Below are 125,057 nucleotides of genomic sequence, written 5' to 3'. Positions count from 1 at the left end.
TCTCCCAAATCTTCATTTTCATTGCTGCATTCAAAATAATTGTTGCTACCTTTAAATTCTGCGTAGGTCCTAACTTGCAGTAGTGAAATTGTTTCATTTTCACTCCTGGCTCTTTCTGGCATCTCCAAGGCTGAATGCTTTAAATTGCAGTGAGCAAAACAGTTCTTAGTTGTCTTAATGCATATTTCTCATTAACTGTCAGTGACAAAAATCACTGATTTTTTTTAACACAGGCACATGCAATGGCTACACAAGTACATGCGTCTGACGCTAGTTAGAAACTGTTTACCAACATACTCCTGCCCCAATTAAGCAGCAAAGTGTCCCAAATAAACGAAGGGAATTCTAGCTATTTGCTGGATTTGTTTTTAATCTTTAAACATTGTCCCAAATAAGTGGCTGCCCAATTAACCAGAATCCTCTGTCTTTAATAATCTGACCACTACTGGCTGCCAGGGCAGAGAATTCCACAGATTCATTGCTCCCTGGGAAAAGCAGTTTCTCCTCATCTCCATCCTAAACCTATTCCCCTGAACCTTGAGGCTATGCCCCCCCCCTAGACCTAGTCTCAACTACCTGCGTCTATCTATTTGTTACATAATTTTATATGTTTCTGTAAGATCCTCTCTCATTCTTCTGAATTCCAGTGAGTGTAGTCCCTGACGACTCAATCTCTCCTCATTGGTGAACCCCTTCATCTCTGGGATCAACTAGGAACCTCCGCGCCCAGCTTCCAAAGCCAGCATATCTTTATTTCAGTAAAGAGCCTAGAACAGCATGCAGTACTCCAGGTGCACCCTCACCCGTACTCTGTACAGTTACAGTGTAATATCTCCGCTTGAAAATTCCATTCCTCTGCAACATTCCTTTTCCCACTTGATAACCTGATGCACCTACAAACTAACCTTCTGATATTCATACACAATCATTCTGAAGTCCCTCTGCACAACAGAATATTGAAACCTTTCACAATTTAAATAATAATCTTTTCTCCTACTTTCCCTTCCAAAGTGGATGACACAACAGTTACCAACATTGTACTCCATCTGCCAGACCCTTGCCCACTCACTTAACTGATTATTATTGCTCTGCAGACTCTTCATTTCCTCCCCATAATTTCCTTTCCTACTCAACTTAGCATCATCAGCAAACTGAGATGCACTACAATTGGCCCCTTCTTTCAAATCACCAAAGTATATCATGAAAAATTGCAGGCCCAGCACCAACACCTGTGGCCCTCCACTGACTGCCAACTGGAGAAACACCCATTTCTTCCAACTCTCTGCCTTCTATTGGTTAACCAACCATCTATCCATACTAATACATTGCCATCAACTCCATGCATCCTTATCTTATGAATAAGTCTTTTTATGCAGCAGCTTAATGAACACCTTTTGGAAATCCAAGTATACAACATTCACCTGTTCTCCACTATCCACCGTTCTCCTCATATCCTCAAAGGACTCCAGCAAGTTTGTCAAACAGTACTTGTTCTTCATGAATCCATGCCATGTCTGCCTAGTCACTAGGAACCACTTCCATTCACATTTTCCTGATTTCAGATGTTTAACTGACTGGCTATAGTTACCCATCTTTTGGTTATGTCCTTTTTTAAAAACAGCGGCATGACATGTGCTGTGTTCCAATCTGCCAGGACCTGAACAGAGTTCAGAGAATTTTAGTAAATTATCACAAATGTGTCCACTTGCGGTTTTACATTCCCAGGTGTCAACATCTCTGAGGATCTATCCTGGGCCCAAACATATCGATGCAGTTGCAGAGAAGGCCTGACAGCAGCTATCTTTCAGTAGGAGTTTGAGGAGACTTGGTACGTCACCAAAGACTCAGAAATTTCTAGAGATGTATTGTGGAGAGCCTTCCAGCTGGTTGCATCACCGTCTGGAAAAAGCTGCAGAAAGTTGAAAACTCAGCCAGCTCCATCACGGGCACTAGCCGCCTCAGCATAGAGGCCATCTTCACAAAGTAATGCCTCAAAAAGGCAGCATCCATCATGAGTGACCCTATCACCCACAATATGCACTCTTCTCATTGCTACCATCAAGGAGGAGGCACCGGAGTCTGAATGTTTTAGGAACACCTTCCTCCTAACCGCCATCGGATTTCTGAATGGACAATAAACCGATGAACACCACCTCAGTATTCTTTGTGCTCCTTTCTTATACTATTTATTTAATTTTTTATATACTATATATATGTCTTATTGTAATTTATACCTTTTAAATTATGTATTGGGATGTACTGCTGCTGCAAAACAACATATGCCAGTGATATTAACTTGTGATATAAGTTATATAGACAATAGACAGTAGGTGCAGGAGTAGGCCATTTGCCCCTTCTAGCCAGCACCACCATTCACTGGGATCATGGCTGATCATACACAATCAACACCCCGTTCCTGCCCTCTCCCCATATCCCTTGACCCTGCTATCTGTAAGAGCTCTACCTAACTCTCTCTTGAATGCATCCAGAGACTTGGCCTCCACTGTTTTCTGGGGCAGAGCATTCCACATAACCACCATTCTCTGGGTGAAAAAGTTTTTTGGCATCTCTGTTCTAAATGGCCTACCCCTTATTCTTAAACTGTGGCCTCTAGTTCTGGACTCACCCATCAGCGGGAGCATGCTTCCTGCCTCCAGCGTGTCCAATCCCTTAATAATCTCATATGTCTCAATCAGATCCCCTCTCATCCTTCTAAAGGATCCTTCTAAAGTTCCACCATTTCTTTCAATATCCTGGGACTTATCTACCTTTACACCCACTGGCTTGCTTATCACTACCTCTTTAATGGTAAGGATTTTATCGATGTCCTCACCGCCCTATATATCCATTCTCTTTGGATATGTCCTCCACTGTGAATCAGAATCAGGTTTATTATCACTGGCATGTGTCGTGAAATTTGTTAACTTAGCAGCAATACATAATCTAGTAGAGAAAAAAAATAGTAATAATAAATAAAATAAAACAGAGTAATAAATAAACAAGTAAATCAATTATGTATATTGAATAGATTTTAAAAAATGTGTTTAAACAGAAATACTGTATATGAATCTCTGAGTGTGTGCCTTCAGGCTTCTGTATCTCCTACCTGATGGTAACAGTGAGAAAAGGGCATGCCCTGGTGCTGGAGGTCCTTCAAAATTGTCTTTCGAGGCTTTGGCCATTTCTACTTCTTCACATTAGTTCTCCACCACCCCCCCCCCCCCATCTTTGAAGGGACCTATGTTCACTTAGCCACCCTTTTCCACTTTATGTAATTAGAAAAACTTTTACTGTTTTTAGATTTTGTGATAGTTTACTTTCACAATCTATCTTCTATTTCCTTACTGTTTGCTTAGTGTTTTTTGTTGCTTTTTAAACTTTACCCAATCTTCCAGTTTCCCACTGCTCTTGGCAACCTTATATCCATGGCCTTTTAGTTCAAAACTTTCTTTTATTTCCATAGTTACCGAAGTCTGGCTCTCCCCACCTTTACTGTCCTTGCTTTGGACTGAAATATACTTTTGTTAAGCATCATGAAGAAACTCTTTGAAAGTCCACTGTTCTCCAACTCTCACACCATGTAGCCCCGTGGTCCCAGTCCGTGCTAGCCAACACCTCCCTCATCCCGTGTAGACTCCCTTGTTTAGGCATAATACACAAGTTATAGATCAAACTACTGCACCCATCATCTGCAAGATCATTAATTTTACTTGTCTCATTGCATTGGACCAGACCTACAATAGCATTTTCCCTTGTAGGTTCACTAACATGCCGTTCAAGAAAGACATCATCAATATATTCAATGAAGTGCTCATCAAGACTGCCTTGACCAACTTGATTCACCCAATCTAAATGCAAGTTAAAGTAACCATGACAACTGTCTTTCCATTCTTACATGCATTAGCTATTTCTTGGTTTGTTTTCTGTGCCACTGTATTATTATTCAGTGGTCTACAGACACCTCCCCCACCCCAGTGACTTCTTTTTCTCTTTACTATCCCTAACCTCTACCCAGATGGACTCACCATTCTGCTCCTTGGATCTCATATTGTCTCTATTGCCCTGACCTCAAACTCAATTAAGAGCACTACCCCACCTCCCTTATCTTCATGCCTCTCCTTCTGAATTGTCTGATACTGTTTGATATTTAACTCTCAATCATCTTCACCCTGCAATTTTCTGTAATGGCCACTCCTTGCACAGTAGCCAACTAACCTGGGATGTCAGAACGTCAGAGTACCTGGATGAACCCACGTGGCTACAGAGAGAATATGCAAAGTGCATGCCAGGGTAGGAGGTCAATACTGAACCAACGCTACTGGGGTTGTGAACTAGTGACATTAAATGACGTGCTACAGTACAGCACTGAGGCTGTTGAATCCTTGAAAGATTACTAGCCTGAAGGGTTAATCATTTAGAGATGGCTAGGGTAAGAAAGTGTTAAGTTGGAATAGTTGTTTGATGGGGCCCAGCCTGACTGGCTGCACCTGTTAACGTTGAGGAAGCAACACCATTAGATTATCCTCAGTGCAAACATACAGTGTCTGGTATATAACACTGAAGATCTCAGAGCTAGGGTGCTGTATCAGAGGGATGTTGTTTCATCGAATCTTGGTAAACATTTCCATTCTGGATGCAGCGATTCAGATTGACTGGTTCACAATACACTGCCAAGGTAGTCTTTCAAAGGCAGAGGTGGTGAATATGTTTTATGATCAACTCCTTGGGGTGTACAATTGTGGTGCTTTCCTAGTGCTGTTCACCAGAGCTGGAACACTTTGTGATCAAGTGCTGTCCATTTTACCCAGCTTGTGAGATTTTGGCAATTGTGGAGGGCTACTTCAAGAGCTAAGGAACAATTCCAAGTTAGGTTGGAGGTAACATCTGGCAGGGTTTGCAGGCCATTACATCTTAAATGAATGACTGTGAAGCTTCACTCCCAGATCAGCTGAATGCCTTTTATGCTCACTTTGAAAGGGAGAATAAAACTACAGCTATGAGGATCCATTAGCACCCGGCCACCCTGTGATCTCTGCCTCAGAGGCTGATGTCAAGAGGGTGAACCTTGAAAGACTGCCGACATCGGCCTCGAAAGGTACCCCGATGGAGTACCTGGAAAGGCTCTGAAAACCTGTGACAACCAACTGGCAGGGCTGCTTAAAGACATTTTCAATCTCTCATTGCTACAGTCAGAAGTCCCCACCAGCTTCAAAAGGGTAACAATCATACCTATGCCCAAGAAGAGAAGGGTAAGATGCCTTAACAACTACCGTCCAGTAGTGCTTACATCTACACTGATGAAATGTCTAGAATCAACTCCTGTCTCAACAAGGACCTGGACCCACTGCAATTTGCCTATTGCCACAATAAGCCTACAACAGATGCAATCTCACTGGTTCTCCATGTAGCTTTGGATCACCTGGATGATATAAACACCTATGTCAGGATGTTGTCTATTGACTACAGCTCAGCGCTTAATTCCTACAGTCCTGATTGGAAAGCTACAGAACCTGGGCCTCTGTAACTGGATCCTAAACTTCCTAACTGGAAGACCACAATCTATGCAGATTGTAATTAACATCTCCACCTCACTGATAATCGACACCGACACACCTCTGGGATGTGTGCTTAACCCACTGCTCTTACTCCCTCTGTACCCATGACTGTGTGGCTAGGCAGAGCTCAAATACCATTTATAAATTTGCTGACAATGCAACCATTGTTGGTAGAATCTCAAATGGTGACGAGAGGGTGTACAGAAGTGAGATATGCCAACTAGTGGAATAGTGTTGTAGCAACAACCTGGCACCCAACATCAGTAAGACAAAAGAACTGATTGAAGGTAAGATGAGGGAACACACACCAGTCCTCATAGAGGAATCAGAAGGGCAGAAAGTGAATAATTTCAAGTTCCTGGGTGTCAATATCTCTGAGGACCTAACCTGTAATCAACATAGTGATGCAGCTAAAAGGAAGGCAAGATAGCGGCTGTATTTCATTAGATTTGTAAATTTCTACATTCGTACAGTGGAGAGCATTCTAACTGCCCGCATCACCACCTGGAACGCGGGGGGGGGGGGGGGTATCTACTGCACAAGATCGAAGTAAGCTGTAGAGGTTGTAAAATTAGTCAGCTCCCTCTTGAGAACCAACTTCTGTATCCAGGATGTCTTCAAGGAGCAGTGCCTTGGGAAGGGCCATCATTAATGACCCCACCACCCACAACATGCCCTTTTCTGTTATCATCAGGTCAGAGGTACAGAAGCCTGAAGTGATTCAGAAACAGCTTCTTCCCCTCTACCATCCGATTTCTGAATGGACATTGAACCCATGAACACTACCTCACTACTTTTTTATTTCCTATTTTTGCACTTGTGGTGAACTACATATACCTGTCTGGACATGCCCCCCCACCCGCTGACTGCTCCTGTGGCTCTTCCCACTGACCGTGGCCTCTCCCACGGACCCCGGTATAAAGGCGATTGGGGCTTGAGCCCTGCCTCTCAGTCTCCAGGATGTAGTATGGTCAGAGAGTTATTGATGGTGCACCTTGTTTAATTTAACTATTTTATATACATTTATATATGTATATATATAATATATATACATATATAAATATATGTATGTATATATTTATATACATACTGACTGCAATCACGATTTTTTTTTCTCTCTATTATCATTGTACAACTGCCGCAAAGTTAACAAGTTTCACGACATATCCCGCTTCGTTTGGATTTTGTAGAACCTGAGCCGAGCCCATCCGTGCACAACAGCGCCCTCTTTGGTTGGAAGACAGTTTACAGCCAGGTGGGGCGTTGAGATGACTGACGTGATGAGAGGGTGATCTGCGCGCTGATAGGGCGGGCCTAGGTGACTGACGCGTGAGTGATGGAGGGCGGGGCGTGAGGGAACGGCGATCTCTGACGAAAGGCGGGGCTGTGCTGCGGAGATTGACGATGAGGTCCGACCGACTGCTGCCTTGATTTGTGAGTGAGTGAGGCGCCGAGCCTCGGGGGGCCCGACTCTCCGGTGAGTAGTAGTCGAGCTCCGTGAGGAGACGAGAACATTCTGTCCTGTTCTTTGGCATTGGACGGGTGGGGTTGGGCTGCCCAGGGCTGGACTGTGTGGTGTTGACCGGCTTCACTGTCCCTGTCGTCTCACGCTGCTGGTTTCCGCTCCCTTATTGTAACGGCGTGGGTATTCTAATAAGCTTCACTAGTCGGTTCGAGCTCCTGGAGGCAGCTCGTCCCCACCCGCTCCTGCGGAAAGATTTGCATGTCATGGCTCAGTTTGATGGATCTCCAAGCAATTTCCAGCCCACCTAGCGTCTCAAGGCGTTGGCGATCTTCTGAACTAAGCCCCGAAGCAGCTGACATGTCGTGCGTCCCCTGACCTCGCACACTTCAACAAACTTCATCCTCTGCAATACTTTTGCCTTCTGCCAACATTCCGCAGAGCTTCCGTTGGTTGACGTTGCGAAAGGTGCCCTCCGTTGTCATCCTTTTTGGGTACTTTTTGACTTCCTCTTTTGTTAAAGTCTTCCCCGACTCAACTCCCCCTGGCCTCTACACTCTAAATGTCAGTTCTTACAGAACTCGGCCATCCTTCCAGTCAGGCGACCTATTCGCCTATTCATGTATTCCATGATCTGTACTGGCGCCCTAAACTTCCAATCCTTCAGTTAATATTTCTTAGTCACATGGTTAATCCCACTGAGATTTTTTCTCTCAATATTCAATCTGCAGGCTTTTGGGTTCTTTGAACTCTGAACATGCACTTCTTACCTGCTGTTGGTAACCAGAACTTCAACTGATTTCAAACTTCAAACTAATTTTTTTAGCTTCTAAGCTGTTTTTCATACGGTTGCTGTAGGAAAATACTCTAGGTGTTTGCTTATGATATTTAATTAACTCTGAGAGCATACAACCCATAAACACTTATTTTACCGACACTGTTCCCTTGAAGCTGCATGGGTGCATGGCCATGCAGTAACCAAAATGTTCCTGTGCACTTGGCCTTTGTTGCACAGCTGGAATTTTCTTTTATATAATGTTCAGATAATCTTGAAATTGTTGATAAAATTGTGAAATACCCTGTCATTCTGTTAATGAATATAATCCATGAATCTTCTAGATAATAAAGGTACAAAAACCTTTAATTTCAAACATTTTAAAGCTTCAACCTACTTATAAGTTGTAACAATAAACACAGAATGGAAGTCACCATTTCATTGTTAATAAATTGCCAGCCTGCTGAACGCTGACAGATCTACAAAAAAAAAACGTTAATGTGCTGTGCAGTTTTCAGGCCATGTGAAAATTTCCTGTTCAGAGCAATGGTTGGTCCACCCAGCTGTAAAGATAAACTAGAGGGAACATTGCTTACTGAAGTTGAAACCCAACTATATTTAATTACCAATGGACAAGTATTAAGTAGTCATTGCTTAGTGAGAATACACCGGATATTTACTGATGGCAATGTTTAATTATTAAAAAAATACTTCAGGTTAATTCAGCGTAGTTATTATATAACAATTACAGCACGGACATGGGCCATCTTGGCCCTTCTAGTCCTTACTGAACGCTTACTTCACCTAGTCCCACTGACCCACACTCAGCCCAAAACTCTCCATTCCTTTCTTGTCCATATACCTATCCAATTTTACTTTAAATGACAATACCGAACCTGCCTCTACCACTTCTACTGGAAGCTCATTCCACACAGCTACCACTCTCTGGGTAAAGAAGTTCCCCCTCGTGTTACACCTAAACTTTTGCCCCTTAACTCTCAACTCATGTCCTCTTGTTTGAATCTCCCCTACTCTCAATGGAAAAACCCTATTCACATCAACTCTATCGCCCTCATAATTTTAAATACCTCTATCAAGTCCCCCCTCAGCCTTCTACACTCCAAAGAATAAAGACCTAACTTGTTCAATCTTTCCCTGTAACTTAGGTGCTGAAACCCAGGTAACATTCTAGTAAATCTTCTCTCTACTGTCTCTATTCTATTGACATCTTTCCTATAATTTGGTGACCAGAACTGTACACAATACTCCAAATTCGGCCTTACCAATGCCTTGTACAATTTTAACATTACATCCCAACTCCTATATTCAATGCTCTAATTTATAAAGGCCAACATACCAAACGTTTTCTTCACCACCCTATCCACATGAGATTCCACCTTCAGGGAACTATGCACCATTATTCCTAGATCACTCTGTTCTACTGCATTCCTCAATGCCCAACCATTTACCATGTATGTCCTATTTTGATTAGTCCTACCAAAACGTAGCACCTCACACTTATCAGCATTAAACTCCATCTGCCATCTTTCAGCCCACTCTTCTAACTGGCCTATATCTCTCTGCAAGCTTTGAAAATCTACTTCATTATCCAAAATGCCACCTATCTTAGTATCACCTGCATACTTACTAATCCATCATCCAGATCATTAATGTATATGACAAACAACATTGGACCCAGTACAGATCCCTCAGGCACACCACTAATCACCGGCCTCCAACCTGACAAACAGTTATCCACCACTACTCTCTGGCATCTCCCATCCAGCCACTGTTGAATCCATTTTACTAATTCAATATTAATACCTAACGATTGAACCTTCCTAACTAACCTTCCGTGTGGAACCTTGTCAAAGGCCTTACTGAAGTCCATGTAGACAACATCCACAGCTTTACCCTCATCAACTTTCCTAGTAACCTCTTCAAAAAAATTCAATAAGATTTGTCAAACATGACCTTCCACGCAGAAATCCATGTTGACTGTTCCTAATCAGACCCTGATTAGATAATGTTAATCGGAGTAAATTTGACATGCACTAAACTGTAGAAAGTTATTTTAAGGTAGAAAGATCCATTTGGCTGGTTGGACAGTTTCAGCTATTTTAAATTGCATTTCATTAGAAAATAGATTTTAGTCTAGTGTGTCCAATTAAACATTACATTAATTCTGCTATTTGTATACCATATCGTATATGTTGGATGAGGGGCCAAATTGCTATTCTTCTTGTCCTTTAACTTTGTTTATGCTTGCTTTTATGTTTGTATACTCAACTGTTTGTAAATGTTAGAATTTTTTAGTTGTCTGTAAAGCTGAGATGTTGTCCTTGTTCCTATCAGACAAGACCCCATTGTCTAACCAGCTTAGAATAGTTTCTTTGTTCTTGATAAAAGACGAACAGCGTGGGTTAAATCTAATAAATTTTTATGTACAGTAATGGCTCCAGCCCAACATGAGCATGTGCAATCATCTCACGCATGCCACTTGTTGTGGGTGAACTGCCCGCATTGCACACTGGGTACTGAAGTTCTTTATTATGTTCTTCGTTGTCCATCGGAATCCGATGATGACGTCCACTCCTTTAATGGTGAGATCTTTGATGACTATACAGTTCTATCCTGGACCTACAGGTTCTATTGTTATTATGTACACATGTAATAACACACCTTTTCCCCCTTTAAAAAAAACAGCACAACACCATGTCCTCATAAATGTGCAAGAAACAATAATGCTTTCTAAGATATTTAAATTAACTTTAACTGTAATGTGCAAGTACAGTCCCTTATTCACTCGTCAACCTTCAGTCAGTCTCTGAGGTGGTTTGACGTTCCTTTTTGGTCTACTATTTGTCTCTACAGATGTATTGCTTTCACTTGCTGTGTTAATGTTTATGTCTGAGAACTCTGATCAACAAGGTTATTTTTCAAATCTGCTTTGCCCCTTTGGTGTGGTGACAGGTGACACTTCACAGCTATGTGTTGGAGCTTGTGGTCGTAGATCTACACAGTTCATTCTCAGAGATGTTCCTTGCTCTGTCTAGAGCTGGTAGGAATGTGGAGCAACTTCCCCTTGCACAAATCCTTGCATGGACCATGTGCCGGAATTGTAATCTCAGATTTGCATTTGATCTCCAGCCTTCAGGATTGGTAGGCTTTTCGTAGTCTTGTCATGATTTTTTTCTCTTCCTTTCTCTTTAGCCAATTTGACCTTGTGTGCTCATTTAGGTGTCAACTGTTCACTGGAAGAATAGTGCGTATATGTCAACTCATCGGCATTTAGACTGGTGAAAGGCCATTTTGCATGGCGCACTTCTGTAAATCATCAGACTTTTGTGGAAGTCCTCTCATCCATCTCGAGCTGTCTTCATGGATTTTGGGTGACGTGGGCTTGAAGTTGTATGTCACCCCTCCCCCCCCCCCCAGCAATAATTGGGAAAGGACTCAAATTCACAGCTGAAATTGTGGAGCATTATCTGATTCCAGTTCACATGGAACTCCATGCCTCTCAAACACAGCTTTCAGGAAGGTGATGACCACTTTGCTGGATGTTGATTGTGGTGTTGCAACCCTCTGGGTAACTGAAAAAGTAATCTGTTACTACAATATGACTTTCCTCATTGCAATCAAACAAATCCACTCCAACTTTGAAGTACGACCTTTCTGGTACATAGTGTTGTATAAATGGTTTTGCTTGCTGCTTTGGTTTGTAGGTAAAACATATTTCAGACGAAGCAGTACTCTGACTGATGTCTGGGTTCATTCTTGGCATGTACATCACTGCACAAGCTCTTTGTTTACATTTTTCCTCACCAAGATGCTCTTCATATATCTTCTGGAGCATTTCTTTATGTAGTGACACTGGAATCACAGATCTGTTCCCTTTGAAGACCATACCTTTCACTACTGACAGTTCAACTCTGCAAGCCCAATAATCCTGAATACACATTGCACAGTCATTCTTAATTGCTGGCCATCCTTTCTGTATTGTCTCTTTGAATACTTTCATTGTTTCATCTGTCCCTGCTGCTGTCCTAATCTGTGTACTTTCAGAAGATGCTGGAATGGAGGCAACACTCATGTCAACGTGGACCTATATATCAGCATTAATCTCTTGGTCGCTCTTCTCTTGTTGACTGCTTGAGACAATGCATCAGCAGCAAGCATATATTTTCCCGGTGTGTAGGTCATCTTCACATCATATTTCTGCACCCTTATCAACAAGCACTATGTGGGATAATCATTCATTGGTTTGGACATAATTGAGATGAGTGGTTTATAGTCTGTCTTCAATTCAGAAGTTTGTCCACAGACATACTGATGGAACCTTTCACATGCATATTTTCGGACTAAAAGCTTTTTTTCTAACTGTGCATTATTGGCTCTGGACTTGTTAAAGCCCTTGATGCATTAGGCCACAGGTTGCCATGTGTCATGTTGCTGCAGTAGTATTGCTCCAAGACCATATTGGGACACATTAGCTGAGATCCTGGTACACGTTTCAGGATCATTAAGCTTTAGCATGGGCTCTTCAGTTAGGCTGTTTTTCAGCCTCTTGAGTGTTTCAGCAAGAAACACTCTTCTTGCTCGTGAAGACCAAATCCACTCATTTTGCTGTTCAAGGAGTGACCTAATTGGTGCTGACACAGTGGATAGTTGAGGGATGAACTTAGACAGTTAAGTCATCATCTCCAGGAAATGTCTCACCTCCTCTTTGTTTTAGGGACTCCCCATGTTCTCGATGGCTGACATCTTTCTTGGGTCAGGCTACACTCCCTCTTCTGATATGATATCTCTTATGAGGCAGTGTCTTAACACCCAGCTCAGATTTTTCTTTATTCAATTTCAAATTGACATTCTGTGTCACATCTAGCACCTATCTCAGTTGTGCATCATGTTTTTCCTTGGTGGACCCTCAGGTTATGATGCCATCCATTATGGGCTTCACACCAGGTACACAAGGATCACGTGGGTGGTTTTATGGTAAACTTCTGGTGTGGACAGAATCCCATACGGTAACTGAAGAAAGCAATATCTTCCCTCTGGTGTGTAAAAGGTACACAGTCTTGAACTTGCCTAATCAAGCTTCATCTGCCAAAACCTAGATGATGTGTGGTTGGTTAAACCACTTGGCACCTGCAAACTGGGACATGATCTCCTTCCGTGTTGGCAGTTTTTAAATGCTTCCTCGATGGCTTCTAGACATATCCGCAATGCTCCATTTTTCTTTTACACAATGACCAGTGAGCTCAACCAATCTGTTGGCTCTTCAATTTTCCGTATGACCCTATCCATCCTGTCTGTGCTAATTCTTGTTTTCCATTTGCACTTAGAGGCAAACTCACTTCCTTGCATGCATGGACAACAGGAGCCACTGTCTCATCTACCTGAATTTTGTGTACACCAGAAAAACATCTGAGCTCCTCAAAGACATCTGCGCGCTCTTCCATGAGTGAAATATGGTCATCTTTGGTCTGTGAAGCCACTACAGTGCAAAAATTCTTTTCACCAGGTTGAACTTTTCATATACACTCAAACCTAATATTGGTTGTATGCTCTTTTCTACAATCAGTAGCAATGCCTTTAGATGCTGCCCCTTGTGCTTGAAGGCCACTATCCATCCCCCTTTTACTGGAACATTCTCTCCAGTAAAGCCATCACTTAATTTTGCTGGGTAAATTGTGCTCTTCCAAAACTTGCTCCATTTCGTCAACCATGTGCATCTTCCTCTGGGTAGCCCCAGCTTTGTAGCACTTTGCAAAATGACTCTTTTTTCCTACAGTTATTGCAGGACACATCTTTGGAAAGTGCCTGCCTCCATATTTGCTTTTGAGCCTACCTCTCTGTTTAGCTGTTGCTTTGGGAAATCCCTTGTGCACTGCCCCTCTGTTTTCACAACATGCACTGTTGTTTATGCCCTGTGCAGCTCCATGGCTTGTGCATGTGAGGTCTCCAATGTCCCACAGCATTCCCACAACCTTTTCCAGCTTTAATTTTTTTCACGGAGCTGGTTTTCTCTAAGTATATTATCTGAGATTCCGCAAACTATTTGGTATCTAACTAGCAAGTCTCTCAAATCTTCAAATTTGCAGGACTTGCTCAGTGTGTGAAGCTCAGCCAGGTATTGGTCAAAGTTATCACCTTGTTTCTGGTCACAGGGAAACAGCTTGTATCTTTCAAATGTGATGCTTTTACTTGGGACAAAATACTTCTCAAATTTTGTCATCAGCGTCCAATCTCAAGGCCGTCTTATCAATTTGGAAGCTGTTATTGATGTTCAAAGTGTCTTTGTCAATTATGTGTAGAAAGATAGATGCCTTCAATTTTCATCCACCCTTCTGGCTCTACTCGCTGCTAAATATACATTGAATCACAGTTTGAAGCATTTCCACTTAGCAGATTGCTAGTAAACCTCATAGGTGCGGGAGGACAGCTTATCCATTGCAGAATTTTTGGAGTCTCCCCTGAATCTGTCTTGGTGAATTTGGTGAAAAACAGCAGCTTCAGGACACAACATGCTCTCTGGCTGGCAGCTTCTTCTCTCTTTTGGAACCTAGCGTCTCATTTTCAGTAGCTCGTGAGATTCATTTACACTCCATGTTTAGACCTTGTGCTGACTTCTGACTCCTTTTTATGTTCTTGATAAAAAAAAATTAACAGCGTGGGTAAAAGCAAACACATTTTTATGTACAGTAATGGCTTCAGCATGATGCGAGTGTGTGCGACCAGCTTACCAATGTCACTTCTATTTCTGCATGAACTGCCCGCATTGCACACTGGAAACTGAAGTTCTTTGTTATGTGCACACATAACACAGTATTCAATTAAGTATTAATTCTGCATCTTGTATACCATATCACAGATATCGAATTGGGGTTGAAATTGCTCTTTTTCAGGTAGTTTATGTTTTCATGTTTGTATACTCACCTGTCTGTAAATTTTAGTAGATTTTTTAGTTTCTTTGCAAGCCTGAGATGTTACCCTTGTTCCCATCATCTAAACAACTTATGAGTTTGCAGTATAAAGGGAAAATACGATATCTCAGTTGCTTTGTTGTGTGCCATTTTTCTCGTTTCCTATTCCTGCCAGTTACTGTTCTGTTACAAGCTGATACTGCTTGATTTCCTCTTTGAACATCTATTGAAACAACTGTAAACATTTGTGCCTCATTCTTGACTGCTGAAGAACCCTCTGGACAATACCATCTCCTGATCCAGCACTGAGAAAATTTAAAAAAAATATATTTTTTGAGGTGGTTATACTGCCAGGATGGACAGAAAATTGTCTAATTGGCAGGAAGCAAAGAATGGAGGAATAAAGGGGGCATTTTCTGGTAGGCTACTAGTGACTAGTGGTGTTCTGCAGGCGCTGGTGTTGGGACCGCATCCCTTCACTCTATATGTTAATAAGTTGAAATTAATGGCTTTGTGGCCAAGTGTATGGCTGATACAAAAATACGTGGAGGGGCAGGTAGTGTTGAGGAAGCAGGGAGTCTGCAGATGCACTTAGACCAGGGGTTCCCAGCCTGGGGTCCAATGGTACAAAAAAAGGTTGGAACTTCTGGCTTACACAGATTAGGAGAATGGGCAAAGAAGTGGCAGAGGGGGATACAGTGTAGGGAAGTGGATGGTCTTCGGAATTAGAATCAGGTTTAATATCTCTGGCATATGTCGTGAAATTTGTTATGCAGCAGTACGTTGCAATACATAACCAAACCTGTAATAATAAAAAAATATATATATAGACCATTCCTCCATACAAAACTGTTTCAATTCATCAATATTTCTTGGCTACCTTAGAAACATAGAAAACCTACAGCGCAACACAGGCCACTTGGCCCACAAAGCTGTGCCGAACATGTCCTTACCTTAGAGATTACCTAGGGTTACCCATAACTGTCTATTTTTTTGAGCTCCATGTACTTGTCCAGGAGTCTCTTAAAAGACCCTATTGTATCCACCTCCACCACCGTCGCCGGCAGCCCATTCCACACACTCAACAATCTCTTTATTTTTTAAAAAAAACAACTTACCCCTGACATCTCCTCTGTACCTACTTTCAAGCACCTTAAAACTGTGCCCTTTCGTGCTAGCCTTTTCAGCACTGGGAAAAAGCCTGACTATTCACCCAATCAATGCCTCTCATCATCTTGTACACTTCTATCAGGTCACCTCTTATCCTCTGTCGCTTCAAGGAAAAAAGGCTGAGTTCACTCAACCTATTCTCATAAGGCATGCTCTCCAATCCAGACAACAGCCTTAAATCTTCTCTGCACCCTTTCTATGGTTTCCACATCCTTCCTATAATGAGGTGATCAGAACTGAACACAGTACTCCAAGTGGGGTCTGATCAGGGTCCTATATAGCTGCAACGTTACCTCTCAGCTCCTAAACTCAATCCCATGGTTGATGAAGGCCAATGCACTTAATGACTTCTTAACCAGACAGTCAACTTGCGCAGCAACTTTGAGTGTCCTATGGACTTGGACCCCAAGATCCCTCTGATCCTCCACATTGCCAAAAGTCTTACCATTAATACTATATTTTGTCATCATATTTGACCTACCAAAATGAACCACCTCACACTTATCTGAGTTAAGCTCCATCTGCCAGTTCTCAGCCCAGTTTTATATCCTACCAGTGTCCCGCTGTAACCTCTGACAGCCCACCACACTATCTACAACACCTCCAATGTTTGTGTCATCTGCAAATTTATTAACCCATTCCTCCACTTCATCCAAGACATTTATAAAAATCAGAAAGAGTAGGGGCCCCAGAACAGATCCCTGAAGCACACCACTGGTAACTGACCTCCATGCAGAATATGACCTGTGTACAACCACTCTTTGCCTTCTGTGAGCAAGCCAGTTCTGGATCCACAAAGCAATGCCCCCTTGGATCCCATGCCTCCTTACTTTCTCAATAAGCCTTGCATGGGATACCTTGTCAAATGCCTTGCTGAAATCCATATACACTACATCTACTGCTCTTCCTTCATCAATGTGTTTAGTTACATCCTCAAAAAATTCAATCAGGCTCGTAAGGCACAACCTGCCTTTGACAAAGCCATGCTGACTATTCCTAATCATATTATGCCTCTCCAAATTGTATTATACCTTGCATGAACGGCCCTCTTCAGGTCATATGACAACATCTCAATTGGGTTAATGTCTGGACTTGGCCATTTCAAAACAAAATTTTTCTTGTTTTTAAGTCATTCTGTTGTTGATTTACTCATATGTTTTAGATCATTGTCTTGTTGCATCATCTAACTTCTGTTAAGCTTCAAGTGATGGACCGCTACCCTGACATTCTCCTGTAAAATGGCTTGACACAATTTTTAATTAATTGCTCCCATAAGGAATGCAAGCTGTTCAGGCCCAAACCATGTTGCTCCTTCCACCATGCTTCATAGTTGGAATTTGTAAACAAGTTTTCTTACTGTGGACTAGACACTTGGGTCTTTAGAAGTGCTTTTATATCCTGTTCCTGCTTCATGCATCTCTACAGTTCTTCTAAGGTCCTTTGTAAGTTGTTTTGATCCAGGCATGATGCACATAAATAGATCTTTCTTGAGAAGAGCAGGCTCTGTCAGTAATCTGACTTTGTGTGTCTTTTGTTTTACAAGGCAGGGCACCTCTATAACCCACACCTCCAATCTCATTTCACTGATTGGAACACCTGACTCCAGATAGCTTTTGTAGAAGGCATTACCCCTGAGGTTCACATACATTTTAAAACTTAGACTGTGATTGTTTAAATGGTTTACTCAGTATTGATGAGATGTACAATTGTTAGTGTGTAATTGGTTTAGGCTGATTGTGTTTGTGTATTATTGTGACCAGAGGAAGAAGAGACCATATTTTATGAGTAATTAGTGCAGAAAACTGGGTAATTGCAAAGGGTTATCAAACTTTTTCTTGGGTCAATGTCCATTCAGAAATCTGATGGCAGAGAGGAAGAAGTTATTCCTGAATCGTTGAGTATGTTCCTTAAGGCCCCTGTACCTCCTCTCTGAAGGTAGCAATGAGTGGAGGGCATGCCCTGGGTAATGGGGGGGGGGGGCTTAATGAAGAATGCCATCTTTTTGAGTCATCGCTCCTTGAAGATGCCCTGGTTGCTGGAGAGGCTAGTACCCATGATGGAGCTGAGTGAGTTCACAACTTCAATCCTGTACAGTGCACCCCCATACTGGATGGTGATGCAGCCAGTTAAAACATTCTCTACTGTACACCCATAGAAATTTACGAGGGTCTTTGGTGACATACCAAATCTTCTCAGATTCCTAATGAAATATAGCCGCTAGCATGCCTTCTTTGTAATTGCATTGATAAGTTGGGCCCAGGATTGATCCTCAGATATTGACACCCAGGAACTTGAAATTGCTCACCCTTTCCACTTCTGATTCCTCGATGGTGACTGGTGTGCTCCCTCATCTTACCCTTTCTGAAGTCCACAATCAACTGTTTGGTCTTGCTGATGTCGAATTGCTGTGACACCACTCAACCAGCTGATCCAGCTCAGTCCTGTACACCTTTTCATCACTGTCTGAAATTCTGTCAACAATTATTGCCATTGGCAAATTTACAGTTGGCTTTTGAGCTGTGCCTAGCCACACAGTCATGGGTGTAGAGAGAGCAGAGCAGTGAGCTAAGCGCACATCCCTGAGGTGCGTCAGTGTTGATTTTCAGTGAAGTGATGATGTTATTTCCGATCAGCACAGATTGTGGTTTTCTGGTGAGGAAGTTGTAGGGGGAGGTACAGAGGCCCAGGTTTTGGAGTTTTTTTTATCAGAACTGGGAATGATTGTGTCATGCACTTTGGTAGAAGGAATAACAGTGTAGACTATTTCCTAAATGGAGAGCAAATTCAGAAATCAGGTGCAAAAGTTAATTTGTAGGTTGAGTCAATTGTAAGGAAGGCAAATAAAATGTTAGCATTCATTTCAAGAGGATTAGAATATAAAAGCAAGTACGTAATGTTGAGTCTTTAGAAGGCATTGGTCAGACTGCATATGGAGTATTGTGAGGAGGTTTGGGCCCCTTATCTAGGAAAGGATGTGCTGGTATTGGAGTATAAAAGTTGTATTATTTGCTGTGTAACCAAAACTATGTAGTCAAGTTTGCTGTGCATGTATCCAAGATGAAATCCTAGGAATGTAGAAGACAATGGTGTGTTAATGTGTTAATGAAAGGTAGCTAAGAGATGTAGTCAGCTTTTGCTATTTGCTATGCATGTACCCAATTTAGCAGGAGAATGAAATATTAAGAATGTTAATGAAAGGTAGCTAAGAGATGTAGATTAGAACATGATTAAGTCACGAAGTATTAAGAATGTAAACTTGCTATTTGCTAGAGAATGAAATCTTAGGAATGTAAAAGACAATGGTGTGTTAATGAGAGATGTAGATTAGAACTGTATGTGTGGTACCTGTGAAACTGGACCAGGAGATTGCTATTAAAAAAATGCTGTGTCCATAGATCGGTGTGCAATCAGCGACTAGCTCAATGACTGTCTCAGCTTTGATTTGCAAATTAAAGTTTAACCCTTCTTGAAGAATTTTCTGTGTCTCCCGGTCATCTGTGAGGTACGAAAAACCACGACACTGGCATTGGAGAGGGTCCAGAGGAGTTTCATGAGAATTATGCTGGGAATGAAAGGGTTAATGTATGAGCAGTGTTTGATGGCTCTGAGCCTGTACTCACTGGAGTTTAAATGAGTGAAGGGGGATCTCATTGAAGCCTATTGAATACTCAAAGGTCTGGGTAGAGTAGACTTAGAGAGACTATTTTCTATAGCAGAAGAATCTCTGACCAGAAGGCACAACCTCAGAATAGAAGGACATTCCTTTAGAACAGAAATATAGAGGAATTTCTTTAGTCAGATGGTGGTGAATCTGTGGAATTCATTGTTACAGAAGGCTGCGGAGGCCAAGTCATTGTATATTTTTAAAATGGAGGTTGATTAGTAACGGCATCAAAGGTTATGGGGAGAAGGCATGAGAATGGATTTGATAGCAGAACAGACTAGATGGGCCAAATAACCTAATTCTACCCCTATGTCTTATGGTATAGTGTTAGCAACAGTGTGTTTGCTGGCCTCATTTGATTTTTAGAATGATCATTTAAGCTTTTAAAAAAATTAATGCTTTGTTCATTCACAGATAAAGTATATTAGCACAAATTAATGTGCATTCTAAAAATGTCTGATCATCTTAAGAGCTGAAGGAGTTCAAGTCAAGTCACTTTTTATTGTCATTTCGACCATAACTGCTGGTACAGTACACAACAAAAACAAGACAACATTTTTCAGGACCGTGATGCATTATGTAAAACAACGCAAAAACTACACTAAACTACAGACCCAGGACTGCATAAAGTGCACAAAACAGTGCAGTCATGACAATAAATAATAAACAAGACAATAGGCACAGTAGAGGGCAGTGAGTTGGTGTCAGTCCAGACTCTTGAGTATTGAGGAGTCTGATGGCTTGGGGGAAGAAATTGTTACATAGTCTGGTCGTGAGAACTCGAATGCTTTGGTGCCTTTTTCCAGATGGCAGAAGGGAGAAGAGTTTGCATGAGGGGTGTGTGGGATCCTTCATAATGCTGTTTGCTTTGCGGATGCAGCGTGTGATGTAAATGTCTGTAATGGCGGGAAGAGAGACCCCGATGATCTCAGCTGAACTCACTATCTGCTGAAGGGTCTTGCGATCTGAGATGTGTAATTTCTGAACCAGGCAGTGTTGCAGATGCTCAGGATGCTCTCAATACAACCTCTATAGAATGTGGTGAGGATGGGGGTTGCTCCATTAGCAACATTTCTTGTTTTTTTAAATTGAAGAATTGCTCACCAGGTGAGGGAGATATATTTTAGGCCAAAAACCTGCTCTGCTAACGTACCCCTAAAAAAAGAAGGTAAATGAAAACCAAGAAATTGCTGATTCTAGAATTCTGAAATAAAATACAAAATGCTGGAAATATTCAGCAGGTCAGACAGCATCTGTGAAGAGAAGAATAGTTATTGTTTCAGGATAAAGAGCTTAATCAGAACTGATACATTAATTCTGTTTTTCTCCCTCCGCATATGCTACCTGACCTGCTGAGACTACAGCATTATTTTTATTTTTATTTTTATTTCCAACTTCTGGCACCCATGGAATTTTATTTTTGTGACTACAATTGTCACATAAGAATTTAAAAGTGGTTTTCATCTGAGTACAATTGTGGTTCCAATGATATTCCTCATTCAGAGAGGCGTGATGAGCCTCAGTTTTATGCATGGCTAAATCTTTTGTGTGTCCTTCATACCTGAAGCATAGGAGATATTGACTCTGAACAGTTCTTTAACTTGGCTCTTAATGTAATGGTAGCATGATATGCTGATATTGGTGGGGATTAATTTGAGTGAAAACAATGCTGCTGTCTCATTGAGAGCATTTCTTTTTTTGCACTTCCCTCTCTCCTCACTGTTATCCAAAACAATTTGTCCCCCCCTGTGAGCAACAAGGCAAAGAAACCCTGCTGGAGGGTTTTGGCCCAAAACGTTTTCTATACTCTTTTCCATAGATGCTGCCTGGTCTGCAGAATTCCTCTGGCATTTTGTGTGTTGCATGGATTTCCAGCATCTGCAGATTTTCTCATGCTTGTAATTAGTTTAAGAGTTCACATTTCATGACTTTATATTGCAGTTGTACAAGTTGTTGATGAGACTACATTTGGAATATTGTGTTCAGTTTTGGTCACCCTGCTATAGGAATGATGCTATTAAACCTTTTTTTTAAATGCAAAGGACACTTGCAAGGATGTTACTAGGATTCAAAGGACTGACATTATGGAAGGGGATTGAATGTGGGATGCTCTTATAGAGGTGTATAAAATCATGAAGAGTATAGATAAGGTGAATGTACACGTTTTTTCCCAGGCCTGGGGAATTGAGAACTGGAGGACAGAGGGTTAAGGTAAGGGAGGAAGGATTTGATAGGAACCTGAAGGGCAACTTTTTCCACTCAAAATGGTCAGTATATGGAATGAGCTATAGAGGAAGTTGTTGAGGCAGGTAGATTAACAACTTTTAAAGGACATTTGGACATGTACCTCAATTGGATATGTTTAGATCAATATGGAACTAGCATGAATAGGAATTTTGGTCAGCTTGGACCAATTGGCTTTTTGATTCTATGACCAAGGTGCTAGTTGGAGTGGGAATCCAGTCTTACATTTGTGGGACTCTGCTGCTATCAGAATAGCCCATCTCCTTGTGGTTTAATAACTTCTGTCTTTATTTACCTTTTCAGGAAGTGGAATGAAAATGAAAAGAAGCAAGTCTATTTCTGAAGACATTGAGTTTACTTTCACGCCATTAGTGGTACTAGAATTTGCCAAAGAGACACAAAATGAGACGATAGAATGGCTCATGCAAAGGATCAAAGAGAGAAAACACCTGGGTGGTGAGTATAGCATACATATGTAACATACGATATTGTCTGAAGTAGTAAGATTGATAATAATCGTTATGCATATTGAACCTTTAATCTAGAAAGGTAAGCTAGAATGGGAGAAGGCTGTAAGAAACATAAAGCATAGACAGCAAACACTACTAGAAATATAGGAAAAGGTGAGTTAAGTTTAATAAGTATCCCTTGGTGATGAAGATTTTAAAAATGTATTTAGAAATAATTAGCAATAATTAGAAATAAATTAGAAATAATTTTGACATTACAGTTAACAAACAGGTTGATATAGTTTATTTTGGACTTTCAGACAGTCTTTAAGATGCCACAAAAATTATTAACTGAAACTAAAACTCATGCTGTTGGGGATAAACTACTAGCAGATAAAAACAGTGTAAACAAAATGAGAGCTCCTTAGATTAGGAGGCATGACTGGTGGGGTACAGGAGGGAGTGATGAAGAGTTTCTCTGTTCTTGCAAGAGTCTTCAACTCACTATGGTAAAATTACTAAGTTGTTTATTTCATGGTATCAGGTTCCTGCATTTATAACACACATGCGGTCTAGCGTGGACAGCATCAGCACTGTTAATATCTCTCACTCGGACTTTGTGATCATCCAAAATAACGTCAGTACCTATTGTAACCAGTAAAGACTTTCAGGTTGTATCGTGGCTGGTTGATCATCAGCTGTCTAATGATGAAGAATTTGTCCTTTTATTTCAAAGGAACTCATTTGAATATTAGACCCTTGGATGACCAAGCTGAGAAAACTCACATATATCTTATTGGAGCATCTTGGAGAAGATTATTGGTGGGAGCTGAAGCCTTGGGTTTAGTTAAGGAGTATCAGGATGGATCAATGAGAACTTTTTCTTACCAAAACAAAGAAAACTACAAATACTTTTCACGTAAGTTGTCATTTAAAAAGATCTTCAGCAGCATATGGTTTGGAATATTATAGAAGATATCTGTAAAGGAGTTGAGCCAGTGCTGCTAGCCTTGGGTAGTTATAGAATTCTAGTGATAATACCTCAGTTGGCATTTGGGGTGTTCCCAGCATGGTAATTTATCAATTTAGAGTAAGACACTCATTCTGATTTTCAGTTTCCTTTACAGAAATAGAGGTTTGAAATTCAAAGTAAATTTATGATCAAAGTATATATATGTCACCATGTACAACTTTGAGATTCACTTTCTTGCGAGAGTACACAGTAAATCTAAGAAACACCGTAGAATCATTGAAGGAACATACCCACAGGATGGAAAACATCAAACTGTGCAAATATGAAGCAGAAAAAATAATAAAAATAAATCAGCAATAAATATCGAGGACATGAGATGGAGATTCCTTGAAAGCGAGTCCAAGAGTTGTAGGACAAGATCAGTGATGGGGGAGTGAAGTCCTTAGCAGCCATTACAAAACAATGATGTATCTGCTGTCTCCCAGTGATGCTTCCTTGCACATCCCAATTATCATTTATATATGTCTGAGTTTTTTTGTGACCAATCTCTGAAATTTTCTCCATAATTGGTCTTGTATTCCTGCCTTTTTCTGAATGATGCATTTTAAAATCTACTTCCTTAATATTTCAGTTGCATATCCCAAAATATCTGGCTTTGTTTTAAACCTTGTTTGTTAGGTTATTTTGAAGCACCTTATGAAATTAAATCATGGCAAAGACAATGTGTAAATACAGTTCTGTTTTTTTTTTGTTTCCAGATGACAACTATGATTTTCTAACAATGACAGAGCGACAGTACATTATTAAACGCGAATTAGAAAATCTGAGGGCGATAAATGAAACAATGGTTCCTGGTCACCCACAAGCAAAGTTGTATCCTGGGAAATCAATCAGTAAGTTACTTCAATTTAGGGTTTTCAAGAGTTGCTCACTTGGGAATAGGAAAATGGGGGAAGATATATAATACAACAAAACTGTACAATGTACCCATGTTTGCCCTTGTGATTTTCAACCATTGTATTGAATCTCCTCTGATCCAGTGAATTGAATTCAGATTTGTGTAACCACTTTTGGCTTCAACGTTCAAGGTGCATTTATTATCGAAAAATGTATACCATATACAATCTTGAGATTTGTCTTCTTACCGGCAGCCACAAAACAAGGAAACCCAATAGAACCCGCTGGAAAAACAACCCCACAGAACAAAGGCCATCAAGCACCCAACATACAAAAACACAAAAATTGTGCAAGCAATAAAAATGTAAACAAATAACATGAATGGCTGCAGGTCACAGTCTTGGAGCCAGTTAAGTGCTACAGCCAGTCAGGAGTCTAGTGACTGCAGGTCAGGGTCACGAAGCCAGTTCAGCGTTGTAGCCAGTCCAGGAGCCCAGTTGCTCCAGGTCACAGCAGCAGAACCAGTTCAGCACCGAGGCGATTAAAGCCTCTCAGAGTAGTGAGCTGAACACCCGTTCATCCTTTGCTCTCTGCCTTGACGCTTTAATCTTTTTACTCTGGTTTGGTGCTTAAATCAGTTAAACATTGGTTCGTTTGCCACTCCCGGGTGCGGGCCCCACAGCTTTGATCAAGCCTGAAGTTTCAATCTATCCCCAAATACGCTCCAGCAGTGGTTGCCGTAGCCATACCTGCATTCTCTAGAGTCCAGTTCATTGAATCCTTCAGGGTACTGCAAAAAATGCCAGGCCATACAGAAGGTTCAAAAGCACAGCTTCCAAAGAGAAATTGAAGGTCGTGGTAGCAGTGATCATAGTCCAGAAAAACTATTATTAGAGTAGTTGGTAGTTTTGTTTGCTGCTGCAAAATGTCATTGTGTCTGGCCAGCACCATTTCTGAGGAATTACCAATGAATGATGTTTGGAGGTAACATGAAGCAGTGGTTCCTGAAGAGCAGTTTGTTGGCATCCAACCAACAAAGTGACAAATCACACAACTCATCTGTTCAGTGAAAAAAACAAAAGCTTTGCTGCTGTTTGCTCTTGATAAGTTCTGATTAAGTTCAGTTCCCGCAAACTTACTGATATATTTCCAGGCACTGTATGAGCTCCAATTTTGCTGCTTGAAGATTAGTCAGACTATTTAAGCAGAGCTCTTGAGAACAAAGGTAGGTAGTAATTTCTTCAGGTAAGGGTATGGCAGTAGTCAGTTTGTTTACTTTGCAGTCAGAGCTCGGTGGGTGTGAATGTTCAAACCCTATTCCAGGTACCGTATTTGATACAATATTTAAGATTGGTGGTATAGAGAGAGTTGTAATTTCAAAAAGTTCAGCTGTAAGTACACACATTGTCTGCTCTCAGTAGTGGATATAAACACTTACATGACATTATTTTGAGGATTAGCCTCAATTAGGTGACCTGGTCAATGTTTTTTCACTCTTATAGTAATCATTATCAAGTAGCTAGAACTTTGACCAAATTAGCTGCTATGGTGTATTTCCTACATAACAAAATAAGAACACTTCAAAAGTATGCTAGCTGTGAAATGCCCTGCAGATCACTGGAGATCTGGATTATTTTTCCCTTATTCAAGGTTTATGTATTTGCATAATTTTTGCACATTGAGTCTTGTGCAATGAAAATTTGCAAATGAATTGATTATGCATTAAGAGCAACTTATGTTTTATCCAGTTCGCCGTTTACAAACCAGTGGACTACTACTTAAGATCTATCCACTACATGACAAGGAAGAGTTGAAAAAGCTGGGCTCCATCTGGTATAAGCGCGTACATGTTGCCTTGCAGCCAATCAGTAAGTCGATAAATTTGATAAATGATTAAAGCCACATTGCGTTTTGTAATAAGTACTCAGCCTGATGGTGTCAGTGGTATAGCTAGATGAGTATTTGTTCCTCTGGTCAGACAGTCAATTTTCACAATATGTTGTAACAGCTGAATTGTTACCCCAGATTTCAGGCCAGGAACAATTGTGCTCTGCAATCTTTGGGCAATCTTTTTTGTAATGTGCATAGAACAGAACCACATTTTCCTGTCAGAATAAAGATCACGTCAGTTCTTGAAACTGCTGTGCTGTAATAAGTAATCAGGATCAATTCTTCATCAGATTTCAAGTGCTGTCTGATTCTATGCGTCCACCTTAGTAGTACTGCATTGATGATGCACATACTTTTACTCAATTTGTGACATTTTTCTTTAGGAAATGATCTGTTTTACTAGGAGATTGCAGTAATTGTGCTTGTGACCTCTGTTTATTGTGGCCCACAAGGTCATTTGCTTCATTGCTGGCTGTCTGAAAATTTTATCTGATTTGTATTAATCCTTTTTTCCTTAACATTTCCTCCTCTAAGTATTTGTCTAACCACCTCATGGAGCTACTAATCAAGATCAATCTGTGTAAATATGAATCTCCTCTTCCTAGTCTCTGAGATCAGTTTGCATCACATGAATCCATTTCATCTAATTTTTTGCCATTCATTTCCAAGCACATGGCATCATAATCTACTGCAACTATTGCTACAGTATTCAAAGCAGTCAACAGCTTTATCTCCCTTTACTGTTATCACTAAAGAGACTGTGACTAAATCAGAATCGGGCTTATTATCACTGCTGTATATTGTGAGAATTGTTGTTTTGCAGCAGCCATACAGTGTAAGACATAAAAATTATTCTAAGTTACAAAAATAAATAGTGCTAAAGAGGAATACTGAGATGCTGTTCAAGGACCACTCAGGAATCTGATTGTGGAGGGGAAGAAGCTCTTCCAAAAATGTTGAATTTAGGTCTTGGGCTCCTCTACCAGCTTCCCGATGGTAGTAATTGAGAAGGGGGGAATGTCCTGGAGGGTCCTTAATGATGAATTCCACTTTCTTGTGGCACCATCTCTTGAAGATGTACTCAAGGAAGAGATTGTGCCTGTGGTGGTATTGGCTGAGTTTACAATCCTCTGCAGCCTCTTTCGATCCTGTGCATTGAAGCCTTGGTACCAGGTGGTGATGCAACTAGTCAGAAATCTCTCCACCATACATCTAGAGACATGTGTAAGAGTCTTTGGTAACATACCAAATCTTTTGAAGCTCCTAATGAAGTCAAGCCGCTGGTATTTGCATCAATGTAATGGGCCTAAGATAAATCCTGCAAAGACGTTGACACCCAGGAACTTGGAGCTGCTGATCCTTCAATGAGGATTGGTATGTGTTCTCCCAACTCCCCCTTCCTGAAGTCTATTATCAATTCCTTGGTCTTGCCCACATACATTATGAAGTTGTTATGATACCACTCAATTGATCTAATTGTGGGCCAGCAGCCTGCACCCTGTTGATTAATTTCAAAACTAGTTGGCACTTTGTATTTCATTGAGATTTATTATTGAAGACTGGTTGGTTCTTTCTTCCTGCAATTCCATAATCACCAAAAGATGTCCTGTGTGTGACAATGTCCTAACAATTACTATGAAGCTGACCTTGCATGTCTTCATTCCTCCTTATTGCATATAATTGGGATCACTGTCTTATTCCCCCAGGTTAACTACCTGGAGTTGGTCAATGAAAGATTCTCAACTGGAAGTGGCCTCTCCATTATTCTATGTGTTTACCAGCAGCATTCAGCTTGCATAAGAGTTGGAGCAGCAGAAGTGAGTGTAATTACTATTACTAGGGTGAAGCTGCTTGGGAAGCTGAATGGTCTGAAGGTGGATAAGTCAAACAGATTGGGTGGACTACACACCAGTGTTCTGAAAGAGCTTGCTTGGATTCTTAGAAGGTCTTTGACAAGGCGCTGCACATGAAGCTGATAAACAAGATGAGAACCTGTGGTATTACAGGGAAGATACTAACATGGAGAGAAGATTGGCTGACTGGCAGAAGGCAACGAGTGGGAATAAAGGGAGCCTTTTTGGTTGGTTGTTGGTGACTACTGGTGTTCCCCAAGGGTTGGTGTTGGGTCCTCTACTTTTCACCTTCTATGTCAGTGATCTGGGTAACAGAATTGTTTGCTTTGTTACCAGGTTCGTGGATAATGCAGAGATAGGTGGAGGGACACGTAGTGTTGAGGAAGCAGGGAGTCTGTAGAAGGACTTGGAGAGATTGGGAGAATGGGCAAAGAAGTGTCAGGTGGAATAAAGCATAGGGGACACTTATCTCATCATAAAGCAAATAGTAACTTGCTTAAAATTGAATTGCAAGGGGAGGTAGCAAGTGCTGACCATAATGCAGCAAATGTATGGAAGCAGCCAGACAAGTGATTGAACTATAATACACACAATGTACTGGAGCTCAGCGGGTCAGGCAGCATCTATGGCTGGGAATAAGCAGTCAATATTTCGGGCTGAAACTCTTTCAGGATTCATGAAAGGTCTCTGCCTGAACCATTGACTGTTTATTCCCAACCATTGATGTTGCCTGACCTGCTGAGCTCCTCCAGCACTTTGTGTGTATTGCTCTAGATTTCCAGCTTCTACAGTACCTAATGTGTCAAGTAATTGAACTGACAGTGGGAGAACATTCAGGTACTGTCTATATCAATCAAGTTGGTCATGGAAAAGGATGAGCCATAAATTTTTGTTCTGAAAATTGAGAAGGCTAGTTTTAATGTTATGTATGTATGTACAGTGTAAGGATGACTACAATATATCATTGCTGGTCACAATGAAGTAAAATCACAAAGTACTTTATAAGTATGTTTCGGGCAAGAGACTATTCAGGGAAAGTGTAGGATCATTAGGAACCGTAGAAACTGACTGTGTGTAAGCCCCAGGATGTAGGTCTTTAAATGAATATTTCTCCTGAATTCACTAAAAAGAAAGGACATTGTAGTTGAAGAATTCAGAGTGGTTAATATAAATCCATTTACCTCAGATCTGGAAAAAATGAAGAATGTTTTATAAACTCAACTAATGTCTGTATAATTCTTGCTAATTTGACAGTAGTAAATACTAAAGGTGTTTTCACCTTTTTAAAGTAAATATTAAGTACTGAACATAGTCCTGGTGATGTAATCTAAAAAGTTGATCTATGTTCTGTAGTTAGCTTAAAGGAAAAGTAAATGTTTATTTAAAATGTATTTATTTTGGATTATTTTAATAGATTTTGCCTTGGGGAGGGAATTGTCAGTGTGGCTTGTGGTGTTTGAGATCTTTTCGATACTTGTGACCTACTCCAGATCACAGAAAGGCTGCAATTGGAAGCAATGCATAAAATAGTATAGCGCAGCAACAGGGCCTTTGGCTTATGATGTTTGTTCTGAACATGATGCCAAATTAATCTAATATCTTCTGTTCTTGACATGATCCATATCACTCCTTCCCCCACATGTCTGTCTAACAGCCTCTTAAACATCACTATTGTATTTGTTTCCACCCCCCCCCCCCCCAACCCACCTACCGACAGCACGTTCCAGGCACCCACAACTCTCTCAGGAAAAAAAACAAACTTGCTCCACACATCTCCTTTCCCATCTCACTTTAAATGCATGTCCTCAAATACTGTATTTGAATTTTCATCCTATTTATGCTTCTCGTAATTTTATAAACTTTTGAGGTCTTGCCTCAGACTTGCTGATTGCCCATCCTGTGATTAGCGCAGGGTATAAGTGGGAGCAATGGGTCAATATGGATGCAGTCTTGCTCATTACGGTTAATTGGTCAGTCACACTGTGAATTGCTCTTCATAATTTTTGCAGACACTGATATTTTCTTTGTTCAGATATGGTTGCTTTACAAATAAGCTTGCGAGACTCATTTGTTTTTCATATAACCATTCTGTCATGTCATCGAATGAACAATATGCTTTAATTTTAAAGCTTCCTTTCATGGGGAATGTGAGCAGACAAATGTTTGTGTTTCTGCCCGGGAGAGTCAGATTTTAAGTATAATTAGGAAATATGAACTCCTGGTTCATGTTATTTTGATGCCTATTATTTGAACCTGGCAGGGTGACATGTCACATTGGTTTAGCCATCTTCATGAGGAACTGCAGAGCTGTCATACCAATGGAAGTAAAATACTGGAAGTTCTTTTTTTAAAGTAAGCATGAGGCTTATGGAGAGGCTGCATTGGAATGTAGAGTGTTTAAATGATTGGACACAAAATGGCAATGGAGTACAGTTAGTGGTATTTGTGAAATTATCCATGTAGTCAGGTAGAATGGTGTGCATGTCTAGTACCTAATATTTGGATGCTGTCATTCACTTTGTAGAATATTGGTCACATGCAGAGATGGCCATCAGGATGAGGGTTGTGGGTGTGTTTTTAACTCCCATTCTCAGGAAACCTGTTCACCATGACCCTTTGTAGGTGATCCATTCTGGATTTGCAGATGAAATGGAAGGTGGCTTGGGTGATTGCTGTAAACAAGAGTTCACATTTACATTTACATTGAGACACAATGTTACATACAGCAGAACTGAATGCACTTCACACATGCAGACCAGATGCTTTCCTGCTATTAAGATGGGGTGTTCCTTCCACATTCCCCACTTCTGTTTAAGCTTGGCTAGCCACTCCAGCTGTTCTTGCCACACACACTTTTTTCTGAATCAGATATTCAGTACCTTCAGTAGTAAGACTTGATGAAGGGAGCAGGGAATGGGTCAAACTGGTCACCTTTTATTTCAAACATGTACTTTATTAATAAATACAATACCTGCATATCTTTCTCTACGTTGGTTGTACCACCAATTCAATATATTCTCTGGTCTGGACCATTTTGAATGATCATTTCAGAAGCTGGCAGTGGTTTGAAGAGCTACATGGTGGGCAATGAAAACTAGGTGTTCTCTGGTGAGCAATTTTACTTTGAAGTTGGCTTCCTAATGTAGCCAAAAATAGAATGTAAACTCATTACGCTGCATACAAGCATCTTTCTAATTACATCCACATCTTTATTTATTTCTCTCCATTTCCAGCTTCTCTTTGAAAGCATCTATAAGAATGTCAAGTCTGTTACCACAGTGTGTTAATTATTCTGCGCTCACAAGTTGCACATTTTCACCACCCTTTGGCTAAAACCAAAAACAAAATACTGCAAATGCTGGAATCCTGAAAACGTCTGGAAATGCCCAGCAGTTTGGGCAGCATCAGTGTAGAGAGAAGGGAATGCCATTTTAGGTTTTTAACCTTTTAGAAATGAAACATATTCATAAATTGGAAAGTGTTGGAAAGATGAGTGATCTGTGGTAGGTTGGGAAGAGCGGGGAGTATGAACCAAGTGATGGTGATGCTGGCCTCCAAGAATCATAAATTATTTTCCATCTGCTTTGGTGTTTATTTTGTGTTTAACACTGAGCATTGTGTAACACTACCTCATTATTCTTCTTTTGCACTATTTATTGTGACTTAGTAATTTTTGTGTCTTGCACAGTATTGCTGCAGCAAAACAACAGATTTTATGAGATGCGTCAGTGATACCAAATCGGATTCTGATGTTCCAATTTAGTTTTGATCTTGTGGAAAGAACTTTCTATACCATAAAACCTCTTTAAAGCTTGATTACCTCAATAAGGTTGCCTCTGAGAGAATTTGATCCCTAGCCTTTGTAACTCTTCCTAAATTTAACCTACTCATTAAAATTACTCTCTGAATCGCCTATATTTGATTGTAGGGAACATAAACTTGCTAATTGCATAATGCAAGATTACACATCAACATAGCTCATATCCCATAGGTAACAACATTGTAGACTACTCTGGGAACGCCAGCATTAATTTCCTGTCCCTAACTGCCTTTAAGAAGATGGTGGTGAGCTGCACCTTGACTTGTTATAGTCTCTCCCATGAAGGTTCTTTCATTGTGCTGTTAGGTCAGAAATTCCACGATTTAGTCCAAGTGAGAATGAAAGAACAGGAGTATGATTTGTGATGTGAAGCAGAACCTATAGGTACAGGTGTTGAAATGTGCCCTTACCCTTGTCCTTTTAGATACATTATAACACTAGTTTGGTAGCTGCTGTTGAAGCCAAATCTTCAAAATCAGACATGTTGTGATACTGTTTGTGCTACTGTGCATACCTTCCATTCTTTGCACTTTATTGCATTTCCCAAAAAGCTGGAATAAATGTGGTTAGCACAGGATGCAGGTAGTCACTCTGCTATCTCGCAGCCTCAGAGAACTATGTTCAGTCACAAACTCCTAGTGCTGTCTGTGTGGAGTTTGCATGTTCCCCCTCTGACCACATGGGTTTCCACTTGGTGCTTCGATTTCCTCCCACATTCCAAAGATGCACAAGTCAGTGGATTAATTAGCTACTGTAGATTGCTCCAGGTGAATGGTAGAATCTGAGGAGAATAAAATGCTATGAGTGTAAATAAATGTTTGATAGCCCTGAATGTCCATTTCTGTGCTGTATAGTTCTAATTCAATTCTAATAAGGTCAGTTGAAAACTGTAGAATACTGTGCAGTTATTGAGATTTCAGATTGTCGCTGTAAATCGTTTATCTTTATTGCATTCTGGTTTATGCAGTACAAGAGAAATAAATAGTTTGGAAATTTGCCCATTTGTTTGTACTATGCACCTGAACCTGGATTTTTATTTACTGATTTTAAATCAATCTTTGAGTTTGATCACAATTGTCTCTGGTTTTAATGTTAGGCCATTCCTTAGCTTTAACGAATGCAGAGGCTGGAAATCTGAAATAAAAATTGCAACTGCTGGAAATAATTAGCAGTTCAAGCAGCATTAACTCTGTTTCTGTTTCTTTCTTCATTGTAGATGAAATCAAGAAATATTTTGGACAGAATATTGCACTCTATTTTGCTTTTCTGGAGTATTTCACCATTGCTTTATTTCCTATGGCTGTAATTGGTGTGCCTTACTATTTCTTTGCTTGGGAAGATTATGATAAGTATATAGTGTTTGCCACCTTTAACCTCCTGTGGTCAACCATCGTCCTGGAAGTTTGGAAACGTTGGTGTGCTAAACTTTCCTACCAATGGGGGACACTGTTGATGAAGAGACAGTTTGAAGAGCCTCGGCCTGGTTTTCATGGAATATTGGGCGTTAACCCAGCAACGGGCAGAGCGGAGCCCACGTACCCTACTTACAAGAGGCAGCTGCGCATCTACCTTATTTCTATGCCCTTTGTCTGTGTGAGCCTTTACTTTTGCCTTCTTGTTATGATGGTCTACTTTCAGATGGAGGACTTTGTAATAGCTTATGATAAAGAGGCCCAATCATTCTTTAGCTCAATCTTGTTGTTCTGCCCCAGTATAATTTATGCTGTAGTGATTGAAATCATGAATCGCATCTACAAGTATGCTGCTGAATGGTTAACTTCTTGGGGTAAGTCACACTCATTTCAATGGCCAACTTGCATCACTTGTAATTTCCTTGCACTTTTTATCAAAAGCTTTCTTATTAATTGAACTGGTCAATTCTATATAAGGTGATTTAAAGAAAGAACTGACAAGATGTGACAGTTTGTCCATTATAGTTTAGGGTTGGGGAGAGAAAAGTATTTTTAAAAATATAGGAGAAGTGGTCAGCAGTCGGTGAGACTGAGCCAGTCAGCTCACTATGGCACCAGTTACAGCATATTGAAATATTTGTGAAAATGAAAATAATTTCTGAAGATTAAACTTGATCACAAATTACAGGAGGATAGTGTAGATGACAGTTTGATATAAATCACAGAAGGAGCAATCAGATGAATTTAAAGAGACTGGACCAAGTACAGTAATGGTACTAACAGCTAGAATGTGACTGAGGATTTGGTTAGCTTGTAATATCTCATGTCAGTCAAAGTTTGACACCCAATTTGAATTGCCTCGATATTTTTACCAAATTAAAGGCCTTGTATCAAGCAGTTTTACTGTGATCTCTGAGAGCTAGGGTATCAGTTTGGATCAGTTATTTTACATTGTACTCTCTTCATTTGGCCACAGCAGAGAGATCATCACAAGTTATTTTAATTACTTTATGTAGTTTGAAGTGAAAAAGAGACTGCATAGAATATTAGTGGAGACAGTTAACTTGGAACTGTAGAGGTGGTTGAATAATGTTTAAAGGGGAATTAGCATGATGGGCAAGAGGTTTATAAACTGTAGCTTAAAAACCCAGAGTGTTATCCATGGGTCACTTTCTGGCAGATGTTAACTAAGGCCCTGTCTTGCATATATATCCTGTGGCACTGTGCAAATTAGTGTTTCCCAAATGTTGTGACCTATATTTATTTTACACCAAATTCACTTCAAAACAAACTTGCTGCATGCAAACTTCATGCTGAGTTTATTGGCACTTTGTGGATTTTTAAATGCTAGGCCATCCTCTTCTTTAGAAAGGTATAGGAATGCAAGAAGTCCCTTATTTTGGAAGCTCCTAATGGAAATTGACCATTAAAGATTAAAAAAAAATTTCTTTATGGATACTAGGTGATTTTCTAAATATTTCTCTTTTTTTCCCTTTCATTTCCTGATGCCAATCTGCTAATGCCATTCCAGTTGGAATGCAGCCATGAAATAAGAAAAAATGCAACTTTCAGAGTCACAAATAAGCCCTGAATCATTCTTGCATCTCCATTAGATTATCTTAAATGATTGTAACAATTGTGAATCTAGTAAAAATCTGTCTGTGCAAGACGTATGTATAATTGAAATGAAGCTGTGCATATTACAAGTAAATATGTCACGACTGAATAAAATAGTACGGATTTTTATAACAAATTTCTACAAGACATAAACAGGAAGTATTTTAATTTCCTCTGCAGAAACAGTGTACAGCATTAGAGAAAGTGGTACGCCATCTGCATGCTAAAGAGCATATCTTCTGTTGATGGTTCCTGTAGTTTTGTTAGTTTGCTAGGAATTACATTATCAACTTTTGGAGAAGTAATAGAGTAAAACTAATATAAACTTAGTCTGATAACTTTTAAAATAATAAAGTGATGTGTTTTTCTTTATCTCAGGATATTAGAAGGCATTTTGTAGCCATTGAAGCAGTCACTCTTTTAATGTCAGCAGTTCTTTTTGCAGAAAAGGATTCTATGATCACTGAAAAATGACCAGTTATGTTAGTTGAAGGTAATAATAGTTACCAACAGAACTGTCATAAGATTTTTTTATTTCACTTAAGAGAACATACAAGGTCCCAATTTAACATCTACCTGAAAGACATCACCTACAACTGTGCAGCAACTCTTCAGTAGTGCACTGGTCATTTCAGTCTTTGTGCACAAGGAACTTGCACTGATAACCTTTTGATTTTGTGGCAAAAATGCTACCAAGTGATCCATGGGCAATAATGAAACTTGATTTTCAATAAGTAATCAGTATCTGAACACAGTAATATATATCTTTTTCTAAATACTTACTTCAATGATTACTTATTGAAAATCAAGTTTAATTATTGCCCATGGATCACTTGGTAGCATTTTTGCCATGGGCTGTAGCTGAGATAAATAATTAACACTTTTGAAAGGAAACCCTTGGGTGATAGTCAAATAGAAAGATGTATGAAAGGATGAGATAAAGGATATCTAGGAGAATCATATATAGTTCAAAACCCAGTACAAACAGGTTAGATTGAATGGCATGTGTTTGTGGTTTATATTCTGTAATTCTGTCACTTCAGTGAGAAATATCATTCCACATTTTCTTATGTCTCTTTTTTTGTTTGTCCCTCATTTTACTGATTGATGTACATATTCTGTGTTTGTAGAAAACCACAGGCTTGAGTCATCGTATCAGAATCACTTAGTTCTCAAAGTATTGGTGGTAAGTTTAATAAAAGACCTCAGTTCTCAAATGTCACCCACGGTATTCAAAGGACCGAAGCTCTGAGGGTTAGATTGAAGAGATAGTACATCAGCTGTCCTATGTACTTTTGATACTGGGCCATGTGATTTTTTTTTAAATTGAAAGTATTGGTAGATTAGAAATTTCTTTATAAAATCTGTACTATCAGTCTCCATCAAAATGCACTAATCTGGATGTTGGTTAATGTTATTTGGCCTATGAAAAAAATAACATTGATTCAAGGCTGGTGCTTAGAGTTAAGATGCTCATTGGCCATTTTTTTTTCTTTTGAGGTTTGAGGAGCCTGTGATCTATTTAATGTATTTTTTTACCCATAATTAGAGAAAATAAGTTGATATGAACTGAACGGTGATCAAAGCACTAAGTTTTGAATGCACGTTTAGGCAGCTGGATCATTAATTCAACTTCAGGTCATCTATAATGAAGACTGCCAGTGACCATTCAGTTGTGACTTCTCCATAGATAGAGTGTCTAAGGGATTTCAGATTATGAAGGGTTTTGACAAAGTCAATGATCCCACTTGCAGAGTGTCCCAATACAAGGGATCAACAATGCACGTTAATCACCAATAAATCCAATAAGGAATTACAAAGAAAAACTATATGCCAAACAAGAGTTGAGGCATTATCACATTGAAAGGAGGAGTAGAAAGATGTGCTGGTGGCATTGGGTGAAGAAACAATGTGGAGCAGAACTACTGGAACTGACAAATTAGACTGCGTGGCTTCATTGTTTGTAAACGCTGCGTAACAGTTACTAAAATAGTGGCATTTCCTGAATTTTCCAAGTTCTGTTCCAGAGTGGTTAAATCAGTTTCCTGTTCTATCTGTTAGTGGCCATACTTTATTGTTGGATAATGATGGTGTCAGTCTTGAGTGCACAGTCATACTGCAGATAATTACAAGACTTATGTAGTAACATTCTTTGAATATTTAAGTGTTGTTGTTGCTGAATAGAAGAAAAGTAAAATCAGGAGATACCAATGAATGCCAGAGAGGGAAGGACAGGAAATTAATGCAACTAGTGAAGACAGTTCATATTTGAAAACAAAAGTCAGTCAAATATCATTTCAAGGGGTAAAACTCCCATTACTGGTGCTTACTCCATTACTCCACTTTGCTGCATGAATTGATGACTTGGCAAGCTATGCAGAGGGAGAATGGGGAAATATGGAGGGACTGACAAATATAACGCTTCAACTGCATTCATAATTATAAATTTCATAGTGTCGACTTTTGCTAATGTAAGAACAGCTGAAGTTACAGTATCAAAGTAACTATCATCAAAATAAAAATAACAAACTGAAGTTTTGTTTTATTCTAATGTTGAAGTTTTGAATTGTTATCCTGCCTCAATGATTTCCTTACACAAATAATTTTCATCTTTCCAGTTCAATTTCATAAATTGTTTTGCATCCCTCTTCTATATCGCTTTTATTCTTCAGGATATGAAACTTCTACGACAGGTAAGTGATTTTGCAATTAACTGACTTACAGTAACTGACTTGCTTGCTGTGTGTCATTGGTAGGCAATAATAAAGATTCCAGTTTTTCAGCAAAAGGGTCCTTAGTTATTCAGCATTTTGCTGAAAGTGCCTTCTCTCCACATTTGTTTTTTGCTTTTTAAGCTGCTATTTATCCAACTGGCAAATTAGAACTAATGTGGTTGGTACTTATCCTTAATCTCTTAACATCACAGGACCACAATTATTGCAGCCTATAGGAGTCAATTTACATCAAGGCCATCCTTGTGCATGAGCTATCAGTTTTGTTTTCTTTCTTTCTCCATATTTCTCTCTTTTTTTTAAAAAGTAACAATTGAATGTACTTTCATCACCCAGATCACCTGCTGTGTGCAAAAATGTTTCTTCATTTCATGTCTGGGTTTTTTTTGCCAGTTACCAAATCTGTACCTTGATTCTTGACTCTTCAACCTGTAGAAACCATCATTTTATCCAGACCCTTTAACAAATCTAAAGTAGCACTTTTCAACTTTTTCTACTATAGGGAGAGTTATCCTGGCTTCTCCAGTCCATTTAGGTAACTGAAGTCCCTCATCTCTGGATTGTTCCTGTTCTCTCCCTTGGATGTCAGTGCAGTGACCAGAAATGGATTTAATATTCTAGTTTCAATCTTAGTTATATAGCACAGAAACATGCCCTTTAGCCTAACAGGTTAAAGCAGTGTTTTCTAAAGGTTTAACATAATCACCTTGGTTTTTTCTCTTTCTACATCTGTTTATAAGGCTGAGGATCCACTTCAGCTCGATCAGTCCTGGCAATTTTAAAGATATGTGGATGCATTATATTACCTTTTGTTTATCTTACCAAAATATATTATTTTACATATCTCTACAATTATTCCATTTGCCATGCATCTGTGTATTTCACCAGTCTGTCTTTATCTTCTTAAATCTTTTAATTCACCTTTTTTCAATATTTTTGATGTGTGTTTCGTACAGTTTTTGAAGTGATTCCTTATACATCCAAGTCATTACTACTATCAAGGAAAAATAGTCACCTGCAATTATTGCATTTTGTTTACTTGGACAACAAAAGTTGTGTATCTATATGCTATCAAGTGGTGGCGGTGGGTGTGGGGCTTTGTGTGCAAACGTAACCCTGACTTCAATGGTGCATGCACACACTCTACAGTACACCATCACAGACACTCCCTTTTATTCTCTAACCCTTCCTCATTGTGTTTGATTTCCATCTTTTCCAGCTCTAATGAAACGTTTTCTGTCCATGGATGTTGCGTGATCCATGAAGTATTTTCTGTTTATATTCTGCTGTATAAATTTTGTTCCATAAGTGTCATCTTGTTTGACTGAATGTCAAATCTTCCTTCCTGTTTGAACAGCACCCTTGTCAGCTCAGAAGATTAGGAATGATTCTGAAATTTCATGTCACAAATGTCATTTTGAATTCTCCCTTGTTTAATCTTGTCTGTTTTTTTATCTTGTGCATTCTTCTCGAATATAAAGCACCATTGGTCAATGTTTATCTCTCAGTCAACAACACTAAAAAAAATTAATTTATTGCTGTTCTTGGAAGCATGCCATTTAAAAATGGTATGTTTCCTTCATTACTCCACTGACCAGACCTCATTTGTACATCACTGTCTGCAGACTGCATTTTGAGATTCTTAATTCATGGAATCCCTGCAGAAATGCACATCTTTTTGATGTGCTGAACCATGCCCCAACTTGCTCCTTCAAATAGCCTTGACTCTAATTTTAAATATATTTTTCTGTTCCTCAGCTTCATTATTGTCTATTTGTAAACTCTTTCCTTTGGTTTTCTCTATTCTTCATCTGGCCCTAACTTTTATGCCGTCACCCCCTTTCTCCTCTCTGTAATCTCAACCCAAGCACAACATAGAATGCTGTAGCACATTGACATGCATGATAGATGCAATGTACTGCTCTCTTCTTGCTATGGCCATCTTTAATGTTTGTGCTGGCTGGTAACTGTTGAAATTCCTCATCATTAAAAATAGTAAAGCTAATCTCCAGCTCAAATAACGTCAGATGTAATTTGACATTTAAAGTCTTCAATCTCCTTGAAAGCTCAATAAGGTTATCCCAGTCAGACCAGAAACCTCTTCGTATTCATTTATCTAATGCTGGGGAAAGAAATCTGGCTAATCACCTGCTTTTGAGTAATTAAAAGACAGGTGTAGGAACTAAAGGAATCTAGCATTAAATCATTCAAGAAGACATTCAAGCTGACATAAACAGGATTTTTGGTTTCATACATAGAGGCAGTTAAATTACATTGAACCAGGTATATGAAAAATACTGGGTTATGCCATCTTCTGTACTATGTGATTCTGTACCTTATATTTTACGAAGTCTATCAGGACCTTGGAGAACTGGAATAGTACCTGCTATGAAAGATTTCAGATATCTTTAGGGATAGGAGAAGAAATTGTGAAGATTTAAGTGTGGTTTTTAAAGAGATTTCCACCAGTTATGGTGCATGAAGGAGTGATGGGAGTAAATTCCACAGCAGTCTTTTTTTTAAAAAAAGAATTGACTTCGTACTTGATACGTAATCATATGTTTGCATGACTCCAGTAAATGAACGGAGAGAAGGCATAAAATTGCACAGAACCAAAATGAAGCGGCCTCTTGTGCTGTGTGGTTCAGAGAGGTAGATGCACAGCACACTGGTGTGAAGCATTACACCTAGAACTAGTTCTAACACATGCAACAGAATCTAATTTACGAGTAATGGTTACTTGGGCAAGATGCACAATGCTGGACTTTGTGGGTCAAAGAGAAAATGTTCAAAAAAACAAAATAGATCAGCATTAAAATTAAAAATACTCTGGTATGTTTTGTGCCCATTATAGAATCTGGCTGCCTTACTCATCACCTCGCAGATACTCAACCAGTTTGTGGAATCATTGTTTCCTTACTGGCTACAAAAACATCGTAACAGGAACATCAAGAAGAAACTTCGAATTAGAAGTTTAGGAAAAGAACTTCCATTAGTTGACCAAGTCAAGATGGAAGGAGAAATGGGCAGATATTTGGTATGCTTATGTCACAGTTATAAGGTTACGTGGCCTTTAGATTTTCATCAGAGTCCCTCAAATACTTAAGAATGTCTTCTATCTTAGTCATAACTTCATTTGCCTGTGAATCAAATGATGTCAATTCAAGTCTCCCTCCAAAGCCCCAAACACAGAATCTAGACCAACTTCATAGTGTTGTACAGAGGTTCTGTGTTGTCAGCACCGCTTTCTTTTAGATAAGATGTTAAATCATATGATCCTTCACATGGGTTAAAGATCTTGTGTCTCTAAAGTTATAAAAAAAAAGTAACTTATCTTGTGATCTGGCTAATATGTATCTCAACCAATCCAAACAATGATGTAATTGCTGGGTGTCATTCATTATATAAATTGGCTGGAATAGTTCCCACATTTACCACAGTGACTAGCTGAAAAAAATACTCTATTAACTGTAAAGCACCTTTAGGACATCCACAAGACAGCACCATCTCACAGTGCGTATTCTTAATACACCATCAAGCATGTCAAGAGGGAGGCTTGAGGCCTTATAACTCATTTGCTGATTCACAACTGATAATCCTTTGTAAAGCAATAAATATGATTTTTAACTCTTGTTTTCCATGTTCTCACAGGGAACATTTGATGATTACTTGGAACTGTTTCAACAATTTGGCTTTGTCAGTCTTTTCTCATGTGTCTACCCACTTGCTGCTATATTAGCAGTTTTGAACAACATCACTGAAGTCTATTCTGATGGGCTTAAAATGTGTAATGTCTTCCAAAGGCCATTCTTCGAGCCTGCAGCTGATATAGGAGTATGGTTGGTAAGCAGAATTATTGCCTGTTTGCTAATGCATTTGAGAAGAATGAGAGGTAATCTTGTTGAAATGAGTAAGATTATGAGGGGTATTGAGAGAGGATAGAAACTGAAAAGTTGTTTCCCCAGGCCGTAGAGTCTGAAACCACAGGATCATGGTCTCAGGATAAGGGGGTTCCAAGTAGGTACAGATGCTGAAAATCTGGAGCAATTCAGGAGGAACTCAGTGGGTCAATCAGCATCTGTGAAGGGAGAGGGAGGGTAGAGGAGTGGAACAAAATCTGGTGGGTGAAATGTGGATCCAGGAGAAGGAGGGGGAGAATGGGAATGATGTAAAAGAAATGTTGTTTATGTAGAGGATAGTAAACTTTGGAATGCTTTCATCTCAGAAATGGTGCTGGAGAAGGGTGACTTATTGTGTGCAGCTCCCCATGGAATCATTAAGTATTTCTGCTTACAATTACTTTTGCTGAAGTCTGAAACCACATACACTGTAGTAAGTAACATTGCTTCAGGTAATTTAAAAGAACTAGCTATCTTCAGAACTAGTAGATTTGTGTCTCCAGACCACCAGAGAACAAGTGCAGCAGCTATAAGCTCAGAGTGCATCACCAGGAGAGACAAATGGCTGCTGGTGAGGACTCCAGGTGAAACTGAAGCACAGGGCCCTAAGGCCCATCCATCACCTATTGGCTAGTGTATAATCTCTAGAACAGTGGTTCCCAACCTTTTCTATGGCCCACACCCCTAGGAAATGTTTGATTAATGTTTGCACCCCCTACAAAAGTAATATCACATTTGAAGATGAAGAAGTCTAATTTCTAATTTTTGAACCACATAAAATACTGCGGGTGAACAAATTGAACTTAAAAAAATAAGCCTTTAACTCAGTGCATAAAATGCAAATATAAATTGAGCAGTTCTGATTCTAATTTATTCAGAAAAAATTGTAAACAGTAAAATCAATCCCAATTGTGAACATAAAATTCAATGACTTCTTTGCTCCTGCTTCTCATTCATGATTTTGTCAAAACATGGAACTTTCTTGCTGACTGCAATCCGCAGGTCTGCCTGTGGATTCAGGCGATTCCTAGATTTCTGAATCCAGTTTCACACAAGTATGATGTTGCAAATGGAATGAGGACACTGAGTGCTTTTCCACCAAGTCTTGGGAACATATCCAGTGCTGCACACCAAAACTCCTCCAAAGTCTTGCTTTCAAATTGCATTTCAAGAGCTCAATTTGTCCGCAAATCAATAAGATCTTCCTTCAGCTCTTTATCATCTGACAGTTTCTCCAAATTGTAGGAATATGGATTCATGATCCATTCTTCTGAAATCTTCAGGTCTTCAGCAGCAAAATATCCATCAAATGATTCTGACAGCATTTCCAAATGAGCCACAATTTTTTCACGCACAGTAGGAGTTATGGATCAAGCATCATCAACCATGTCTTCTAGTGAAGGAAAATTTGAGAGACTGCCTCTTTCCATCCTTCGACGCCAAAGGCGTAACTTTTCTTTGAAGGCGTTCAACTTTTCACAAGCCTTCAATATGTTTATCCCTTTTCCTTGAAGTGGAACACTCAGGTCATTCATACGAGTGAAAATGTCAGCTAAGTAAGCCAGCATTTGGGCGAATTCCTGTGATTCCATTGCCCCAACCAGATCACATTCACGCTCCTCCAGAAAAACTTTGATTTTTTTCCCGCAGTTCAAAGAAGCAGGTTAAAGCTCGTCCTCGTGGCAACCAGTGGACTTCTGTGTGGAAAAGCAAAACTGGATGCTCACTTCACAGATCCTCACAAAATGATTTGAAGATGCGATGGTTCAAAGCACGCCCCCTGATCCAGTTGATCTTCACACAAGTATCATGAAATTTCTTCAAATTTGGAGGCAATGTTTTTGATGCCAAAGCATGCCAGTGAAGGAAACAATGGGTAACTTGCAAGTCTGGAATCTCCTTTTTCATCAATGCAGAAAAGCCAGATTTATTTCCAAGCATTGCAGGTGCCCTGTCAGTGCACACAGAACCCATGACTTTGATATCTAAATCATGTTTGGCAAAGTAGTCTTTCACCAGCTGCATCACATCCTTTGCAGTTGTGTTTGTTTTCAGATCTTTACAAAACAGGAAATCTTCCTTAACAGCACCATTATTGACATACCTCACTAATGTGATGAGTTGACTACAACTGGAGCCATCAGTTGACTCATCCAACTGAATAGAGATTTTAAGAGGACTAGCTCTGACATCTGAGATGACTTGGTCCAAAATATCTTCACTTAGATCACTGCTTTGGTTGTAAATGACATTATTTGATAAGGGCACTTGTTCAAATTTTTTTCTTACTTCTTTGCCCAGGATAATTGTTGCCATTTCCAGTGCACATGGCTTGATGAGATCTTCTGCAATTGTATGGGGCTTCTTGGATTTGGCCACTTTATATGCCACTTGGTATGAAGCAAGAAGTAGTGGTTTTTCAACAGAAACAAAACCTAATTTTGGAAGAGTTCCTTGTGAATCAAAATGAGCTCTTTTGATTTTCAATGACCCAACATCATGTCCTTCAACATCAGCTCCGCCATGCTTGTTCTTGAAGTGCTCTTGAAGCTTGGATGGCTTCAGATTTGAGTTGGATAACACAACGCTGCAAAGAATGCACTGGGGTTTTTGCAAGCCATCATTTCCTGTTGTGCAAGTGAAATCAAAGCACACATAGTCATCATTCTATTTCCTTCTTTTTGACATGATGTAGGGTTAGGGGTAAAGAGAAAAATATGAGCTAATATGAGGAAAAACTATCTGACTAAGTCAGGGATGACTGCTTTACTCAACCAGACACGCCTATAGCAAAGTATCACGAGAAATATGCTTTCGAATATTATGATATTATCTGTGGTTACACCAAGATAAATCATCAGGTGGAAATGCTACGGGGACGCGACGCGACTTATTAGGCTACTCACTACTGAATTTACACACCTATTTCCGATGATTACCGGAAATATAAACTCCCATCACACGATTCAAAGTCCTCGGTGCTAACCATGATACCTCCTCAACTAACTAACTAACCTCCTCAAAATGATCAACGATTCAAGAAAAAAACCTTTTAAGAGAAAAAAAACCTTTGAAATTCAAAAACTTCTTTGATGCATTGAGACAAATACGAATGAATGACTTCAGCCGCTTTTTAAAGTTTTATAATTGAATAATTTACCTACTGTCTGCGGGTAACACTGATGAGAATCCTCAATGCTGACTCGGGCAGCGGGAGACTGGAGTGTGTTTGGGACTACCATTTCTCAAGGCACACTTGCAGCTGGCTGAGTGATGACTCGTCACTCAAGGACCCAAGCCACTCTTTGTCGCACCCCCTGAAATTCCACCCCTGCTCTAGAAAATAATACTGAAGACCTCTGTATGATTACAGTGCCAGAAAGACATCAGGGACTGTTGTGTATACTGCTTCACAGAAATGTAGCACTCTAGCCCGAGGACTTCACCATCCACCACATGGACCAACAGCGTCATCTGGTAAAAGTAGAGGTGGCAGTGTTAGTTTAGTAATTAACTCCCTGTGGTGCACAGACGTGGCAGTTCAGATCAGGGGAGCAGGACTGGGACTGAATATCTGGCAGTCAAATAGCATCCATTCTATCTGCCAAGGGAGTTCTCCACTGTTTTCCTGGTTGTAGTGTACATTCCACACAGGCAAACGTCAGGCCTACTCTGGAGGAGCTGAGCACCATGATCACCATTCATGAGGCAGCTCACCCTGATGCCTTCCTGACCATTGTGGGGGGACTTCAACCAGGCCAGTTTGAAGTGCCTTAAAGGTCTTGTGGAATTCAAGGAGCCAACACTCAGCTACAAGTTACACCATTATCAAGTACGCTTACCGTGCCTTTGCAGTTTGGCAAACCCAATCGCCCAGCTGTACTTCTAACCCCAGCATACAGGCAGAGACTGAGGACCATCAAGGGAGGTGGAGAAGAACTTAAGGGACTGTGTTGAATCAGTGGACTGGACTATATTCAAAATTCATCTGTGGATCTGAATGAATGTTCCACAGACATCACTGATCTCATCAAGGTGCGCACGAAAGACTATGTTCTTTCCAGAAAATACCCAAATCAGAACCAGGAGATTCAGTGTACTGAGGTTTAATCAGTGACATTAATGATTCGAGATTCAGAAAGCTGTCGTAGGAGTGAAATGTCAATTCTTTGTGAAACTAGTGCTCAATCTGATGCTCAGATGTGAGGATCTGTACAGAGCTCCAATACCTTGATGCAGTCATAAAGAAAGCATGCAGTTGACTCTACTCCATTAGAAGCTTGAGGAGATTCAAAGGCTCTTGAGATTTCCACAGAAGCTTAAAGACCCACATTCAACATTTTGAGATTAGCTTTTTGCCCTCTGTCATCAGATTTACAGAAGGTCCATGAAATCTATCTCAATATTCCTCTTGTTGCACTATTTTGTAATATATAGTAGTTATGCCTTCGCACTGTACTTCTGCAGCAGTACAACAAATTTCACATCATATAAGACCGTGATAAACCTGACTCTTATCCCGATCTCTTAATGAATACACATTTGAATAAATGTAAAGCTGAAACTGAAGTTGGTCATGAAAGGACTCCAAACTGGTGAGATACAGGAAAGGTGGATTATGCTTGAGTAGGCATATAACCCATGCCTGTTTATTTTCTTACATTTTCATGTTCTGGCAGCATGGTAGGTTAATGGTTAGCATAATGTTTGTAGAGCACCGGTGACCCAGGTTCAATTCCACTGTCTGTAAGGAGTTTGTAATTCCTCCCCATGAGTGTGTGGGTTTCCTCCTCCCATATTCCAAAGATGTATAGGTTAATAGGGCAGCATGGATTTGTTGGGCTCAAAGGGCATGTTACCATGGTGTATCTCTAAATCAGGGGTTATGTCCTTTATGCCTTGGCCCCCCTCCCATTAACCATGGGGTTTGTGGACCACATGTTGGGAACCTCCACTCTAAATACAGTAAAGTAAAAATAAAATATTCTGTTGTTTCAAACTGAGTTTACATGTCAGGCTAATGATCCTTCACTGGAATGCTCCGAACTAGCCCCACCTGCTGGGCATTTACAACATTTACTGCTTTTGTTTTGCACTTCTCATATTTGCAGTACAGAGGATTCCGGTTAATTGAGCCATCGGTTAGATAGGGCAGCCGCATTTTAGGGGCAACTCTTAAAAACAAAAACTATTCAGGAAAATTGCCAGAATTCCCTTCATTTATTTGGGACACACTGCCACCTAATTGGGGCAGGAGATCAGCTGAACATTTTCTAACTAGTGTCAGTAGCAGTAGTAGTAGTAGTGTCAGTGCTTAGAATGAACAGTTCTTAAACAGCATCACTTGTGCTTATGGTCAAAAAGCAGCAACTTTTGTCACTGATAGTCTGCGTGTAGTAAACAGTAAGACAATTCAGAACTATCTTACTCATTGCAGTTTCAAGTGTTCAGGCTTGAAGATGCCAAAAACGGCCGGATGTGAAAATGAAATGATTCCAGTACTTCAAGTTAGTAGTGAAGAATTAGAAGATGTTCACAATAATCTTGAAAGTTACAATTAAAATGAAGATTTGGAGGATGCGGTCGTCAAAAGCACTGTTTGAAGGGCAGTCTCCTGTCTGCACTAGGTGTCTGTGCTGGTTTTGTTCATCTAGTCAATCAAAAGAGCACCTTAGTGTACTTTAAATTCCTTTGCCTATAACTATTAGGAATTAATAAAATTTTACAGTACTGGAGTTCTGGTAGTGTTCCAATTCTGTATTTCATTTAAATACTCAATTTGTTACTCAGTTAAATGGTAGTTTGTCTTTTTTTTTTACCTTTTTAACTATTTCCATGTAACTTTGGCTAATTGGGTCAGCCACTTAATTGGGCCGAAATGTACTGGCCCTGATGCGTGCCAATTAACCCACTTTAACTTTTGCATCTTGTTGGTATAATAGATCATTCAAATACTGTATTAGATTTGGTCTCTTTGCCACACTCCAGCAACTGGACTGTCCAACTCGTTAGACGATACAGAGAGTTTAAAACTCACAAAGAATCTGATACGGTGATCATTGTAGGATGCTGTTAGTGCAAATGGTTAGAAATATTGCATTTAATTAGTTTTTAGAGTGGGGAATTTTTCTAGTAACTGCTGTCTGGATTTAAAGTTGTACAAAACGTTTGCCATTTATTTGCTTGAGTATTTTATTTTTAACAATTGTTATTTACCATGCTTTAAATCTTTATGGATAATTTTGGGGCAAATGTTACTCCTTGTTTGCTATTTATTCATAATGATTTAGTCCCAAGACCTCTCATTAATATGCATATTGATTTTAATATGTGCTTTAATTGAGTATTTTCTTATTTTTACAGCTAGCCTTTGAAACAATGGGAATTATTTCCGTGATGACCAATTGTGCATTGATTGGGATGTCACCCCAAGTAAAGAATCTTTTTCAGACAAACAGTATAGAGCTTGTCTTGCTGGTTGTGGCTGTCGAGGTAAGTTAAGCATTTGCAACTGGGGAACTTAATTGGGCTCAAATGTAAATTTTTTTAATCAACTGAAAAATTGCTTTCTTCTCTTCCTAACCGTACGTGTTTTATCAAGGAGTTGTTAGCTTTATTAGATCCATGGCAACTTGTCAGCAAAAGGGGTTATAATATCTGTTCACAAGGGCATATACTGTCTGTACCCATGCTATTTAATTTGTAAAACTGATGAAAAATTCTGTTTCAAACAATGGGCTATGAGTTTATGCAAAACAACTTAAATTGTATAGTCTCTTTGGTTTGTTTACTTTGAAGTGGGTGAAAAATGTTTGGAAATTAAAATTGTATGCATTTGATTGCACAAAGATTGACCCAAACCATACTTTGCTTGATAATGAAAGTAAATAAACAAACTATAATCTGTGATGGTGTGAAATTTGTTGGAATCAGTGTCCATTGGAAAGAAATGGGGATGGGGGTTAAAGGAAAAATCTCCCCAAGGCTTGTTGATTTCCACCCAATCATATTGGGGAGAAAAAGGATTGAGAGGTGGTGCAGAATTTTGTATAACTCTTCAGACTTAAGATTTGTGCTTCTTTGTCCAAAACTTACAAATGTCATTTTGGTTTTAATTCATGAGAGAAAGAGTGGGTCAATGATGTGACAGGATATTCAAATCTGTCACTTGGCACAGAGGAACTAGACACTTAGCCTGGTTCAATTGAGTAAGCGGGCAGTATTAACTTGTGAAATTTGGATTGTGTCTGAATAAACTAAATTGTTTTTGAGGATCTCTTAACTCAGGTGCAGATTAGGTGTTTATGTGGGCTTCTAGAAGTATTTGATAAGGTATGCAGAAGGAAGTGTTAATAAAACTGAGTGGAATGGAGAGGCAGGCTTTTAACAGCTAATTGGTAGTTGGATGTATAAGATTGAATTAGTTTACTGATGCCACACGTACTGGGGTGCAGTAAAGAACTTGTTTGGCATCCCATCCTTGATAGATCATTTCAACACACCGGTGCATTGAGGGAAAACTAAGCCAATGCAGAATCAAGTGCTACGTTACAGAGGGTGTGATGCAGGCAGACAATAAAGTGCAAGGTCATACAAAGGTAGATTATGAGTTCAAGAGTCCATCTTGTACTGAGGGATCATTCATCAATCTTATAAATGGCGACATAGAAGCCATACTTGGGTCTGGTGGCATATGCTTTCAGGCTTTTGTGTCTTCTATCCTGAAGGGAGAGGAGAGAAGGAATATTGTCCAAGGTGAGTGGAGTCTTTGATTATGCCAGCTGTTTTACAGTGACAGCAAAAGGTATAGACAGTCCACGGAGGGGAGGCTGATTTCTTTGATGGACTGAGCTGTGTTCACATGTCTTTGCAGTTTTTTTGTGATCTCGGGTAGAGCGGTTGCCATACCAAACCTCGATATGTGGATAGGGTGTTTTCTATGGTGAGGGTGGAAGGGGACCTGCCAGATTTCCCAGCCTCCTGTGGAAGGGGGCTTGCTGATGAGTTTTCTTCTCCGTGGTGTCTACATGGTCGGACCAGGATATGCCCTGGGTGTTGACTCCTGGAAAGCCCTCTCCACTTTATTGCCATTGATGTAAACAGCATCGTGTACACTGTCCCCCTTCTGGTCAAAGACTAGATCTTTTGTTTTGCCGACAAGAAATTGTATCTTGATCAGCAGAATGTGATGAAGTTTGATTCCAGATGTCAGTATTGGAGCCTGTTCACCATACCTATCAATGAAAGGTGAAGGATATAGTGTTGTGTATCCTTGTTTGTAGACAGCACTAAGAGCTGTGGTAAATTTTTGTAGACACTAACAACAACTATCATATGGATACTTAAGGGTCAAGTGAGTGGGTGAAACTGGCAGATGGAGTTCTAATCAGTGTGGATCCAAGAGGGACAAATGAGAATATCTCAATGAGGAACTGTGGATGGGCAGAGGTTGAAGTGCCCATGTGAACAAACCAGTGTAGGAAGTAGTTACTAAGCCATTGAAACATTGTTCTTTACCTCAACCTAAATGAAGGGGAAGGGGGTTGGGTGAAAGGTGTGCATTTAATTGTGTAGACATACCGCAGCCCAAGAATAGTACTGATTTTTTTTCTACTTGTGGAAAGATGCAAGAAGGAACTCGAGATCCAAATTGGTGAGAATAACTGTGTACCACAATTCATAACTGAACTGACTATTAAAGATTCATCTAAGGGGGCACTGCACAAACACATGGAGAAAGGTTTGAGGCGAGCTAATTAGGACTAAATGAGGAGGGGTGATAAGGGTGTAAATAGAACAGGTGAGTAATTCAGCCATATTTGGATAGGAAACTTGCTTTGGCTGTTCCCTCACAACCAACTTTGTACTCTTTCTGGACATTCTCATATCCTCAGATGTTATTTTCTGCTTAATTTAGACTGGTTGGTGTAAAAGGTCCCACAAAACTATTTTGAAATAGAAATCCCCCTTGGTGTTTTGCACTTGAACAACTTTGCCAGAGTTAGCAGTCTTGTTACTGTTGTATCACTGTGGTACATAGGATCTTGCTGTGCTGTACTTGTCTATGTTACTGCAGTGACCATACTTCATTAGGCTGTAAAACACAGAGACATCATACTAATGTGCCAACATTTTATTTTGGATTAACTGGCTCTGAAAGTGCAGTGAATTTTATTTTCGTGAACCACCTCTACCCGCCTCACTATGAGATGACATTAGAACTAGATGCAATTATCCTGTCAGTTGTGATAAAAATTATTGTTTTACCCACTAACATGTTAATACCAGCAGAGGGAGTAGTGGAGCCACGACTGTAAAACATCAGACGACAAGTTTTTTTTCTGTTGCAAGTCACCCATTGACGTGTTCATAGCTAGATTTGGATGTAAAAAGAAATATTAGTGTAGTAATTTATTTGGCATGTTCAATTGATGGAGCTGGAAGTTGTGAAGCTGTGGAAGTTTTGAATTCATCAGTGAAAGAATCTCGGAAGTGAACGGATGGGAAAAGTAGCCGTGTGTCTTTGTGTTTGAGGGATTGCAGTCAAAGCAAACATTGGGGAAAATTGGTTGATTATTGTCACGTTTACTGATGTAGAGTGAAAGTTTACTGTATCCATACAGGTGCTATCTATACAGATCACTTCATCACATCAGTACATTCAGTAGTAATAGGGAAAAATATAATACAGTTACAGAGAAAGTACACTGCAGGCAAAGAATAAGGTGCAAGCCAAGATGAAGTGGATTGAGGTGGAGTCCATTCTGTCATATGAGGGTACTGTTCTGTAATTCTATAACGGTGTGATAGAAGCTGCCCCTGAGACAGTTGGAACATGTTTTGAGTCTTTTGTATAATTTGCCAGAGCGAGTGGGTCTTTGATTATGTCTGATTTACCGAGGCAGTGAGAAGTGTTGATAGGCAGAGCAGTTGATGATGGTGATCCTATTAAAATTGCTGCAGGTTGAATTTTCATGCTCTTTTTTTTTTTGGCTCAAATGCAATATTGATGATTTTCCTTGATTATTCATTCATGAGATGTGGACGTCACTGGCAAAACCATTTTGTCAGTCTAACTTAAATGCTTCTGATCTGAGTAGCTTCCTGGATCAATACCATTGGAGAGTTTAGAGTAAACTCTAATCTGGTATGCAAACCAGAGTGGATGAGGAAGGCATATTTGCTCCCCAGAAGGACATTAGTTTTTACTCTTGTTCGGGTTTATAATTCTGGATTTATTTAAATGCTTGATGGTCAGTCTTTTGAATTCTCTATCCCAGAGGCTGTAGAGCGCAGTCATGGACTACATTAGAGTTGGGGTTAAACAGAAAATGATAGGTTTTCAAGTCATTATAGAATCAAAGGGTAGGGGGATATTGCAGGAAAATGGTGTCAAGGTGATAGGTCAGCCTTGCACTTGTTGAATGTTGGAGTGGGCTTGAAGCATTAACTGGCTTCTACTTTTATTTCTTGTGTTCTTGATCTTGTATTTCAAGTGAGAAGTTTTTATTCCATTGCAGGAATAGCAAACTGTCCAACCATGGAAGGTGCCCTCTTTCAGATAAGTTTAACCAGGATTCTGCCAGTCTTCTCAGGAGGTGCAGATAGATGGTGGCTGTCATCTTCAACATTGCCAAACTACTTCATGATTTAGAGAAAACTTCAACCGGATACACACATAGTGCAGGAGGAGCTCAGCAGGTCAGGCGGCATCTGTGGAAAAGAGTATACAGTCAATATTTCAGACTGAAGCCCTTGATCAGGACTGGAAAGGAAGAGGAGAAGTCAGAGTAAGAAGGTGGGGTGGGGGGGAGGAAGAACTACAAGGTGGTAGGTGAATCTGAGAGGGGTAAAGCAAAGAGCTGTAAACTCGATTGGTGAAAGAGATGTAGGGCTGGAGAAGGGGAAATCTGACAGAAGGCCTTGAAAGAAAGGGAAGGAGGAAGGGGAATGGTGAAAGAGGGGTGAAACTACTGGAAGTTTGAGAAATTGATATTCATGCCATCAGGTTGGAGGCTAAGGTGTTGCTGCTCCAGCCTGAGTGTGGCCTCATCGCAGCAGTAGCGGAGGCCATGAACTGACATGTCAGAATGGAAAGTAGAATTAAAATGGGTGGCCACCGGGAGATCCCGCTTTTTCTGGTGAAGTGGTCTATCAATCTGTGCCTGGTCTCACTGATATACAGAAGCCACACCAGGAGCGCCAGATGCAGTAGATGACCCCAGCTGCCTCACCTGGAAGGACTGTTTAGGACCCTGAGTGATAGAAAGGGAGAAGGTCCCTGCAACTTTGTACTTCCTCTTTTCCCCATCTTCTTACTCTGACTTCTCAACTCTTTTCCCCGTTTTGATGAAGAGTTTCAGCCTGAAACATCGACTGTTTACTCTTTTCCATAGATGCTGCCTGGCCTACTGAGTTCGTCCAGCATTTTGTGTGTATTACTTTGATTTGCTGATCTGCAGATTTTCTCTTGTTTGTCAGTCAGGTACTGTTGTGCAGAAATGGTTAACTGCCTGTTGGAGTAAATTCATCTCATCCTTCAGACAGTCAATGTATCTAAGGAAATAATTGCATGTTGAAATGATGCAATATGAACACAATAAAGCTTTTTGAAATAAGTCCTGTGTATTTTCATGAATTTTAATGTTGCATACCCTATATTTTGCAGCATGCTCTGTTGGCTCTGAAATTTATCCTGGCATTTGCCATCTCAGACATCCCAAGTGATATCCGTACTAAAGTGGCCAGGATGGAATTTGAGTCCATGGAGGCCCTGAAACGAAAGGTAAGATGTGATAGTTAATGATCAATTTAAAAACTCAAGATGTTTAATAATTCCATCACATGAATTTCAATTATTTGTATGTATGTCTTCCACTAAGATGGTGGCAAATTGGATCACTTATCCAGATAAATATAAACTTCCTGCTTTAACTAAATGGTCGTAGGGTTCAGTGGATTAGCGAGCTTCTTGCTTGTCTGCACATTAGGTTTATTACAATTTAGTAGTATTAATAATTGCAAGACTAGATGTATTTTATTAATGGCCATTTACAACCTCAGAATGGCACTAAGTTCCATGCAGTCGGCTATGCTTTTCAAGTGTACTCAGAACTGTATGTTGGGAAGTGTGGTAGTTGAAGCTTCATTGTAAGCGCTCAAATTAAAATGGAATAAACTATTGCTTCTTTAGAATGGTGACTATTGGTCAAGACAATACAGAGCTCCACTGCCCTCCAAATAGTGCTGCAAAAAGTTTAGACATCCTCTCAGTTAATGCATTGACTGGAAGCTAAAGCCACCTGCAGCCTGGAGCAGGTCTGATGTTGCTTGTGACTTTTGTGTTGAAGTTGCTATTGTGATCTGAATACATGAAGATCAATGCCCTTTGATACAGGCTGTTAGAAATATTAAGACTTATTCATGTAGCACTGTTGTTTCTAAGTAAAAATATTCACAAATCTGAAAGTCTGAGAGACAGCCATAGGAGAGAAATCATTTCTTCTGTGCTGTGAAGTTCCATGCTTCCATTTTCTGAAAAAGACTAGCAGAAATGACTGTTAAGATGCGTGGTGACTGGCAGTTTGGATTCGGAATTGGTTTGCTCATTGAAAGCAGAGGGTAGTTGTGGAAGGGTGTTATTCTGGCTGGAGGTCCATGACTTGTGGTATTCCACAGGGGCCTCTGCTGTTCATTACATGAATGGAAATATAGATGGGTGGTTAGAATGTTTGCAGATGACACAAAATTAGTGGAATTATGGACAGTAAATTTAATCTACAGATATGGGCAAGAGAAATGGCAGATAGAGTTTAATCCAGAAAAATGTGAGGTGTTGCAATTTTGTTGCACACTTGTGTCAAATGTAAGGGAAAAGTATATAATTACAACAGGACCCTTAATAGCACTAATTTACAAGAGGATCTTGGGGTTCATTTCCAATGCTCAGTGGCCACACATGTTGATAGGGCAGTCAAGATGTTATGTAGAATTTGATGTAGCATGGTTTGCCTTGCTTGACAGTTAGCTTGCAGATGTTTCATCACCAGTTGAAGTGACATCCTCAGTGTGCAGTTGTTGGTGTGCAATGAGGTATATGGTATACTTGCCTTCAATGATCAAGGCAAGAATCAGGAAGTCATGTTGCAGCTATATAAAACTCAGGTTAGACTGTACAGAGTATTATGTGTTTCTGGTCACCCAAATACAGGAATGAAGTGGAGGCTGCGGGGGGGGGGGGGGGGGGAATGCAGGCTTACCGGGAATCTCTGGTTAGGTAAGATGGCAGGGTGCTTGGGTGTAGTGGCCACTCAGGGTCCAATCAAAGGTGTATTTATTGATCTTGTATGTCTATGAACGCAAGTCACTGCTGGATGCCAAGACCATTAAGTACTGCAGAACTTTCCTATTCACGAGTTGCTTGATAGTATTGGAGCTGGACGTACTGCGTTTTGTTGTGCCAAGATCAGTGCATGGTCCAAAAGAAAGGTGCAAGTGATTGTCTTCGATGTTTTTATAGTGATCGCAAGACCCCATTGGACAGTGTTAACATAAAATACTGACTCACTGGTTCATTGGTGAGACTGACAGTGGGGGATCGGTGTTGCGTGAACAAGACCCTCATGCCTCGGAGTCACCTGTTGTCACCGGGGAAGGAAAAGCCGGGGCTGGCCCCTCCAGTCAGTGTTGCCCTCCAGTATTTGCTAGGTGGAAGAATAAACTGAGCTAGGACAACTCGGTGACTTGGGCTATATTATTACCGAATGTTTTTCTGAAATCATAACCATATGTGTTATTGGTAATATGTTTGCACCTTGCCCTGAAGGAACTCTTTTGTTTGGCTGTATGGTTAAATGATAATTAAACTTGAAACTTAAACATTTTGCATGGATTAAAGAACATGAGCTACAAGGAGTGGTTGGATGTACTTGGGTTGTTTTTTTTCTGGAGAGTTAAAGGCTGAAAGGGGTCCTTATATAAGTTGATAAAAATTATGAGATGCACAGATAGTCTCTTTTTCCCTGGGAGAAATAACAAATAGTAGAGGAGATTATTTAAGGTGAAAAGGGAAAGTTTAAGGGTGTACAAGGCAAGGTGCCTGGAATGCGGTGCCAGGACTTTTGGGGAAATGGATACAATAGTAGTGTTTAAAAGACTGTTAGGCATGTGAATATGCAGGGAATGGAGGCATTTGGATCATGTGCAGGCAGAAGAGATTTAGTTTAATTCAGCATTGCATTTGACATAGATATCGTAGGCCAAAGGACCTGTTTCTGCATACTGTTTTGTGTTTTATTTAGCAAACAGTATAAATAAGGAGGAGACAGCCACTCAGCACATCAAGTTATAATTGTGGCCCTTCAAATTTTTTGTTGATATCTTGCCTCCTTCTTTGAATGCAGTGCCAGCACATTCCAAAGTATCGTTATTATTTAGTAATGTGCTGATGGGCCAGCCCTGAATAGAAAAATTACCTTACCAAGGTTATGTTCACCACACTGAGAATTGCTGAGTACAGACTATGGTCTATGGGTTGGATAAATGAAGCTAATATGAACTTTGCAGCTTTTTAAAGCATTGCTACTGTGATTGGCACAACATGCAGGAAGCCGATGTACCGAGAGCCAAATGTATCCACTAGGAAGCTTAGCAAAACAAGATGTGGAATAAGGACAATTGTTCCAAATAGTTCCAGATCAAAGGAGGAATTCGATGCAGTCAGGGCAAATACATTTGGCTTGGCATTAACTTGAAAACAACACTATTGCTAGCAGTTGATGAGTTATCTTCACATTACACAAAATCTAGTATCATTATACAGTATTGAGTCTGTCATTAATAAACTGTCTGTTATTTCTTAAAGTGTTAATAGGTAGGAGTTTCTAATTAACCTCCTGTAATGTATCATTCAGGGAAGCATGATTCTTAAAAAGACTAAGTTGCAGTGTTCATCATCAATGGTTTGTTAGCTGGTATCTTGTAAAGACAATTTAGTAGGGAGTTCTTCTTTGGAGAGCTGAAACTGGCAGTTAGATATTGGGTGGAATGTATTTTTCATTGAGCATGCTTTTCTCCTTCCCAGTAGAAAATCTGGCAGAAAACTGAAATAGTGGAGTGCAGGATGCCATGTTAATGTCAAAACATGTTAATTTTTGAAAACAGAATTAAAAGGTACAGGGAGAAATGTAGACTGAAAGGGTCATATTTACCATTTCAGAATGATACACTGTCAAACATCTTTAAGGCTTTCATCTTTGTGAGATGCATATTTAAATTGAAAATGTTATTATTTATGTGCAAAGAATCTACATTTTGTTTCTGTAAGGTAAAGGTTCTGAGATGATAGGATCTTGTCAGTGAATAGGATCAGACTTTTGAGCCCAGCTGCTGCAGCATGTAGAAGACTAAAAATAACACAAACCTGCATGAGCTGTGTGATCTTTATAGTGAGGGCCATGAATTAATTTGACACACTTTAATTCTTATAAATTTATCAGCTGTCACTGGTTCATTATAAAAGGAAAAAGAAAACGTTATTTTATAATCTGTAGAATTCACTTCCACAGATGACTGTAGAGGCCAGGCCATTGGGTTTATTTAAAGCAGAGGTTGATAGCTGCTTGGTTCATAAGGGTGTCAAAGGTTACAGGGAGAGGACAAGAGAATGAGATTGAGAAGTCAATGGGCGGAATGGCCTGATTCTGCTCTTATGTCTTATGGTCAAGAGCAGAAAACATTTATTTACATACCAGTATTTGTAGAACTGTGGCAGAGCTATTGTAAACAGTGATCCCTTGTTTCTACCACATGAGGAAATACCCTTTCACACAATCTTGTATTACTTCAGCAAGTTGTGATTCATCCTCCTAAGCTCTGGGGATACACGCCTTGCCTAATCATTCTTCAAAAGCAATTTTCCATTCCAGTAGTGGTGCAGTAAACATTCTCTAAACTGCTTCCAATGTATTTACATGCTTAAAATTGTGAATTTGCTGTTTTTCTTTGATTTAACACTTGATCTTTCACATCTCCGTTTTGTTATAACTGCTTTTTTATGCCTTACTTTGGGAAACTACTGTGTTCCATAACCCAGTGAGACAAGTTCTTATTACAAAAATGTATTGAACAGTAGTTAATTAAATTTAGTGCAACAGTAATATTCATCTGTAATTCTATGAAGCAAGTAATGGTTGATCCAAGCACTATTTCCTAAGTTAGAAATAATTGAGAGATTTTGCTGAAAACATTACATCATCCATTTCGGTAGGATAATGTTGTAGAAATGAAGATGTGTTGGTAAATAGAAACAATGTTTTCAGTCCAGAATTGAACAGATGCTGGTGTAAAGAAACTTCTTTCATTCAAGTTTATTTCCAGTCTTTCTCTCTTTGCCACCCTCTAATCTTCCATGACACTTACCACAGAATGTTATTTTGTTACCAGTTGTGTTTTGTAGCATCTCATGAAATCTTTGCTAATTTACACTTTGTGCTATATATCACTTCAGTTAAATATTCACAACTTTGAGATGAGAGAAATGTAGTGGTGCATCTTGTGCAAATTATGGGCTCAGACCTTTGGTTTATGTGCTCAGATTCTTATCTTAAATTCAGAAAGTTACTGGATACATCATAATGGTGAAAGATGCTGCAGATATGCAAATGTTGAGTCTTAATGGATTTTATTGGATTTTGCATCATGTCCCAGAGGCATTACTGCCTCCTCCTCTTTGCTATCCAATCTCACCTTTGCATTCCTTCCTATAGTGCTTAAAATCACAGACTATATTTGACAACTAATTATCCATTAACTTCAAATATGCTATGACAAATATTTATAAATCTTTGAAATTACTTATCTAAGTCCCAGAAAAGTAACTCCTTAAACTAAGATCATGCTTGCTAGTTTTAGAATCTTTGGATTGAAGAAACATCCAGTCCATCAATTGTGTAGTATAGTGAATTCTTGTTAATTGGGACACATCAGGAACAGTACATTTTGGCCCAATTAAGCAGCTGCCCCAACTAGTGACAGTTTCATAGAAATAGTTAAAATATTTTTTGTAGAACCAAGTTACAGTTTAAGTAACGTCATATATTTAAATGAAATACAGTACAGATTAGATCACTACCAATTCTACTATAGTACTATAAACCTGTCTAATTTCCTGTTGACAACAATGGAATTTCATTGCTGTGTTCTTTTTTGACTGTAAATGAACAAAACAGTGCAGAGATCTAGTGCAGGTAATAGACCACCCTCATACAATGCTTCTATCACATTCTTCAAATTTTCATTTTCATTGTAACATTCAAGATGATCATCGATACCTTCAAGTTAGGAACTATGAATAATTTGACATAGTGGAACAATTTCATCTGTACTCCTAGACATTTCTGGCATCTCCAAGCAAGAATGCTTGAAACCACAGTGACTGCAAAACAGTTCTGAATTATCTTCTTATTTCTACAAATATCAGTGACAAAAATCACTGCTTTTTACACAATGGGGACACACGGGGACACAGAGAGAGAGAGAGAGAGAGAGAGAGAGACACGCCACATGACCAAACAAGTGCATGTTCCTGACACTAGTTAGAAACTATTCAACAGTAGTCTCCTGGCCTACTTAAGTGGCTTAGAAGAATCCCAAATAAATGAAGGCAATCTTGGCTGTTTTCTCATTTTGTTTTTGTTCTTTAAGATTTGTCTCAAATAATAAGTGGTTGCCCTAATTAACCAATGGCCCAGTTAACCAGAATCTACTGTATTATGTTTGTTTCAATGAAATGTCTTGGAGCTGCGACAACATTATTACAGTATCATATTGTTCCCTCAGATCCACTTACCTTTTGCCCTTGATTATAATACAGGACTTATTTTTACCCTGCTTAAGGTAAACATCACCAAAGCTTCTGGCCACTCTGTGATCTGATTTTTTTCCCCACAGCAAATAAAGGAAGCTGACGAATCAATGGCCAAGGAAGAGCAACTTGATGAAACGGAGAGAGAATGGGAAGAAAAGAAAAAACTTTGAATACATACATGATTGACTGAAATGGATTAAGCCAGACACAAAAATTAAAAACTGTTTAGTGTGAAGATGAGTATGTCTCTCAACACAGTGCTAAGTGTCTCTTTGTAAATATATCCATTTTCTGAAGCCTACATAAATCATTGTGGTCCCGCCCATGCAGATAAAGCAAGTTGAGTGGTGCAGAACAAAGCACCAAGGCAGGATGGAGAAATAAAACTTGTATTTGAGTAAGTCAACCATTGAACTTCATCATTGTGCTGAGGAACATTTTGAGATCATTGGAGCAGTTCTCTGTCACAGGTATAATGCAACACTTGATTGCTTGAATGTGTTTAAAAATTGTATTGCATGTTTTCTTGGCCAGTCTTGGTTCAAAAGAAATATCTATATATAAAATACAATAAGTAAGACCGCACCTCTTACCTTGTAATAACACTTTGCAAACTTCACATTAAATAAATGAGATTTCTGGCTCCAAACTTTTCACACTAAAGCTGTTAGGGTCTTTTGCTTTCATTTATCCTGCATACTACACTTAGCAACTTTAGGATTTTTACCATGCACATATGAATATGGAAATTTCAATTTGCCCACTAACTCTTACATTCAAGTAGCTTTGTGCACTGAGGTGATCACTGGAAACCCAACAAATTTAATTCACAGCCTGGCATGTCATGTCATATGAGCAAAAAGGGGATTCCTTCATGGTTGTACCTGAGGAAATGAATGGGCAGAATGTCCATGCCTAGTTTGTAGCGCTTTGTTGACCTAACTCCACTAAATGACGGTAGACCCGGAACCAATGTGTTTACAGGAATAACATGCTTTCTCAGCTTACTTTACAATTATTTAGCTGTGAAATTACAGTGTGACATCCACCATCTCCCATTGAAGATGACTGGTTGCATTATATTCTGCTGTATGCAGATGTTTCTGGTTCAAGTTCCAATATTCCAAGTCATAAAAGTTTCAATGAATTTGCAGGTTTTTTTCAAGTTACCTGTCATATTCCAAAAGTACAATGGTAAAATAATGTCAAGTTTGAACAGCAGCGAATCAAATTGGGAGCAAGTGAAGGAGTGACTCACTCAGGTCAAGGAATGACTCATTCTTTGTGGAAGTTCTGACATTTGAATAGCCAATCAAAGTTTGGGATTCATTAGCAAGTGCAAATTAAGGTGGGGCAAGTAGAATTGCGATTGTTGAAGTGGAAAGTGTTAGCGTGGGGATTTTGAGGCTTGAGTGAGAGGCGAAAAGCTGTATGTAGATTCTTTTTCTCTAATTTATTATTTCTTCCTTTTATAATTGCACAGCTAGAACAGTAGGGATATCAGGCAGGAAAGTTGAATGCTCCTCTTGTGGGATGTGGGAAGGCAAGGGGACCTCCAGTGTTTCTGACACCTGTGAGAAGTGCATCCAGCTGCAACTAACGCTCTGCGTTAAGGAGTTGGAGCTGAATTAGACGATCTCCTGATCATTCAGGAGGCTGAGTGGGTGATAGGACATATAGAAAGGTAGTTACATCTGAGGTACAGGATACAGGAAACTGAGTGACAGTCAGGTAGGTGAAAAGGGTTAAACAGCTGGTGCAGAGCGCCCCTGTGGCCATTCCTCTCAACAACAGGTATATCGCTTTGGATACTGTTGTGGGGAGCTGGGGTGGTTTAAGAATCGCCGAGTAGAGGAAAGTCATGCTGGTCAGGTCTCTGGCACTGAATCTGGCTCTGTGGCTCAGAAAGGAAGATGGGGAGAAGAGGCAAGCTGTGATGATAGGGAATTTGATAGGGGAATGGGAAGGATGAGGATGAGAATGAGATTCTGATAGTACGTTGACTTCTGGGTGCCAGGGTTCGCGACATCTCTGATCAAGTCTTCGGCATTCTTAAGTGGGAGGGTAAACAGCCAGAGGTCATGGTCCATGTCAGTATCAATGATTTTGGTAGGAAGAAGGATGAGGTTTTGCAAAGTGAGTTCAGGGAGCTAGGTGCTAAGTTATAAGACAAGACCTCCAGGTCTGTGTTCTTAGGATTGCTACCCATGTCACGAGCTAGTGAGGGCAGAAATGGGAAGATCATACAGTTTAATATATGGCTAAGGTCTTGGTGCAGGAGAGAAGGTGTCAGATTTTTGAATCATGGGCTCTCCTCCAGAAGGCCAATGTGCCAGAAGAGTCAGTTTGCACCTAAACAGGAGAGGGTTAATATTCTAGTGGAAAGGTTTGCTGGTACTGATTGGGAAGGGGTGGCAGTTAAACTATAATTGCAGAGGATTTGCAGGAAGAATACAGTGGCTTTGGAGACAGTGCAGAGGAGTTACCAGACTGATTCCAGAAATGAGAGGGTTAGACTATGAGGAGAGATTGACTTGCTTCGGACTGTACTTGCCGGAATTCAGAAGGGTGAGAGGAGATCTTATAGAAACATATAAAATTATGAAAGGGATAGAGAAGAGGTAGGAAAGTTGTTTCCACCGGTAGGTAAGACTAGAACTAGAGGACATAGCCTCAAGATTTAGGGGAGTAAATTTATGACCGATGAGGAGGTTGGAGGTGTTATAGATAGTGTGGAGGGCTGTCAGAGGTTACAGCAGGACATTGATAGGATGCAAAACTGGGCTGAGAAGTGGCAGATGGCGTTCAACACAGATAGGTGTGAAATGGTTCATTTTGGTAGGTCAAATATAATGGCAGAATACAGTATTAATGGTAAAACTCTTGGCAGTGTGGAGTATCAGAGGGATCTTGGGGTCCGAGTCCATAGGACGCTCAAAGCAGCTGCGCAGGTTGACTCTGTGGTTAAGAAAGCACATGGTGTATTGGCCTTCATCAATCATGGAATTGAATTTAGGAGCTGAGAGGTAATGTTGCAGATATATAGGACCCTGGTCAGACCCCACTTGAAGTACTATGCTCAGTTCTGGTCGCCTCACTACAGGAAGGATGTGGAAGCCATAGAAAGGGTGCAGAGGAGATTTACAAGGATGTTGCCTGGATTGGGGAGCATGCCTTATGAGAATTGGTTGAGTGAACTTGGCCTTTTCTCCTTGGAGTGGAGGAGGATAAGAGGTGACCTGATAGAGGAGTATAAAATGATGAGAGGCATTGATCATGTGGATAGTCAGAAACTTTTTCCCAGGGCTGCAATGGTTGCCACAAGAGGACACAGGTTTAAGGTGCTGGGGAGCAGGTATAGAGGAGGTGTCGGGGGTAAGTTTTTTTACTCAGAGTGGTGAGTGCGTGGAATGGGCTGCTGGCAACAGTGGTGGAGGCAGATACGATAGGGTCTTTTAAGAGACTTTTGGATAGGTACATGGGGCTTAGAAAAAGAGAGGGCTATAGGTAAGCCTAGTAATTTCTAAGGTAGGGACATGTTCAGCACAACCTTGTGGGCTGAAGTGTCCATATTGTGCTGTAGGTTTTCTATGTTTCTGTGAACTGCTTTTCCCAAAGAGTGGTGAATCTGCACAATTCTCTGCCCAATGAAATGGTGGAGGCTACATCCATAAATATATTTAAGACAAGGTTGGATAGATTTTTTGCATAGTAGGGGAATTAAGGGTAATGGGGAAAAGGCAGGTAGGTGGAGATAAGTCCATAGTCAGATCAGCTATGATCTTATTGAATAGTGGAGCAGGCTCAACAGGCCGGATGGCCTCCTCGTTTTCCTTGTTCTTGTGAATGGGAACCAGAGTACCAGAACCATTAGTAGAGTAGTTGTGGAGATGGCTGTTGTTAAACTTTCAAAGTTGGGAAGCAAAAGTTTGGTGAGACTAATGTTCTGAATTGCATAAATTTCAATGCAATAAGTATTGTAGGAAAGACAGATGAGCTCAGGACATTGATCAACATGTGGAATTATTATATTGTAGGCATTATTGAAACTTAGTTGCAGGAGGGGCAGGACTGGCAAAGATTGAATCAGCAGGATGCTCTTTATCAACTACAGCTCAGCATTCAATACCATTATCCCCTCAAAACTAATCAATAAGCTCCAAGACCTTGGCTCTATACTTCCTTGTGCAATTCAATCCTGTATTCCCTCACTTGCAGACCCCAATCAGTTCAGATTGTCAACAAGACCTCCATCAGCATGTATGCACCACAAGGCTGTGGGCTTAGACCTGCTGTGCTCACTTTATACTTAAGACTGTGTGGTTAAGCACAGCTCTATTGCCATATATTGACGCCACCATCATGGGCTGAATCAAAAGTGGCAATGAATCAGCATATAGATACAAGGAGAATAAAAAATCTGGCAAAAACAAGGAACTGATTATAGACTTAAGGAGAGGGAAACCAGAGGTTCATAAGTACTCATCGGAGGATCAGAGGTGAAGCGGGTTAGTAACTTTAAATTCCTGGGTGTTACTATTTCAGAGGACCTGTCCTAGGCCCAGCACATAAGTGCAATAATGTGCAATTATGAAGCAAGCACACCAGTGTATCTACCTCCTTAGGAGTTTGTGGAGATTCAGCATGACATCTAAAACTTTGACAAATTTCTATAGATGTGTAGTGGAGAGTTTAATGATAGGCTGCATCACAGCCTGGTATAGAACACTGATGCCCTTGAACAAAAAATCCTGCAAGAAGTAGTGGATTCAGCCCAGACCATCACGGGTAAAGCCCTCCGAACCATTGAGCACATCTACATGAAATACTGTTATAGGAAAACAGCATCCATCATCAGAGATTGCCACCATCCAGGTCATGCTCTCTTCTCACTGCTGCCATCAGGAAGAAGGTACAAGAGCTTCAGAACTCACACCACTAGTTTCAGGAACAGTTACTACCCCTCAACCATCAGGCACTTGAACAAAAGGAGATCACTCAACCTCATTTGCTCTATCATTGAAATGTTCCCACATCAAATTGACTTACTTTCAAAGACTCTTCATCGATTGTTCTAGTTATTTATTGCCATTTATATTTGTATTTGTAGTTTGTTGTCTTCTGCATTCTGGTTGAACACCCTAGTTGGTTCTGTTATAGTTACTATTCTATGGATTTGTTGAGTATGCCCACAAAAAATGAAACTCAGAATTGTATAAGGTAGCATATATGTACTTAATAATAAAATTTACTTTGAATCTTGACAGCTCAATATTCAGGGCTTCTGTTGTTTTAGATGTGATAGAGTAGGAGGGATTAAAGGGGAAAGGGTGGCAGTACTAATGAGGGAAAACTAGAGAATTCATCTAGTGAGACTTTATGTGTGGAACTGAGGAATAAGAAAGGTATGACCATGTTAATGGGGCTATGTTACAGACCACCCAATAATCTGCAGGATTTAGAGGATTAAATGTGTAGAGATTGCAGACTGTTGCAAGAAACATAAGGTGATAGTAGGTGATTTTATCTTGGCGCATATTAACTGGGACTCCCATACTATAAAAGGACTAGATGAGATAGAGTTTGTCGAATGTGTTCAGGAAAGATTCATTAATCAGTATGTAGAAGTCCCAATGAGAGAGTGTACAATACTTGATCTCCCATTAGGAAATGAGACAGGTTAGGTGAAAGAAGTTAGAACACTTTGCATCTAGGGATCATAATTATGACCCCTAATTTTAAGGTAATTATGGAAAGGGATAGGTCTGATCCTGGATTTGAGATGCTAAATTGGAGTAAGGCCCATTTTGATGGTATCAGAAAGGATCTGCAAAGTTTGTATTGGGACAGGCAGTTTTCTAGCAAAGGTGTACTTGGTAAGTGGGAGGCCTTAAAAAGTGAAATTTGGAGAATACAAAGCTTGAATATTTAAATCATCCTTAGCAACAAGTGAGATGACAGAGGTTTGGAGGATTATTGTTCTGCAGCTTAAGAAAGGCTCTAACAATAAACCAGGAAATTATAGGCTGGTGAGCCTGACATCAGTAGTGGGAAATTGATTGGATTGTATTCCAAGAGACCAGATATATGACCATTTTGGATAGTCGGGGATTGATTAGGCATAGTTAGCATGGCTTTGTGCACGGTAGGTCGTATCTAAACAATTATAGAGTTTTTCAAAGATGTTACCAGGAAGTTGATGAAGACAAAGCAGTGGATGCTGTCTACATGGACTTTAGCAAGGCACTTGCCAAGGTCCTGGATGGGGGATTGGTCAAGAAGGTTCAGTCACTTGGCATTCAAGATGAGGTAGTAAATTGGATTAGAAATTGGCTTTCAGGAGAAGCCAGAGTGGTAGTAGATAATTACCTCTCTGACTGGAGGCCTGTGACTAGCAGAGTGCCACAGCGATCGCTGCTGGGTCTGTTGTTGTTTGTCATGAAGATCAATGATCTGGATGTGGTTAACTGGATGACCAAATTTGCAGATGACACCAAGAATGGGGGTGTAGTGGACAGTGGGGAAGACTATCAAAGCTTGCAATGGGATCTGGACCAGCTGAAATAATGGACTGAAAAATGGCAGGTAAAATTTGATGAAGACAAGTGTGAGGTGTTGCACTTTGGGAGGAACAATCAGGGTAGGTCTTACACGGTGAGTAGTAGGACACTAAGGAGTGTGGTAGAACAAAGGGATTAAGGATTACAGGTCCCTAATTCATTGAAAATGGTGTCTAAGGTAGATAGGGTCATTAAGAAAATTTCTGGCACATCGGCCTTCGTGAATCAATTTATTGACTACAGGATTTGGAATATTATGTTGAAGTTGTATAAGATGTTGGTGAGGCCTAATTCAGACTATTGTATGCAGTTTTGGTCACCTACCTACAGGAAAAATGTAAATAAGATTTGAAGAGTACTAGAGATAGCTTACAAGGATGTTGCTGGGACTGGAAGAACTAAGTTATAAGGAAAAATTGAATAGGTTAGAACTTCATTCCCTAGAATGTAGAAGATTGAGGGGAGATTTGATAAAGGTATACAAAATTATGAGAGGTATAGATAGGGTAAATGCAAGCAGGCTTTTTCCATTGAGGTTGGATGGGACTACAACTGGAGGTCATGGGTTAAGGATGAAATGTGAAATGTTTAAGGGGAACATGAGGGGAAACTTCTTCACCAAGAGGATGGTGAGAGTGTGGAAAGAGCTGCCAGTGCAAGTGGTGGATGTGATTTTTATTTCAAAGCTTAAGAGAAGTTTGGATAGGTACATGGATGGAAAGAGTATGGAGCGCTAAGGTCCTGGGAGCTTAGTCGATGGGACTAGGCAGTTTAAATAATTCAGCATGGTTGGATGGGCTGAAGGGCCGGTTTCTGTGCTGTAGTTTTCTACAACTCTACAATATCCAAGTTATTCGCCAAGAACCTAAATGAGAGATAAAGGCCACCCGAGAAATGCAAATTAACTACAGCTTGGTCAATGCCAAGGTTGGAGCTTGAAATGAGACTGGTGGAGATTTTATGGAGGGAACTCCAGAACAGTTGAAGGCATTTCTAGAATGGAGATCTAGTGCTTAATGAGGCCTAAGTTGGAAGAATAGGTTCTTGGGAGAGGCATTGGTCTGGAGGTTAGAACTAGGAAAAGTGGGTAGAGTTGGAGTCAGGTTGTACGTTAACATAGCGGTTAGCATAAAACTTAAAGCCCAAGCTGTAAGGAATTTGTACATTTTCCCCATGACCGCGTGGGTTTCCTCACACATTCCAAAGACGTAGAGTTAGGATTAGTGAGTTGTGATCTGCTACGTTGGCACTTTAAGTATGGTGACACTTGCAGGTTGCCTAGCACAATCCCCTCTGATTTGATTTGATGCATGCTGTATGTTTCCATGTATTTGTGACAAATAAAGCTAAACATGAAACCTTTATCTTTAGAGCTGGATACCAAAGAAGAGATCAGGGAGAATTTTTTATTTAAAAAGGATGAAATTTTTAAAATGGGCAACTTTGGTAGAAACTCACAAACACAGGGCAGATGGATGATTGAAACAAATTGGAAAACAATTATACATTTTTGATTGAACTGGAATTTTCATTTATGGTGAAAACAAATAACATTGACCATACTCCATGTCTGCCTTGGCAGAATCTCTGGATGAAGTACACAAACAAAATAAATTTGATCAAATATTGTGAGCATCCTGTTTCATCAAGCCGCCCTCAGCCGAACTGTTTTGAATGCCACATGGAAATAGAAGAGGCTACAGCTAAAATAGCTGTCACAAATTTGGAACAGAAATTGAACAAATTTCTCCCCATGCATCTGCTCATTGATAGCAGCAGTCAAAACAAATTCTCTAAAACACTGGTGGTGTACTGATATATTTAAGCCCTCTTGAGGAAATACAACTCTGCATACAACAGTTGTAATGACATAAACTGTGGAGATTTACTTAAGTTCCTAATTTAGTTTCATTAATGTTTAGTTGAGTTAGGGAGGCAATACTGGACAGCAGTGCAGATCATTCTCTAGGTCTTGGTTAATTTCCAAAATACCCTTTCTGTAAAGTGCCAAACTACAAAATGGTTGGTTTTATAAATACTAGAGTAACAACAGAAGGAAACCAGTCTGTTGTTTCACTATTGCTTCAGAATGATACTGTCCTTAAGCTATTAAGCAAAGATGATAGTTTTGAAGGTTTTTGTCATCTGCACATGCAAGTCAACCACAAATTGAGCTGGGCTCTCTTTTCTAATTCAAATAATTTTACATATTTTAATAGTTTTAAAGTTACAAATTAGCCACTATTCACACATGAAAATACCAATTGAAAGGTTGGCCATGGGATGCCACATTTTCATACTGTTACATTATTTGGTCCAACAACATTCATAAGTAGTGGTTACTCTTTCCATTCATTGCACCAAATGATGCAGCACAACATACAACACATTACTTACGGGTCATTCACTTGAGACAACTCCATATAGAATACAGACAGTTAAACAGTGGGCATTTCCACCTACATTAATCTAGTACAATCTGACAACTGTACATCACTGTAATTCTCAGTACTGTGTATACACAAATTTACAGTTCTTGTACAAATACACAAGGTAGGAGTTCTAAAAGTTGCCATCACAAGGCTATACATAAAATATAAACAAAACTATGTACATTAATCCAAAAACTTAACTGCATCTACACAATTGCTATGAATTCCCTTCACTATTTGTTATTTCCCACAATGAAAATCAGGCCATTAAAAACTGGAATGCCAATATACTTTAAGACTAACTTGATACACCCCAACCCCAACTCCAAATTATCCTGCAGCATTTAATTTAAAACATATATTTACCACCAAATAACTGACTGGAAAGCTTTTGCCAAAGCCAGACCTATATTTCAAGGAAGTAGAGTTTTTCAATGTTAGAGAGGATAAATAATCTTATGAGTAAATCCATAACTCCCTATTGACTGGAGTATAGCCCATTTATCTATGGATTAGGAATGGTTTACTCTATTCAATCCATAAACTACTGAGTTTAACAGAAAGCAATCCATAAACTATTTTCAATAAAAGACTGAAATTCCAATTACAGATTAGCATTGAAAATCTCTTCTCCTCCGAGGACTTAATGTGATTCTCCATGTGTCAGTGGAGGATCCCTTCAATAGTAGGAAGGGAGTTGGTGGTATCTTAAGTGTCATGATGCAGGATATAAACAGTAAGTACTTCACATTTAAATCATAGCTACCCTGACATTGTCTTTCTAGCAAATCACAACTTACCGGTCTGCAAGTGACAATGCTATTTTGTGTTGTTTCCAATCACTACACCACGTCCTACCCCACAGAACTGACAGACAAGTAGATCCAAACATATACACAGATAAAGAGACAAGCTAGCCTAAGTGCAGGGCTTTCTCACTTGAGGGGCAACATAGTGTCATGGACACTAATAATCAGCAAACTTAGTTCAATCCAACTCTGTCCAATTATAGCACCTTCAAAGTCTTGCTCAAGTTTGCCTTATCCTGAGTTTAAGTCAATATAGACTAACCCACCCTGAAGTGAGTTCTCTGCAATCTTTCAACAAATTAAGACTCTCCAGTATGACTATTGTGCAGAGAGCATTTCATCAAGCTTGGAATAGTGAAATGTTTTCACAAGGGCTGCAATATTTCAGTTATTGCTTTGGTTCTTTTCTGTCAGGTACACTAGAGTAAGTAATTAAACCTAACACTCTTTGATCATATGGTCTGAAACCATATCGATTTGCAGTATCCTTTCATGTGCAACACAAAGAGCTACAAAGTGCACTATTTACTTAAACTGTATTTAACTCCATTAACAACATACAACCAACAGGTTGATACTAAACTCCCAAGATATTAAAAAATTCTGCCCCAGTCATGTTTTTCTTGTTGGGAAAGTAAAGCAGTAGCGAGCAGCATGCACAAAGACCATGCATTGTCAATATATTGAGCAAACTAATTCGAACATTGCAATAAATAATTTTAAAAGTCCATTTAAAAAGCTCAAGGCTAAAAGAATTTCACTTTGCTAAAAAAGTCAAACTGTAACCAGCAAGAATAACAGTTAAATCAAGCTAAAACATATTAAATAACTTGACAGCAGCTGGTTTGACTAGAGGTACACAGTAGTCCATCCTTAGGGTTCCGCTGAAAATTCACAGAAAGTGTTTTCTCATAAAGAGGTAGCTGTAGAACACTGTTCTTCAAGTTCATGTTGTTCTCTTTTGTCATTTCAAGCATATTCAGCAGGTCAGCCATTTGGTCAGAATAAGACTCGCCACTGGTCAAGCCAGAGGTTCGCTCTATAATATTACTCGAGGTGATGCACATTTTCCAAGCTGATTTCTCATGTATTCTAACTCCAGATGTTGGTTCAATGATGTATCTACTACCATTGCCACCCTGCAATTGGGATCCAAGACAGAGGCTCATTAGCTTCAGGCTCTCCACCAAATCTTCTGCAACTTTAGGTGACTGTGAAGAATTTCCTTGTGTTGTACAGCTGTGAGTTCTTGTTCCCGTGTTGTTGGTGCTCCCACTGGAATCATTGGAAGGACTACTTCCACCTTTGTTGCCATCACTTGGGCTGCTCTTGTCAAAACCAGCATTCCCATCACTTGACTTGCCTTGCCCACTTCCATCCCCTCCATTCCCTGGAGGCCCTTCACTGCTATCACGGCGGTGCCAGGAGTAGGTGAACCCACTGTCTTTGTCAAGAAGACGGCGACTTTCTGAATCATCATCACTGGTTTCAGAACTGCTACAGCTTGATCCACGGCCTTGATTTTTCCGCTTGTGGTAACGTTTATTCACAGTGCTTGGAGAAGCAATGTTCATCTTTAACCGACTGAGCTTGGGGGGCAGGTTTTCATCCATGTCAAAGTCATCATCCGACTCTCCTTCCTCAAATATTTGATTAAGGACAGGAGCACTCTTCCTGGTGGTAAGCCTGTTTGTTATGGAAGGTTTGCGTCGTAAAACTACAGGAGTGGGAAGAGGAATTACATTTCTGTCATCCTCATCATCCTCTTCATCCTCTTCCACTCTGAACAGACACGTCCTATTGTTTGTAGGAGGCTTTCCAATTGCACCAATTGTCGCTGACTCTTCTTTCTTTGCAGGCTCACCAGATTTCATTCGATGCCCATTAATGGTGGACTCCGCAGTGCGAGCTGGAGAACAGACTCCGGCAATTGACACAGGATGGATGATGGGTGATGTTGTTATGTCTTCAATATCTTTTGTTACCTCTATTTTTGTAGGCCAGGATTGCCTAATTTTGAAGACAAAAGAGAAAAGGGATCAAAATCTTCAGTCACTTTCTTCAATTTTTTAATGAGGCTTTATGGTACCAAATTTTAAATTAGCTTTACACTTCAGTTACTTATTATCAAATGCATACTAATAGAATATTTAACATTAGACATCCAGTCTACTTCTGCTTTGCTGTAAATCCATCAGCATCAGTTTATGCTGTGCTAAGGCACAATCTTGTGCAGAAAAAATGAAGATCATGAAGAAAACATGAACAACTGGAATACTACTTCAATAAGTACAACTAATACAACCAAAATATTGAGTTTTCTTTCATAACATTTTCCAAATTTATCATGTTCGGAAAGATGAAAATTCAGATATCAATAATTCAAAACCTCTCATCTTCCCCAGAATAAATGTGCAAAATGTTTATGAAATTGTACTAATTAGTATCTCAGTGTGACAAATGTAGGTGTGAGTAACTCAACCAGATGTAGAAAAATAACTCTTACTCAACCTGCAGGGATGAGAATAGCAGTCAATATCAGAGTAAATATCATTACTGGATCTGATGACAATGATCGTACTGTTGCCTTAAGTTTCGATTAACAGTGTGAAGGTCACTTCATGCAATGGTATAAGGGAGTAACCCTTTAATCGAGGTTTCCACAAATATAAATTGTGGAAAAGTCTACAGGCTAAATAAAAAGGCCCAACAAATCCTAAGAAAATGTGATCATGTATCGACAAGACTTAAAATCATATTTCAGCCTAAACTAAGATTGGATCTACTGTTTGGAGAAACAGATATTATGTCAATGATTATTGAAATTCAAAGAATCTCAGTATCATTTACATATACAAATGGAATGCTCAGACACAAAACATCTTTAAGATAAATACTACCACACCAGGTCACAATTAGACTCAATTCATGTGATAAACTGATCAAAAGTTGGACTGTTTAATCTTGCAGAAGTAGGTAGTGAATTTTATTAATTTAATGTCACATTCTCACAATGCACATTTAAGTTTGATACTATACCATACAAAAGACCGCAATATCCTTTTCAGCAGGTTGTGAAACTAAGGAAGTGAAATTTTCATTGCTCTTTCTAATGCAGGGTTCCATAAAACAAAAACAATTCTGAGCCTGTAGAGAGTAAGGTTCACCAGAATAATATTTCATACAAAGCTATTATATTGCTTCCTATTCAGTGGAAGGTTCAAAGGCCCAGGGGAAGTTGCATCTTTCTGATGTGAAAGTCTACACAAAACATTCTCTGTAGCAAATATGTGCTGTAGCACCAACATTGGGTATGACACCCAATCTCAGAATGCAATTCGGGCTGCTTTGCCTTCAGTACACCAACGTGCTGGTCCAGTCTTACCTCATCCCACATGAACAAGAAAGGACAATGAACCAGTACCAGGGAAATACAAAAGGAAGGGCCACCTTACAACCAAACCCAAGATGCAAAAGCAGAACTTTAAAAAAAAACAGGTGCAGCATCCTTGGGATGCTGATTTTCTACAGCTACAGCCATTCTGTTCACTTCTGTGCATGACCACTGAGTTTTGATGCAAGGTTTCAATTAATTTGACAACTTTCCTGCTGCTCATATACTGTCATGATATATCTTATTGCCCATGAGCAAAACAAGGCCTACTCAAATATAAAGCAGCATATAAGGACAGTGAGTCTCCAGTCAACCTAGATTACTTGCTCAAATCTTGCACTTGCTCTTGTGACTCGCATCCTATTAATATAAAATTCCATCCCCAAGCTAAATGGGCATTGTACAGACAACTATGGCCCCACATGCAACAATCCCAGGAAATCTTAAATGTATCAGTGTTATTCAGCCTTTATACAATGTATTCAAAGTACTCATCTCCAGCTCCATTTTAAAATGAGAAGAATAGTTTATACCTTATTTTATTTTGTATCTCATTTAATCTAAGACTCAAGCATTTGTATACCTCTACTTGCAGGGAAATGGGTCAGCAGAAACAACTCATTCAAGAAGCAGGGAGATAAGCACTCAAAGAGAAAAGGATCCCCCAAGGTGAAAAATTACTACAGTACTCAAATTTTCCTTCCTCATGTATCCAATCACCTATAGTAAAAAAGTATCTTTAGTTCTTCACAAAGAAGCTTTTTTCCTTTGAACTATGTCCCTAAGAAAAAGTACATTTCAAATTCTTCTGCACAATATTATGCAGAAGTAAATGTTCTAGACCTCAGACTCCAAAGCTTATAACCCTCTTGTAAACATCCAGAGACAGTTCCATCAATAAAATGTATCTTCTTTTAATTAACGTGCCATATCCAAGTTTTTAAAACTCTGCATGTGACTAAGCTGCATAAAAGTTTCAACATGTATGTTTTTTTGCACTAGTCCTACACCACAGAAAATGACAGAGCCAAAGACTTAAGTAATCTGTAACAACATTAGAAATACAATGTGACAGTGTACCTCTACAAGTATCTGTTAACAGACATGTGTAGCCTACTTGTTTGTACCTGAACTGAGCTTTAATGTGGCTTGGGCTGGAGGAACGGGTAACTTCTTTCTCCTGCTTCTCCTTCAAGGTCCTTTCAGCCAGTAAAAAGTAAGTGGCAGTGATGTGATTGTACTTATTACTTTCCAGTGACCTTAAAGAACAAACAAATAATGAATCAGAATAAATATTTTCAGCATATCCTTTGAGGAATTCCTATATATCACAACAATAACCGCATTTCAAAAGTACTTAAAGGCCTGTAAATTGCATTGGGATTATTTGAGTCTGAAAACCATTATAGGAATGCATGTAGGTTGCAAAAGGCTTTTACTTGTAACAAATAGAAATGACTATATTAAATGGAGGTTCTGCAGGTAGTGTAGTTGTCTAACACCTGAGCAACCTGCACTCAATTCCAACCTTTTGTGCTGTGTGGAGTTTGTGTTCTCCCTCTGATTGTATAGGTATGCACCCTCTCCTCAGGCCTCCAGTTTCCTCTCATATCCCCAAGACATGCTGACTGTCATATTAATGGTCGATCATAAATCACCCTTATCTAATGTAGATGTTAGGACAATCAATGGAATTACAGTCACAGAAATGTACAGTACAGAAACAGACCCTTTGGCCCATCTAGTCTGTGCTGAGCCATTTAATCTGCCTACTCTCATTGACCTAAAAAGACCACAGCCCTCCATACCTCTGCTATCCATGTACCTATCCAAACTTCTCTTAAACATTGAAATCAAGCTCACATGCACACTCTCATGGCCCTCTGACTGAAGAAGTTTCCCCTCACACTCCCTTAAAATTTTCACCTTTCATTGTAAACCTATGACCTTTAGTTCAACTCTCACCCAATCTCAGTGGAAAAAGCCTGCTTGTATTTACCCTATCTATATTCTTCATAATTTTGTATAGCTCTATCAAATCTCCCCTCAATCTTCTACATTCTGAGGAATAAAGTCCTAACCTATTCAATCTTTCTTTATAACTCAGGTCCTCTGAACCCAACAACATCCTTGTAAATTTTCTCTGCACTCTTTCAACCTTATTTACATCTTTCCTATAGATAGGTGACCAAAACTGCACACAATCTCTAAATTAGGCCTGACCAATTTCTTATACAATGTCAACATAACATCCCATCTTCTGTGTTAAATACTTTGATTTATGAAGGCCAATGTGCCAAAAGCATTCTTTATGCACCTATCAACCTGTGACACCACTTTCAATGAATTATGGACCTGCATTCCCAGAACCCTTTGTTCGACAACACTCCTCAGTGTCCTACCAATCACTGTGTAAGACTTACCCTGGTTAGTCTTACCGAAGTGCAACACCTTACGCTCATTTGCATTAAATTCCATTTGTCATTTTCCCAGCTGGTCCAGATCCCACTGCAAGCCACCCATGCAGGACCTTATTAAATACCATGCTAAAATCCATGTAAACAACACCCACTGCCTTGCCTTTAACAACTTCCCTGGGAACTTCCTCAAAGAACTCTATACTTACTCCATCCATCTCTATCCAAATACTTGTCTATCCGGTCCCTTAGAATACCTTCCAATAACGTTCCCACTACTGATGTCAGACTCACTGAGCTATAATTTCCTGGTTTAGTTCTTAGGGCCTTTCTTAAACAGCAGAACAACACTGGCTATCCTCCAGACCTCTGACACATCTATTTTTAAGGATGATTTAAATACCTCTGCTAAAGCCCTGGCAATTTCTACACTTGCCCCTCGTAGTGTTCAAGGGAACACCTTGTCAGGCCCTGGGGATTTATTCATCCTAATTTGCATCAAGACAGCAAATACATCCTCTGTAATCTGTAAAGAGTCCATGAAGTTGATGCCATTTGTTCCTGAATATTTGAGGGAGAATATGTTACAGGGAACTAAGTAAAGGAACAGGATTACTCTTGAGAGTTGATCCCATATGGCTATTTTCTACGTCACAGGGTAATTCACAGATGACATAATGATAGTCACATTGTCTCAGTTATTGTATTTGCATCATAATATCATAGCATCTTGAATTTAGGGAAGCATTTATATCCAGAACTATTACTAACCTGGCATTAGCAATGCTGTTCAGTAAAACTGCAATAATGTGCTATCCCATTGTTCAAAAGTTCTAAAGATTTGCCATCTGGCTCACTCCTTAGTCCGGAGCGGCTCCATTAAGCAACTGTGCTGATTGAAAGTAGTGGTACATTAACATGTACCTGCATTCACATCAAAAGAATCAAATGAAGAGAGCTCCCTTCTCTTTACTGGGGATATTGTCCATTTGTAAAACAAAATGACCTCACAGAATCTTGTAGTGATTTTGAGATACACATGCATCTGTCTACAACTTCAATATTCTAGGCATTATGTTTTGTTACAAATTTCTATGTGACAGCCTGACACGAACAAGTACACAGCCAATTAAGCAGAATATAAGAATCCTGTCTCTGAGAACAATCTTTCCTGTAATTAAATATACTTTAAGCATTATGTTCTGTAAACTAATGTGTACCTTTTCCCCTTCATAGTATTTATTTAATCACTTGAGGAAAAAGTGTAAAGCTGAATCCGACAACTACAAACTATTTTGCTTACCTATTCAGTCTTTAATATTAATAATTAAATGCACAGCAAAAAAGTAAAAAGACTACTATCAATGATGGTTATTCAATGGGATTTCAACAACTCTTAACTGCACAAGGAAAGCTGTTTATTATTTTAGAAAGTCATTGAAGTTTCGCACTCAACTTGTGTATTCCCAGTGATTTTTGTTTTACACCTATTTCTGTTTCCTCATTTCTCTTCACCGGTGAATATCATTTCACCATTAAGAGTGAAAAAATTGCTAATACAGTCCCACGATATACTGTATTTTGACTTTGACCAAGTTTCAATAGTTTGAATGAAAACATATTGAATATGCAACACACACAAAATGCTGGAGGAACTCAGCAAGCCAGGTTGCATCTATGGAAAAAAGTACAGCTGATGTTTCGGGCTGAAACCCTTTGGCAGGACCAAAACATCGACTATACTTCTTTCCCCCTACAAATGCTGCCTGGCCTACTGAGTTCCTCCAGCATTTGTGTGTGTTGCTCGGACCTCCAGCATCTGCAGATTTTCTCTTGTTCGTGATATTAAATATGTAGTTAAGCTGAACAACACAGCTTGATTTCAAGTTTTGTGATATGTGCTAAATCTATCAGTTTCAAAATTTTGATAGCACATGTAAACAATATATTCACAATACACTTTGGAAAAAGAAGCCAGTATTGATAAAGACTTGCTTCTTGTGCGTAGGGTTCCGCTGCACCTACTCAATAATAGTTTCTCGGTCTGCAATGTCACCAAGCACCATGCGCTGGATGATGCCATTATGTTCTTCATCTGAGAGATTCTTGTAAGAGACAAGCGGAATATTGCACTTGGTTGCAGGTGAAGGATCAATTCCTAGAAGCCAACGGTGGTTCTCAATCTCTTCCAGTGAGGCTCTTCGTTTTGGATCTCTCTGCAGCATGCGATTGATAAGACTGTAGGAAATAACATTAGAAAAATATAATTTCAAATTTGTGTGTGCTGAAACTGTTTGGAATCACTGCCTTCTGTTACTGAGAGAATGGGATATCCAAACTAATAGAGTCAGAAAGTCATAGAGCACTACAGCACAAAAACAGGCCCCTTTGCCCATCTAGTCTATGCTGAACTATTACTTTGCCTAGACTTATTGACCCACACCTGGACTATAACCCTCCATACCCCCTTCATCCATGTACTTATACAAATTTATCTTAAATGTTGAAATTAAAGCCGGATCTATCATTTCCGCTGGTAGCTTATTCCATATTCTCACCACCCTCTGAATGAAGAAGTTTCCCCTCATGTTCACCTTAAATTTTTCACCTTTCATCCTTAGCCTATGACCTTTAGGTTGAGTCCCACCCAATCTTAGTGGAAAAAACCTACTTGCATTTACCCGATTTATACCCCTCATTCTCCTACACTCCAGGGAAAAAAAGGCCTAACCTATTCAACCTTTCATTATAACTCAGGACCTCAAGTCCTGGCAACATCCTTGTAAATTTTCTCTGTACTCTTTCAATCTTATTGATATTTTTCCTGAATGTAGGTAATCATAACTGCACACAATGCTCCAAATTAGGCCTGATTATTGGTGCCAACAACAACAAATGTCTTAGACAATTTCAACATAACATACCAGCCCTGTACTCAATATTTTGATTTATGAAGGCCAATGTGCCAAAAACTCTCTTTATGATCCTATCTAGCTACGCATTTAGAGTGGAAAATTGATGTGAGGAGTGCCCAGGAAAAACTGAGTTCTAAATTTTAATCACCACCATATATTAAGCATCTTACCCACAAGTCCAACTAAAACCTGGACATATACCACCCATTTTGAAATTAGCAACTTGTAGTCAGCCCACATTTATACATGGAAATGAAAAGTAACATTTTTGGAAGGGATATTTATTTACAATACATCACCTTAAATTTTCTTAATTATTTTGGAATCTTTTTAGTCAAGTTGCACTGTTAGTCTGTCAAGTAGCTGTTTTAGCCTTATTAAATACATTGATATTATTTATGAGTATTAAAAATTTACAAAACAGCTGTATAAAAATATAATTGATAGCAACAACACAATAATTATATTCAAAGACACCTTACATGATAGAAAATTTTGCAATGGCTTTTATAAATGCTTCAAAGCATAAATATTAAGTTTTTAAAATTGATCCTTTATATAGCCTACTTAATGTAAATAGCGTTCCCTAAACCATCAATCATGTTATAGGTAATTCATGCTATGAAAACATACATTACAGCAGATCCATGACTTACTCCTTGCATTCTTTGGAGACATGGGCAGGCACAGTGTACTTGCAGTCCATAATCATGGTGAGAGTCTCACTGTCATTTGCCTCTTGAAATGGAGGCTGCCCACAGACCAACATGAAAAGAATAACACCCAGGCTCCAGATATCTGTAAAGATAAGCATGAAAAAGACTTAATAGTTTCTAATAGCTCAAACTGTAAACCTGCATTTAGAAAGCATTTGGTCTTTTGAAAGAAGTATGTACTTTGATTTGTGCAATTCTTACCTAAATGGATATTCCAAAGTTACTCCATTCTATCACCAATCCAAACATTGAAAACTTTAACTCGCAGTAAAAGTGACTATTCCCATTTAAAATAAATTCTCTATCTTTATCATAGATTTGGTCAATGTTAAAGATGAGAAAAATTTATTCAGAATAATTGCTCCCTGTACTTCCAGCAGAAACAGCCCTGGAAGTCAATCATACAACTGGACTGCTCTCTTCCTGTTCCATGTTCCTCCAACATACAAGAGGATATAGTAATATGCACATTCTGTTTTTCTCTTGAGGTTTTGATTTCAACCTTTGAACTAATTTGCACAGATTGATTAAGTTTTGCAATTCACTCACGATCTGATTCACATCTAATTATTACTATTCTATAATCTTAACATCAATAGGAATGAGGAGAATGCATTACAGTAGCAATAAAAGTAACCACATAGTATCCCCTTCTTCTCATGGGAAATTATGGACACTCTTACTTTTTCTATAGTTTCATCCACAGCAAGATGCATAATTATTAAATATTATTTAAGGGGCAAAGTCTACAAAATTATATTGATTTCAAAAACCTGATCCTCATCAACAAATCCTTCTAGACCTCATGGAATCCCAACATTGAAGGTTACATTTCAAATAAAAGCATGTACCCAAAACTAAGGAGGAATCTGAACCTAAAACTAAGAAGGTTCGGAATAATCAGTTTTATGGTACACGAAACAATAATTTTATTCTTCAATATCTTTGTTTACTTGTTCCTTTGACACTTTTTTTTTGTACTCCTGTGACAATGACACTTAGGGAGTCAGTTTGTTGGATGATAATTTCCTAGATGTGTTATGACAGGTAATTGTGCATTACAGTAATACTGACTTGATTTGACTGATACTTCTACAAGGAAATAATAGACTAAGAAACAAGATTTAATTAGGGGTTTCATAATCCCACAGGAAGTCCAACCATCCATTTGTTATTGGCATAGACTAAGCCCATAGCCCAATCATTATGATTTTCTTCGCAATCTGTATATTAGACTAGTCTCTGCAAAACCTCCATAAGAAACATTTAAAACAATGATTCTCAACATGGGCCATATGGCCCCCTAGGGTGCCATGCTGGATTTTGTAAGGGCCACAAGTAAAAAAAGAAACTGGGGGCCACAGAAATTTCTAAATGGGCCATGATAAATTTACTGTTTTAACACATATTACTAAAATATATAATATATAAAAGAAATTCATATATGCATGTAATTTAATTGGAACCCTGAGTGAAGTGAATGAGAAAATAAGCTAGACGATGCAAATGAGCCAACAAAACACCTGTAGATAGATGGGGGGGGGGGTGTGTGTGTATAGAGGTGATGGGCATTAACTCTGCTCCTGCTTGACCACGCACAAATCACCATTCACACCCTGCAGAACACCATTTCACATCCACCCCCAAAACGATGATTATAGAGTGAGAGGTGGGGTGCGACCTGGTAGGATACCTGGTAACATGTGCCATGAACTAGTGATTATGCTTATTTTGTTATGGATAATTACAAGTTAATAGGAACCATCCATATCTAATGAAAGACTGTCAGAAGTTGCCATGTTTTCCTTATCAGAACGGGATCAATATGGAAAGCCTGGAATGGCCCATGTTGTAGTAATCTAATTAAAACCATTATGAGTATCACAAACAAACTGAAGTTTGGGCAGATCTGTCTCCTGCAAGGCCAATCAGTGAATATGCAGCAGGAGGCTAGTTCTGCTTATCGTCCACTGACCCGTGTGTTAAATGTGACAAGAAGGGTGCAGTTGCTGCAGTGAGGTCACCTGCCAGAAACAGCTAAACTGCAGAAGCAAGAATGTGTGAAATGTATCACTGCATCACTATCTACACTACAACTTCCATTACATTTCTGATACTTATAGCTTGAAAGGAAGTTCAATTCACTTTCCTTGTTGAGTATGCACTCTTTATTGCCACATAGAATTGGTATATATAATAGCATTTTTAAAAACTATTTGCCTAAAAATTACATTATTTTTAAAAAACATTATCTAAAAAGCTAGTTTTATTTTTACATGTATATTCAATACTAATGACATGGCAATACTAATGACAAAGACAAGGCAGATCAATTGAATAACTACTTTGGTTCTGTCTTCACTAAGGAGGACATTATAAATAATCTTCTGGAAATAGTAAGGGACCGAGGGTCTAGTGAGATGGAGGAACTGAGGGAAATACATGTTAGTAGGGAAGTGGTGTTAGGTGAATTGAAGGGATTAAAGGCAGATAAATCCCCAGGGCCAGATGGTCTGCATCCCTGAGTGCTTAAGGAAGTAGCCCAAGAAATAGTGGATGTATTAGTGATCAAAACTCCTTAGATTCTGGATTAGTTCCTGAGGATTGGAGGGTGGCTAATGTAACCCGACTTTTTAAAAAAGGAGGGAGAGAGAAACCGGGGAATTATAGACCGGTTAGTCTGACATCGGTGGTGGGGAAAATGCTAGAGTCGGTTATCAAAGATGTGATAACAGCACATTTGGAAAGAGGTGAAATCATCGGACAAAGTCAGCATGGATTTGTGAAAGGAAAATCATGTCTGACGAATCTTATAGAATTTTTTGAAGATGTAACTAGTAGAGTGGATAGGGGAGAGCCCAGTGGATGTGGTATATTTAGATTTTCAAAAGGCTTTTGACAAGGTCCCACACAGGAGATTAGTGTGCAAACTTAAAGCACACGGTATTGGGGGTATGGTATTGATGTGGATAGAGAATTGGTTGGCAGACAGGAAGCAAAGAGTGGGAGTAAACGGGACCTTTTCAGAATGGCAAGCAGTGACTAGTGGGGTACCGCAAGGCTCAGTGCTGGGACCCCAGTTGTTTACAATATATATTCTTGATTTAGACGAGGGAATTAAATGCAACATCTCCAAGTTTGCGAATGACACGAAGCTGGGCGGTGGTGTTAGCTGTAAGGAGGATGCTGAGAGGATGCAGGGTGACTTGGATAGGTTAGGTGAGTGGGCAAATTCATGGCAGATGCAATTTAATGTGGATAAATGTGAGGTTATCCACTTTGGTTGCAAGAACAGGAAAACAGATTATTATCTGAACAGTGGCCGATTAGGAAAAGGGGAGATGCAACGAGACCTGGCTGTCATTGTACACCAGTCATTGAAGGTGGGCATACAGGTACAGCAGGCAGTGAAAAAGGCAAATGGTATGTTGGCATTCATAGCAAAAGGATTTCAGTACAGGAGCAGGGAGGTTCTACTGCAGTTGTACAAGGCCTTGGCGAGACCGCACCTAGAATATTGTGTGCAGTTTTGGTCCCCTAATCTGAGGAAAGACATTCTTGCCATAGAGGGAGTACAAAGAAGGTTCACCAGATTGATTCCTGGGATGGCAGGACTTTCATATGAAGAAAGACTGGATCGACTAGGCTTATACTCACTGGCATTTAGAAGATTGAGGGGGGATCTTATTGAAACGTATAAAATTCTAAAGGGATTGAACAGGCTAGATGCAGGAAGATTGTTTCCGATGTTGGGGAAGTCAAGAACGAGGGGTCACAGTTTAAGGATAAAGGGGAAGCCTTTTAGGACCGAGATGAGGAAAAACTTCTTCACGCAGAGATTGGTGAATCTGTGGAATTCTCTGCCACAGGAAACAGTTGAGGCCGGTTCATTGGCTAAATTTAAGAGGAAGTTAGATATGGCCCTTGTGGCTAAAGGGATCAGTGGGTATGGAGAGAAAGCAGGTACAGGGTTCTGAGTTGGATGATCAGCCATGATCATACTGAATGGCGGTGCAGGCTCGAAGGGCCGAATGGCCTACTCCTGCACCTATTTTCTATGTTTCTAATACCTTTCACTTGAGACTATACTTATTATAATTCTTCAGCATTTACTAATTTTCTGTAGAGCCTATTCACACAATTGTATTGTTGCTACTGTTTATACATTGGTGCTATGAACCCTGTTTGTGAACCCTGTAGAATTTTCTCCATTTCTGCCTAAATGAGATCTTTATTCAATGAATAAAGAGAACCTAATCAAATAAATAACATAGAAAACATTATACTTGCTCATTTATTTATTGAGTAAAATGATCCAATATTACATGTTTCCATTGGAAAAAGTATGTGAACCTCTGGGGTGATGCTTTCTACAACAGCTATTTGAAACCAGGTGTTTTAATCAATGAGATGAGATTGGAGGTGTGGGTTGTAAGGGTGCCCGCCCTATAAAAAAGACACTCAAAGTCAGGTTACTGTCAGAGCCTGTTCTTCTCAAGAAAGATCTGTTTATGTGTACCAACCCCCAATCAAAACAACTTTCAGAGGACCTTAGAAGAATTGAAGAAATGCACGAAGCTGGAAAAGGCTACAAAAGCATTTCCAAAGACCTGAGTGTTCTTCAATCACAGCAAGACAAATTGTCCACAAATGGAGGAAATTCAGTACTGTTGCTACTCTCTAGGAGTGGGCATCCTGCAAAGTTCACACCAGGAGCACAATATGCAATGCTGAAGGAGGTGAAAAGGAACCCAAACGTTACAGCAAAAGACCTGCAGAAACCTCTAGAACTTGCTAAGGTCTCTGTTCATGTGTCCTCTATAAGAAAAAATACTGAACAAGAATGATGTTCATGGAAGGACAAGAAGGAAACCACTGTTCTCCAAAAAAAAAACGAAAACATTACTGTACGTCTCAAGTTTGCAAAAGACCATCCGGATGTTCTACAACGCTTCTGGGACAATATTCTGTGTACAGATGAGACAAAAGTTGAACTTTTTTGCAGAATTGTATACCACTATATTTGGAGGGAAAAGGGCAAGGCCCACAAACCCCAAAAACCTCATTCTAGCTGTGAAGCATGGTGGAAGGAGCATCATGGTTTGAGGCTGCTTTGCTGCCTCTGGGCCTGGACAGCTTGCAATCGTTGAGATAAAATTGTATCAAGACACTTTACAAGAGAACGTCAGGGTAGCAGTCTGTCACTTGAAGTTCAATACAAGTTGGATAATGCAACAAGACAATAATCCAAAACACAAGAGTGAATCAACAATAGAATGGTTTAAGAAGAAGAAAATCCCATGTCAAAGTCCTGAACTTAATCCTATAGAAATGTTGTGGAAGGACCTGAAGTAAGCAGTTCATGCAAGGAAGCACACCAATATCCCAGAGTTGAAGCAATTTTGTACAGGGGAATGATGTAAAATTTCTCTAAGCCAATGTGCAGGATTGATCAAGTTACTGGAAATGTTCGGTTGAAAGATGAAATAGCGGGATATTTGGTTAGTAGTAACAAGATTGCTCCGAGACAGCATGGATTTATGAAGGGGAAATCATGCTTGACTAATCTTCTGGAATTTTTTGAGGATGTAACTAGAAAATGGACAAGGGAGAGCCAGTGGATGTAGTGTACCTGAACTTTCAGAAAGCCTTTGATAAGGTCCCACATAGGAGATTAGTGGGCAAAATTAAAGCACGTGGTATTGGGGGTGGGGTACTAACATGGATAGAAAATTGGTTGGCAGACAGGAAACAAAGAGTAGGGACTAACGGGTCCTTTTCAGAATGGCAGGCGGTGACTAGTGGGGTACCGCAAAGCTCGATGCTGGGACCACAGCTATTTACAATATACATTAATGATTTAGATGAAGGGATTAAATGTAACATCAGCAAATTTGCAGATGACACAAAGCTGGGTGGCAGTGTAAAATATAAGGCGGATGTTAGGAGGATGCAGGGTGACCTGGACAGGCTGGGTGAATGGGCAGATGCAGTTTAATGTGGATAAATGTGAGGTTATCCATTTTGGTAGCAAGAACAGGAAGGTAGATTACTATCTGAATGTTGTCAAGTTAGGAAAAGGGGAAGTACAATGAGATCTAGGTGTCCTTATTTATCAGTCAATGAAAGCAAGCATGCAAGGTACTGCAAGGCAGTGAAGAAAGCTAATGACATGTTGGCTTTCATAACAAGGGGAGTTGAATACAGGAGCAAAGAGGTCCTTCTGCAGTTGTACAGGGCCCTGATGAGACCACACCTGGAGTATTGTGTTTAGTTTTGGTCTCCAAATTTGAGGAAGGACTTTCTTGCTATTGAGGGAGTGCAGCGTAGGTTCACGAGGTTGATTCCCGGGATGACAGGAATGTCATATGTTGAAAGATTGGAGCAACTGGGCTTGTATACACTGGAAATTAGAAGGACGAGAGGAGATCTGACTGAACATATAAGATTATTAAGGGATTGGACACACTAGAGGCAGGAAACATGTTCCCGCTGATGGGTGAGTCCAGAATCAGAGGCCACAGTTTAAGAATAAGGGGTAGGCCATTTAGAACGAAGTTCTCAGGAAAAACATTTTCACCCAGAGTTGTGGATCTATGGAATGCTCTGCCTCAGAAGGCAGTGGTGGCCAATTCTCTGGATGCTTTCAAGAAAGAGTTAGATAGAGCTCTTAAAGATAGCGGAGTCAAGGGATATGGGAAGAAGGCAGGAACGGGGTAGTGACTGTGGATGATCAGCCATGATCACATTGAATGGCGGTGCTGGCTCAAAGGGCCAAATGGCCTACTCCTGCACCTCTTGTCTATTGTCTATTGAATTTATTGTTGTAAAAGTGGGTCACACCAGTTACTGAAAACAAACACTCACGTACATTTTCCAACAAATACATAGAATATTGTACTTTTCTCAATAAATACATGAGCAAGTATAGTATTTATGTTATTTATTTAATTGGGTTCTCTTTATTTAGTTTTAAAACTTATGTGAAGATCTGATCATATTTTAGGTCATATTTACACAGAAATAAGAGAAAATTCTACAGGGTTCATAAACTTTCTAGCACCATTCAGTTGCATGAAAAAGGTTGTGAACCCTTTGCAGTTACCTGTTTTTGTTTTGCATTAATTACTCATAAAATGTGGTCTGATCTTCATCTAAGTCATAATAATAGACAAACACAATTTGCTTAAACTATAATACACACCAAACAATTGTACTTTTCATGTCTTTATTGAACATTGTTTAATAAATTCAGCTTTTCAAATATAAACAAACAGGTACAAGGGGAAAAAAAAATATGCAAAGAAACTACCACCACTTTCCTTGGGGGGGGGGGGGAAGCTTCTCAGCAGCATTATTGGATGCCACGAGTTAATGCAATTTCTTTCATTAGCCATTCTTAATACAAGTGCACAACGATATGGAATTTTGGTTCAGAGACTTGCTGGAGACACATATTCCAGATGTGTGGTGGATCTATCTGGGGTGAATGTGAACGATGTTGACACCACAATGCAAGAATGTTCTATTGAGCTGCAGAGTGATATAACAGCTTAAGCAAAATTCAAATGCAGCAAGCAATATTTCTAAATAACTAGTGCTATTCAAAATAAGTTTCCACAACTCTGGGAGAAAGCAAAGTTGATTTTAATTGGATTTCTCACCTATTATCTAGTTAAATGTGGTTTTAGCCAAGCTCTCCACCTGCTTATCAAGAGCTCGTAACTGCCTTAAGGTTGTGAAAAGAGGTGATCGTCAATTATCTTTAACCAAGTTGCAACCAGATATTCAAAAAGCTCACTAGTATGCCATCAGTCACAAGGATCTCACGAATTATCCAAAGAAACAATATATTGTGATTTTTTTTTTGCTGGTTGGAAGAATACTATATATTTTATAAATAGAGTATCCTATTCAGAGCTTTGAAATTGTTTTAGTTTTCATTTTTAACACACAATACCTATAATCTGTAAAACATAAATATTGACTGTATATTAGAATAATTAGGATGGTTGACCCAAAAAAATGGGCAACACAGTAATGTAGTGGTTAGCATAATGCTCTACTGTGCAGGCGATCTGGGTTCAACTTCCCCCGCTGCTTGTAAGGAATTTGTACATTCTCCCCGTGATTGTGGGTTTTCTCTGGGTGCTCTGGTTTACTCCTATAGTCCAAAGACATAACAGTTGATAGGTTAAGTGATCACTGTAAATTGTCCCATGATTAGGCTAGGATTAAACTGCTGGGAGACGCAGCTCTAAGGGCAGAAAGGGCTTATTTATCCCACTCTTTATCTCAATAAATAAATAAATACATTTTTTAAAACTTCTGCAATTAACGTAAACTATGGAGGATGGGGCCCCACAGAGTTAAGTGAAAGTCACAAATGGGCCACGAGCAGAATATGGTCGAGTACCAATGATCTAAAGTATAATTTCAACTAGAGAGCAATCTCATCCTTGATACACAAGAAGCAATCGTATTTACTTGGTTCAGTTTTGCAGTATTACATCCCAGAAAAACACTGTTAAATTCTGACTATATACCTAAATGCATAGCATCAGTGAGCACACTGATACAGTTGTGAAGTATCAATCTGAAACTCCTTCCGGATGTTCAATGTACAAAAATAATTCAAGACTCCTGCAAAATACACAAAATGCTGGAGGAACTCAGCAGGTCAGGCAGCTTCTTTGAAGGGAAATCAACAGTCAATATTTTGGGCCAGGACCCTTCATCAGGATTGAGAACTGAGCAGGAAGAAGGGGAGGAGCAGCAACTGGTGAAAAAATAGGTGAGTCCTGGTGAGATGGGAAAGGCAATGAGAAGAGGAGGAGAATGAAAGGGACTGATGGGAGAATCCGGAATCCTTCGGAAGAAGATGACATCAGCGAACAATACAACCAAGGGCGACATCCTTCAGACAGTTCATGAAACTACTTCTTTAACTTTGTTTACTTTATCTTTTTCTTTAAGATGTGGTTCTGGTACTGTTGAAGCTTGTGATCTACATTTTGCTGGTGTGCTTTTGGGCTGATTGAGTGATCTGGCACTTTGCCGTCTCTGAGGGTCCGGTGAAGTTGCAAGCTAAGCATGCATCCTGGAGGCCATGAAGCCTGGGGCACGAGCCCTTCATCAACACCATTTCTCACTGATCCTGTCGATTAAAGTGTTGAGGAAGACTGAAATCAATGTCCTCAATGCCATTTTGAAACATCAAAGTAATATTAAACCTGATTCTGTAAAGATCTTTGAATGTCGCAAAACATTTTTGAATGATACAAATCATTCAACTGAGACATTCTAATGTAGGGTAGGAAACTAATAAACAGATCAGCTCTATTGACTTCCAGGAATTGAACAGTGGAGAACATGACCAAGTTGCCATTGAAATTTATGCTTTACACAAAAACAAAAAGACTATTTTCTAGCTCAATAAGTTTAAGTGGCTCAAAAGAATTTAAAAAACAAGAAACAAATATTTAGTGTACAAAAAAAAATTGCCTTACTGTGAGGAGCATTCAAGTGGACAAGATAATATGCAAAGGCAGAGAATGCATTAAAAATAAATTCATAATGTAATTGAATTGGAGCTGCTTAATTTTAATATTTATTTGCATGGAAAAGTACACACAAGTGGTGTACTGTATTTCAAAATACATCACGTACTACCATGAAAATGGCAAACAGATTGTAGACTTGGAGTTTTCCCAAGATAGACATATAGACATACGGTATCTATGAAGAAATGTAGAGGATGCTTGACCCAAAAGCAGAGTAGTGGAGATGATTTAAACAGTAAATAATAATTTACTAATAAACTGCAAAATAACAAGCTCTGAGGAGCCACAAAACAAGAACAGATTCTTAACACAAGGCAATAAGGTAACTAAGGGCTAATAGCAACTGGTTGGGGTTGGCTGAATCATTGAGTGAACAAAGGACAGTGGATGAGAGCTGGGTTTAAATAGGCTGAGGTGATGCGTTGGAAATGAGTGGCAGGTGACTCCTGTTAGCTGGGTGGAGACTGGAAGTTGTCTACCTGTGCAAGCCTGACAGGACTCTCCCTCCGGCAGCTGGCACTCAACAACCCAAGATGATCTGGATGGTTCTTGTGGAACTCCTGAATGGGTGATGGATCCAAAATAATAAATCCAAAGACCTCTCTTCTGGGCTGTACCCTTCCCAGTCAACCAGATACTACACTCCCTGGCCACAAGTGCATGAATTCATCAACTAAAGAACTGTGTATACTAGATCACCTTCTACCATCCTTGGCTCTAGAGGTGGTGGCTCAGATGGGATAAGTGGTCCATGGACAATGGGCTTGACGCAGGACACATGGAAGGTATGCAAAATCCTGAGGGATAGTGGCAGCTGGAGATGGTAAGTGACTGGGTTGATACGATAGGTAATCTTAAAGGAATCAATGAACCGAATTGAGTGCTTGTGGGAGTCAGTGTGGAGGGACAAATATTGGATGGACAGTCAGTCGGTCAGACACAGTTCCCAGGCCGGAGTAGTCTGGCTGGGCACTGACAGCAATTAGAATGGTGGCAGTTGGCTCAGCTGGCAACTGGGATGGCCCTCTATGCCCTCTTCCAAGCATTCTGACATCAGCAAACCAGGGCCCTGGTGGACAGGACCTCCACCTATGGCTCCTCCATGGGGAACAATGGGTATCGGTAGCCATGAAGCACTTCAAAGGCTGAGATACCTATGGCAGAAGAGGTGTGTAGATTGTAGGGCAGTTCAGCTCAGAGTAGATAATTCTTCCATATGTAAGGGTTAGGGCCGATGAAGTATTGCAGAAATTTCTCCACTTGATGACTGGCTCTTTCTGACTGACCATTTGTCTGCAGATGATCGGCAGAAGACAAACTCAACTGAGGTGTGAAGGAGGGAGTAGGTTTCCTGGAAATGGGAGACGAATTGTGGGCCCTGGTGCAACACAATATCCTGAGGTAAACAGTGGAGGCAAACTACATGTTGAAGAACTAGGTTCACTGCCTCAGCAGCTGATAGAACTTTGAAGACGGCAATGATGTGGGCCACTTTGGAGAACCAGTCCACCACTCACGATCACTGTGGCCACATCGGAAGGTGGCAAACCGGGGTTGAAATTGATAGTGATGTGGGACCATGGGTGTCAGGGGATGCATGGGTCCCAGAGGGCTGCTGGTTGGAGGAATTAGACTGGGTACATAGATGTCAGGCAGAGATGAGTTGACATACATCTGCAATCACGATGGGCCAGAATCCGTCATGAACCTGGATGGCTGGTGAGGGGTGAGGAGTTGGCCCACTGGAGTGCCTCTGAGCACACAATCTTCAGCACATACATGCAATTGTCAAGTGCATTGACCACAGCATATTCATGCTCTAGGGCCTGGCAGATCTGGTTCTCAAGATCCTAGATAATTGGGATGAGGATCTCTGAGGATGGAATGATGGCAGAGGGTTGATCTCCATTTCAGCTAGATCAAACTGTTGTGACAGGTTGTTCCTGGAACTGGGACGATAGGAGACGGTGAGGTTAAATTACTTGAAGAGGGCCCAGCAAGCCTGATGTGGGTAGTTGGTGGGTCTGTGTATGAATACAAGGTTCTGGTGGTCAGTGCAGATCAGGAAAGGCTTGATGTTACCCATCAGCCAATGTCTCCATTTCTCCAATGCCTATTTAATGGCAAGTAGTTTCCATTCTCCTGCTCCACAAAGGCACACATGTAGAGTTGAATTTATAGAACATAGAATAGTACAGCACACTACAGGCCTGTCAGCCCACAATGTTGTGCCGATCCTTAAACCCTGCCTCCCATATAACCCCCCACATTAAATTCCTCCATATACCTGTCTAGTAGTCTCTTAAATTTCACTAGTGTATCTGCCTTCACCACTGACTCAGGCAGTGCATTCCATGCACCAACCATTCTCTGAGTAAAAAACCTTCCTCTAATATCCCCCTTGAACTTCCCACCCCTTACCTTAAAGCCATGTCCTCTTGTATTGAGCAGTGGTGCCCTGGGGAAGAGGCGCTGGCTGTCCATTCTATCTATTCCTCTTAATATCTTGTATACCTCTACCATATCTCCTCATCCTCCTTCTCTCCAAAGAGTAAAGCCCTAGCTCCCTTAATCTCTGATCATAATGCATACTCTCTAAACCAGGCAGCATCCTGGTAAATTGCCTCTTAACCCTTTCCAGTGCTTCCACATCCTTCCTATAGTGAGGCGACCAGAACTGGACACAGTACTCCAAGTGTGGCATAATCAGAGTTTTATAGAGCTGCATGAAGACACAAGGGTGTGTCTGCCTGTCTGGTCCTCACTGGTAAAGAATGGCCACCAGCACTCACTACAGATTTATCCACCTCTACCACAGAAAGCCAGAGGGATTCGGATGGTGGATAATGGGAGCTGTGGTGAAGTGTCTCTTAAGCTCCTCGAAAACATGGTTGAGTGCACACTCTGACCATCCCAGACCCCAGGGATGTCCATCAGTGGCTAAGATGCAGAAGTGAGAGATGGCTCAGTAGAGAGTCCAAGGTACGTACATAGTCTATAAAGTTATCTGCTACGCTGGAATCTACCAGAGCCTCCTGTGTGTAGAGCTGTTGTGGTGTGGAGGACAGAGAGAGAGAGTTGGGCTGAACAGGAGGGCTGGGGAAGCCTATCAGATAGAAGGCTCGTCATCTATACCTGGTGGTGCCACTTTCCAGGAACCAGTGGGCCTTTGATGTGTGAATGATTGGAGCTCATACTCTTGGGGAGTTAATGGAGCTCTCCCTAAGTGCATGGGTTCTGGAGGTGTTGACAATAAGGGTCTTGAGGCCTGAAATGGCTCTGGGAATGGAATTGTTCTAGATAATGATCTGGAGGGATGTTCCATAAGACTCTTGTCAATTCAGAGGGCCGGGAAAAGGAGGCTTTTGAGGTCGGCGGGCATCTCCAGGGTAGACAGCTTGTCTTTCAAGTGCTCTGAAAGGCCGTGATGGCACTTCTGCTTTCCAGCTGCACTCCACCATGAGGGTCCCTAATTCCACAGTGTAATCCAGCAGTGAGTGTGAGGGTTCTCAATTCCAAGATGTAACATCAGCATCATTTCCTTAAGGGAAAATCTTGTCTGATGAACCTGTTGGAATTCTTTGAGGAAACTACAAGTAGGATAGATAAAGGGGATGCAGTGGATGTTGTATATTTGGATTTTCAAAAAGGCCTTTGACAAGGTGCCACATGAGGCTACTTACCAAGAGGCAATGAGGTGGGAATAAAAGGATCCTTTTCTGGTTGGCAATGGCTAGTGGTGTTCCACAGGAGTCGGTGTTGGGACCGCTTCTTTTTATGCTGTATATCAATGATATAGATGATGGTATAGGTGTCTCTGTTGCCAAGTTTATAGATGATATGAAGATTAGTGGTGGGGTGGAGTACTGAAGGAACAGGAAGGCTGCAGAAGGTCTAAGACAGATTAGGAGAATGGGCAAGAAAGTGGCAAATGAAATACAATGTTGGAAAATGCATGGTGAAGCGCTTTGGTAGTAGAAATAAACATGCAGACGATCTGCTGAGTGGGGAGAAAATCCTAAAGTCTGAGATGCAAAGGGATTTGGGAGTCCTTGTGCAGAACACCCTAAAGATTAACTTGCAGGTTATTTGGTGGTGAGGAAGGTAAATGCAATGTTAGCATTCATTTCAAGAGTTCTAGATACAAGAGCAAGGATATGACGCTAAGGATTTATTAGGTGAGGCCTCACCGGTGCCTTGAATATTGTGAACAGTTCTGTTCTTCTCTAAAAAAAAAGATGTGCTGATATTGGAGAGGGTTCAGAGGAAATTCACAAGGAAGATTCCAGGAATGAAAGATACTGGCATGGATAGAGGAATAGCTGACAGGCAGGAGGCAGTGAGTGGGAATAAAGGGGGCCTTTTCTGGTTGGCTGTCAATGACTAGTAGTGTTCCTCAGGGGCTGGTACTGGGGATGTCATTTTTCACATTGTCAATGATTTGGAAATTGGAATTGAAGGCTTTGTGGCAAGGTTTGCAGATAATATGAAGATAGGTGGAGAGGTAGTAGTGCTGAAGAAGCAATGCGATTGCAGCAGGACGTAGACAAATTGGAAGAATGGGCAAAAAAGTGGCAGATGGAATACAGTGTTGGGAAATGTTTAATAATGCATTTTGGTAAAAGGAACAATAGTGCGGACTATTATCTAAATGGGGAGAAGGTTCAAACATCAGAGGTATAGAGGGACTTAGCAGTCTTCTTGCAAGACTCCCAGGTTAATTTACAGGTTGAGTCTGGTAAAGAAGGCAAATGCAATGTTGGCATTTATTTCAAAGGGAATGGAATAGCAAAGCAAGGAGATAACGCTGAGGTTTTATAAGACACTTGGAGTATTGTCAACAGTTTCAGGCCCCATATCTCAGAAAGGATGCAATTGGTTGAAGCTTGCTGGTTCGATGAGTGAACAATGGACTGTGGATGAGAGCTGGGTTTAAAAAGGCTGCAGGTGATGAGTTGGAATCCAGTAACAGGTGACTCATTAGCTGGATGGAAAAATGGGAGGAGCCTGCCTGTGCAAGCCTGACAATATCAGCATAATGTTTACAATATCAAGTATGGAATGATGCAAAAAATTGTATGCATCAATATTTTTATCCCTTTTCTAAGAAATAAATCACTTATGGTCTCTAGTCCCACACAAGTCGGCATTCATTGTATTGCCCATATATTTTTAATTGCTGCAGGTGTTCACATTTTTTTCAGTTCTAAAACTGAATAAAATAATTTTATTCTTTTTGCTCATTTGAAGGTTAGATGTCAAAGGAAAGAAGAAAATGATATTAAAAAATGGACTCAATGTAAAAGATAAATCCCAAGGCCCTGGTGAGGTACATGCAGGTTGATGTGAGAAGCAAGGGTAGATAATGCCAAGCCCCTACCTTTTCAAATCTTTTCTTGCCCCTAAAGAGAACCCATTGTCCAGAAGACAGCAAAAATGATGCCATTATTCAAGAAGGTTGTAAGGAAAAGACAGATAACCAATAGCCAGTGTCTAACATTGACCATAAACCCATAGGACATAGGAGCAGAATTAGGCCTTTTGGCCCTATTGAAACTGATGCATAATTCCATCATGGCTAATTTATTATTCCTCTCAACTTTATTCTCTTGTCTCCTCCCCATAACCTTTGATGCCCTTACTAATCAAGAATCTGTTAATCTCCGTTTTATATATACTCAATGACCTGCCCTCCACAGCCAAATGTGGCAATGAATTCCATACATTCACCACCCTCTGGCTAAAGAAATTCTTCAGCATCTCTATTCTAAATGGACAACCCTCTATTCTGAGGCTGTGCCCTCTGGTCCTAGACTCACCTGTTACAGGAAACATCCCCTCCACTTCCACTCTATTTAAGCCTTTCAAAATTCAATAGGTTTCAATGAGATCCCCCCTCATTCTTCTAAATTCCAACAAGTACATGCTGAGAGCCATCAAAAGCTCCTCATTTGTTAACTCTATCATTCTTGGAATCATTCTCGTGAACCTCCCCTGGATCTTTTCCAACACCATCATGCCTTTACTTATATAAAGGGCCTAAAGTTGCTCACAATACTCCAAATACGATCTGACCAATTCCTTATAAATCCTCAGCATCCTATTCTTGCTTTTATATTCTACTTCTCCCAAAATGATGTTAGCATTGCATTTGCCTTCCTTACCACCAACTCAACCTGCAACTTAAACTTTAAACCCTGCACAAAGACTCCCAAGTCCCACTGCACCTCTAGTTTTTGTATTTTCTCCCCTTTTAGAAAATAGTCTACACCTTTATTCCTTGCACCGAAGTGCACGACCATACACTTCCCTACACTATACTCCATCTGCCTCTTCCTTGCCCATTCTCCCAATCTAAGTCCTTCTGCAGCCTCCTTGCTTCCTCAACACTACCTGCACCACCATCTCTCTTCGTATCATCTGCAAACTTGCCACAAACCATTCCGTCATCCAAATCATTGACATATAATGTGAAAAGCAGTCCCAATACAGCACTACTGGTGGAACAGCACTAGTCATTGACAGTCAATCAAAATAGGCCCCCTTTATTCTGACTCTTTGCCTCCTGCCAGTCAGCCAATCTTCTACCCATGCTAATATCTTACCTGAAATAACATTGGAGATTTAAAAAATTACCAGAAAAAATTCTGAGGGACAGGATTGTTAGCCATAGTTTTGTGAACAGGAGAACCTGTCTAGCCAATTTGATTGATGTTTTCAGAGGTATTGATGCGGATCAATATGATTTATATTCGCAATGCTTTGGTGGTGGTCTCATATGGACACTGAACCAAAAGGTGGTATCTAGGGCTAATTGGCAAGTTCAATTCAAAAATGATTTGGTGATATTGTAAGTATGCAGATTGCACAAGAACTGATGGTATTGTTGATAATGAGGAGGCTAGTCTTCAGCTATAGAATAATATTGTACATTGATAAGATAGCCAGAGCAATGGTAGATTGGATTTAATTGTGCAGTTTGCTAAGTATTGAGGAATGCAAGGACTTTGGTATACCTGTCCAAGGATCATTGAAGGCAGCAGTACTGGTAGCTTGAGCAACTGCAGGTCTTCCATTAAAAAAAACCTTGCCCAGACTTGCGCCCTGGAAACTTTCCAAGGTGCAAATCCATGGTCTATTGAGACTAACGGAGGCCTACATACATACTGGTAGACAAGCTGGTTAAGTTAGCACATGGAAACTTGCCTTTATTAGATTGGTCACAGAGTTTATAGTACATCTATATTAAAAAAAACACATTTAGTCCCTACAGCACTGTGTTCAATTCTGATCAACACACTACAGAAAGAATGTGATTACATTAAAGAGGGTGCAGAGCAGGATATTGCTTGGGGTAACATATTTCAGTTATGAGAGGCTTGACAGGCTGTTTGTTTTCACTGGAACAGAGAAAGCTGGATGGAGGTGGTGTGGAGAACCCGCCTGAGGCATTCAAAATTACAGAGGAAGATAGAAACTTTTCACTTTAACATAGATATCTATGATCACAGGGCATAGGTCTAATACAAGGTCAGATGATTTAGAGACAATGGAGGAAGACCTTTTTCCCCCACCCAGAGAGTGGCTGAAGTCTAGAATCACTGCCCAAGTAGTTGATAAGGAAGGTACATTTATTAAGTATGTTGATGAGCATTTGTTTTTCCATGGAATGGAAAGCTATGGGCCAAGTACAAAAGGAGAGTAGCATGGGTGTGTGCTGGCTATCAGGCAATGAGACAGCAGACTGGATAGATGGTTTCCCTGTTGTATGACTATGACCATGAGTTAGCTATAAAGCAGCAACCTTTACCTACACAAAGGGAAATTGTGGGTTTCATGCAAAGTAAACATAATACATCACATTTTTAATCAATAACAGCTAGAGCACTTGTACCTTAAGAGCTCAATTCCAGATTGATGGAATGAAAGCCATCATAGTCAGAATTTTGATTGGCCAAAAACTTTTACAGTTTAAATAAACTAACTTATTTAGAGATACTGCGTGGAATAGGTTCTTCGAGCCACACCACCTCAGCATACCCCAACAAGGTCGATATAACCCTAAACTAACATCACAATGATTTACAATGAACAATTAACCTACCCAGTATGTTTTTGGACTACAAGAGGAAACCTGAGCACCCAGAAAAAAAAACATGCATTCCATGATGTGGATATACAGAGGTGCCTTACAGAGGATGTTGGGATTAACCATTACATATAACCATATAACAATTACAGCACGGAAGCAGGCCATCTCGGCCCTTCTAGTCCGTGCTGAATGCTTACTCTCACCTAGTCCCACCGACCTGCACTCAGCCCATAACCCTCCATTCCTTTCCTGTCCATATACCTATCCAATTTTTTTTTTAAATGACAAAATCGAACCTGCCTCTACCACTTCTACTGGAAGCTCGTTCCACACAGCTACCATTCTCTGAGTAAAGAAGTTTCCCCCTCGTGTTACCCCTAAACTTTTGCCCCTTAACTCTCAATTCATGTCCTCTTGTTTGAATCTCCCCTACTCTCAATGAAAAAAGCCTATCCACGTCAACTTTATCCCCCTCATAATTTTAAATACCTCTATCAAATCCCCCCTCAACCTTCTACGCTCCAAAGAATAAAGACCTAAACTTGTTCAATCTTTCCCTGTAACTTAGGTGCTGAAACCCAGGTAACACTCTAGTAGACCTCCTCTGTACTCTTTCTAATTTGTTGACATCTTTCCTATAATTCGGTGACCAGAACCGTACACAATACTCCAAATTTGGCCTCACCATTGAACTCAAAGTTCAGAGAAAATTTATTATCTAAGTAATTACATTTCATCATATACAACCCTGAGATTAATTTTCTTGCAGGCATACCCAATAAATCCAATAGCTATAATAGAATGAAAGAAAGTCCACACCACCAGAGCAGACAACCAGTGTGCAAAAGACAACAAACTGTGCAATTACAAAAAAAGAGATAGATAGATAAATAAATAAATCACAATAAATATTGAGAACACTGATGCACCAGACCTCTAACAATGTCAAGCTAATCGCTACACTACCATGGCACCCAATTACTTGTGTTAGTAAGAATTGGTAGCTTGTCTCAAGTGAAACACAGGATAACTGCACGTCACACATAATTTTTGGGAGTGTTCATTGCCATTAAGGTGACTAAGCCAACAAACATTTTAGCATTAAAACTGAACACTGCATACAAAAATCATGACTAATTACAGCTGTCCTACAAACAAGGAAGAAGTACTTTTGAAGACTATTTGCAGAATGTAGGAAAACAGGTTATGTAAGCTATGTTCAGCATTCTTTCCTTTGCAGTATGTAGTAAGAAATACCTATGGCATCTTAACAAGTTAGCAGAGTCATACAGAACAAAAGCTCTCATCGCAACAAAACATATCTATGTAACATTCCAATCACATCTCAGGAGATGAGAGCGCTATGTCACATATACATCAAAATAGTGAAACAAAGTGAAATGTGCTGTTTGCATCAACACAGTCCAAACAGCCTGCAAGAATCGTCACACTTGGGGTGTTTCAAACAGATAAACTGACTTTTACATTGCTTAGTTCAAGGAAGCTTGCGGAACAGATGGATAATATCATTTAACTAATCAATATCTGATGCGTTTATAGTTGAGAGTTTTATGTTAGCTTTACAGCAATAATTGTGACCTATGAACATTAAGCTGAAGTCTATGTCTCCGAAAATTTTCTTAAACCATTTGTGTTAAAAGGATATCTGAAGAAATATCACATGCTTGTGATGTCATTCAAGTTGGACAGAAACCATATAAATGTAAAGAGCAGTTCTGGCTTATTAGGAATGGGGTAAGGAACATTAAGAATGGTGAAAGAAACAAGGGATGAATGAGAATCCATTCCTCCAGCTTCAGTTTCTGTTACAGACAATTTGTTTGTCTGCATTATTGGTATGTATTTTTTAGCTTATAGGAATTGTAACCCTGTTTTGGAAATAATTTGTCCTTTATCCTTTATGTTTAAGTAATGTTTTGTTTTCAAGAAGTGTTTTTTGTTTAGGAAATGGTTCATGTTTGAGAAATTGTTTGTAATTTGGAAATATTTCATAATAGTTCAAGATTCAAGATAATAATTTAAGATAGAAATTCTCTGTCAGAATTTGGAAATGTTTAAGATAGAAGCCTTCTGGGTTTTAAATGTGTTTTAAAAGTATTGTTTAAACATGTATCACTGTAAATAAATGAACTGTGTTTTAATAAACAGCTCATATAGTGAATATTGGCAGCTAAACTTGCTATGCAAAATAAACAGAGAAGAAAACTAATCTTTAAAGATTGGGTAATTACAGTATAATCTCCCTTTAGTGAGAGTAGTTGTGGCTGTTTATATCCAATAGGACTTGAAGTCGTCATTTGAGTTAGAAGTTTGCAGTCAGCAAACCCAATACCATCATACTATCCTCATTCCTAATTAGGTACACATTTGCTTCTCCTGAAAGAATTCTATAAAGTAATTCTACCCAAAGCTGAATTAAGCTGTGCATCTTAAAAGTGAATGGTTTTATAAGCATATTGACATGTACTGCCCAATTATAACCAAGAATATTACAGTAACTAGGCCAAAAAAAATTAGAACCTTAAAGGAAAATATCCCTTCCTATTTTTAATCAATGAAAAGGGAAAACTGGAATTCCAGAAAAGATAATAAGCTATGCAGAAGTATGACTGATGTTCTAATTTTCATAAACTCCAAACTTATGTCAGAGTCCATCTGGCTCAGTGTCTGTGCTACCTAGTCTAATCGCATCATCCAGCACCAGATCCATTAATCTGCTGGTTACAGCTCTTTGGTGTGCATTTAAAGTGAGGTGTAAATTTCAGCCTCTACTATACTTTCAAGCACAGTTCCAGACCTCCACCAACCCTTAGATAAAAAGCTTTTCCTCATTCCCCTTGAATCCATCTACCAATTATGTTAAACCCACGCATTAGTTTTGTTAAGTGAAATAGGATCTTCCCATTTACTCATTTATCAATTGAGATGGATAAAATTGAGGGGATGAGATAAAGATTTACCTTAACCTTATCTGCTCCAAAGAAAACAACCCTAATTTATCTTATCTTTCAGTCAGTCAACATCTTTGTAAATCTCTATTACACAACTTTCAGAGCAATTTCCTGCAATGTGATGGTGACCAGAAATATATGCAGTGCTGAAGCTGTGGTCCAATCTGTGTTGTACACAGCTCGAGCATAACCTCCCCACTCCTATACTCAAGGCTTTGGCTGTTAAAGGAAAATATCCTGTATGCTTTGACAACCTTTTTTTTAAACCAATCTTCCTACCTTTAGGATGTGCTAATATCCTTCTGTTCCTTGGTATCACTCATATTCTTTCACTTACTGCATTTTCCATTGCCTTCTTCCACCTCCCCTAATATATTACCTTGCTTCTCCATTTTAAATGAAGTGTGCTAGTTTTCTTCCCAACTTACTAAACCATTTATATCCTCCAGCAGTTTAGAGCTCAGAGCCAGTTGTTTCATCATCTGCAAATTTATTTATTCTGCCACCTACATAATCTCTAATTATATCCCATAATTGGAAGAGGGTACTAAGTCCCTGTAACCCTACTGATTGCAGCCTTTCAATCACAAGATATGCTTGCTAACCACTACCATTTGCCTCCTAGTACAGGGACAACTTTGCACCAACTAGATCCACTCTCCTTTAGACTTTTAATTTTTGACCAGCCTGCTAAGTCTATTCAAGACTGCGCACAAGAAATATGTGAAATACTGAGGGACTTTTATCAATGTCTACCATAGTTATAAAACTCCATTAATCTAACACACTCAGGACGTGTATCGGATTAGCAGATTTTCCAAACTATTTGATGTTATTTGATTAATACTTCAATATAATTTTGATTCACTTTTATTTTCAAAATAAAGAAATGTAACACAGTTGTGGGATAAAGTTTCTAACAAACCTGGCAAAGTTAAAGGAAGTGCAGAACAAATTCTGCCAGGTGGATGAGCAGTGCAGCAAGCATCATCTGGTCAACCAGATGCCAAACTTCTAAGATTTTCAAATAGTCAGGCAGATTATCAGGTAATGTTAAGATGTATAATGGGAACAATTAGGTACAAAAAAGAAGTCTTACCTTATACAGAGCTCGATTTAGAAGCCTGTACCCAGTTTTGATCCCTTTATAAGTCAAGGGATGTTCATGTCCAAAAGAAGTCAGAAGATTTTTATCTGCATTGAATATGAGGTTTTGGGAACTGGAGCCTCTTATCAGGAAAAATATTTAAACTTAAAAGTACTATACATGATCAACATTTTTAAAATATAGAAAGGATAAAATACTTAGAAAAAAAACAATATTTGATCTAGATTTTCTGGATAGGACTAGTTAGCAATACTATGCATTACAAAAACAGAGATTTAGGAGTGCGTGGTTTGATGCACATCTTTTGATAGGAACTTGGAAAATACAGAGCCAGGAGGCTCAAGCCAGATCAGCAAATCTGTGACTGAATTCTAAATAACCTGCCTTGGCACTCTATTTCTTTCTATTTAAAATTAACAAATTACTAATATGAATTTATGTTGACACAAAAGTTTAAAATTGCAAATTCATGCAAGTCAAATGCTTCCAAACTTCACTGAGAGGCCTAGCTCTAAATCTTAAACCAAGTTCCCCAGACAACCTGAACAGCTTAAATTTAATATTTTGCAAACATTAACCTAAATTTCAGGGAATACAAATCTAATTTGTGTATTTGTTTTAATTTTAGTCCTGGGATCAAGGTAGCATTTAGGGAAGTTAATAGTGTTTCATCTATATGTATATCCTCAAGGTGAACAAATCTACTTAGTTACTCCAAATATGATTTAAATAGGATATAGGTTTCTATCACTTATTCTAGTTCTCCAAATACAAAAACAGCCAGCATTCCTCTAACTATTTCAATTATTTTTCATACCAATCCATGATATTTTAATGACATACGGATAGATAAATATCTTTGGATCTTCACTCCTGGACAGCTTTTCACTTTTAAACATTCTCGTCTATTCATTCTTTCTGGCCCAAAATGAATCACATTATATTTTAAAATGTTTAAAGAAGGAGATGTACAAGGTCTTGCTTGCAGTAATTTCTAATTTGTAGCATTGTGTGGGAGCATAGGAGGGTGGCTGATTGTCTTTCACGGTCCACAGTATTTCCTGCAATTCTCCAGTTACTAAATTGTTACCCATTTCCTATTATAGGAAGTAAAAGGCTGGAAGAGCAGGTGTTGCATCTCATCAGTTAAAATAAAAAGATTTCATGGAACAGTTGATTATTTTTTCTTTCCACCCTTCTTCACGCAGTTCTGTTCAATAACAAAATGCACCACCAAACCAAGCCTAAGCAGTTTGACAGTTAAAGTACTTTTAAAATCACAGTTAACAACTTACTTTACAAGCCCACATTTAGAGTGAACCTACCTACTGCAGGTGCATCATATTCATCTCCAAGCAGAATTTCTGGTGCTGAATATGCAAGTGACCCACAGCTTGTTGTTAACTTCTTTCCAGGCTGAAACTTGTTACTAAACCCAAAATCTGTAAGTTTTACAATTCCTTGATGTTCGAAGAAAACCACATTTTCTGGCTTCAAATCTCTGTGAACAACATGCAGTTTATGGCAATAAGATATTGCATGTACTATCTGTGCAAAGTATTTTTTTGCTTGATCTTCACTGAGACCATCTTCATGTTTCATGATGTAATCAAACATGTCACCTCCATCTCCCAATTCCAGAATAAGATAAAGTTTTGTTTGGGTGTCAATTACTTCATATAAACGAACAATATTGGGATGCTGCACAAGTTTCATGCATCGGACTTCCTGGAACAAATGCCCTGTAGCAACAGAGTCAAGTTTTGTTTTATCGATGACTTTCACTGCTACTTTTTCTCCAGTGAAAACATGTCGTGCTAATTTCACAACAGCAAAATGACCCCTGCCCAATGTTTTATCTAAATCATATAGACCAGCAATTTTTCCATCATATCCACGTTTAAAACCTGCCATTGTGTTTTCAAAACTGGAAGAAGAACATAAGAGCTTATATCCAGTAGCAGGTAAAATGTGTCAATTTGCAATTATTTCAAAATGTCCAAAGAACCCATTTTTTTTCTTGCTGTTTATTATGATGAACCCTGTAATATAAAAGGAAAACATTAAGTTATTCATCCATTTATGTGTAAAGACTGTTTCAGCACTGTATAAATGTTCTAAACACAATGTCATCAATCTCTGCAATAGAAATGTCAATTCATATAGATATAAAATTAAAAGGGAACGACAGCACTGTGAATGCCTCTACTGAAATTCCAGCTAAAAATGTATTTTTTCATAACATAAGTACAAATGTAAAGAAAATAAAGTTTGAAGTATTTTTCAATTTAAGGTTGCAGACAATAAGATAAGGTTTTTTTGAAAGATTGTCTGATTAAAATTTTACTCTAACCCAAATTACCAACAGTGCAAATCAAGTCTCAAAGAAAAATAGCATGCAGTAATACTAAATATTCCTTCTGTATTGGAATGGCAAGGTAAAATTGTGCAAAACTGAGACAAACTAAGTAAGTGGCAAATCCAATAAATGCATTAACAGGAAGAAAGCTTATCTGACACAAAATTTAAGATGTAAAAAGTACAAATCACTAAGCATTACTGAAATAAAACAGAAAATGGTGGCGATACTCAGGAAGTCGGACTATAACTGTTCCTCATCTCACAAGTAACATTTCAGATTATTGACCCTACTCATAATTAAACAATACTGTTTAAATTGGAGCATAATTGGTAAAGAAGACTACTACTGTTACAGAAGAATTTGCATTTGAAAGGCTTCACAGCTGCTTCTGACCACACTCCAGAATTATTCCAATGTTCATGAATTAATGCTGAAAACGCTTGAATTAGAAATGGCTATCTTCTTGGATTGTTCCTTAGAATCAAGAGTGACTTGTTATAATTTCAGTTCTGTGAGCTCCAAGGTGGCAGGGGCTAATATGGGACCTGCATATTCACCATAGGTGGAGAGTGGTGGTTAAGAAGACATAGCCTAAGGAATTGGATGAACATGCAAGTACACCTGTTTATGCTGTGTTTGTATGCTTTCAGTTCATGAGACAGCTGATCATGAAGAAAACGACTTGCTCTTGAGTTTATCAATGCCATTCCATTATTAGATGCACACAAAACCCTAGCCTAAAAAGCAGAAGGAACATAGGTACTGAACAACCAATCTGCCTATGCAGTCAAGCACCACAACCACTCATGGCAGTCTGCAGTTGCAAGTTGGTCTCAGCAGGCATGTCAAAAGCCATGGAATTTGAGGAAAGGGAGTTAACCTTGATCTATAGAGATTATACAATAAGAAGATAGCATTTCTAACCCTAATCACTTTTCCCATCAAATGTATTTATCTACTGAGAGACAGTGCGGAATAGGTCCTTCTGGTCCTTCAAGCCATGCTGCCAAGCAACCCCTGGTTTAATCCTAGGCTAATCACTGGACAATTCAAATTGAGCAATTAGCCTACCAACTGTTATGTCTTTGGACTGTGGGAGGAAATTGTAGTACTCAGAGGAAACCCACAGACAGTGATAGGAATTGAATCTGGGTCTCTGGTACAGTAAAGCATTGTGCTAAACACTACACATAGATTGGAATAATTATAAATTGTGATCGAATACAGTAAGAAAACTTGAGTATTTTGTAAAACATTAATCCATTACACTCAATATACATTTCATGAAAAATTTCTTGTGAAGCAACATTTCAAGACACCCAAATATATGTCCAACTAATTGTAAATCAAGCCCATCCCAAGCACCAATGGAACTAGTCAGGAATGTTGTTCTAATTTAAAAGTCTCTCCTTCATCTCATGTATCTCTGCCCTTTTTTAATCCTATTCTCTCCCAAAATGATTTAAGCGTTTCTTGTAACTTCTTTGCACCCACTCCTGTTCCTCAGTTCCACTTTCTGGATCTCTTCCCTTGAAATGCCACTCTTTCAAAGGCTACTAAGTGTCACATCTACCAGTCACAATGATCAGTCCTTGGGTGTAAATTAATTTCCAGAGGTAAACTGTAACTGCCAGAGATTAATTGCATTAGTTTTTCCACAAATCAATGCAATACTTTCTTAAATCAGCAATGCAGTTTACAGTGTTAAACTAACTGTCAAAATCAAAGGACAGAACATTGTTTGTTACTGACCCGTTTATTTCCTTTTATCTGTCAAATAAATGGATTCCAAATTTATAAGAACTTACAAATAAAAAAGTTGTCACAGACATTAAAAGTGATGGACTTAACTCGAATTGTTGCGATGTCACTAGTCTTGATAACTTGTATCTAATTGTATCAGTTTTTAGCAAGTACATTGATACCACTAATGTTGTTTTAATTTTCTGGAGTCACCATTTAAAAAGTAATCTGCCTTTTCATTTACTATGAGTAGTGTTCAGATGCAACAGAAATAACGAAAAAGGAGGTAAAAATTCCCTAGTGAATATAGTTTGAGAAAATAACTTGCATCAGGCAACCTTGCACAAGTGATATGGAAATAGAACCACATTTCCTTTAGGTTGTTTTTCTGTAAATGTCGTCATCTGTTATTACTCCGAATTTCATTACTCTGTGGTTGTTGTGGTAATCTCAAATTGATTAATTCTTCCACTGAAGGAGTTATTTGGTACAAAAACTAAAAAAAAATTTGTACTATACAAATCAGTAACTCAATCTTTAATCATAATTTTCAAAGAAGCATGGATTCTTATAAATTTCAGGTTTAGAATTAGTGAGTGGTTAAATGCCAAGCCAATCATGGTTTTTTTTTCCAATAACCTTTAGGAATTTTTCCAAAAATGGAGATTTAGCCCTCAGGGGCATTTTCAAAAGTTGAAGTATTCACAGAGTATCACCAGTACTTCCATAAAGAGCAGTGGTGTGAAAATCAAACACCCATACTCCAAAACTCTATTTTAAGTTTATATTCATAAATAACTTAAATATTTGTCTCCAAGCAGATTTTAAACAACCAGTCTATGAAAACAACAATCTGGGAAGTGGAATTACACATTGAGATTCCACTTCTTCTGGTGGGACGGAGCATAGGTGCTCAGCAAAGCGGTCTCCCAGTCTGAGACCCAACGTAGATTGGGAGCATTGGCTACAGTAGATGACTCCAACAAACTCACAGATAAAGTGTCGCCTCACCTGGAAGGACTGTTTGGGGCCCTGAATGGTACTGAGGGAGTGAGGGAGGTGGTGTTGGGGCAGGTGTAGCACTTGTTCCACTTGCAAGGATAAGTATCCGGAGGGAGATCAATAACAAACAGATGAGGGAGTCACATAGGGAGTGATCCTTGCTGAAAGCAAAAAGTGGGGGGGGGGGGGGCACATGGAAGAGGGAAAGGTATGCTTGGTGGTGGGATCCTATTGAAAATGACAGATGTTACGGAGAATTATGTGCTGGACATGGAGGCTGATGGGGTGGTAGGTAGGGACAAGAGGAACCCTATCCCTGGTGGTGTGGTGGGAGGATGGGTTGAGGGCAGAGTTGATGGCAGAAAAAGAGAAGCCCCTTTCTTTGGAGGACAACTCCTTTGTTCTGGATTGAAAAGCCTCATCCTGAGAGCAGGTGCGACAGTGACAGAGAAATTGAGAGAAGGGGTTGGCACTTTTACAAGTAACAGGGTAGGAAGAGATATATTCCAGGTTGTCATGAGAGTCAGTAATAGACATCAGTAGGCAAGCTGTCTCCAGAGATAAAGAATGAAAGATCAAGAAAGGAGAGGGAGGTGTCGGAAATGGACCAGTTAAATTTGAGGGCAGGGTGGAAGTTGAAGGTAAAGTTGATGAAATTGACAAGCTCTGCATGGATGCAGGAAGCAGCGTAGGAAAAGTTAAGGAGTGACACCACAGTAAGGTTGGAACATAGATTATTTCATATAGCTAACCAAAAGTTTAAAGTCATGAAACTGCTTTAAAGGCAGCTCTGTGAGAGTGGCTTTTAAAATCGGTATCCTTAATCAAATATTATTAAATACACCTGTTCTATTGCCAATAGACTTGGAAATGACTTGCAATCATTAACTATTTTCTCGTTGTTACATGTTTCTACGTAGGAGAAAGCAAACAGTATTTTGATGTTAATTTCATAGATGTGCATAGCTTATTGGCATGGCATGTTGAGATTCTATCATGTTTTTCCCCAAGTAACTTGGACCCAAACTCTTCATGCTTTATTTCCATTCAGTTTTCAACATTTGCACAAACTGCCATAATTACACTACCTTGCAAACAATAGTTTCCCAAAATAAGGTAAAACACTGCTCATCATCTACCCTAGTAGTTCTATCTACATAAAACATCCTTAGAAAACATTTTACATTATTCAAAAAAGTAACCTAATCCTTACAAAATAGAAAATACTTTAACTATATTTTTCCCTCACTTAGACATCTACTAAATTGTTCTGCAATTTACATACTACAAATAGCAAAATAATTGCTTTTAAACTATACAGAAGCATGTCAGTTATTAGCAAATATGTAACAAATCAAAATGAATTACTTCTTTAAGTATACACAATAGAAAACTTTAAAAAGGTTGTGAAATAACATTACCAAACCATATTTCGATTTCAAAACATAAGTATAATTTTATTCTCAAGTAACTATACACCAAGATGAAAAGTGTACTATACAAAAAGCTTTACTATCAGATAAATACTATATTTGTCAAAGATTCAAATTGTCTCTTAACTCTATTCTAATAAAATGCTAGGCAGAGATTTACTGAATATTCACATCATAAGATGTCTTTCAGAAGGGTTCTAGAAAAGCTCCACATGAAAGATTTTACACAAACTGCAACCCATGTATTCTAACTATGCCTATGAGACAATTCACCTCTCCAGATGGGAACATTTGTCACATGGGAACTCAATTTATAGTAGCATTTCTGACATACAAATCATTTGGGAAATGGAAAACTCTCAGGATCAGAACTCTAGGGAAGACCTGTGCCTTATACCATACAGGCAGGTATTTAAAGCAGCATTATATCTCAAAATATTCTAACCATAATGCCAAAATATTCTTCCAAAACTGTAATTGGATTTAATATGGTAACCTCGCTATATGCAGTGAGAGCATTAAAATTACATGGAAAGCACTGGTGGGAAATGGATAATACTGCAACTTAAAGGGAAACCAATGAGAGAGAAAAAAAGTACATTACATACAACAGCAGAAGTGTTAATTACAGACATATGCACAAATCTAGAGGTATATCAGCATGTGGAGCAGCTTGTAGATTACCATCTCTTGTTTGAACATAAAACTACAACCAAAAAAAATACTAAAACCTCCAACCCTCCAAACAAAGTGATTGTTTTTCAAATTAAAGTAATTAGTACATTTGTAAAACTGCTTAGGTAATCAAAGTTTCAAATCTTCATGCTAAATAAGAGACAACAGCCATATCTGAAGGATGAATAATTCCATTGCTTCCTGATTACACTACAAATCTCTCCCCATCTTTTTTAGTATTTAGCTGAGAATCCATTCACGGCTTCATATTACAGATACTGTAGTAATATATTGAGAGCCATGTTCTTCGTTATTCATTTTCACTTTCATGTCATTTTCTTTAGTTTACTGTAATTGTACAGCAACACTGTCTGAAGGAAACACTAAATGAGCAACATATAAATTGACTGAATTGAATTCAATTGACTTTATTTCTTACATTCTTCTCATACGTGAGTAAAAAACTTAACGTTATATCTCTAAGTGTGCATTCATTGTAATTCACAGTAAATAGAACAGTCAATTAGCATCAGCTTGAGTTAATCAGTCGGATGGCCTGGTGGAAGAAGTTGTCCTGGAGCCTGCAGGTCCTGGCTTTTATGCTGAGGTAGCAGCTGGAAAAGGTTGTGGTTGGGGGGTGTGGGGGTCACTCAGCTCCACAACGATCCTACGGGTCCTTTTTTCACACTTGTCCTTGTAAATGTCTTGAATCATGGGAAGTTCACAACTACAGATGTGCTGGGCTGTCCGCACCACTCTTTGCAGAGCCTGTGATTAAGGGAAGTACAGTTCCCAGACCAGGCAGTGATGCAGCCAGTCAGGATGTGATTGTGCCCCTGTAGAAAGTTCTTAGGATTTGGGAGCCCATACCAAACTTCCTCAACCATCTGAGGTGAAAGAGGCACGGTTGTACCTTTTTCACCACACAGCTGGAGCGTACAGACCACATGAGATCCTCAGTGATGTGGATGCCGAGGAACTTGAAGCTGTTTACCCTTGCAACCCTGATCCATTGATGTCAATAGGGGTTAGCCCATCTCCATCCTTCCTGTAATCCACAACCAGCTCCTTTATTTTTGTGACATTGAGGGAGAGGTTGTTTTCTTGACACCACTGTGTCAGAGATTGGTTTCTTACAGCCGGGTTGAACCACTATGCCTACTTACTGGTTAAAGGGCATCATCAAAAATCTGTAACAGCTCAACAAAAAAAGGGGTTGTTTAAAAAAAAAATCAGCAGTTGCTTTATGGCAAACAAAAAACAAAATGCACAAGAACCCAGTGAATATTTTAACAAGTTGAAGAAGGTTGTTGGGGGTTATATGAGGATACAAACTGACAGATGTGCAACTTAATAATGGCACGGACAGTAGTGCCAACTACCCAGATTTTGCATTGCGACGCAATTAAATTCTGTAGCCTTAAAAAAAAAGACATTTACAATAAGGCTGATGCAACATTTGAATTACTGTAACCAATGTTCCAGAAAAATTAATAACCAATTACACTGCAGAATCAATGCCATACCTAACCTAATAAAAAGCTGTAACTGCCTGAAAAATGCAATTTTGCTCTTTAAATGTGAACTAATATTATGTAAAAGGAAACAGCATGTACATTGTAAGCAATTGAGATATGGTAACCACAAGATGCTGCATGGTAACTTCAAAAATCAAGTCAGCAAAGTTACAGGTTTAAAAGGCATTGTAAAAATAGAAAAGATTTCTTCCTTAATCACTGCCTCTCATGGTCAAGCAAAGAACATTCAGAGTTTATGACCTTGGCAAAGGAAAATACAACCAACAAAAAAGCAATAAAACTGGGAACTGTCAAGAGATAAAAATTGGAGTGCAGATATTTTGAAGAGGTACTGTGCTGAAGTTCACAGAAAAGCAAAAAGGGCAGCAATAATTTATTAGAGAATGTAAAGTTACACATTGGTTAACCAGCAGGCAATGTGTATCAATGTGCACAGGAAAGACGAGTGATCAGGAATCATTGTCACAAAGGACAGCTGTGTGTGACTTAACAGAGGCAGGTTTGGAATGTGACGGAATAGTCAAGGCGAGAAAAAACAACGGCAAATGATGATTCCAGCAGAAAATGCGCCAAGGAAAAGTGAAAGTCAGCAGTGCCACAAAAGTGAGTATAGCAATGACAAGGATGAGGCCAAACGCATGTGACCAGTTGGCGAAGTTGGAATGCAGAAGAATGCAAATACTGGAAATCTGAAATAAAAGCAAAATATACTGGATACACTCAGCATCTGTAGTAGATCGTTGACTATTACCGGACGGAAATGGTATTGCCTTTAAGAAGAGGGAAATGGAGTTTTCCTGGACCAGCGGCCGGATGGAGGGACGGCATCAGTACACGAATGTCAAGTAAAACCCGACAGAAAGAGCCACCTTGACCACAGCGGCTCCCCTGGGAGAGGAGAGGAGGGGCGGGGCCAGAGCAGACCTAGGTGTACGGGTGGGTCCTGCCTCCTCCTGCTCGTAACCGAGCCGGTTACCGTGGCGACCGTGCCTGCCCTCCCTGGCGTTCCGTTCCGTTGCTGGCGGCGCAGGGCTCACCGAAGGCCCGGATGGCGAGCGCCTCACTCTCGCGCAGCCCTCGGTGAAGGGCGAAGGCGGCCGCGATCGCCCCGCAGCAACGAGCACCGTCGGAGCGGAGAGGGGGGAGCGGTGGGGAGGGGGGCGATGTGGGCAGAAACGGACGAGAACTGGCACTTCGCCTCACCTGGCTTCCCAAGCACGGATCTCCGCCCGCTCACCTTCGCCAAAGCCTGCGATCGCTCGGTTTAACTCCCTCCGGACCTAGCCACGCCGGGGATCCGAGGAGCAGCAGGACGGCGCAGGCAAGTGGACGGCCTCGGATGCGAATCCCCGTAATCCCCTCACCGGCGCGGTTGCCAGCGCCGCGCACACCGACAGCTGCAAACACAAGCTCGGGCTCGAGCGACCTGCGCAGCACTCGACTGCGCATCCCCTTCAACGTCAAAAGCAGCTCGCGGCGGGGGCAGGGCTATGACGCGCCGTTTAGGCACGTCATACCGTGGAGGGGTGGGACTTCAAGCTTTGGTGTTGTAACAGGCTGCAGGTTTGCACCTGTAACGTGAGGGTGCGGCTGACCGATGCAAGTATTAATTATTTCCCCTCCCCCTCTTTGCACAATTTTAATATCATAAGATCTGTAACCCCTCCAAAGGGTGTGCCAATCTTCAACAAATCCATTTTTTCCTGTAAGCTGAGTCAACTACACCGAAGGTTAACGCCAATAGTTTGCTAAATAAATACTTCCTGTCAGTACGTTTCTGTAGAGGACTGTTTGTGACAAAAATGCAAAAGTAATGAAGCATCAACTGTGACGGCTTTCAAAAGGTGAAACATTTTCTAAGCGAAGAGACACGAAATTAGAAGTTGCTGGAAACATTGAACAGATGAAGCGGCATCTGCGGAAGGTGAAATAGTTCACGTTTCAAGATTTCTCCTTCCACAGGTGTTCTTGCTGAGAGTTTCTGTCATTTTCTGTTTCCATTTTGGTTTTCCAAACTATTTCCAGGGCAGTTCATCGTGTGAGGATGACTGATTTCAGTTTTATGAGTTGAGCAGGGGTTCACCAAATGTGCCACAGCTGAAGCTGGAGGTGCTGATGCATAGACAGTACGAGAGGTATTTTGATGCTTTTAGCCTTTCATTTGCTTTTCAAACAGCAACTTAAGATAATTTAATAATTTAGCCTTCGTCATGGTGTTGAGTTTCCTAGAAATAGGGAATTATTTTCAAGGAGTCGTTTCAAGGATATTAATTTTCAAGGAGTCTTTGGGGTAAATTTGAGGAGAACACTCCCAAGTCCCTGGATTGATATCAAAGGCTTTGACAGTCAAAAATTCATGTTTATAGTGGACATTGCACAGAATGTAGTGCATTTTAAAGTATTATTACATCAATTGTGCCCACTAGATGGATAGAATTCATGCTGTGATCGGGGAGGCATCTCTTAAGTAGCTGAAGGTGTTTTGGAGAGATCATTTAAGAGGACCTTCCCAAGGGCAGACAGCAGGTGCCCCCCTCTGTAGTTGCAGCAATGAAATTTGACTTTTTTGTAGATGATCATCATCTGAGATCCCATGGCCCGTCTTTGTCTCGTTCAGATAATAGTCTGTTTGTAATGCGTAAACAGCTGCAAATTGCATTGTAAGTTTGATACCGCTTGCTGAAGAAAGATGTGCATTGCCATAATACCTTCCACAAATTCTCCCAAAGTGTTTTGCAGACAGTTGAGAAATCTTTGAAATATGCTTAGGAGGACCTACCGGTAGGTCTACATTGCAGGACTATTATCTTTTATAGACCCACATTAGAGAAGCTTGGTATGTTTACTTCTCTAAAGAGGCTCTTAGAAAAAGCAACACCTTCATTATCCCAAACTAAATTTATTATAATTTAACAAAACTCATAAATATTTTTTTTTTAAAATCTATCCGGGTAACAAATCCAGTTCCCTGTATCTTGGTCGAAGTGATTATCCTTTCAAGTGTCTCAACTGGGCACTACCTAGAGCTGTCAGATTTTAATTGGATTTGAAAACTCCTAAGCTTTTCTGTAATAGAAGTGTTTATAACAGAAGTTAATCTCCAACTCTACATGATGACTTCAGACACTGTTACAAACATTATTCATTCTTCTGCTTCAGTGCATTTTTCCTCAACTCACCCCATAACCCCCGAATCCCTTAATGTCCTGAAGTCTTTGGATTGTCATTTTGTATGCAATCAATGACTAAACCTTCACTGTCCTCAATGTCTCCTACTCTCATCATGAATGTCCACACTCTTCTTTGAAGATTGTGTGCAGCCAGTCACTGCACACCCCCTAGTCACTGAAAACAATTCTGCATCTGTCCTATTTAACACCGTTTGAGATTATTGTGTTACATATGGCTTCCAATATCAATTGAGGGGACGTTCTGGGACATCAATTCTACTAGTACTATTAGGAGACATTTAAGAGATCATTCTGCCAAAATCTACACTGGTACAGAATGAGGTCAATCTGCAGATCTCCTGCTGATACAGAAAAGAAGTCCTGCCATTTTACACTGGCTGTTGCCCCTGTTTCTTTCCTGTGTTGGTGATGGGTCTCAATCCAAAATATTAACAGTTCATTTCTCTCCAGGAATGGTTTCCCTGTGTTTTTTGCATAGATGCTTTCTCATTTGTGTTGCTCTAAATTTTCCACATCTCTAGTCTCTTGTGTCACCTGTCTACCTTCTCATTTGTTGTTTTCCTATTATCTCCTAACAAGTATCAAGCGAAATTGTATGTTTCTAGTTCTGTTGGCATCAACTAGCTGCTTTTATTCTGTACAATAAACACAGTGCTGGAGGAACACAGCAGGCCCGGCCGCATCAAGGGAGAGGAATAAACAGTTGACATTTTGGACCGAGGCCCTTCATCAGGACTGGAAAGGAAGGAGGGGAGAGGCCAGAATAAGAAGGTGGAGGGAGGGGAAGGAGTACAAGTTAGCAAATGGTAAGTGAAGCCATGTGAGGGGGAGGGGTGATAGAGTGAGAAGCTGGGAGGTGATAGGTAAGGGAGTCTGATGGAAGAGAAAAATGGACCATGGCAGAAAGGGAAGGAGGGGCACCAGAGGGAGTTGATGTACAGGTGAGAAGAAGAGAGTCAAAATGGGAAATGGAAAAAGAGAAGGGGAAGAGGTGAGAAATTGCTGAAAGATCATTTTTATTTTGCAGATGTCCATGTTTTCTTACTACAAATTATCTCAGTATATTGGTAGCTCTGAACTAGGGGCTATATATCCAATGGAGAGTTCTGGAGAAACTACTTCAGGCAGAAAATGATAAGAATGCTAACATAGCAAGTGAAGAATTGGCTAGGTTAATTTTAGTGCAATGTTTGAAGGAGAATAGAACAAATAATAAGTGAACCAAATGGAGGATGATCAAAGTAAAGGGCAGGCACTGGAGAAGCTGCATGTTGTGCTAAATGATTATGTCAATCTGAAGCAATATAATATAAATAAACTTCTACATTTGTTAACCACAGTGTGGGAATGATGTAACTGTGACTTTCTCACCGCAGAACATTTGGTGATGTTCCATTTTCTTGCTAAACTTATTTCAACACTTAATGTAGTTGATGCAAGCCGACATAATGAGGTGAATTATCTACTGTTTGTTATATCCTGCAGCCTGCTTCATCTTTTTATACACTTTGAAGCACAAATCTGTCCCAATTTCTGTAGTCCAATTCGGATTGTTCCATCAGGATGCATTTGATAATGTCAAAGAACCATGTAGTTATCTCCCTTGAATGACTTTGGGGGGGGAGTGAATTCCTTGGGACATGTAAGCAACTCAGTACTTGATAAGTGATATGATTATAAGCAAGCACTTACATAACTGTATGTTGTTGAGTGTAAACAGGAAGCAGCTAATCCCAACACATTTCAAATTGTAGTCAGTGACTTTAACCAGGCCTGTCTGAAGAAAACCCTGCCTAATTATCACCAGCACGTAACCTGTTGACCAGAGGTCCAACACAGTAGACCACTGCTACCCTATGATAAAGAATGCGTATCGTACCTTTCCGAGACCGCGTTTTGGCAAGTCGGATCATTTGGCTGGACTCCTACTACGTGCATACAGACAGAGCCTAAAGAGCAAGGCTCCAGATATCAAGACAGCTTGATCACAGGAAACAGAAGAACAATTATATGATTGCCTTGAGTCAGTGGACTGGGCCATGTTCAAGAACTCATCTGATATCTTGAATGAGTACACCAGGGTCATTATAGACTTTATTTAAACAGCTGTGGATCAATGCATCCCCACAAAATCATTCAGGGTTTTCCCCAATCAGAAGCCCTGGTTTAGCAATGAAATCCAGAATCTGCTGAGAGCAAGATCAGAGCCATTCAAGTCTGGAGATGAAGAATGCTTCAAGAGATGCTGGTATGATCTCCAGAAAGCCATCTTTTGGGCAGTAGAGATTCTGGACTAGACTGGAATCAACAAGGGATAGTCGACAGCAGTAGCAGGGTTTGAATGCCATAATCCCCTACAAAGTAGTATCTTGAGACATGGGGGAACAGCAGAGCTTGGCTTCCAGATGAGCTCATTACCTTCTGGGCTTGCTTCGATCTCCAGGGCAGGGAGGAGCCATCACGCGCCCCCATGCTCCCACAGGTACATGGAGATTCAAAATGGAACCATGAGAAACATGTGGCCAGCAGCAGAAATTCCTTTTTAACTGGTACTATATTTTCTGTTCTTTGACTGTCCATGGATGGTCAGGGAAATCTTAGTCAGTGTGCACACGGGTATTGGTGGTCTAAGTTCACATGTTCTTCCATTGAGTCAATAGAGGTAAATGCAGATTCTCTCTCTGCCTCCCTGATCATTATGACAAGGGGTGGTCCTCGTAACAGAATCCAGGGAAACCATCCGGTCTGGTTGGAGTACTTGGCTGAGTACTGAAGACCTGTGCTGGCTGGTATACTCACAGATATCTTCAGTCTCTCACTCCAGCAGAGTGTGGGACCCGCCTGCTTCAAGCAAGCGTCAATCGTACCAGTGCCCAAGAAGAGTGTGGTAACCTGTCGAAGTGACTATCACCCAGTAGCACTTACATCTACAGTGATGAAGTGTTTTGAGAGGCTGGTGTTGAAACGTATCAGCTCCTGTCTGAATGGTGAGTTGGACCCGCTGCAATTCACAACCGAAGCAACAGATCTACAGCAGATGCTGTCTCAATAGCTCTTCACACAACCCCAGAGCATCTAGGCAGCAAAAATGCCTACATCCGTATGCTCTTTATCTATTACAGCTCAGCTTTTAATACGCCACTCCCTCTAAACTAATCAGACCTGGGCCTCAACAGCCCCTTGCTCAACTGGATTTCCCTAGTCAGTTCAAATGTTCAAAAACATCTCCTCCACTATCTCCATCAGCACAGGAGCACTACAGGTATGTGTACTTAGCCCCCTGTTCTACTTGCTTCACACCTATGACTGTGTGGCTAAGAAGAGCTCCAATACCATATACGCGTTTGCTGATGACACCACTGTTGGGGGCTTTATCAAAGGTGGTGATGAGTCAGCATACAGGAGGGAGATTGAAAACTTGGCTGAGTGCTGTCATATCAACAACCTCTCACTCAATGTTAATAAGACCAAGGAACTGATTGTAGACTTCAGGAGAGTGAGCTAGTAATCATCGGAGGATCAGAGGTATAGAGGGTCAGACACTTTAAATTCCTGAGGCCCTAGCCTGGACCCATCATATAAATATAATTGCAAAGAAAGCTGACAGCACCTCTACTTCCTTAGGAATTTGTGGAGATTTGGCATGTCATCAAAAATCTTGGCAAACTCCTATAGGTGTGTGATGGGAAGTGTGCTGACTAGCTGCAGAATGGCCTGGTGTGGGAACACCAATGCCTTTGAGTGGGAAGTCCTACAAAAGGTAGTGGATTTGGCCCAGTACATCACAGATAAAACTCTCCCAACCATTGAGCACATCTACATGAAACATTGCCGTAGAAAAGCAGCATCCATCATCAAAGATCCTCATCACCCAGACCATGCTCTTTTCTTGCTGTGACCATCAGGTAGAAGGTACAGCTGCCTCAGAACTCACACCACCAGGTTCAAGAACAGTTACTACCATCAATCACCAGACTCTTGTACAGAAGGGTTAGCTGCACTCATTTAAGGATGCTTTTATCTTGTTATTTCATGCTTGTTATTTATTGCTATTTATTTATTATCTGCATTTGCACAGTTTGTTTACAGTTAAATGAACTGACAATAGAAATTTATGTTAAGGTAGGCTCATGCCTCTTAAATAGTACAGTACTGTCTTGATTGCAACTTTTATTTAAATGACTTTGCTTTTAATTCTAATGCTTTGCTATAGGAAAAAAATCTCGGCATATGAGGCAGGCTTTGAACAGCATCGATTTTCATACATACTTGCAAGAATATGCAGAACATATGGAAATAATCAAAACATTTGAACTTGTTCTCTTTCCATTTGTATCCAGTGTATCTTGTTTGGAAGTCCAGTAGTGGCATTTGCCCATTGAGAGTAGAGTATATGATCTGCCGATTTCTGGTGCTGCATGTCTGGTGATGGGCAGGTGTTGGATTAAGTGCTGTATTCAGCATAAGACTCAAGGGACATGGAAGCTGTTAAATATGGCAATTAAACAAAAATGCTATTTTTGTTTCCAGACTGTTAAATGGACCTCTTATGTACCACGGTGAATTCCTGATCTGTCAATCTATCTCCTTGTGGTCATTGCACTTTATTTGTTTACCTGCACTGCACATTCTCTAACTATCTTGCATTGCTTTGTACTGCCTTAGTGCACTTGTGTATGAAATGATCTGCCTGGATGGCACACCAACAAAATCTTTTTGTTATCTCAATGCAAGTGATAATAAGATACCAATTACCGACTTAGTACTGCTGTAGCTATAAGGAGAGAGTACAAACGACCAGTAGAATGCAGCTGCACAAGTCTGTGCCTACTTTGCATTCCGGTTTAACCTTCTCTTGACCACCAATTCTATTACATCATTCTTTTTTCTGCATTTAGTTTGGCACTAATTGCGGTTGCATTTATCAATTTGCATTTGTAACAAAGTCTGATACATTTGTTCAACTGATCTAGTGACAGTCAAAAGTTTAAATTTTCAAAAGTTCATCATATCATTGGAAAAATTAAAGGTAAACTAAAATGGAAATGAAGCTTAGAAATTTTGTAAACTTTAATTCAGTCTCCCAGAGGAAATAAGATGATAATGCATGACTTTCCTACAGAATGGCTACAAGGTAAAAGGAAATCAATCAGGTCCTTAAAAGACTGATGGAAAAGCCAGGAAACCTAACAACCAGGAGGAACCTGTCGCTACCACCTGTCTTCCTTATATTTCCACGGTTTCTTTAAGGATCACTAGAACCCATAAAGAAGCTCACGTCGCACAGCTTATGCAGGTCAAAGATGACCTGGGACTCAGGGTGGCTGGCATTTACAGGATTCCCTGTGAATGCAGAGGAGTGTATATCGGCCAGGCGGGTTACACTGTGGAAACCTGCGTCAAGGAGCACAGGAGGTGTATCCGTTTGTGTTACCCAGGGAAACTGGTGATAGCAGAACACTGCATTCGCAATGGCCGTAGGATTGACTTCGCCACAAACTGTAGTGCCACACCAATGGTTTTTGGGACCATCTGGTAAAGGAAACCATTGAAATGAAACAAGAGGAGAACAATTTTAACAAAAGCGAAGTTCTCGCTCTATGTAAGAACTGGAATTCAATTGTAAGCAAGGTGGGAGGGCAGAAACCTAATTGGATAAGGACTAACCAATCAGGAGGGACAGACTACGGGGTATAAATACCACTGGACTAGACATAATCAGGCATCATCCCTGATGAACATAGCAGAGTTTGTCATTGAAACATAGGTTATAATCAATACCTGTAACCAGCTGGAAGCCTGAATAGAGTTCATTCGTTTAATTCAGTTTATCACAAAAAGAAGCATAAAGCTTTGGAGGTGAGGATTGAACCCAGCTCACTGAAACTGTGACAGCAGCTCTCATCATCTCCACTATGTCGCTCATTCTATATAATATAACATTACACACACCTTGAATACTGAATTGATATTTAATTCTGTGGTTTTGAATACAGTTGCAAGTTGTTCCCTGTGATAAAAATGATTCCACCAATTGGTTCCTTATGTTATGAGAGCAGCTATACATAACGCCTGTTATTCCGGTGATGCTCATGCTTGGATGAACATTTGATCCTCTGCAAGAGAAACTGTTCTAACTGCCTGGCCCTTGGCATAGCACAGTCATTCAGCATGAAGTCACTCCTTGAAAGGCATCATGTTCTAGAATGGCGTGGGTGTCATAGAATGCATTGAAGACAGCAGGTTAATTGCATGATAGTTATTATGCAGCTAGAAAATGCAGTACATAAATTGGAAATTTACCTACATGCTATTGCTTTGACAAATACTAAATTAGAGAACATTTGCATTGCCATTTGATGTTGTGAAAAATTGTAAAGCATTATTATAAAAAAGCCTGAGTGTTGCACGCAGCTTTAAATTGAATGGCAGCTGATTGTGAAGAACAGGAAATCTATTTTATATTCTTTAGACTTGCCGATTTCAACAACCTCAACGTTTCACAGACCATTTACAACACTACTCCAATGTTAGTAGTGTAGAGAGCCTCTCTCATTAGAGAATGGATCTACTTTTTTTTGAGTTTGCTTCAATGTAAAAATGAAGTTCACCTCTTAAACAATTAGTTTTCCAGGTCTAGATTACTTGATCAGTGTCTTGCAGACCACTTTAGGTTTTTTTTCCAGGCAAAACATTCAATGCCAGAGTCATTAGTATCCAAAAGGATAAATCTGTACTGCCATGCTGGAATCAACTGGTGACACTTCATAATTCAGCAGAAGATCGGACCATTTGCCACAGTCATAGACTAAATTACTAATGCTAAATTCTGCTGTAATGCCTATGTGATTTAAAAATGTAGTTGCTCATTCTGAAAAGTGTAAGATTCACTACCATCGTCTCAGCTTCATACAGCTGAATATACTGCTTTTAATTCACAATCTACCTTGAATGTGATTCTGGAACTGCTGGAGCCTGTGATTTGCAGTTTGGAGATTGTCTGGGTGTTTCAGCACTCTGCAGTCTCTGAGGGAATTCCAGGAGGCAGAGGCAGCATGTAGGAACCTCGTGGTGAGAAGACTGTGAGCCGATGTCTGACTCTGTTTCATCAATTAAAGCTTCCATTATTTGCCGAATGTGGTGAACTACATATACCTGTCTGGACAAGCCCCCCCACCCTCCTGTGCTCCTGTGGCTCCTCCCACGGACCCTGGTATAAAGGCGATTGGAGCCTGAGCCCTGGTCTCAGTCTCCAGGATGTAGTGTGGTGGTCAATTGCTGCTTGTTCTTTCTTCCAGTCAATAAAAGCCTATATCTCGCCTCATGTCTCCGAGAGTTATTGATGGTGCATCACCGATTAAAATGATAAGGGAGATTGAAATGCCGGCTGCCTGCCTTTTTATCGTTGGTGAGATCTCTCTGCCATAGAGAGGGAAGACTGCCTTTTTATCACTGGTGACATTGCTCTGCTACAGAGTGGGGAAACTGTCTGGTGACATCACTCTGCTACAGAGAATTGCCCAGGTTTCTGCATTTTGGATGTGGACTTGGCCCGTGGACTTCCTTCAGTCTTATGGTATTTTTGTATTTGTATTTTGTATTTTCTCATTTTTGTTTTGTGTGTAGGGGAGGGGGGATTTGGGGGTCAACATGCCTGTTCCATTTTGGTTCATTTATTTTTGTGCAGGGAGGAGTGAATTGGGGGTTGATGATTGTGCTGCCATTCTTTTCTTTATTGGTTTCGGGGCTATCTGGAGAAGGAGCATTTCAGAGTTGTATACTTTGATAATAAATGAAACTTTGAACCTTTGAAATCACTTCCTTAAACTCTGGAGTATATTAACCATGCAAGTTTTATTGCTAACATGAGAAAATCTGCAAATGCAGTAAGTCTAAAGCAACACACAAAATGCTGGAGGAACTCAACAGGTCAAGCAGCATCTGTGGCAAAAAGTAAGCAGTTGACATTTCGGGCTGACACCAGGTGCTCGAGTTTAAAAAAATAATAATCCCAGCCCCAAGTCTGTCCAAGTTCTATTAGTGAATCAGGTAGAGTCTTGCAGACATACTTTGGCTCAGCAGTATCAGATCTGCAACAGAGTACTGATCCAATTCCAAACTCCATCACCAGAAATGTTATTTTGGAGCCAGCTCAGTAATTTGTTCTTGCTGTACAAAATAATTTATACACTGCAGAAGATGAGATCAGTGTTTTTTTAACCATCCAATTTTACTGAGAGTTTTAGCGCAGAAAGATATAATAGTATGATAGAAACATAGAAAACCTACAGCACAATACAGGCTCTTCGGCCCACATAGCTGTGCCGAGCATGTCCTAACCTTAGAAATTACCTGGGGTTACCCATAGCCCTCTATTTTTCTGAGCTCCATGTACCTATCCATGAGTCTCTTAAAATAGTGTCTTCTTTTGGCTTCTGCTTTGTCTTTCACACTTTAACCTCTGCCCCCCCCCCCCCCACAATAAAGAGGTGGTTCTGCCTCTCAATATAAGTATTCAGCTGCTGTCTTTTATTCTAACAGGCATGTCCTCAGCTCACAACTCCTAGCGATGGTGAAATCTTGAAAAAAGTGGCATATGTATAATAGACATATTAAACGATTCAAATAAAAATGATACATCCAACCATTACATTATTATTTTTTGGAAATTTCAAATTACAGGAGCCAGCCATTTGTGGAAACAAGAGACTGGACATGCTGGAAAACTGAACTGGAGAAACTCAGCAGGTTCAAAAATGTGAACTGTCCATTTCCCTTCACAGATGCTGCCTGACCTGCTGAGGTTTTCTGGCTTTTTGTGTTGTTCTAGATAGCTATTCTTTCCTTGCCTTGCTTTCTCCTCTTGGCTTCAATCCAAATCTACTCTACTCCCAAGTAGAGTTGGCCTAACGGACTTAAATTGAAGAGTTGCCTGGGGATTCATTTTATAAAAATTGAAGAACTTTCAATAAAATTTAACAATCTGTACATTAACTTCACTTCTTCCTCTATGTACGTTGCATAGTCTACTAAGTTTTTCTATTTAAGTTCCCAGCTTCTGCAGTATTTTGTTTTTGAAGTATCTGTGTTATGTTTGAGCCTTTCAGTATGCAAGTATTAATAAAATAAATGCTTGCTAACCTGCAGGACTTTGGAAAATGAGTCAAAACGCTTGCCAGCCAATGAAGTAATTTTGAATTTGTTTTGTGGGAATTATGGCAGCCAATTTCTGAGCAAGCACTTCCACAAAGAATAATGTGATTAAAAACAAGTGATCAATCTAATCGCTAAGGAAAGCACTCTGCTTTTTTCTTCTTCCAAACGGTATCTTTGAAGTTCTATGTAGTTAAGATCTTAATGTAAAATATGTCTGCAGTACGGTACCTTTAACAATGCGGAGCCCTTTTAATTCTGCAGTGAGACTTAGTGTTCAAATTTCTGACTTGAAACCATGGTTTTCTGCTGCACGTTACTGCCCACCAAGCCACAGATTAATAGATACAGGAATTTAATCTTACTATTATTACAAGCAGCATTCCAATTTTAAATTGGCAGCTTCATACTAGGAAAAAGAACCCTTGATAAGCACGCTTGCAACATAGCTCTGATGGATTAGGTGACCCACAGGGCAATGGGAAACGTTGCTACATGGTGACCTAGAAACCTCAAATATTAGGAATTTCTGTAGTGCAACATTAGACTGCAACTACCTTAAATTTTAAAGAACATATCTGTGGATTGTTAAATACTAAGCAACTTATTTTTAAATCTGCAGTGTTTTATCTTTGTGATGCTTGTTAAGCATGAAGCAGCTATTACTGGATGGGTTGCACTCTGTACAATATATTGCCAGCAAAGTTCACATAACTTGACCCCAATAAAATCATCTGCAGAGTCCACGCTGTGGGCAGCCTGCCGTTAATAAATTGTCAGTTTGTGGAACAGTGGATAAATGGATCACTGCAGTGAACACTAGGAGAAGGCAGATGGGCTCTGTGGAAAAGTACAGTAATTGGTTGGCTTGTAACCAGATCAGTAGTGCTATCATCTGCAGCTGGTGATGCAAAAAAAAATTAAAAATCACTTTACAAGTGAAATAGCACTTGAGATGGGGGTGTTGTGTGATATGGAGGGTATGGGTAGGTGGTAGGGGAGATGTCCAGCATCCAGCCTTGTAGGAGGTGAGTCTCCTTCCTTCATAGTGGTTCAACTATGAAGCACATCTTTGCGTCTATATTGTACCTTTCAGGATAACCCAGATGCTTCCGAACAGAGTAATTGCAGTCACTGCTGTAGGAAATGTGGCCATTAATTTGTGCACATGAATGTGATAATGATATTGATTAGTCATGAGATAAATATTGGTCAGAGCTTCAGCGAGAACTCTCCTGTTGCTCAAAGGATGAGCTGAGGTCTTTGGAAGAGCTAAGAGATCCTTGGTGTTATTTGAAAATGCAGCTCCACCAGTTCAACACTTCATCTGAACCGCACTGAGAGAAGAGAGGGAAGTCAATCTAAGTTTTCTGCACAAGCAGGATTTCAAAGGATAACATTCTGCTCATAGCCAAAATACTTTCCACTGAGCCAAAACCGGATGATGCATCTTACTTGTTTACATCTTTCTGACACTTGTAACAAGTGCCCTGGTAAAGGGATATGTATGATGTTCCTTACTTCCATTTTTACAGATCAATTTACAGGATAGAACATAAAGCACAACAGCATAGTACTGACCTTTCATCCCATGATGTTGTGCCAAACTTTTAAACTTAGTCTAAGATCAAACTAACCCTTCCGTCCTCTATAGCACTCCATTTCTCTGCCTTCTACGTGGCTATCTAAGAGGTTTTTTTAAAATGTATTTGCCTCTACCACCATCACTCTGTGTTTAAAACAACTTTTCTGCAATCAGCTTAAAATTATGACCCCTGTTCTTAGCCATTTCCACCCAAGTCTCTGATTATCCACTCGATCTCTGTCTGATCAACTCACCTCTTATCCTTCTTCACTCCAGAGAGAAAAGCCCTGGTTCTCTCAATCTCTCCTCATAAGACATGTTCTCTAATCCAGGCAGCATCCTGGTAAATCTCATTTGCACCCCCTCTAAATCTTCTATATCCTTCCTAAAATGGGATGATCAGAACTGAACACAATATTCCAAATGTGGTTTCATAAGGGTTTTACAGAGCTGCAACATTAATTCACGGCTCTTAAACTCAATCCCCAAATAATGAAAGCCAAAACTCCATACATATTCTGAACAACCATATCAACTTGCATGGCAACTTTGAGGGATCTATGGACACGGACCTCAAGACCCCTCCAGTCCTCCACACTGTAAGAGTGCTGCAGTTAATCCTGTATTCTGCCTTCAAATTTGACTTAACAAAGTAAATCACTTAACACTTTTTTGAGTTGGAGTTCTGAGTGGAACTTCATTTGTTACATTTCAGCCCAGCTCTGGATCGTATCAACGTCCTGTTGTAATCTATGACAACCTTCTGCACTATCCACAATTCCGGCAACCTTTCTGTTTCTGTAAACTTACTAACCTACTTTTCCACTTCCTCATCCAAGTCATTTATAAAAACCACAAAGCACATTCCTGTGGAACATTACTGGTCATTGATGTCCATGCAGAATATGCTCTCTACATCCATATAAAACCTTGATGGGCAAGCCGATTCTGAATCTACACAGCCAAATTTCCCCAGATCCCATGCCACTTGACTTTTTGAATGAGTCTACCATGGGGAACCTTATCAAATGTTTTAGCAAAATCCATATACTACACTATCTCCATCAATGTGCATTGTCACATCCACAAAGAATTCAATCAGGCTCATGACTTCTCAAAGCCATGCTGACTATCCCTTATCAGACTATGTTTCTCCAAATGCTTGTAAATCTTCTCCAATAATTTGGCCTGAATTGCTGCTCTGTAATTCACAGGATTATCCCTGCTCCTTGAACAAAAGAATAACCTTCAATCTACTACCCTGTGGCCAGTGAGGATGCAAAGGTAATCGCCAAAGGCTCAACAATCTCTTTCCTTGCCTCTCCTAGAAACCTGGGGCATATCCCATCCAGCCCCGGGGACCTATTTATCCTAAAGTTTTTCAAAAATTCTAGCACCTCCTCTTTATTCTGATTGATATGTTCTAGCATATCAGCCTGTTTTACTGACAAGTTATCTTGAGAATATGATGGTGAGCCACCATTTTAAGTTGCTTATTTTCCCAGTATGTCCTGCAGTACAGTGGATGAGGATGCTAAGAGTTAGATGCAGCAGTAATGAGGGAATGGTATTGTATATTTATGAGTCAATATAGTGTACAGCTTGGAATCAAAATCGGAATTAGGTTTAATATCGCTGGCATATGCTGTGAAATTTGTTCCGCAGCAGCTGTACATTGCAATACATGAGGCCCTCTGTTGATCAGGGTCAACCATGGATGTTGCTGTCTACATGTTATGCAAGCCAGGGCAGTATGATATGGAGAGCAAGCTGTTGCTCTTGTAGCAGGCTTCCCCTCTCCACGCAGCTGATGAATCGAAAGGAACGGCAGAGACCGATATAGTTTGGCAACAGTGGCATACCAGGAGTTGCCTCTGAGTGTTGAACTCAACATAGGACTGCCTTAGGGACTCAAGCTCCAGATTTTTCCTCGGGGTTTACTTCCAAAGCCTTCCCCAAGACTGGGTCTAGTAGCAAGGCAGCGGAGGTTTGAGATCAGAGTTTTCCTTCTCCTCAGTGAGCCATGGTTACTGAGCCCCATCTGCCTGAAGTGACTGGTTTTAAGGAGCCAGTAACCCGCCTTTGTTCCTTCTCCTGGCAATAGAAATGGTTCTCCCAGACAGCATCTAAGCCACAAGCTGGACCTGTTCGTCGGAGGCTGTTTGAGACGCATGTCATTGGGAGCGTTTAATA

The 125,057-nt window shown here is 39.8% G+C and overlaps 2 protein-coding genes across 3 annotated transcripts; one reads left to right on the top strand and one right to left on the bottom strand.

Moving 5' to 3' along the window:
* Nucleotides 1-6,878: 6,878 nt before the first annotated feature.
* Nucleotides 6,879-59,527, top strand: ano10a (anoctamin 10a). 2 transcript variants are annotated; one of them, XM_059973216.1, is made up of 13 exons: nt 6,879-7,032; nt 22,100-22,252; nt 22,982-23,164; nt 23,977-24,111; nt 25,864-25,983; nt 32,895-33,464; nt 35,838-35,893; nt 37,326-37,400; nt 40,294-40,476; nt 41,091-41,282; nt 47,702-47,830; nt 53,007-53,123; nt 59,288-59,527. In XM_059973216.1, exons 2-13 carry the CDS (start codon nt 22,108-22,110, stop codon nt 59,372-59,374), a joined length of 1,992 nt encoding a protein of 663 aa, XP_059829199.1. In that variant the 5' UTR covers nt 6,879-7,032; nt 22,100-22,107; the 3' UTR covers nt 59,375-59,527. The 2 variants fall into 2 exon arrangements, with proteins under 2 accessions (XP_059829199.1, XP_059829207.1); XM_059973224.1 differs by lacking the exon at nt 40,294-40,476.
* A 5,075-nt stretch (nt 59,528-64,602) lies between these two features.
* On the bottom strand, nt 64,603-110,707 carry snrka (SNF related kinase a). The gene is made up of 6 exons (XM_059973205.1): nt 110,139-110,707; nt 101,508-102,224; nt 78,388-78,529; nt 76,842-77,054; nt 73,527-73,658; nt 64,603-71,015 (listed from the first exon to the last, which is right to left on the bottom strand). Exons 2-6 carry the CDS (start codon nt 102,094-102,096, stop codon nt 69,827-69,829), a joined length of 2,265 nt encoding a protein of 754 aa, XP_059829188.1. The 5' UTR covers nt 102,097-102,224; nt 110,139-110,707; the 3' UTR covers nt 64,603-69,826.
* Between the last annotated feature and the right edge of the window lie 14,350 nt (nt 110,708-125,057).

This window comes from Hypanus sabinus, chromosome 1 (genome assembly GCF_030144855.1).
Source record: "Hypanus sabinus isolate sHypSab1 chromosome 1, sHypSab1.hap1, whole genome shotgun sequence".
NCBI classification, from domain to species: Eukaryota; Metazoa; Chordata; class Chondrichthyes; order Myliobatiformes; family Dasyatidae; genus Hypanus; species Hypanus sabinus.
This window is presented reverse-complemented; position numbering and strand designations above follow the sequence as displayed.

Excerpts from the sequence above, each read along its gene's own strand:
- snrka (XM_059973205.1), bottom strand. The coding sequence starts at position 102,096 with ATGGCAGGTTTTAAACGTGGATATGATGGAAAAATTGCTGGTCTATAT. Across the intron at positions 73,659-76,841 it reads GACCGAGAAACTATTATTGA|GTCACTGGAAAGTAATAAGT; the intron begins GTAGGTGCAGCG and ends TTGTTCTTTAAG. Across the intron at positions 71,016-73,526 it reads CACATTAAAGCTCAGTTCAG|GCAATCCTGGCCTACAAAAA; the intron begins GTACAAACAAGT and ends CTTCAAAATTAG.
- ano10a (XM_059973216.1), top strand. The coding sequence starts at position 22,108 with ATGAAAATGAAAAGAAGCAAGTCTATTTCTGAAGACATTGAGTTTACT. Across the intron at positions 22,253-22,981 it reads AGAGAGAAAACACCTGGGTG|GAACTCATTTGAATATTAGA; the intron begins GTGAGTATAGCA and ends TTTATTTCAAAG. Across the intron at positions 23,165-23,976 it reads AAACTACAAATACTTTTCAC|ATGACAACTATGATTTTCTA; the intron begins GTAAGTTGTCAT and ends TTTTGTTTCCAG.